At 43.7% G+C, this 119,803-nt stretch overlaps 3 protein-coding genes across 7 annotated transcripts; 1 reads left to right on the top strand and 2 right to left on the bottom strand.

Moving 5' to 3' along the window:
* Window positions 1–1,591: 1,591 nt before the first annotated feature.
* Window positions 1,592–11,570, bottom strand: LOC128153729 (adhesion G-protein coupled receptor G4-like). Its single transcript, XM_052813368.1, has 3 exons — window positions 11,480–11,570; window positions 7,750–8,367; window positions 1,592–1,765 (listed from the first exon to the last, which is right to left on the bottom strand). The coding sequence occupies exons 1-3, from the start codon at window positions 11,568–11,570 to the stop codon at window positions 1,674–1,676; spliced, it is 801 nt and encodes a 266-aa protein (XP_052669328.1). The 3' UTR covers window positions 1,592–1,673.
* A 24,921-nt stretch (window positions 11,571–36,491) lies between these two features.
* Window positions 36,492–84,350, top strand: MAP7D3 (MAP7 domain containing 3). 2 transcript variants are annotated; one of them, XM_052814122.1, is made up of 20 exons: window positions 36,492–36,719; window positions 50,867–50,968; window positions 51,809–51,889; window positions 53,321–53,484; window positions 56,939–57,053; window positions 58,017–58,049; window positions 63,183–63,284; window positions 65,675–65,773; window positions 66,178–66,276; window positions 67,373–67,498; window positions 69,622–69,767; window positions 70,140–70,270; window positions 70,832–71,079; window positions 75,551–75,686; window positions 76,804–76,984; window positions 78,126–78,230; window positions 78,499–78,552; window positions 79,372–79,465; window positions 79,913–80,111; window positions 81,240–84,350. In XM_052814122.1, the coding sequence occupies exons 1-20, from the start codon at window positions 36,626–36,628 to the stop codon at window positions 81,547–81,549; spliced, it is 2,619 nt and encodes an 872-aa protein (XP_052670082.1). In that variant the 5' UTR covers window positions 36,492–36,625; the 3' UTR covers window positions 81,550–84,350. The 2 variants fall into 2 exon arrangements, with proteins under 2 accessions (XP_052670082.1, XP_052670081.1); XM_052814121.1 differs by lacking the exons at window positions 50,867–50,968; window positions 51,809–51,889; window positions 53,321–53,484 and having other exon boundaries at window positions 36,612–36,719.
* Window positions 84,351–85,140: 790 nt separating this feature from the next.
* On the bottom strand, window positions 85,141–119,173 carry FHL1 (four and a half LIM domains 1). 4 transcript variants are annotated; one of them, XM_052814126.1, is made up of 6 exons: window positions 119,150–119,173; window positions 89,325–89,506; window positions 88,412–88,589; window positions 87,725–87,894; window positions 86,952–87,138; window positions 85,141–86,140 (listed from the first exon to the last, which is right to left on the bottom strand). In XM_052814126.1, the coding sequence occupies exons 2-6, from the start codon at window positions 89,478–89,480 to the stop codon at window positions 85,983–85,985; spliced, it is 849 nt and encodes a 282-aa protein (XP_052670086.1). In that variant the 5' UTR covers window positions 89,481–89,506; window positions 119,150–119,173; the 3' UTR covers window positions 85,141–85,982. The 4 variants fall into 4 exon arrangements, with proteins under 4 accessions (XP_052670086.1, XP_052670085.1, XP_052670083.1 ...); XM_052814125.1 differs by lacking the exon at window positions 119,150–119,173 and adding an exon at window positions 98,751–98,863; XM_052814123.1 differs by lacking the exon at window positions 119,150–119,173 and adding an exon at window positions 98,543–98,701.
* Between the last annotated feature and the right edge of the window lie 630 nt (window positions 119,174–119,803).

The raw sequence follows: 119,803 nt of genomic DNA, 5'->3' as shown, positions 1-119,803 counted from the left end.
TAAAACTCCATGTCTGTACAAGTGATACTTTTATGAATTGCTAAATATCCCTCTCAGCTGCTCACAGTTCGGATACGAATACAGCTGAATTGGGCTAAAAGGTATGAAATAGAGGAGTCTTGTGCAACAAACTGTTGTTTCTGAGCGTGGTTTTGGAACTATAATATCCTTTCATTAGACACTGCCACACAAGAGCCAGTGTGTACCTACTTACACAAACTAGACAGCCCTCAGGGGTCTGTGACCCTCACTCTGCAGATGGATGTGACCCCTAAATTCCTTCGCACTCACATGCAATCGCTGAAACAGGGCTTCAGCAGTAGTAATGTGAATGAACCCTGCAGGTACCAGCGCTCTGCCCTACTTTCCGTCTCCTGCAAGTACCAATTTCTGTACTTTTTGAACTGCCAGGATGGCATACCAGATACATCAACACACCTGGCTCATTGCTTACACACTGCAGAGGCAGCAAAGGTTTCATCTTCGTCATGAACCAATATACATGGCCAAAGATGAGATCTCAGTTTGGCAGCAGCTACTTGCCTTGCATTAGGCAGGATATATATTTTCAGGTGAATGAGCCCAGTAAACAAAATGTGGGTGTTCCACATGATCGCGGTTGTACAGATCTGGGGGTTTGGTTTACACCCTTGTCATGGGACTGGTCAGTTGTGAAATGGGTATTTGGAACCTGGCTGCAATTTTACTCAAAGGACAGAGGGTCAAGGTGACACCACTATACAGCCAGAGGCTTACCTGACTTTAAAGTTTGTCACCACAAATTCTTCTCCAGTAAATATGATACTAAACTGGAAAGAAAACAATAACATTTTCATGAACTTGATTTATCAATACTTTATCTAGACCTGCTTGTAAATTTAGAATTGTCATCAAAATTCTAAATCCTGATGAAAATGGCTAAAAATTTTTGCAAAATGTCAACACTTTCCCCTTCCTTCAGAATTTAATTTTATCCTGTTAAAAATGCGTTGGATAACATGATTCTGAAATGCCACAATATTGTTACATGGATACTCATTTCTGTGTTGTCCCATCACTTTGCATTCTGTACCAGCTGTCCTCATCATCTGATACTTGCTAGAAATACATGAGAAAAGAAAGCTACTCACCCAGTTTTCAAGAAGCTTCCTTGCATCATAGTAATCAGGAGCTTTCTCAGTTTTGTAGAAAAGAGAAAAGTTCATGTCAACGTTGAAGAAGCTGACTGTAAGAAGAGAACGTAAGTGAGACGCATCCTGTAGTTTGCACAGAAGGTGCCTGCACCCCTTCCCATCTCCTCATCCCTCTGTTGAACCACGGTTCTGTTTCCCATTCCCACAGTCACCAAGGCTCTTTGGGAAATCCCAGACTCCAAGTGTCTAAGTCTAGATTAGTGCTACATTGCTAGAAATTTTATTAAAGACCCTAAGGGCCCAAACACACAGTCAAGTTATCACAGCTTAAACAAACAAGTTGTGGTTCATACTTGTGGGTGCACTAACTTGGCTTTTACTGCCTGCTAAGAATGCATAGGATGAGATAGGAGGATCTGCTGACATACAATACCTTGCTAAGCAGCAATAGCTTAAACATGTGACTGAGTCTAAAATTGTCACGTGTATGGTGTCAGTCAGTGTCAGTGATGATCATGTCACCATTTAAAACAGCCTTGTTCAGCACTTACGTGGAATGGTACCATTGGTACTGCTGGTCGGAGGTGATGGGGGTAGCATAGGAGCCCTTGTTGACGATGCTTCACTCGAGCCTGCTGAAAAAAAACAGTAAAAGGCCTAAGAATCCACAGTGGCAAAAGTGTAAGGAAGAGCATAGTCCAGGTGAGAGAGAGGTGTGAGACCTTCAGCGAAGGTCGCTGTAACAAAGAGCTGCTGTTGTTCCACAGACCTCTGCAGGGGGAAGGCAAAGGGGGAAAATACACCTGCGCGTGGGTTGGTTTTTTTTATTTCTCCAGAGATAACTACAGCGTAACAAGGGAGAAAACAGCATTTGCAGAGTTTAGATCACAAGGAAGACCGGAGTTTATGCAACATTATCTTTTTTCATTGCTTGTGTTGAAGAGTGGTTATCGCTCTGTTCCCTTCTTGCTCGTTAACCTGTGCCAGCCTTCAGGAAAAGGCATTTGTCAAACACTGAATGCTAATGGGTTAACATGCAGTAATGCATGTGACATGAAAATGCATTGATATTCATGGTCTCTGGTTTAATGATAACCTGGCATAAGGATTACCATTATAAATGCCAGCCATCCTGCCTGTTGTTTTCAAAGTAAAGACTTCCAAGAATTTGTTCGTAGCTAATTTTCCTTGAAGTGAATCACCTTGTCAAACCAGATAGGATTTTTGCATTTCACATGCAATCTGCCACATCACCAGACAGACAGGGACAAAATGGGTGGTGTTTGTCACATGTACTACAGAAAATTGCAGTGAACCGAATCACCATATAACATTACAGGCCTCGGTGATGAAAGAAAAGCAGGATCACAACATTTTGCTCTAGAGGTACAGTTTCCTTGCTATGCTGGTAATTTGTGTTTTTTTCTTCACTCACATGACTGACAGAGACTTGACATTCTAGCTCTGACTAAGAGAAATAAACTTAACATATGAATACAAAGCCAAATGTCTATGAATAAGGAGTGTGGTCGGAAATAAGTAGCGTAAGGCCATGCTTCATAAAACATTGTTTTCTCTACTGTAGTTCAAGGTAAGGAGAATCATCCATGCTTAAAATATAATGGCCCATCTCTGACCCATTCAAATCAATGGCAATACATCCATGGACAATAACAGAAACAGGAGCTGTTAACAACTTGAAGCCTCCTATTTTTATCCTGAATAGCTTCAAATTATTTCATGAAGTTGAAAGGACAGCTGAAGTCAAAAGCCCCTTCTGAACAGGCACGCTACAGCACACAAGCTTCTGCTTCCTAGACAGACAAGGAGTTTTACCCTTTGCATTAAGCCACAGGCCGGGCACTCATCACAAAGTCAAACCGGAGCAATTTCTGAGTCCCACCTTCATGAACAAGAGGACAACAAAGCTATTGGAAGTCCAGCTCTGAGTTGTCTCTCCGAGGTTGGCTCTCGCAGACTAAGCTCAGACCCTCCAGTCCTCAGCTCAGACCTTCAGCCTCCAAATGCTCCTCGGAGGTGCCAGTCTGTGTTTTGGGGTCATCTCATGATTTAGGAAACAGCAGTTTCAGCCCCCGCAGTACCATCAGCAGAGGCAGAACGCTCAGAGCTGGCGGAGAGCTGAGCCAGGAGGCTCCTCCACAGCTGGAGGCAGTGGGATGGGGAGCAGGAAGGCTGCACGGGCTGTTCCAAAGATCAAACCGTCCAGCAACCTGCTTTTGCAGAGCAGTGCTCTTTGTAGCACAGTCCCTGCTGCTCCCGGGGTCTACAGAAAGCTGTAAAAATAGCAAGCCTGCTTTTCCCGTGATGCTTGATGAATCTCAGGTTTTCGTTTGGACGTCTCTCCTCTTTACTCAGGCCTTTTGCTTCTGAGATAGTATTAAACTGTTGGAAAAAAGAGGACTAATTTACTCTGCTTTAGTCTTCCACTAAAACGCTAGCAAGTCCAGGAGCAAGCTGCCACACTGCCATTTCAAATCCGTTGCCTGCAGTAGGTCAGAAACATGACCTGACATAATGGGTATTTGCTGATTCTTTATTTGGAAAAGATCCGCAGGCTTAGATCATCTAGCTGCAAGACAGACCCAGATATTCAATACACAGACCTCCTACCAATAGCCACTAACACTGTTTGGCAGACGCATGAATATGCAGAAAACAAGAAGCCAGAATTATCTACTAAATTAAAAGCAAAACCCTAGAGATAAAGCAAAACAACTCCTCTAAAGAAAACGGGAGGACCTGAAACTAAGGGGATGTGCTTTTTCCTCCAGCACCCGTGCACACCAAGCCCTCCCCATCCTAAAAACACATACTTCCCTGAGAATACAAAGAGCAAAACCTGGAGTACCTGAACCCCGGTGCTGCGGAGAGGCAGATATTCCAGTATCCCCAGTGACTTTAATCCCACAGCTTAAACTTCTAGTGGAAATCTGTATGCCTTCCTGTGGTGTGAAGCTGCAGAGATGGGTTCTGTGAGCCCCAGTGTGATGATACAAATAATCAGTCCCTGGCTTCAAGCTGACAGAAAATGAGCGTCTTGTTATAAGCTTTTTTTAAGAACTGCTGTCATAGGGGAAGTGTGATGAGAACGCAGAAGGGCCAGTGCTGTGCAAACATGCCCTATCACTGGAATAAATTCTTTTTTCTTTCCCTACAGAAGTACAGACATGATATTAGGCTATGATTTATCAAGCCATAAACCAAACTGCTTGTACACCTAGGGTTTAACTGGTCCTCCTGACTGTTACAGTGCTGCAGGTCCTCTCCAGATAGGAGGAATCTGCATATAGCTGGGTGATTACAGGCTCCACTCTGTTCCTGTTGTTATCAGTGTAATGTTTCAAAAACCATTGCCTCAGGGGTGATGTATGATATCACCCAGTGTCAGCTAGGATGAATCAGAAAAATCTGCTAGGGGAAGAAAAAATAATAGAGAAATGGCCAAACAAAACCCAAACCCATTCTAATCAGTAATGTAACTCAGAATGCCGTTTTCATCTCCTGACAAATGAAGCATAATTACAACTTCACAGATTCTAATTCATTTCTTTCTCTTTCTCATCATCACCTGAATCAAAAAAAAATCTGTTTATGCTCACATGTCAAGGATCATTACCAGCAGGCAGGTGTGGGACTAGCCACCTGCATCCTGTAACTTCATTTGCTTTAATTAACATGCATGTAATTCCATTCACGAAATGAGGGCTAAGACGTGATGACAGATGAGATCTGAGGCTAGAAAAATACTGTACCACTGACATTTTTAAAGTCCTAGTCATGGATTTTGATTTGATAATTTAATAAGTGGTTTATTTGGCATCCTGTAAATATGTACGGTTTCCAACAGAAGAGCAGCAAAAATTAGACCAACCAATAAGAGAACTGTGATAAATATATTTCTATATTATTAGCAGTCATTTTCAGATATTGTATATTCATCCCTCTCCCAGATTATTTAAAATTAAGAAGAAAATCAGAAATCAGTGTGTGGGTGAGGTAGGGGGAGGAAGAGATGAAGACTATGAGTCAGTGAGAGGATGAGAACACGCAATTTTACTTCTGCACTTTTCGCAAAGGCCCAGCTGAGCTGGAAAAGTAAAGGATCATCTTCAAGAACTCTGGGAAAAAGCAAAGGCAGAACAATAACTTTACTCCTACTATCAAGCAAAGCCAGTGCAATTGCTATGATAATTATATCACTTATAAAAAGACAACACACCTTCCTAAGGCTGCTTCCTGCTACGTTCATATGAGAAGTTTCAATCACTTTGCCTAAACAAGCCCTGGCTTTCCAAAAGTAGTGTAGGATTTCCAAAACAAAGCAGGTTGCCTGACTTCACAGCACAATTGCATAAACTGTCTACTGTCAAGGTGAACCGAGCAATGCACAGGTCTATAAACAACATATATAAACAGGAGAAGGAAACCTTGCACCTAGTGATTGTTATAAGGCATAAGTAACAATTCGAGTCATGACATGAGCATTGAAATGGCACTTCCCCATGACATTTCATTACATAGAAACACTTTGGCACGACTATTTCTTATACGCATGCTCCAGATGTTCTCATGGAGGCTCAATATATACGACCCCATATGGACAATCCATATGAAATACAGCCAAGTGCAGCTTCCCCTATCAGACAGACAGGACATAAATCTCAGTATGTATTTACACTACTCACTGTTATCCATATCTAGTGTATTGTCAGTATATCTCTGTGCAATAGCTAGCTCATGAATTTCAGTTAATTAAAGTAAGGAGTGGATTTATAGTGGAAGCAAAGGTCTTGCCAAGATCTGACATATGACAGATTCTCAAACATGATTAAATTTTATGAACATCTCTATAACTAGGGCTTCACAACAGTCATCTTAGTTATTGCTCTTGGGAAAATGTCAGACTCCAGTAACCCTTCTCCCAGCATGGAACACAATGTGGATCCAGCGGTAGGCAAGAGTAGCCTCGGTGTCTGTTAGTGTAGTTCCTCACTTGTGAGACATGCTGCTGTTTCTCCTTGCTGATAACCTTTCAATATTTGGGCCAACATTTTCCAGACTGAATGTCCAATTCAGGCTGCACTGGAGAATCCTAACTAGAGGAAATCACCTGGTTCTTGGGGATTGCTTTAAAGGAAAGAAATGCTTTCACCATTGAAAGCCTCCCTCTAACGTGCTTTGTCTCACTAACAAGCTGCTCAAATTCATCCAGGTTATTGTTTTTGAAAAATCAAAGTCCAGGAACACTGAGCGGAGGCTTTGATTTTAGGTGCTAAACTTTTCATCGGCAAACATGACTAAGCTTCTCACAACTCCTTGCCAAGTCAAGCACACACCTTTCCCACAGAGCGAATGGGCCCAAGGGCAAAGGTGTAAATTGGAAAAGGGAAACTGAGCTTTCCTCCTCCCTCCTCATCAGATCATGTGCCCCCCTAGTCAGGGACACAGGTGGGGAAATAGCTCTGGCAACAGGCAGTGCAGAAAGAGGACTGCCTGGATAAAGGCAGTGGCGCAGGGAGCCAAGAGACAGATGGGAAAGTTGTAATTTACAGCAATTGTTATTAGTGCCTGCGTTCTTTGGTGCAGAGCGAGGGGGTGTGCAATGAGGGAGGTGGGGGAAATCCCTCTGAGCACAGGTTTCAGCAGCAGTCGGTGATTTCCTGATGCTCTTCTCATTGCCTTGGGCCCTGGTTCAATGAAGCCTGAAGCAGGCGATGGGAAAGTGCAGTGGGAACTGCGGTGAAGTCAGCGGGTGCTGCACTTGACAGAGACGTGCTGTCTGATGGGACGCTCCTTGAATTCTCAAACTGGACACCAAAAATGACCAATGACTTCGTACTGTGCCTCTGTTTTCCCTGAGAAACCATCAGCTTACAGATGATTAGTAAAGAAAGATGCATTCGCTATTATTGTGGAGCACCTAAATATTGTGGCATGTCATTAGTTTTACATAAATTAGTCAGTCAATCAGTCAGTGAGTCAATCTCGGTCCTCTGTTTTAATACTGTGTAGTTTAAATACTGTGCAGTACATACAGACATCAGGATTGAATGATGAGTTAACCCAAAACACTGCTAAGAGTGCTTTTCAGTGAAGCAACACCCATCTAGGGCACAGAGCAGACAAGAGTCTTGTGGAAAAGTGATTACTATCATCTAACTAATGGCTCTAGTTAAAAATTGTTAAAAATATTGGAAGAAAATTTCTGTGTCCAGCCTACCTCGCTCAGTGCCAGGCCAGCTGAGTAGCAGGTTGGTGCCCCAGCAGAAGGATGAACCACTAGAAGGTTCATCTAAAAGATGCCACCTGCCAGCAGCCTCCAGGGGATTTCAGTGGCAGAGCCTGCCCCTGCCAGCTTTCCCTCATCCACAGCCTCTATATCTGCTTCAAGAAGAGCCTGTGTGGAGTGAGTAGGCAGTGTCGTATGCATGGCTACGGCTCTGTCCACTCCTGGTCTCAATCACGGCAGCAGTGACTCAGAGGCTATTAGACAATCCCCGTTGTCGTGAGCAGTGGAGGGTTCCCCACTCTCTGTGTGTGATCCCCAGCAACACACACAACAGCCCCAAGAAGAGAAAATGTTGCAGAGACTCACCACAGCGCAGGCGATGGTCCGCAATGGGAAGGATGCTGCTGAAGTTCCAGTACTCTTCCTTCCAGCTGACAACATTGCCCATGGCGCAGCCCAGCAGCTCTTCCTGACCCATCACACGGTCCCACATTTGGAAGTAGTACAAGCTGCCAATGAAGCTGTTGCTTACCCGCACAATAAAGCCATCCTTTCTTTTGTGCAGATGACCCAGCACCAGGCTACCGTTGGGTTTCAGGCACTCAGCGCTGCCAATGGTTTCGGTATGCACGAGATTACCATTGCAGTAGACCTCCAGCAGTTGTCTCCTGGTGTCCCACAAGCAGCACACGCTATACCACACAAAAAGGGCCAGATCGATCTCAATGTCTCGTCTGGTGCCAAAAAGGTACAGTCTCAAGTGCTTGTTTTCTCCAGAGAGTCCAAGCTCTAAGTCATTTATGTCAGTGGAGGTGGTGTTAACATCATAGGAAAACGCTGCCCAAGAGCTGACATTGGCAGTCCGGTTTAGGTCAATGCACACCGTGAACTGACATAGCTCAGGGATGCTGAAGTTGACCAGAGACACATACTTATCATTCCTTCCCAGTAAATCCAGTCTTTCTCCATGCAGATAACGTGTTTCTGTAAGGAAACGGCAATAGGAAAGAGGGTAAAGAAGGGAAGTAAGTGTCACTCCCAAAGAAAAAGCTGCAGTATGACCTCATTCAGGTACTTCCCTGAATGATGATTTAAAAACCCCAAAGTTTCTTCTATTTCCAGTTTCTGCTGCCTTTGAAATTTAATTCGGAGACCACCCACACTACCAGTAAAAAGAAGATGAGTTTAATTCTGCAAAGGAAAAGTTGAAGTACTCAAGACATGCCTAATAGGAATCAATACAGAATTCAGGTCTAGGGTCCACATGCTCCAGTATCAGTATGGGTGTCCAGTGCAAAGGTCTTGGTTCAGCACGCTCTGGGTAAAGAGCTGTTTGCACATTTGGCTCCCAGGTGACATATCACACCCCCAACCTTCACTTTTTAGGTCAAGGTTTCTGCTAAAAATAAAAATCACAAGGACTGTCCTTGTCTCAGGCTCCAGAGAATTTGTTTGGGCATCTTTTTTCTTCATTACTTTATTATATCTCATTATATCTTTACAACCTACTCAAAAGGTTTTGCTGACAGAGGCAAACTCCCGGAGTAATACTAACCACAGACCTCCATGGGCAGTGAGTAATTTGCCCACATGTGGCCCCAGCTCTGACTGCAGAGTAGCAGAGTAGTAGCTGCAATGGCTCTAACTCAGCCAGCCTCGATCCCTGGAGCAGTTTGGCAGGGGCACCAGCAAGCTGTGGAGGGTCTTTCACTCTGCTTGTCAGGGTTTTGCACTCCACGTTAAGCGTCTGTTGGATATCTAGACAGGAGGCAGTCCAGTGCAATGCTAAGACACATATCCCCTTTCTGGCTCCTGGATTTGCCACGGTCTCCTACTCAGCGAGTCCCACCGCGGTCACCACCAGCCACGACAAAGTCCCTTCCCCAGGCAAGAATCTCTGTGAACGTGCACAAAGCCACAGAGCAGCACCGGTCCACAGGCAACACATTTAAACAGCAGCACACAGTCGCCAAAGGCAGGAGCCAATCCTTCCACCAGCTCCATCTGCCACCAGCAAAGTGTTTCTCTAGGGGGTGAAGTAGCCCCACGTGCACCATCAGAGTGGTAATTAACCAGATTCAAATTGTAACCCAGGCCCCTCCCGTACAGGTGATCTGCATCCTTAACTTGCCATTACGCTCACGTGTTTGTTTACATGTGCTTCACTAATTCAGGGTATATTTCTTCTAGATAAGAATTGGCATTATGTTGAGTCTTTTATAAGCACATCTAGGGACTGTTTTTACGGCATTTTCCTCAAATGAATTTAAATTTTTCCAAATTTGATTGCCAGCCATGCAAATCAGGTATTATAAATCCCCGAAGTCTAACCTGACCAATAAATCTCCAGTGACTATTTGCACTTCTAATAAAGGTTACACACATCATTGACTGCAAGAATAGCTGGCACTGCGTCACACGCTTCAAATTGGAGGCAAGTAGGAATGATCCATCTGCAGAGTCTAATTCTCTGTAGGTGATCAGAAGCGGAGCATTGCTCTCCTAGCATAACCTTGTGCACTCAAAGTGTAAAGAGAGCATTTCTATTACGCATAACAACATCCTGCTATCTTTCATGTCTGTCTCAGCTCTAAAAATCAGCTCCAGTGAGCACCTCAGTGTGTTGTGGAGCATGCACCCACATCCTGGTCTAGCTTCCACCACTGCAACTCTGCTAAGACGGTGGTTTGCACCCAAGACAGTGATTTTCCCCTTGAGTGGGAGTACATAGGACTGAGAACAGCAGTGTATAACATCCTTTTGGAGGAGGCCCCTGGCTGGGATGGGAGTTTAGCACCTCCCCGCTAACACGCCAGCCTCTGCCTTAGTGGGAGCAAGCCTTTGCGCATGAAATCACATGGCCAGTGCTGGGACTGCAGGAGAAGATCCATGGTGGAGCTTTAGGGGATGGAGAGAGGTGGGTGTAGCTACTCAATTACAGCTCAAGCAGTGAGTAATTCATTACAGCAGGAGAAAATGCAACAGTCATCTTCAGCCATATTTCCCAGCAGCTGCGGGGCCCAGAAGGGTAAGAAGCCAGTTCCCATGCGTTTATCCAAGAGATGGGAATCCCCCGTGGGATTACGACTGGCAGAACTGGCACCCATGCCACGAGTAACCAGAGCACCATTGCACCCCAGCAGACACATGCTGAGAAATCACCCTTTCAGGGGTCAGGCCTTCCAGTGTCTTATAGCGGACAGTATAGGAGCCCTTAACCAAAGCTGAGAGAAAGCGGGTATATTTGGCAAGATCTAGACATTAATTTAGTCTTTTTATTATGGAGGCTTTATGTGGAAAGAGCTCATTTGTTCCTTGACTACACTGTGTGCTGGAAGAGACCCCAGTGCTACAGGGTGCATTTTAGAAGCATGAATTATCTCTGTGGCCTGCATTGTTCTTAAGGAGAAGTCAAAAAAAGAAATACAAAAACCAACATAGAACTAATTATTGTTTTGTTGGGATTTACGGTGGAGCGAAAGGGTGTTAAGTATGTTCATGAAGCACAGCTTACTGTGTTTGTCTCACGGCTTGAATTATTACTAGGGAATTTGGTTCTGCCAGTAGCTTCTTGCTTTTCCCAGAATACCATGAAGTGAGTAAATGCACAGCTCTTATTTTACAGCAACCAAAGTAAAACTAGAAAAAAACATAGAGAAATGCAGGAAGACACCCAGGAAGGAAACAAGTGAATAATGACAAAACCAAGAGGCTTTTCACCTCCAAAGGTGGACAACAGCTGTGATGCAACCAAAACCTGATATTTCACTCCTTGCCATATTTTCTCATTTGTACTGAGTCATCTGCGGCCCAGACTGAACCAGAATCCCAGGAGAAGGTGTGCATCATGCCCAGACCTGTAGGTCTGCAGGCCAGGGATAGACAAGGACCCCAGTACCAGTTGCAGTGAGAAGGGAAAGGTCCAGAGCAAGAATAACTGCTGCAGTGGGGCAGAACAAGAGGAAAGTGGGCTTCCATACAGTTATACTGTGTGTGCACAAACCAGGAAACCAGCAGACATCCCCTGGGCTGGGGGATGCCCAGAGCCCACTGGCAGCACCATCCCTATGGTTAATCCTGAGGGGAATTACTGTACCTGCCAGAAAGAAAAGACAAGCAGCAACCGTCAAGGTGAAAAGAGCGTTGCCAGAAGAGTGCTGTCCAGGGCCACACATGAACCTCTTCATTCTTTAGGCATGTTCTGAAAGAAAGATGTCAGTGAGCACCCCCTTACCACACACTTGGCTGAGAAATTCAGCCTGCCTCTGCGATTTGCTGAAATGGCATTCACAGCACAGGAGCCCAGAAGTCCTCACTCCCCGTGACCGAGCTGAGTCACTAGATCTGTAGTCTCTGTAAAGGTCACAGCTATACAAACCCTCTGGTTTCTGCTGGTTTCTAAAAGAGATGAGGTTTATGCAATTAAACTGTGCGTGTTTTGTCCATCTGTCACAACTCTGCAAACCTGCTAGCAACTTTCAACCTGCTTTGACAAAAGGAGTCCATGTTTGAAGTGGCGAAGTTCCTACAAATGGGGAGAAAACAAGAAGAGAAAGCCCTACCAGTGAGGTTAAACTGGATGTGCTGACCCACAGTTATACCCCACAGACTCTCGTGGGATTGGAGACCACAGGGCAGCAGACAGGACAACAGGCACATGGAGAAGCAGGACACAAGGCTGTTCATGGACAGCATAGTCAAAAAAGGTGTTTGTTCTCACCACTGGGCTTTGTCTACAAACAATTTTCATCAGTTTAATTAAGCCCTGGGAACATACTTGGAATTGGGGAAGGGCTAGTTCTGGGGTATAAGCGTACGCTGAACACTGAAAGCAAAATCCAAATATGCCACTCTAAATGGGAAGGAGTTTGTCCTATTTTGTGCTTCGGTTTGCCTAAAGTTGCTTCAAAGATGACTGCGGTTAAACCAGAGCAACTGAGTGGACAGACAGCCTCGACGCCCAAGAGCCCCGGACTCACTCCTAGTGCCCCGCACCCTCCCCTGTGGTGCTCCGCTTTTCCTGCTCACTTCACCAGGCACCAAAGGTAAAGGCTTATTCTTGGTTTAGGACCACACTGGATTAAATCTTCAGCTACTTACAAGGTATATAAAATGGCTGTAAGGGATGGACTAGATCCTCAGATTGTCTAAGTTGGCCAAGCTCCGTTCAGTGGAGTCACCTGGCTTCACATCAGACACAGTCCTTGCCTGGGGCTCCCCACTAAGGGTTACTACACTCTGACCACTGGCAAAATGGAAATTGTCCCTTTGTGTCCAGACACGTAAAATAAACATTAGAAAATTATAAAAAACCTGAGCTAATAACAAGTCTCTCCATTTCCTTTTAAAACTGCACTTTATAAAACTTACAAAGTTAGGCAATGTCATCTGGTTTTCCATTTACTGCTGTGACAACAAATCTCTTCTCCCAGACTTCTCCTTTATTACTCCAGCAATGATTTGCTGACTTTTGCAGTAACATTTAAGGAACAAATCATTGTGCTCCCAGCCTGTGGTACCTAAAGAGGACTTCTTACATATTTCAGGTGATTCATACTTTCTCCTAAAAACACCATAGTCATTAAAAGGTGCTGCTCAAAAACTCACCTACCTGTGTAGCACAGAAGTCAAGGTAGATTTTTGCCAAGTGCTCTACACTGTTTCTTCCGTCAGATGCCAAAAGACGGGTGAAGAGAAATATGAAGAGAAAACCAGGTGGGATGTTGTGATGTTTTCAGTGGGTCAGGCAATGAAGAGCAAGTGATTTCTGTTCTGAAACCACATTTCTTAGGTCCTGGAAAAGCTGCTATGACACCAAATGTCTGCTCCCAACCTTCTTTATTACTCCAGCAATGATTTGTTGACTTTTGCAATAACATTTAAGAAACAAATCATTATGCTCCCAGCCTGTGGTACGTCACAGGGTTGTATTAAGTTTTGTCCAGAGCAAAGTCCAGAACATTGAGCGTTATAAAACACAAATTAAAAAGAAACAACTGAACTGAAGAGTTCCCCTTGTTTCTGATTCGAAAGTGACTGCACTAAAGAACATTAGTTGTAATTTTCCCACAACAGCTGTCTAGCCTCTATTTGTAGTATATAGCACTATAATGTAAAGATCAACCAGTATCTTTCTTCCCTCCTGCAAGATATTGACTCATTGCCAAGTTCAAAAAATATTAAATATTGCTTGCTACTGAGAAAGACTTTGTGAGTTTAGATCAAGGAGGGAGGGGCACCAGGAAAGGATGGTCCTGCGTGACTGTCACTTTGGCTAGCTAGAGGTTAAGTCTTGAATTTTGTGAGTTAGCTCTGGAGGGACAAAATGGTTTGGGCAGGGCCCTGGAGGGCTTTTTCCTGTCTCCTGCAGGAGTGTGATCTTAAATGTTCTGGCAGTGGCTCATCCAGCATTTCAGCTCCCTCACTGGATCTGGTTAGGGACATAAGAAGAACTGGAGAGAGCCTGAACCTCCCAAGGCTGCTTAACACTGCAGTTCACCCTGCTCCTCCAGACACTCTAGTCTCCAAACAGGATGGACATGTCCCTCTCTTCCACTTTCCTAAATAATCTAGTCATCCAGCTTCACCTTATTCCTGACAAATCTGTCTCCTCCTCTCGGTTACCCCTGTATAAACTCCCCAGACTTCAGGTTTCTCCCCTAAAAACCACTACAGCACCCCTTAGCCTAACTTCTCCATATCTCAGGAACTCCTCTCCTGCCTTGTCTTCTCACTGTGCACCAGCACAGATCCTCTCACAGCCAAGCAGCCACGGCTGAGCACCCTCCTGCCATCCACCAGCCTCAGCCAGCAGGTTTTGTTCGCTTTCTCTTATGGGCAGATCATATTCATGGAAATTGCTCGGCATGCGCTGTTTGTCTCGTCAAACCCATGCTGCATAGTTTCTAGTATTCACACAAACCCTGCATGGAGAGCCTTTCTTCAAGCATGGGACCGAACAGGACTTTTCAAGGGTGGGTGCTTCCGAAGTCATCTTTTTGTACCTGTCAACTTTTTGTACCTGTTAAACCAGTATCATGGCATCATGGTGTGGAAGGACTTGTTACTGCAACCCCAGAGCAACCATTGAGAAGGTCTAGCTGTTGCCTTACTCCACTTCCTCCACCTTCTTCTCTCCGTTTCCCTGTTTTTCAGTTTAGTTTGGTGTTTTTAATTATTCAATACAAGTTGTTTATCTGTTTCACTAGAGATTATTGCAAAGGGTCTGGAACGCCACATGAGGGCATCTCCTCTTTAACACTAAGTCACAGGCAGAGCCTGATCTAACAACCAGCACCCTGCATCCATTTCTGGTCAAAACTTTCCTGGGAAGTTTTAGAAGAGGACACTTAGGACTCAGAGCAGGAAAAAACTCTGTGATTAAGGAGTACAATGAAATGAAGAGAAGCAGAAGATGAAGACAGAAAACATTCAGACTCACTGGGGCCGTTCGGATAAAAAGAAATTTTGCTTTACTTTGGATGTACGAAGATTTTTGCCAGGAGGTTGCCATGGTGACTTTTCAGCTCTCCCAAACCTCCTCATACTGTAATTACATCTCAAAGTCTGTGAGCTGGGAATCTTTGATTCTTTGGAGGAAGAATGTGGGTGGCTGACTCTTTAGGATGTTTTTCAACCAGCCTTTTTTATTCTAAAATAAAACAAAAAGATTCATATATTTGTGCCTTTAACAGCTGCTTACAGTTTCTATGAAACCTTCTGGCCTCACTGGCTGCCATCCACCCAAGACCTTCTTGAATAATTTTTAACTAAAAGGCTCCCTTTTCAGAACACCTCAGTCCTGCGTTATGCATCAGCGAAGGTTATTTAGAGGATGTTTAGCTCTCGATTGGACTGAGCTTTCTTTATACCGTTGGACATTTAAATTTGGTCCCTAAACTAAAGCGTGCATAACGACGGGAGTATTTTCACGTTTCCTCAGCTTTTGTTATTTACTTCAGTTGTCACTGACTGAGCGCTGAAAGCACAGAGGCTGTGCAAATATTCTCCACATTTTCTAGTCAATGGACCTACCCAGCTCTGCATAGCTCCCCTGAGATAACGCACCATTAAAAAAGAGTTAAGGCCCAAAATACATATCCTTTGAATCAGAAACAATCAGACCACTGTCCTTCAAAATAAACAGTATAAAATATTTAACAGCAAAGGGATCCAGTGTTAAGTTTCAATAAACAATTGTTATTCTTTTTCTTCAAAACAGAAGCATCGGGGCACCTTGCGTGGCCACAGAGCACAGAGACCTGGCTGCACGGGGCGGCTGGCCGAGCAGAGGGAGGGCTGGAACTGCCCTCTGGACACTGATCTGTAAATAACATGCTTGATCATAAAACATAATCCTGCAAATTTTATTGTAAAATTTTAGATTAGTTCACTAAATAAGAGCAGGAAAAGATTAACAGGGTGTTAATCTTCCCTTTCAAAAACCTTGAAGGTTGTAAATATTACAGAGTATTTTCTGAGACAGCTGACAGCTAGCCCATACAAACTTCTAGGTTACAAATTGGTTTTAATACAAAATTGACTTTTTTCATTCCTTTTAAATTTCAAAGATAGGAGAAAATCTTTTTGACTATGATTTTTTGCATCCTTTAGTAGGTATTTTAGAAACCTGGGTAAAATCCTTATGAAGTTGTAGGCGTTCAAGAAATACAACTTAAAGAATAGAACCACGCCTTTAGATTTACTCCAGTCCTTTGCTACAACCTGATTCTAGAATGACATATGTTTCGTTCTGTCAAAATATCCCAAGCAGGTATTTTTAGAAAGGAAAAAAATCAAATTTTCTACATTCATTTTTTTGTTTTAAAAGATTTATACTTTTAAAATTCAAATTGGAACAAGGATTTTGAATGACTCAAAAGAACATGTTCTGAAACATATTTTCCTTTGTCTTTCTCGGGTATGTTTCAACGTGAGAAGTAGTAGAAATTTTAATGAAATCAAAATCTTGTTCCCCCTGACTAGTTATCAATGGTTCCTGAAAGAAACCTAGTATCAGTGAATATTTTGCACCTTGTTTATCGCAGTCTGCTGTGCGATCACCTCACATTGCCTTTCCACAAGGCAGAAATGCTGGGTGAACTTGCAGAACACGATGTTCAAGAGGATCACGGCTGCTCTCCTTCACTTCCCACTATGACACAGCTCTGCTGTTTCAGCAGACTTCCCTGGGCATGGGCTTTTGAATGTCTACCTGTGCCGCCCTCACTGGGAAAAAGATGTCCCAGTTGTTTATCTGTTTGCATCCAGCTCATTGCCGTGCAATTGCTGAGATGCTACTACCACTTTGCTCGCCAGGTATTACAGCTGGAGCACTGGGCGCAGGGTGCCGCTGCCTACGTGTACCCTCTCATGTAACCACACAGGAGCAGCATCTGTTCGCTCTTAGCAGCCCTTAACCTGCTCTTAGCAGCCCTTAATTTTTTCTCCATGACCGCCAAAGACACATCTGCAAAAATTGCACCTGGACATCTGTTTTGCAGCTATTCTTGGTCTCGCTCCAACGCTGAAATCCTCCCAGGTCCCCCAGTGTAGGGAATTTCCAGCTGGAGTCCAGGCACCGAGCAATCCCTGCAGCCAAGCACCTTTCCAGACTTTGTGCCCGGGCCACGGCCACGGCACACTGCATCTCATGTGAGGTTCCTGACGGCTCCCTGTCAGCTGGAGTGGCTCAGCCCTGGCCTTTCACATGTCAAAAATATTGCATTACCTGCAAGGATCAAGCCTCACCAACATTTATCACAGCAAATTAAGCGGAGAACCTTCTGCGTGAATCTCTCTGCAGCACCTAGCAGGTGGTTCGTCGATCCAGTCTGCTACTGCTGTTACAACCACAACACATAATTGCTGGGATGGAAAGTGCTAATTCCATACAATACACCTACACTCCCTCCCTGGCTTAATGGTCCCAGAGTGACTGCAGCACGGAGATGGACAAAAATTACAATGTCAGTCTCATAACTGATTTTATTAGTAGTGTCTCCTCCTAGTCCCCTGGAATTATGGATTATGAAAATTGCCTTGCAAGTAATTTGATGTTATGAGACTTTGGAACAGGACCTTTATGGCTTGAGTGGCTAATACCTTATTAGACTCACGTTGTGGGACATTTAAGTAATGAAAGAGGAAAGAGAAGGAAAGCTGAGGTAGATATGAGTGGCTGTGGTGGGAGTTTAAAAGATTGAGAGATAGATTTGTAGCAAAACTTGCGTGAAATAAAAAGGCAGATTCTAAAATGCCCTGTTTAAACCCGGCTTGTCTCCACAACATGGTACGATTAGAGACACCTGGTCTGTTCTGAAAGAGCTAGCTCAGCTGCACTGCTTTGCACAAGCTGATTTACCACAATTCTGTCCGGAGCACAGGACAGATCAGAAGTCCCAAGCATATCCAAAAGATTAATGTGAGTCCCTAACAGGAACTCTGATCAAATCCCCCCACCTCTGTCACAGCCGTCTTCACCATTATAAAGTGCTTGATTGCATTTAGCTGCCCTTGATGAAGCCAGCTTTGCTTTAGGTGCTTCCCCCACCTCCCCAGGAGAAGGGGATGCTCGTAGACGCGCATGCACACATCGGCCTGGGGAGTGGACCGATGGGCAGAGGGCTTTGGACTTGGTGAGATGGAGGGAATATTCCCCACTTTCCCTGACTTCTTCAGTTTTCGCCACTGGAATCTCAATCCCAGGTGTCTGCCTACCAGGCGATAAGAAGAAGCAGTGGTTCTTTTTTGCTGCAAAAGAGACTGAATTAAATACATCCCACAACACTTTTAACCTGCAGAACTTTGTGACTTTAAACTTTGGCTTGAGAAGCGTGAAGAGTGGGTCATTAGAGTAAGGGTTCAGCCTAACTAGGCCTCCTACTAGGTGAGCACAGCAAAAGTATACAACAAATAGCAGAAGGACCTACAGTCACATGCCATAGTGGTTATGCAGATAAGCCACCAACACAGCTTTTCTTTTTTAAGGTATTTGTGACACATAGGAGGAAATATTTCTTATGAAATTTAATTTATATCTTATTCTGAGCAAGTTCTTGTCCATCCTTTGTCAAAAGTGTAATCATGTTACAGCCAGGACAAGGCACGCAAGGTCTTAATTACACTGGGTGACATTTAAAGAACTTAATTTAATGACTCTATTAAAGAAGTGCCAAACATCCATTGACTTCAGTGGACACCCAGTTTACCCATCACACGGTCAGAGCTAGCCTGGCAGAGTGATGCACGCAGATGTTTGCAAATCACGGGCTGACTTGGGACCACTGGATGTCACTGTTGCCCCACACAAGTTTTGCTGCTGGGCCTTTTCCTGGGTACACAGCAGGTGGCTCTTGCAAAGAAAATGCTGTGACTGAAGCAAGAGTAAAAGCAGCCTCAAAAGAAGCAAGCTGCTTATTTTTCCAAAAGCAGCATTAAAAAGAAAGTGTAGAATTGCAAGAAACAGGGAGTGGATTTTGCTCAGGGTTCCTTGCTGTCCTCCGAGGGTGACGTAAGCTCATCTCCTCGGGGTCTGCAGCAGCGTGAGCTCGGAGCCCAGCCAGATACTCACACACAGCCCTGCAGAAGGTAACGTGTGCCAGGCTGACACATGCAGGAATGAGACACGGATTGTGTCCCTGTCAGCTACGCATTACTGCTTAATGTATGAGCCCGAGAGACTGAAAAGACTGTTAAGCACGGCTCACGGTACACTGTAATCCATCTGCAGAACAGGAGAGCTGATCTGCAGCATCAGTTAGTCCTCTGCCTCTCTTCCAGCTCCTTTTTAAATATGCTTCTGTCCGGATTCTGGGCACATGTATAGTGCAGGAACAAAAACAGAAAAATGACCATAACAAGAATACTGTCCAGGGGTTAATAATTTCCACTGCCATTCTTCCACAAGCTAGAAACACCTTCTGGAAGAAAAGTAAGAACCATAAGCTGGGCTCAGATATTTCTTAAAGTTACCTTTAAAATTATTTGTGCCAGTGAGACAGAGTCCCTGTTGCACAAGACCACCAAAATTACAAACCAGAGATTTGGCCCTCTGCCTTTAATCTGTGCCAGGTTACACTTTAAATCCCCCCTTCCTTGGTGAAATCTTAGTGATATTCATGTAAATATGATGGAGTAATGGTTCGCATCTGAGCCGAACACCACTGTCCAGGCAGGAGTTCAGAAAGACAGGGACCTCCATAATAGTCTGTAGAAGGAACTTCCTTCAGGTTACTGAGATCTGATTCTTCTCTTTGACTTTTGCATGCCTGGTGGTTGTGGTTTCATGAAAAACAATCCCATACTCTGAATTTTGCATTGGACCATTTGCACTGGAAACATGCCCTGGACCCACTCTCTGGCTGTTCCTCCCCATATGCAACGGGACTTTCCCTCCTGCCCTTTTTGTTCAGTCTGCTCTATCAACTGTGCAGAAGGGCATTTCTGATTAGTGGTAGTCCCAAACAGGATTCCTGCTGGGATTCCTAAATTCTCCCATATTTGCAGCTTCCCTCAATGCATATGAATGGAGGAAAACCATGATCCCAAGTTTCCTGATACATGCACCTACGTTTAGAAGTTACTTAAAGGCTGGAAACTTAGTGTTCATAACTCTAGGATTTCTACACGGTTATGATGCTTCTGGAAAGTTGCTGTTCATAACTTGAGAATTTCTACATGGTTATGTTGCTAGTCAAAAATATGAAAGCTCCAGTTACTCTGAGAGCCACCAAAATTGGGTAGTTCAGCAGTGATAACAGGCTAAATATTTCAGACAGTCAGCTGGGGCCAAAACCAGACAAAAGCAAAAGGGAGAAATCTTGTTCCACAATAGCCTGTGGACATACGGCTGCAGATGTGGAAGAGAGAGCAGCACACCAGTGGCAGGATTTCCTCCATAGCCACTGCATCCAGCTGGGGAGTTAGGGCTGCTGGAACTATGTGAACTATTCTGCTAGGAAAGTACAGATGACACAGAAACTTAAATAGATAAGTGTCATAGCCGAGATTTTTTCCACAGCCTGAATTCACTGTGTCACATCATCGCTGCTTTTCTCATTCCCTGTGGCTGGGGAATTTCTTAAAGTGATAATAACATTTTCACTAGACGTGAACCAAAACCCTGTAAAAGCTTCGCAATTAAACATAACAGGGTGAGATTCATATCTCATGTAAAAGTGGATATAAATTGCTTCCTCTGCTTACACTAGACCTGGTTGTGCAGTCAGGGACCCAAAACACAGGGACCATTACCAGCTAACTGGACAGCACACTGTCACATCAGCCTTTGGGACCCCCAGGACAGACTGCTAAGAGGCAACAGCCCTTCTCTGTAATGTGTCTTATAGGCTATGATTTATTACTAGATTTTATTTTATTACCGAGCAATGCTGGGAGTCTTTTTACTTAGTCTCTTGCTTACCAGAGAGAAACATATATTGCCCATTAATTATGGGTACTAGATATGAGTGGGAGGAAGAGCTTTTGTTTTCTCTCCGTTCCAGCTAGTTAACTGCATGTATCTGGTGAGAAGGAAAAACAGTGATGCAGAAGGAGAGCCTGGTAGGTTGAAACATTGCTCTGGGGCTTGCCTTGAAGATGCTTGTGATTTTGGTGCACCTCTCTTGCAGACAGTGTGCCCCACACATACAAACTCTGCCAGCAAATCCCAGTGATTCCCCATTTCACGAGCTGAAAAAATGAGCCATGCCTATCCTTTCCCACCAGAAGTTCCTCCAGGCTGGGGTTGCAAGTGGTCTTCAAAGGGAGAAAAGGAAGATGGTACCCTGCTGTAGGATGGATGGACGAAGGCTAGAGTGGTTGGGTGTTCTTCAACTATACCTCAACCCACCCTCACCATCACGCAGGGAAAAAAAAGGGCCCGGGGGCTGGTCAGCAGGAGGGCTGATGTCCTGGCTGCCAGAGGGCTTCCTTCCTGCTCACAACAGCCACACCACGGTCACAACGGTGCCTACGTCACCAGTGTTTGCTGAGGGTAGAAATGGGTTTGTCCTGTGGCTTCTGACTCCTGTCCACGACTGTGGCTGACCGTCTGTTTTATCTCTGCTAGCACAGGGCAAACCTCAGGCAATTCAGTGGTTTGATCCAGACATGTTTATTCTAAGTGCATCCTCATGCCATCTGCACTCTGCTCAGAAAATTTTGATTGAGAATTTCATAAGACACCCCTTTAACTCTTTTAATTCCTCTGTAAATAGGCAACTGCCTTTACTTAGCAACTGCCTGACTCATTTCCTCTCTGAGCAATCCTCTGGGTTCACTCTGCAGTACTTCCTCTTCACATTTTCTACATCTTCTGATATTTTTCCTTTTTTAGCTGAGGCAGGCTGTTAAAAATAGCAACTGGATTGCACTGTGTGTTTGTAAAATCAATACTACCACCCCAGAGATCTTCTCAAGCCCTTTCTCAGAATCATTCCATTTTCAATTGTATAATTACTGTTAAGTCTTGAGGCAAGAGAAAGGATGCATTTTAGTAGTTCTAAAAAAAAAGAAATCTTTATGAACATGTAAACTTCTTCAATATAATTCAGATTTATGTTTCGAAATACTTCTGAAACAAACAATATTGACATTAACAATCTCACCAGAATAGGAAAAACAGACTTAATGGACGAAAGCTTTTTGCTATCTTTGTATTTTCACCATATTTCACCACTAGATGCCTAGAGGATATACTGGTTTTTGATGCACTCTTCTACATCAGTTTACATTAATTATCACCTAGAACTGTCCTAATACAGAGTTAATTTTTTGCTGTAAAGAGATACCAAAACTCCAGTACGTGAAAGCCCAAACCCCGTAACTACTCAGTGGAACAAGCTACACTGTGCCAATTAAGATCGTTTCAGAAAAAAAAAAAAAAAATAGCCCTGGTTTTAGGTAAAGGAGGAGTTTGGGATTTACCAGCTGCAGTAGCACTGCTTTGAAAAAAAGATGACCCTGTCCCATTTCAGGAAAAGGGCCTTGCTCAGACCATGGAGAATAAGGCTTAAATCCGAGACTTCCCTACACGTCCAGTAAAATGTCCTTTCTGAAACCAGGAAAGTCACACTTGACAGCTAGTGACATTTATGCCATTGCCACCCATGCTGCCAGAACAGCAGCCTGCACTGCTCCTGGGTCTAACCCGTCCTCTGGGAACGGTCAAGGAAGCTTCTCTTCCAGGAGCACGCCATTCAGGCTGTCACTGCTCTGGGCAGAAATGAGCCGTGGCCAAAAGTGTATCTGAAACTCCTGGGGCCCAGGAGATGCTTAAATCTAAACCTCAGTCTGAACTCTGCTGAAGGGATGTACCTTTGCAGCTCCTCAGAACGTTACATCTGCTCTGCTCAGGGTGTTTGGGAGCCAGAGCTAGCCTTTAATTGTGCTTTCCCAGCTCACTTCTAATTGAATTTTGCTTTAACGTTTGTACATGAGAAGGAGTGATAATTGAAGGGGAGGGGACCCTGCTTGAGTCAGAAGCATGTATGTTCAGCTGATTTATAGCAGGTAATAACCAAGGCTTCACTGGATTGTTCCCACTGGGAAGAGAGGCTGAAAACAGAAGTCAGATATTTACAATACTGAGCCTTGTTTCCTTGAACACAGAAGAAGAAAACCAAGCAGGGCTTCTCTTGTTCACCGTTTCCAAATCAGGGTCATTAGCAGGCCTACGCCCAAGACTGTCTGTCCTCCTGTTATTTCAGGAGTCCATTAGATGACTCCTTTTCTCACGGACACACAAACCATCCAGCTTGTCTCAAATCCTCTAGCCTTTACCTTTGCAAGTACAAGCTTTGACATGCAGCCCATTGCTTTGGCTGGGAAACCAAAGAGAAACACCAACTCTTAGCTGTCATTACAGAAATAGGTGGTAATTGGTCTTTCTATTCGGTTTCCAAGAGCACAGCGGTAAGTGAACTACCATCTTTAACCATGTCTGCAGTTGATGCATCCTCCACCACACATGAAGCATTCGTAATTTCTGATTTATTCTGTTCTGCCACAGCCTGTTGGAGATAAATTCCAGATCAGATGTAACATAGCATCTTTCTGTGCTGTATCCTACATTTAGTCACTCCACACAGGCACGCACCTTATTTCATTTTTAGTGTTAAACCATGCAGTGTGTTCAAGTGAATGGTTTCTTAAGAGCTCTACTGCGTCAAAGGCTTTTAAGGAAAATTGTCCCGTGAAAGCAGGACGAAATCCGAATGCAGAATACAGCTTTGTGCTTGTACCACTTCTCTCTGGAAATGACGTATTTGTCAGAAAAGCAGCAAACAGGCATGAGTAGTTCTCTCTTTATTTCTGCAGGTGGCACCAAGCATTTAGTTCTGAGACATATTAGTTCTTTTAAAGCTATTTTGAATATCTAAAAGATGCTCCCTGTGCTATTCTACCAACCCTTCCCACATCACAACCTATATACAAGAATGATGCATAGACAAAGCAATAGGGTCTGCTTTGATCCTCATCCCTAGCTGGTGGTGACATTAGTTACATCTCACTGAGGTGATGCAACACTTCTTCCACCAGCTCTGAGTCCCGTCTCTCTGTTCTGTGCCAGTTCCCACGCCTATCTGCAGGACCTTTTTTTACAACCTCATAAGCCTCATTTAATTTTTCAAAATCATATTTTTTTCTTAGTTTCAGGCCCTTATTCCTCTGCTCCGCTCCCGTGAGCTGATCTCCACGAGATGTACTCCCTGACCGACGAACACCACAGCCATGCACGGCTGGGATGTGTCAGTTGGCCAGTGGAAAAGTCTCATGGGGAAACATGTTTTGCCATAGCTTCTCCATCCAGGGTGAAGGGGATCAAAACTTCACATTGACAGTAGCTGAGAAGACGAATGAAGGGCAGAGAGGGAGGAATGACGAAACTGTGCAGCCTTCCCTCTTGGATAGGTACCTGTGCAATATAAAGCACACAAATAGAGGTAGAGAAACCACATTATAAGGACATCTGGAGGCAAGACTGTTGTGCTGCACTGTGCAGTGCCTCTTGTAGCTAAATATCCTGCTCAGCTGCACGCCCTCGGTGGCTGCACAGCACATGGCCTCTCTCCAGCTCTGGGACCCCACGTACCAGGCCCAGCTGGTCAGTGGGTCACCCATCAATCCTTGTTGTCTCTGGGATTGCGGTGGGAACCGAGGTGTGAGGCATAGATAGCCCCAGCCAGGGGGAAGTCTGGGCAGAAGCCAGTGGCATGAGTGAGTATGGGATTACAGCCGAGGCAAACCAACAGCTCACTGTGCTCAGGGCGGGGGTATCACTAACCAGTCCCCCATCCCCGTCCCTGCATCCTACCCACGCCTCGCACCATCCACCCAGCCTTGCCTGTGGGAAGCTGTACCCTCGGACCCCTTCCACAGGGTCAGTTTTCTGATGATTTAATCCCGCAGAGACAGACACCGAAGGGCAGGTACCGCACACCCAGGGCATCCTTTCCTTTGAGCAGTGGAGGTCTATACAGATGGATGCTCAGACCACACCAGAGCGTCCTGTTCCATGACAGCTCTAGCTAACATGCACGCCCACACCGATTTGGTGAACCAGGGAAAGACCCAGAACTACAAGTGGACCCCAGTCAAGAAATATAAACTAAATATCCTTATTCCTAACCACTTGCTGTCACTGTAAAACTTCAGTGCCACAGTCACAACTCTCAAATTTGCAAATTGTAAGCTCCCCCACAGCTAGACCGGGTGCTTTGAGTTTTCGAGGCTCAGTTGGGGATTATCAGTCTTTGCTAGTTACCTTTTTGGGTGCTTCTTCACACAGATGGCCTGACTGGCTGCATTGTGTCAGAACCAGATTGCATTTCACTGCAGCCTTTTGGAGCTGTTACTCTATCCCCAGGCTAACATATCTCCCATACTCGCGTGCAAAGCAGAGAGAGACAGCTTAGTGGCCCAAGCCCAAAAACGTTATGACTTCTTATTAATTTAGCAACACATTTTATTCACCACTGGCAGTATTGGCTGAAGAGCAAAATGGGGAAGTCAGATTCATCCTTGTCTCCCATGTATCAAAATAAAAAAACATCTATAGCACTGCACAGTCATGCTCAGAGCAACCATGAGCTCCAGGGCTCGATGCTGAAGGAAATCACTGGAAATAGATGATGCTATACCTGTCCTGTCTTCCTCTGGGTCCTGCTCTACAAAGCACTCTGCTGTTTGACTGGATTGTACGGAGGTTTTTGCACTACATCCATCACTTATACTTGACAGCTACTTGTACTGTGCTTGATTTTCTTAGCTGGGCTATCCATAGGTACTCGAGGGATGTACACAGTACATTTAAAACTGATGAAGACTTTCCTTGATTTTCTTGTGTCATTGAGATATGAAGTTCCAGATTATTTCAATTAGGTAGCATTTCTGGCCTACAGCCGAGTGTGCTGCTGTGTACTGAAGCATGTACTTGTTACAATATGTTATAAAAACATTATAATACTTAAAAGGTAGATAGTGTCTTATAATTTCAAAGCACTGTATAACCACTAACTAATTGAGGTTCATGGCATCGCCTTTAAGCAGATAAGGAACTACCACTGAAAAGTAAGCAGCAGCCAACACTTATTACCCTGAGGTCTGAACTGCAGTAGTTATTTTTCCAGGTGTGGAACAGCAAAATAATTGAGTTTGCTCAGATGCTACTGTACAGTAATAACTGGCAAATGTCAGTATTTAAATGGAAACTTCAAATGGAAAGCCCCCACCCCTATCCACTCTTCCACCCACTCGCCCACAAAAGTTGCACAGCTAAAGTGCTACCATCGCAGGACTTGCCACAACTTCTTTTCACACAAGTTACGCAGCCCTGATACCACCTTGAGTCGGTGGGGTGCAGGCTGGCTGAAAATCATGCCCCCAGGAACCCCCTGAGAAAAGACAAGGCTACAGACCTGGTAGGCTGAGCAGGTTGTCATACTAAGAAGAACCAGTATTGCTAGTAGAAAGCAAGCACCTCACGCTCAGACCTACTGAGATACTGGGTGCTTCTTTCTCTTTCATTTCCTACAGCAGAGCAAGCTTCAAAGGGCTTCTGCGTGAGCCGCCTGCTTTGATCCAGTGCTAAAACACCTTGAAATTGGGAATCTCGGGTACCAAAGCAGGTGCTGCATCACCACAGTAAGGCAAAGGAGAATCTTCAGGGCTTTTCAAACTTCTCTCCCTTTTTCTTCTTCACCGGAAAAACCATGCAACCTCAACAATACCCTTGCAGCCGAGTTTAAACACATATGGGTATTATCGCACTGTGTTCACAGTAATTATACTAGGTCACTTACGACAGGATTTCAAACCACTTAGGGCTCACCACTGTTGACTTGAGCCAGAAAACTTCACACATGAAAGCAGAAGTCATGGCAAATAAACTAGTAGAAACTCTATTAGTGATTCTATGACCTGTGCTAATAGCAGTCATACTGAAAGCCATTAACTCCTAGAAAACAAGAGACCTAGAGGTTTCTGTTAGCAGGGTAAGGGGATTGGGGAGTACCAAAACTGAAGAGTTTGCCTTCAAAAGCTCACTAGAGTATGTGCTCAATGCTTTACTGAAGCTGTTGCCCTGGCTACTGGGTGTTCAGATGGTCGGTGGCTGTTGTGCACGGTTTGCTGTGCATGGGTGTGGGAGAGAATTACAGTGGGTACTCTGAAGGGTTCTTCTGGAGTTAATATCATTTATATGATCATCCAGCATTGTGACAAAATGTATCTAAAGGATTGCTACATGCTATTCCTATGTCTCATTTATTTCAGAAATATTTAAAAGTCTTGCTAGTTTGGCCCTTAAATTTCTAGAAGAAAGAAATCTGGCTGTCCTTGTGGCCCTTAAATTTCTAGAAGAAAGAAATTTGGCTGTCCTTGCCAAAGATGTAAATAAATGCAAAGCTAGAAGGTAACAGACTGGGCCGAGTGGATTTCTTGCAGGGCTACAATCCTGCATGTTGCTGAATCCATGGCCCACAGCATCAATTTACTTATCATGATGCACTTACCTATTATTTTACACTCACAATGCTTCGAAGAACTGAGTCAGTGTTCATTACAGACAGCTACACTGGAGGCCTAATTGCAGACTGCATCACTGATTACATTACAAGGGGGCGTAATAACTGATTGGCTGTGTGTGCAAAGTGGAACTGGCATACTTCTAGCATCTGCATGATTTGTAAATCTGACTTTGAAAACTCTAGTTACCATGGACAGGCCTCACATAAACCACCTTCACACAGTCCAGTCACGGACATCTCGTTATCTGCCTCTTAAAAACTGATCATTTTATAATAGTAATTTTGATTAATTAATTTCCTTTTTCATAAATGGAGCACAGGTCCTTTTTCTGTGGTGGAAAGCCTACTTCTGTTGCAGCTCACAGCCTTATTTGAAAATGTGTTCTGCTAGGAAAACTCTGTGCTCGGTGATCTCCCCAAAGAGCAAAGCACTCCTTGCTTTATTGTTTCGAAGCTGAAATGCTTTCTTTAGATCTTAATCTTGAAGACTTTCCAAAACTGACATTAAATAAAAATGTGAAGCCAAAGGAATCATGGAATGGTTAACTTTTGAGGGTGAGACAATTAGAAAATGCTCAAGGAGAAACATCTGGCCTTTCTCTTCCTGCTCCATGCCACCATTCAGAGCTTTAAATGAAGAGTAATCCAAATGGGAAAGCATGGAACCTGCTTATGACAGACGGACAGATGCTAGTGATTTGTTATGGCTGTCCCTGGAATGCAATCCACAGTTTCAAGAATAAATGGCACTGCTGTGATTCTGTAGCAACAACTTCACAAAACAACCCTACCAGGCAGGGAAACTGGCCGCAGATGGGCTGATGCTTGTGTTTTAAGGATCTCAGCTCCAAATCTAGTCACTTATCACTCCTTCCAGAGTCTGAGGTCCTCAGTAGCACAGCTCTTGTTGGGCTAGTGTTTACCAGGAGCTGTCTAGTGGGTCCAAAATTGACTTTAGGGTTAAATTCAGAAAAAAAAATATAAAAAGAGAGTTTTGTTTGTGTAAAATGAGCAGAAGTCTGATCAGAATCTGACCCTGCATCTCTCACTATGTGTGCATGGATGTGTGGGTGCAGGGAGGCAGAGGAAATATGTGAGAGAAGTCATAAAAGCTCCTAGATAATGCCTCTAAAGTATTTCTAAGCCATTGCACAAGCAACAATATACAGAGACTTAAATTCAGACACAAGGGATCTATTTTACGTGGACAGAAGAATACTCATGTGGAATACGCTTACAAAGAAGCTTCTTTAGGCAAAACAAACAAACAAACACTGGAGTCATTTATCTCCTTGCCCTCTTTTTGTGCTGGAATACAGGAGCTTCACAGTGTTACAGTCTAAAACCGTGGCAGGGGCCTCCCGCTGTCCCTGCCGAGTTCATCTGCGGAATCCCACTTCAGTTCGTTCAGCTGGTCAGGAGTAGAGGGCCCATTTCATGGGAGGACAAGGTAGGGTCTATGGCAAAGCAGCCTGTGAGACCAGGGTCTTTCCAAGCCATGTAAGAAGCCAGTGGGAGTTGCCAAAGCAGCAAAAAAACAGGAAGGAACACCATAGATTTCCGTAACAACTATACTGCTAAAGGCTCTTCTCTAAATACTTTTCTTGCAAAAAGGAACTACTCTGTTTCTGCCCAAGCATTATTTCAGTATGAAATTGGTCTTTAAAAACTGATTAAGTAATCCAAGAGCTAAAAATCTTTCTTGATACTGCTGAATAGGACCCATAGCCTTTACCCCATATGGAACTTGGTAAGGTTGGATTGAATGGGGAGAGGCAAATTCAGCAGCAGAATTAACAGATTGTAACTCCCAGACAAGAAATGGAACCACAGCTTCTCAACGCTGTGAATGCAGCCAGCACCTATCTGTGCCAGACATGCATACAGTCTTTTATTGTGCAGCCCTAACAGTATCCATCTCACACCAAGAGCATCTTTGGCCTCTGACAGAGAGGAAAGCAAATTGGATGCAGTCATCCTGAAACACCACTTGTTAGTGCCCACTCCCATGTGTAGGGGAAGGGTCCCCTTACAAGCTGCTTGGAACAGCAGCTAGATGGCACTGGGATAAAGGAGGGATTTTCAGATAGGTAAATCCCAAAATACTGCAGGAAGTTGAAATTTGGATTAAATTAGCTCCAGCTATTAAGTGCGTTAATAAAATCATTATTGCATTGTTGAGTTTTGGTGGATCTTTGTTGTTGCTGCTGAAAAGCAGTTTCTTCCTCCTCTTCCCCTCTGTGAGCGGGGTAGCGTAACTGTCGCTGCCAGGGTTCTCCCTGGCTGGAGTTCACTTTCCTTTGGCATGGGAACGGCCCGGCAAAAGGCTGCACATTGCCTATACTGAAGCTGCACAGGGAATCAAGGCAATGTAACGAGGCTATTAAATCTAGGCTTGCCAAGAAATCTAGGAAGAGCAGGTGGCAATATGAAGCAAAAGGTCTACATGGAACTTGGGAAATGGGAGCTGTTCCTGACAAATCTCATTCTTACTGCAGGCAGAGCCACTCTTCAAACTCCAAGCGAGTATCTTACACCAGCTTAGGAAAGAAAAGACTTCAGACAAAGCTTCCATCCTTGAGCTAAGAACCCTTCCCATTATCACTACAACCTGCTCTTTATTTTCGCTTTTTCCAAAAGCAGTGAGGCAGTTATCAGGGACTCTCCTCTGTTCTGCCAAGGAACTTTGCACATAATAAAATTAGCATGACTGACTGCTCTTCTTTTTTGTCCAAGGACACTTCTTTGAAAACTGATCTTTCAAAAGAAGCCACCTTTGAGCTGTTAGAAAGAAAAACACCAAAGCGGCATTGAGTTACTGAGAAATATTTTCATGCTCAGATACCTGAAAAATTATTCTGTATTCTCAAATTTCCCATAAGTACTTACTTCGAGGCAGGGATCAATCAGAAGGATTTTTAGATCATTACATAGATTTGAGGAGTCATCTAAAAGTCTTCAAAAAATGTCCTCTCAGTCAGATGCACAGCACTGTTAGCACAATACTGTAACTCTTCACAATGGTGTTTTATCTCAACACCACTTGGAACAATACAATATTCATAAAAAGCCACTGCTGGAATATATTATCTCATCAGCACATGATGATGAGATTAAATTGTTTAGTATTAGAAGTGATAAGGATTATCATATCAGTGTTTAGCTTGTTGGAATTGTATTACTTAGTGCCATTGAGAGTAATCACATCAAAATTCTGGATAATTTCAAATGATTCAGTAATAATTACCAGATTGTGCTGTAGGCAAAGGGAAATGCTGGAATCTGCAGAGCCAGTGCAGCATTTGTACAATGACTCAGTGTGATGGGATTTGTACCTTCACCTTAATCTTTTCTTTGGGAAATGTACTGCTCCAAATCAGAGCGGGACAAGAGAGAAACAAGTAAGAAAACTATTTTAAAAATTAGCCAGCTGCTCTACAGATCCTGCAACAAATTCTGGACCACATTTGGGCTCTTTGGGGCAGGGAGCAGCCTACTGCCGTCTCTGTTTAGCCGCTATTACTGCAGGCTCCTAGACACTGTGGCAATACAAATAAATAGCTAGTGGTGATGGCATTAGGTGTTTACACATCCAGTGAGCACTTGAGCACAGAGCATCTCAGTTTAGTTGAACAGATGCAGCTTTTACACACACTGTTTAGGCAGTCACTTTCCAAAAATTGGCCCAAGAGCTTAACTTTTATTATTTACCGTTATTTGTTTACTATCTTTGATGTGGTCAACCTACCAGACGCACACGTGTACACATAAATACAGTAACTGTCAACCTCAGAGAGAGCTTCTGCTTGATGGAAAGCCATAGAATAAATAAGTAGATACATAAACACTGAAAAGACAACGGTGAGGAAAAAGATGGTGAGAACAGACTTTCATATCCCTATTTTGACCCCAGTAATAACTAAAATTTGGATGGGAATACGTACGCTAAGGCAACACATAGGTGTTATTCTATGAAATGAGAACTGGTGGGCATGCACAGGATTACAGACAGGAAAGCAATGGACCTGTTTCCACATGTATTATATGTGCATGTTCTTTCTCACTTTACTCCTTTCTGTATAAATTGGTCTCCTGTCCTTACAAAACTATTGTACAGCAAATAATGATCTAAGATACAGAACTGGTGTCATGCACTGAAGCATCAAACCTTTTCTGCCAGCTACCCAAGACAGCCACATGATCACAGTGTCTTCCCTTGAACTTATTTATCTTTTGTCACTGCTTGGTATGCTCTATCTAAATTTAGAAGGCAGTTCTGCAATCCCTGCATTGAATAATACTTGTTCTGGCCAACAGTCCCAAAACCCACAAGCAGGAATTGTAGAATCACAGAAACACAGAGCTGGAAGAGACCTCAAGAGGTCATTGAGTCCCTCCTCCTGCCCTCTGATCAGACCTGCCTTTCTGGGCTGATACTCATCCAGCCACAGGTCTCCCATGTCAGAGCTTTACCGCTTCCCCGGCAATCTGTCCCACTATGCTTCCCTATCCCTACCTGATAATGTTTTCCTTAAAATGAAACACTAATCTTCCCTGATTAAAATCAAGTCTATTGTCTTTTATTCTCTCTGCTTCAGTCAAAGAAAGCAGATTACCACCCTTCATTTGCCTCTTCCTTAGACTAAAAAAAAAAATCCCAATTCTTTAACTCTCCTTTCATCTTCCCATTCTTTTTGCTGACATCCTCTAGATCTTCCCCGATAGGCTTGTAACTTCTCGTGCAGTGCCCCAACAGTAGTCCTGCTGATGCCTCACCATTGCTGAGGACTGCTGTCTGTCCAAGAGGCTACCCTTCTGTCCACGCTCTCAGGCAGGGCGCTTCCCTTTTCACAATACCACGGCACTGTTGACTCACGCTCAGCTTGTGACATCCCAGATTATCTTCTGCTCTGTCTGCTATTTAGCAAGCTGTTCTCTGTCTTGTGTTTCTGCAATTAATTATTCCTGTCTAAATGTTTTACCTTGCATCAGTCCCTATTTCCCCTCATTCAAGACCATTTTGAATTCTAAGCTTGTCCTCTAACATATCAGCAGTGCTTACAAATGTTACAGCGACGCTTTCCATTCCATCATCCAGGTAACTAATAAATATACTGGACCAAGGACAAACTAAGGGCTTGATTCTGTATCTCTTATATTAAGCAATACTGTCTGATAACTTTACATCTAAAGAATTATTCACCCAGATAAATACAAGTCAACCTGAGCCAAGACTGAGAAATGAGGTCCTTAGAGTATAGATGTATTAGTAACACAGATTGTTGCAGGTACTTGTCTCAGCAGGAGAGTAATAAACAAGAATGTGCAGTTAAAGCCCATTTGGAAAGAAGGTTGGACAGCTACAATAATTTTCATGCCACCAATTTTCTTTCCATCAGCCATGGCAGTTACATTCACCACAGGAAACCCACTATAATCTGTCACAATATACGCCTTATGGTTTTGGATTTAGAACATTTTGAAATACTTCTTCATAATTTTTCAAAATCCTTTGCATGGATATAAATATACAGATACATCTAATTTCCCTGGTTTCTTGTTTTAGCTCTTACTCAGTGACACTCCGACATAAATGAAGTTGAATACACATGAACATTTTGCTATTAGATACTTCAATGATCAAAGCAATTAGGATCTATAGGCTCACAGAAAATCTGGGGGCTGTTTTTTTGAACTAGAATATAAAAACTGTTATACCAGACTTCAGACTGTCCAGTCAAGCACAACATCTAATACGGTGTAACACTGGATACTTTGGGAAACAGGGTAAGAAATAGATTAATGGGTGGGTGCTTCTTCCTCTAACACCCTCCCCGGATCTACCAATGGCTTAAGTATTTTCTGAGCTAGCTTTTTTTTTTTTTTTTTTTTTTTTGCATCTGGGTCATCACATGTACAAGCTTCTACGTGACTGATTTCAGCTACTATTATTGGAACTAATTTCAGTATTTCTTAAACTGAAATGGATAGTATAAAACCCCTGGATTCCCAAATTGCTGGTAGTGCCAGAGCTCTATTGATTTTCATCTCATAATGCCAATATGTACTCATCAGTGATCTGGCCTGAAATGTTTTTGAAAGATTTGTCAGAAACTATCACATGAAAACTAAAAGGACAGAAGAAATGACTGTAAAATTAAATTATTCACTTTTCCACAGGGACAATGGAAAAAAAGGACAGTCTTTAAAGGATTAGAATAAATCAGCTACTGCAATCAAATCTGCAAATGCTGCAAAATTGAAAGATGATTGCAAGTGCTGCTGAAGCCATGCAAGGTCAAAATTTTAATGAAGTTCCACTAAAAATGCATAAGCAGTAATTGCATGACCAAACTGAAAATCTGAGGAACAAGGTTAAACAGGAAATAAGATGGAAGTTACAGTCACAACTGCTGAAACATTAGCTCAAACATTCTTAAACTGCTCATCAGAGAGAAAGATAACACGTTTTCCACACTGGGGCAGATTTGCTCAGCTCAGTTCCTGTGTGCCTAAAGATAAAAGACATGCATATCAAGCAGTATGTATACGTATGGAGAGCAGGAAGGGACAATGCCCCACTTCTACCTCAAGAGTCCTTTCATCTCTCATGAATTTGTATGCACTTGGCCTTTTTAGTTTACAGCCTCCACTGTCCCACCACAAATACCCTGAGTGTGCAACACTTGGTTTATTTCCCTTCCTGTAATTTATACCTTCTACTCTGAAGCTTTGCATGTGCAGAATATCAGACGTGTTAAATTGCAAGCACTGCGGCCACTTGTATATGTGTCTGTTGAAATGGAAAGAAGAGAAAATACCACCTCATTTGAAAATTCATTTTATCTCGCCATTCCATTTGTAAGCATTCCCTTCAGCAGAATGATTCCTCCCATGCCAATCGTCTCATTTTTCTCAGAGGAAAAAAATTGATAAATAGATACTGACCTCTTTTATTGCACAGTGTGTTAAATAAATTCCTTAAGTTAAGGGACATATACATAATCTAATCAAAATTCAAAGGCACCCAAACTTTCATTAGCACTTTATTTTTACATATTTGGAAAGTACAGCCTCGTAACACATTACTTATGGAACTTGCAAAAACATAAGAATTACATTCTACCAGGTAGTCTGACCATTTTTTTGTACCACACCCATTGTACTTTATGCTGTAAAAAATCAATATAAACCATTTGGATGCTATTGTATAACTGTTGATGAAATGAAGATAGAAAAAGACATGGATACAGAACACGGAGTCAAGAAATCTGGGCTGGCTTTTTTGCTGTGCTGCTTTGTTCATGACATAACTAAAGACTTGGATTTCAGTGACTCAGTTTTCTCACCTGAACAATGAGGATAACACATCTGAATGTCTTGCAGTGGAATAGTGAAATTTAATTGCAGCACATGTATAAAGCACATTGAGATCACTAAGTGGCAAGCACTATATAAATGCAAGGTATTATTACTATGTACTGTAAACACAAACTTGGGAAATTTGGCACCAAATGTTTAGGATTTTAGCTGCCCTTTTGTTTTAAATAATAATAATAATAATAATTGGCATTCTATTAACACTGAGAGGAAACAACAGACAAAAGATTCTCTGTACACACATGCTAAAGTAGGGAAAGCCAATATAACAAACAAGAAACAAAGAACAGGGCAAGTCTGTGGTCTGAATATTCAAGTTAAAATGGAGTCCTGCTCTGAATTTTTGTAAGGTTCCTTTTTACTCTCTTGAAACACTGCATGATCTTACTGCTACTTTTTCTGCATTCTTCTCGTTTATGGGATAATTCTTTGGCTCACTGACAGGTAACCTTTCCGTTTATGATTTCAAAGAGAGTTTTCTGCACAAGGCCCAAAGACCCTGCCCTTTAATATGGCCACGGATGCTGTGTTATCCTCACTCTTACCGGAGCATAAACCCAGGGGCAAAATGAGAAGAGACTGTTCCAGAACTCATTGATAACCAACTAGGCAGCAAAATAACAACTAAGCAACAAACTCAAGTTAACATAGAATGATATCCAGGAATTCATTCAATGGGGTTTCAGTGATTTTTTTCCTGACTGGCCAGACCACTTCACCCTTACCCCACTTTTGGGAACACATACAAAACCAGGGTACTTGAAATACAAGACTCAACTCCCAGCCCTGTCACAAGCCAGTGAGCACTCACTTACACAGTGGGCGCAGCTTAACTCATAGATTTGTGTCTGCTGCTTTCTTTTGAATCCAGTGAACCTAAATTTCCATGGGACCAATAAACACGGCATGTGCTTCACCTTCAGACCACGGGCCCCTCAAGCCTAGCGAATCGTCTGCAGCACCCACCAGCATCGGCAGCTTCAACCCTTGGCAGCTCGTCCAGCTCTGTGTGTTTTCCAGAGCTTCAGGCCCACGCTGCATTGGCTTCAGGAAGGCAACTGCACCAAACCGTCCCCAACTCCCATCCACCCAAGTTGAGACTAAAACTTGGTGCACCGTCTGAACACTTAGCCCGCTTCCCCTTTGCTTGAGCCTCTTCCTTGGAAAAGCGAGTTTACAGACGACAGTTTATAACAGCTCGTTACCCCAGACAGCTGCCCGAGAGGCATCTCTCTCCCAGAGCTCCCTATCGGAAGGCGACTCATCATCATTAATGGCGGGATAACGTTTGCAGTTGTTGTGGGGCCGGCCATAAATCACCCCCCGTGCCCCGGCCTGTGGGGTAGCTGAGGGGCTGGCGTTCTCTGCCTTGCGCACAGGCCGAGTCCTGCTCCGAGGCTCCCTGGGTTGCCACCGCCCCCCCCAGGACCGTGCCCACGGGGGACCACCACGGCTCCCGCGGAGCGGCCGTTTCCAGCGGCTTCGACGCCCCCTTCCGCGGGCCTTCACCGTCCGCCGCCCCGGGCGGGACGGACCAAGGGGCAGTAAGCGCCCTTCCCGCCACCGTCGCTTGAGGCCCGCGGCGCCGCCGGAGCCGGGGGCAGCCCCCGGCCCCGCTACTCCCCGCCGCGCCGCGCCAAGCCCCGCCCGCCGCCGCCGCCGCCGCCCTCCCCGGCCCCGGCGAGCGGCCGCTGTGAGGGGCCGGCGCCGGGCGGGCGCTGCCCTGCCCTGCCCTCCCCCGCGGCGGCGCTGCCGGGCGGCGCGGAGCCTGCGCACTGCGCTCCCGCGTCCCCCTTCTGCCCGGCCGGCAGTCGCGCGTCCCGGCGCTGAAGATGGCGGAGGGCGGCGGTGGCGGCTGCGGCGCGGCCCCCCCCTCCTGCTCTTCCTCCTCCTCCTCCTCCCTGAAGGGGCTGCGGGAGCAGATGGGTGAGAGCGGGCAGCGCGGCCCCGGGCCGGGAGGGGAAGGAAAGGGGAGCGGGGGGGGGGGGGGTGGCTGTCCCGGCGGGGGCGGTCTGGGGACCCCCGCGCTCCCTCGGCCCAAGGGCACGCACGGCCCGCCTTGGGGCCGGGTGCCCCCCGCTCGCCTTCCGTCCCGCAGTACGCCCGGCCTCCTTCCCGGGGCGGGGAAGGGGGGAAAGGGGCACCGGGAGCGGGATGTGGGGCCGCCGCAGGCCGCCGGGCTTTGTGTCCGGCTGGCGGCGGGCTGAGGGAGAGGCGCTCCTCCCGCCGCCGGGGCTGCCCGGCCGCGGCCCCTCTCCCCGCCCGCCGGCCCGGACGGGTCTGTGAGGCTGCGGAGCGTCCTTCCACCCACCCCCTGCCCCCCTCCCCGCCTCTTCCAGGCGTTAATCGCTGACTTGGGACCTCTCGCAGCTTGCAGGCAGCAGCAGAGGCGGCTGCAGGACTGCTTCGTTGCACGATTCGCCCATTTTTCACCACTCCTCGACGGTGTGAACTTCTCGGTTTCTCTGGTGGCTCTTGCGTTCAGGCTGACAGCTATTGCAGATGGTTTGTCTCAGCGATGTGTCCGATGACTGCTCCGAGCCCCAAGTGCAGAAGGCAGGGACAGTCTGTGGCATTGATTCCTAAGCAAAGACTGGATAATGCCTTAATTCTTTTTTTTTTTTTTTTTAAACTGGTGTCTTAAGACGGCTAGAGAAACTCTACTTTGGTTCTGTCCTTAGGTGTGTTGATGTGCCTATTTATACTTAAGGTCCTTAATAATATCGTGCTCTGAAATTAGTATTGTGCATGCATGATGTATGTTCCAAGCATAATTTCATGGCACATCTCCACACGTTGGCTTTGTGGGCGAGCCATTAGAATAGATAAACATTTTCTTATCCCAGACAAAAAAAAAAAATGAGTAAAGAGGATTGTGGTTTGATCTAAACTAACTAACTTGGTCTATATACAAAAACTACTCAGCCTCTCGCTTGGTTGTTTTCAACGTACCTGTGTAATTACATAAAGAAGAGTGCTGGCAAAAGGTCCTGAATGCACAACTCTCATCTGGCAGTCTTTCTTCTTCAGTGTGTTCTGTGTCAGAAATATTACTTAATTACTTTTTATTTCTCTTTCAAAATTAAGACAATCTAGTGCTCCAGAAGGATAGCGATCTGCCAAAAGATAGCGCTTCCCACCTGCACAGACCGTGTCTATTTGATCCTTATCCTGCCTGCGAGAACTCCTGAATTTTCTTTTGTCTATTGGATGCCCTTGTACTGTGGCCCCTAAGTTTTTGTAAAGATGGGCACCCACATTTGCTGACAACTGTCATGACCTAGATTTAGTCCCAAAACTAGAGGTGAAATGTTCCTTGAACCAGGCAACTCCATCTCCTTTAGGTATGCACATGTTCTAATATGCACATCATGTTAAAAAAAAACAAAACAAAAAAAACCAAACCAACACAAAACCCCTCACTAGATCCTGGAAAGGCTAGACCTTGAATTTTTTTTCCCTGAGGGGTTGGAAGTCACTGAACCAGAATCTAAACTTCAATTTACCTAGAATGCATTTCTGGTAGTTACATGCTAGAAGATGAACTCATTGCTAATGTGAATTGAAGCAATGCTGTCTGTGAGTATACAGGCCACTGCAGTTCTGCTCGTGGCTTCTTGTCAGTAGGACTCCCTCACTCTCTTGAGAAAGCAACTGATGTTTAGAAATCATCCTTGCAATCCAGTGGTTAACAGTGGAATTTGCAAGATAATTGCCCCTGCATTTGCTGCTGTTTGGAGAAGTTGTGAGCAGCAACCAAGTCTGATACCACAGCTGTTTGGAGAAGATGTAGAAAAAAAAGACACCAGGAGGAACCTCGTTCGGTCCCATGCTACTGTTCGGCAAGTTCGGAGAGGGACATAACTTTGTCCCTTTCTAAGCTAAGTTGGCTGCGTGGGGAGTTTCTCGGTTCCGAAATACCAGCTAACTAGAATGCCTGCACACAGTTTCTGCTGGTCTGTGGGCAATTATGTACTTTGCTGTCTTAATCAATCTGGAGAACAAACATCTATACAAAACAAATACAATGCCATGCACCTTCAGTCATTCGCCAGTGAACTTCTAGTTGGGAATCTCGTGTTTAAAGACAATAAGTATAAATGAGCAGCATCTTGCTGAGAAACCATGTCTCTTTCTGGTAGTCTGGCGAAGAGTATACCTTTTGTATAGTTACCTTTTGCATAGGTTCCTTTGTGGGTCCTTATTGTAAGACTCTGCTGGGTTCTTGTTCCCTGCCTCTGCTCTCTGTTACCAGCCTCTTGATACTGGTTTGATCTGTGGCTGATTGATGCTTGTTAATTATTTTAGGCCTTGAAAGTGTAGAATTCCATGGTGCCACTTGTTACTAACTTCCGTATCAATGTGGTAAGTTTAAGAAGAATCTTTTTCTTGCCAATTCAAGATAGTATTGAGGTAAGGAAAAGGTGTTTCTCTTTCTTTAAGTATCAACTGTAATTAAGATTCTCCAGGCCAAGTCATTCCTGCTGTGTCAGTTCTACAATTCCTTTGCAATAATTTTCTGCCCTTACACCCTTGTCCAATCTTTTTTCCTTTAGGTGGACAACAAAAAGCAGAATTTGCTACTAAAACTAGAAGCCAGTTAACATTTCTAACAGTGATGCATGAACATCACTTAACATTAGAAATGAATTGTGATTGCACACTGTGAAACAGCAGTGCATAAATGGTAGTTGCTTACTCCATTCTTGTGATCTATGCTTGCTGCTGTCATCCTTCAGGGAGGAAGAGGAATTTTTGCTCCTATTCTAATGCCATAAGCTCTGTTGAGCTTGTTAAGATTGAGAAGAGGGGAATAGTCAGTTACTTGCGGTCTACTCAGTAAGTGAGGTTTTTCTTGGGTAGTACAGGTAATCGGAATAAAAAATACATATAATTTAAGCTGTTGTAGCCTACATTTATTGTTTTATCTTCATTTTCACTGAAATACTAAAATCTCCTATCCTGTCTTTTGTAGTACCCGTGGTAGAGAATGTGTATTTGCTTTTGTCAGAGCTTGGCTGTGCTGTTGCTAGGATTTCCACTGGTGTATTGAATCACTGTTGTGAAGGTTGTTCAAAATAGTATATTAAAATGCTATATGTATATTTTCCTTTCCAAGACCTACATGATCTTTTGGGAAACCTGTCTCAAGGCATGGGACAAAAATAAAGTGCCTTTTTCAACAAGTCTAGCTGCAGGCATAATTCCCATGACCTACATGGCCAAGCCCAGTTTTGTCGGAAGTTGTCTAATAAAATAACAGCCTCATTCCGTCTAATCAGTTGTTTCTCCCTGTATAAGTGACACCGTCTGGCTCTGTCTGTCTTGCCTGGAGCACAGTTCCTGGTAACTTCTTTACCAAACACATATACACAGAATTGGCGTGAAAAGAAGGCTGGATGGATAACTAATAGTGAAACTTCATTGCTCAAGCAAGTAGTCAGGAACATGCACAGATTTGTCTGGTCTCTGGGTAGTTATAAAGCATAACTTAAGAACACAAGTTCATACCAATACCTGTGGAAGTACTAGAGAACTCCTTGGCAGAGTCTTGGTTGCAGAGTCCCACAACAGAAGATGGTGAGTGCTGCCTAGAGAAAATTATTTGGGATCCAGAAGCATCTTGTCAGTCAGACAACCGATGAATTGACCTCTGCATCAGAGCTGCTTACTGGAAGAGAGAAAGGATCCAAATTCAAAAGTAAATTCTTAAAAGCCTTTGCATTTTACAGAGTGGTTGTGAGTAGAGGTGGGCTTCAAAACTTGTCTGGGAAGCTGCAAGACAAGGAAAATATTCTTTTGCCAGGTTTCTGGTAGCATGGGGGTGCTACAGTAAAGGCATCTTCAGCATTCAGTTGTTGTCTTACTTGGTGGTGTTTGTAGGAATGACTAGTACATATTCCATCTGTGGAGTAAAGGTGGCCCAGCGACTGGGGCATTCAACAGGCGTTCACTGGGTCTTGCTTCAGTTTCTTGTTTTGTGAAACTCCTAATAACTTTGGAGAAGGTCTTTAAGGTTTTCCTGTGCTTCATGTTTTTTCCGTGCATGGAAGTAGTAGTTATACTGCTTTACAGAGTGCCAAGGTGGTAAACACAAAGAACTGCACAGAAATTTGATTTCATGTAGATCCCAGTGGTGAGAGAGAACATTCCCAAGTCAGGCTGAGAACTTAATGTAATTGTAATGGCTATGAGCCTTAATTTCATTTTCTTCTTGTTCATGGAAATGCAATAGTATGGAGTAGGGATAATTTCATGCTGATTCATAAAGATGTATGCTACGTATTAGGTGCTTAATGTTTTGAAGATTACTTCCAGTTGTAAGTGGTTTATAAAAAAGGTTTTATTCTAATTTAAAACTTCAAATTCTTGAGATTTCTCCAAATGCATTCAAGAAAGACATTCTCCTTGCTGTAAAGCAAAAAAAAAAAAAATCAAACCCATGTGTATATACAGGATATTTTTTGACACTTCATATAGAGAATGCTCCATTCTCTACATATTTCTTCATGTGTTAAAATTATAAAAGATAAATTTGTATTCCATGCTTCAATTCAGATGGAAGTATTAAACAAATATGACTTGCAAGGATCATAACTAATGATGAGAGCCCAGAGATGCTGTGGCTTGTACTATCCCTAACTGTGCATGGCCTTAAAATGTGACTAGAATTAAGGACTGCTGCTTCTTTATACACTTGTGTTTTTCAAGAAGAAAATGGATGGGAATATTTAAAGTACTCATATGCTATTAATTCCCAGTTCTTAAAGTGGTAAGAGAGTTAAGAAGAAAACCACTGGGTTACTGTGAGATAAATGGAAGAAATACTTGGGGTTAGTCATAATCATAGGGGTATCAAATGCTGCTGGCTGTCTTTAAACTTGATTAAATAATTGGTGATGCTTGCAGTCCTGTTGTGGAAGGATATCCTGACAAATAAAATTCTGAGCATGCAATTTTAATGACTTGTGTGAATGTGACTTATCAGATGACTTGCGATATTTTAAAAACAAACTGGGGACTTCAAATTCCTGGCCTGCCCCAATAAATTAGCGCCATTTAGCTTCCAATTACGCAGCTTACGACCACGTAATTCTTAATTGATGATATGCTTTCGATGTGTTTGCATATGCCTGTCCAATAATTAAAACTGTTCTAGATGCTGGTGATTAATTTGTTTGGAGTGTGGAATTCATGGAAGAAAAATCAAATGTTGAAGTGTTTTTGTTTGAAAGAGAAGCCTCAGCTGCCCTGCATAATGCCTCAGCCATCCACCCTATATGCCTGTGGTGTTCACTGTGTACATAAATGGACACAAGCATTTGCTTTCAAGGAAGGCTGGCCTAGTTGCTTGACATTTGTTTTCCTCTAAATTATTTTTATTTTCCAGGCAGTTTGGAACTTCTGCTTTCTAGGTGAAGGATCCACACCTGAAGTTGCCTTTGAAGGAAACAGTTAACCACTAGCCGTGCTCAGAATACCTCTGTCTTTCCTCATAGTGTTTTTTGCCTTCATAATTCACAAGGAACTTTTAAAATACTGGTTTATGAGTACTTAACTGGCTCCTAATTTACAGACAATCTCTGCTGTTTAAATGCACTGACCTGAATCTTGGGAGGGAGCAAAGATACTGTAGTGGCCTGTGAATTGCCTTCTCTGGGCAAGTGTTTGAAAGCTTCCAAGTGTTAAAATTCCTCTTCCAAGTCCAAGAGGAATTGGCTACAAGAATATAGAAATCCTGTAGAGATCTTTATACGTAAAGAACATAATTTAATAGAACACACTTATTCATTTGAAAGTTTATCTTCTGCTTAGTTTTGCCAAGAGAATTTCTTAAAGGAACGTATTTTTGCAGTGCAGCATTGATCAATGGTATGTAAGTTGTGTTCTGGACATTCAAAACCGAGGACGGTTGTCTCCAGACAGACCAGATCAGCGAGTGTCACCTTACTCACTTTCAGATTTCTCTGAAAGACTCTGCCACTAGGTAGTGAATTAAGCAAAAACATAGTCTCTTTATTGGTCCCTTTTGCCCTTTTATCCTGCTTGGTTTCTCTACACCTGTTTGTCATTTTTCACTTACCCATTCTTCAAGCTCTTTGGCGCAGGGACCGATTCAGGCCTACTTTGCTCCATTACATGTAGTGGAATGCCTCAGAGCTTTCATTTTTTAATTAGCTAGGTTAAGCATACAGTTTTAAGAAAACTTGCAGTTTAATTCCTTTTACATTTTGCACCACTGCGTTCTGCTTTAGACTGGGTTTGCTGCATTAAACACGCTGTGGACCTGTCAGTGTCTTATAGCACTGTTCTGGTGCAGGTCTGTATTGAGTGATTTGATTTGAGTCTGGAAGCTGGTCTCTTGGGGGTAAATACCAACACAGTCCCTCTTTTTCTGAAGCAGAGACAGTGTTTGAATGAGCTCTAAAGTTGCCATAAGAAATTCGTCAAGTGTAAAAGGCAAAAGCAGTAGTTTTCACTGCTATCATGTAAAGGAGCTATTATCCTTCCATCTAAAGAAAGCTCAAAATTGTGTTTTCACAGGGTTTGTCTCAAGTTAGTTGTGACTTGTAGTGCTAGGCTGTGTTCTTTGCTGGCATTGTTTGAGCTGGGTGTATTAAACAATAGCCAGCCTGCAAACAAGAGGACAAAAGCATTTACAAGAACATGCTTTGAGCAAGCAAAAGAAACCAGACTGCTCAGGAAAGGGGGAAGTAGCGGATAGAAGTTAGCTGATTTTCAGTGTTAGGGATAGTGCAATATAAAAGAAAGAAATAATACAATGGGGAAAACAGATGTGAAAGAGGAGAAGAGAGCAGAAGTTTCTCTTGAAGTTACTTTTTGCAGTGGCTATGCAGGAGTGTGAACAGGAGTCAATTTAAGGCAGCTTTCAGAATTGGAGGAGTAAAGCAGAGATAGCTGATTTCTGTCTAGCTTTTGCTGACGCTTGAGCTAGAATGACGGTAGGAACTAAACTGCTCAGACCAGGTTAGAAGTGGGACTGCTCTGATTTAAGCCAGTCCAATGTGAGGGACAAAACAGGTTAAAAATTTTTTTTTTCTAATGTACTTCAGGAGCCTGAGGCATCAGAAGGTGTTATTAGAGAAAGAAAATGTTCTGTACAGCAGAGTGGCTACTAATAATCTTCCACTCTGTGTTTAAGACTCCACCATTTTACCTTTTTGGTCATTCTGTAGCTCTTAAAACTTGTGTCTAATTCTGTCAGGTTTGGAGTGTTTGACCTGTATACACCTATATGTAAGCATTTAACTTATGTCACATAACTACTAAATTTCACAATGAATCCACTTGAGATTATGTGAGGGCATATTTATTATATAAACTGCTTTCATTTTAGTCGACTGTATTAGGATACTATGGAATTTCCACTATGCAGAAACGGATAAATAATGATTTCTGTTACGCTTGGGAAGGTTCACAAGGGACTTTTAGTCATAGTTTATTGCATCAGCATTGGCAGTCAGTGTCTAATATATCTAAAGGAAATCACTCAAGGTGGATGAAAGCAATTTCTGTTTGTTTTGCAGTTGGCAAGAGGAGTTTGTAGTTGCCAACCCACAGAAACTGTGCAGAAATATTCACTTTACATCTAAAATGCAGCCTTAATGTATTCTGGTGGAGAATGTTAGAGAGAGTACAAATACCTTAGTGCCTTGCTCTTTCACTGAGAAACATATAATGAGTGCTTCAACCTTTCCAAAGCTCTGGCTTCCCTGTGGCTGTGTCTTACTAAGACTGTGCTTCTAGACAGCAAAGACAAGACAGCAATGCATGGCCGTTTGCTAAAGAACACAGTTGGGACTGTTAGGCTTGTATATCCTTTATGCAGGAAGCATCAGCTCTGAAGAGAGGTCATTGTGCAGATAAGCTTGGTAAGCACAATGGAATGTACAGATTAATAACTAATGCCAGGTAGAACAGGGAAATTATCTGAGTTGTATTAAAGCTCACAGAGAGTTGGGAACGTGTGAATTGGAGAAGTGTCCCCTTTGGAGGGCCTTTTTGTACAAATCATGTTATCATATCAAAAGAGATGGTGAAAGACTGTGTTCTTTAAAAAAAAACAAGTGACAAGTGGATCATGCAGAATGCAAAGCCTTTTCAAGTTTCTTTGGGAAGGTGAGGAAGAACTGTGGGGAAGTATGGCAAAGGGCAAAGTGAAGGCAGCAGAAAGCCGGTGAGTGAGTGAGAGTAGAGTATCTGCTGTGGCTCAGTTTCATTTCTTTCAAGGGGTGAATAATAACATACCTTACTAATAAAGAACCCCAAATTGTGAAGCTGGGTGTCTTTTCCAGAGAAGGGAGTGGATTTAGCTTGTCAGCCCTGTGTGCACAGTACAGGCAGTGCTTCTTACCAACCTTATGATGGCTTCTGCAAGAGTTGGTGACGTCTTTGTCCTCTTCAAGCGTTGTGATGGCAGTTGCTTTTCCCATTAAGTAGAGAGAAGCATAACTCTTGGCTGAGCAGTGTGACCAAGGTTAAAATAAGAGGATATGAGTGACAGCAGGAATCAGTAAGGCTCCATAGAAGATACATTTACAGTACGTATCACTAGCATTTGGACTAAGGACGGTACTCACCTGATGTGGCTGTTGGACAATGGTATAGCACCTCTGACTGTAGAAAGTTTTTGGAGATGGCTGACAATTCTTTTAAGGACGAATTTTGATTCCTTGGTCTGTGCTTGTATTACATTCAAGTTTGGTTTAGATTATGTGCTTCCCCTGGGGAAAAGTGTACAGAGATCAACCCACAAATTAACTAGCAACCTTCCTGGTGCCTCTCTGGTCATGCCCGAGGCTGAATGAGTACGGTAACATGTCTTTAAGATTGCTTCAGCTGTATCTTTGTAGGTTTCCTTATAAGGCCTAAGTAGTGTTTTGTTAATTACGTGAATTTTTTTTTTTTATGTTTCCAGCTCTTAATCTGAGTGTGGATGTTTAAGGATAAGTAAAAACTTACATTCTTGCAGATATGTCTCAAATACTTACTTGTGGAGCTGCTAATTCATATACTACAAAGGAATGCTTGTGTCAAGAGTTTTCCATTGGGATCAATACTTGTGATGAACTGAAGAAATCATCCCAAACTGCCTTGAACATTGGGAAGAAAACCAGATTGTTATAGAGAATTAGCTGCAGAAATGGTCTTAAGAGGAGGAGGAAAGCACATGAAGGTAATAAAATAGGTATCACATGCAGGGAATAAATATAGAATGAAAGTGTGCAAATAGAGTCTGGAATAAGGATAAGACAACAGGAAGCTCTTCTGGCCTGCTGAAGCTGAGAGACATCGTGCACTGCTTTCTGGAGATCTGTGTGCTTCCCATCTGGTGACTGCCCAGACAAAATAGGAGAACCATCTGGTTTCCAGCTGGTCCGTCAGAAGGTGCCTACTGGGAGGCTCACGTGTTTGTGGAGCCTGTCAGTCCTTGCAGCCCAAAGACGGGACGTGAGGATCAACAGGGAAAGACAGAAAGAAGGGGGAAGGCAGGGAAAAGAGGAATGCGTACAGAGATGGCTTTTCTGCTCATGGTTAGAAACTTTCTGTGTTGTCTACCTGTTTGTGTGAGGGTGCATCCTTCTGGTGTCCTTTAAACAAGGAGTAATGGTGTAAAACCAATACCTGATTTTTAAAGCATCTAACATATGATCTTGCATCTATTTGTCTTAACCTGTGTTAATTAATGAATGGAAATCAGCTTAAAAGACAGCGCGCAGAAATCTCAAGCTTGAATGCTGACTTCCCTTGTCTTTCCTGAAAGCATGGTACAAAAATTACTAAAAGAAGAAGGATCTGAACAGTGTTAGTGAAAAGGATTACTATCCACTAGACAAACAGTAGCTGCCTGTAGTGGAGCAAGACAAAAATGGCATCTTGCAGATTTGACACAGTTTGCTATGAAGTCAGATATTTTGCTGGGAAGTTCACTTTTGGTTTATGGATTGTTTATTGGCTTCTTGTTACCTGCTTTAAACTTTTATGAAAACACTTAGATTCATAACAATGCTTAACATCCAGGATACCTGCTAACTGTTGTTTCAAAGGCTTAGTCTGGGATTTTTTTTCTTTGTTTGCTTTGCATAAGGAGTCATTAAATCGTAAGAACCAGAAAGATTGCTATGAAAGTCGACACGTTCTGCTCTCCTTTCTGGTTCGGCATGGGAAGGGAAGAGCGAGTGGGGCAGCATCTGGCCGGGTCACAGATGGTGGGAGAGGCGATGGGATGGAAGCCCTAAACCTCGCTAGGTGAAGGGACGGAGCTGCTTCAGTCCCTAATGAGGTTTACTAAGAACAGCAACTGTGTGGGTCCTTTGACAGTCTTGGCAAGGGCCAACGGTATTAACTCAGTGCAAGGATTGAAATAGAAATAAAGTTTTATTTTTAGCACCGGTCTCTTCAGGGCATATTGGAAACTTGATAGGCGAAGGGAAGTATCGTCATGCTCAGTGCAAGGGAGGCACCACCGTACCTGCGTGGTTAGCGTGATCGTGAGCTGGAAGGTGAAATTGGGAGAGTCAGCTTTATCTGGCACATTGCCTCCTGCAGCGGCTGGTTCCTGGTGTTTCCGTTGGTTTGGTTTATCCATGATACGCTTGGCCAGACACATAGTGCTAAACGGTGGTGAGGGTGCAGAAGGAAAACTGCTTCCCAAATTAGCTGACCATTTTATGTTCCAAATAGCTCTATTTTATTATGCATGAATGCAAATATTATTATTGGCCACATGTGTGGCTTGTACTTTTACGAATTTTAGCTGAAATATTTAAAGGTAGACTACTGTAAAATAAGCACACACATTATGCTGATCACAGATTATAGTTGTGAAAGCCTTTAGTGACTACTGTGGGAGGGAAGCTCGGAATAGAAATGAGACTTAATTTGCCTCTAAGAGAATTTTCTTCTCTAGGAAGTTTGCTGAATATATCCATGAAGGCAACCCCCTGTAATATAGCACGTGACACAGGTTGTAGTGAAATGGTTGTTAACTGGTTTCCTGTTCTGGGGTATCCTAATTAATCACAGAAGTATTAGGCTTATTTTACAGAGATAGTTAGATTTTGTGGAAAATTCTTTTCAGTGAAGCTTTGCTCTGTAGCAGACTGCTACATTCATTATGGAAAACTAGGCAAAAAAACTATAGACACTCATGCCAAAAAATATTTAAATGTATTCAAAATTAAGATTTCTTTTATCCTATTAAAGCAAAATAAAATCTGCATTTTTTAAAAGGTTGCAGAATGCAGAAGTATGCAATTCCTTTTCTCTTACTGTAATAGAATGTGGATTTTGCAAATCACAGTTTCATATTGTAAATTTACCATAAAATTGACAAGGGCTGTAAAACCTGTCTGTTCACCTGAGACTTGGTGAAATTGAGTTCACACATCTTGGGGATGCATCTAATGTGATGGCTGTTCCCCTCTTAATAATCTTTTGTTCAAATCCCCAGTTCACTTTTAATTCTAACTTTCTGTTAGTTAAATGGATTGCTTCTGTGTAACATGAATGTGCTCTCCTAGTGCCTTTAAATCTGCTGCTTTCAAATTTGTAAGCATGTTGTTTCTATGCAAATAATGAAGCATTGAAGCAGTGAACATAAATATTTGAACTGACATACAAAAAAACCCTGACATACAAAATCCTTTGGCTAAGTATTTCTAGACTATTTTCACCTCTGTGTCCTTTGCAAGCTGTACTGTTTCTGTAACCCACTTTCCTGTTCTATAGAACCTCAAGTAATTTTTTGCAACCTTAATTAATTAAGATGAACTGACTAATTGCTTTGCAGATGACACGTTTTTTTAAATGAGTGCCTTCTAATCATGAGCATTATTCAAGTGTTTATTTTTTTTAAATGAATAAATAAATACATAATACCCTACATCCATTATGACTGGTTTGTTGCAAGATTTCTAAGAGTAAAATACTTCTGCAAGTAAAATAAGATTAATATTGTACCTGTTTAAATTGCAGCTTGCTTCTTACTGTAACTTTGTTGCAGAAATTTTGATGTTTAAACTTTGAGAGTTGAGGCAAAAGTCCAGTGTTGGTCATAACTAAACCCAGTGTAGGTGTAGGGTGAATTTATTCTGTTGGGCTCATTTCCCAGCTGGGCTGGGCTGAATTGGTGCAGTCTGCGTGTATACTTCCTGTCTTTCCTCCCTTGCTGATGGAGACTGAAGAAAAGATGCAACTGAGTTTCTGTATTTGTCATAACTTTAAATGGTATTTGAAGAAGCTTATGTTCTTTCAGCCTTTATGATCTACAAAGGTGTCTTTGGATATAAATGCCCCGGCTGTATATTTTTGCTCTCAGAATAACCTGCAGTAGGCTGGTTTTACTCAGGCTGTTTTCACATCTAATTGTGTTGAGAATATATAATTTTGTTGTTCTCCACTTGCTGAATTTTTGGGCCAGGTTCCCATCCACGTGACATGCAATGGTGTACAAAATCAGCTTTTTGACTCACTTTTGGTCTACATAGTGAAATTACAGTGAGCCCTTTTTTAGTTGTTCTCTTTGCCAATTGGTAATCTTACCGTGTCGCAGCATATCTGGTCTCTGACTTGTTTGAAAAGAGCCTCAGAGATGTATGGGATGGAACCGAGGAAGACTTTTGTTTGGTGCTGCAATGAAAAATTAATTCAAGACATGGCAACAGCTGCGGGTGACAATTTAGAGTTGCTGAATAAGTATTGTAATCGGCATTTATCACTGACATCACATGGGATTAAATACTTTGAGGTGATTGTTCTTGGGCGCAGCCTTAGGGAGGGTTATTACCATGACACAGCTAGTTGTCATGGCAATGCATGGAGAAGAGGGAGACTCTTCCTTCCTCCTTTGCATTCTGCACTACTCTATTAAAGGGAAGCCTGAGATCATTGGCAAAGCTGTCCTTGTCTTTTTTTAAATGTAGCACCAAATTCTACTACTCGTCCTTCACATTATGGTTGAAATCTCGGCACATTATGCGTTACTTTTGTGGATTGCCTTTTCTGTTTAAAACAGGCGTCGACTTCTGCTTTCTGGTGTTTGGTTGATTGCATGGTGTGTTCTCTTGCATCCCCCGAAGTTGGGCTTTTCTGTAAGAACCAAGTTGATCTCCCCGTATCTGTCAGCCAAGGTTAGAACAAGGTGTCACTGCTGTAAGGACACTCCTGTTCAAAGCTGTGCAGGAAAATGGGGTAATGCTGTATGACAGGTTGCCCTGCCTGCTTTCCCTGTAATGCTTCACCTTCACACCCTAAGAAGTGATCAGTTAAAGTGAAAGTTGATACCAAAATAAAAATCTGTGGAAAGTGATACAGTAAATTAGTCTCCCTGACTTCTTAATGGGTTTTGTTATTTAGCGAAATTAATATTGCTAGCATTTCATTTTTGTATGATTAACTGGGAGTCGTAGCCCTGCAGTTCAGTGTACTCACCTTGGTGAAACTCGAATAAGGTGAACGGGTCTCTGCACAAATGCTCAAATTACTGTTTTGGAGTCTAATTTATAATTAGAATTTATTTTTGAAGATCCAGTTTTAGAAGTATGTTGTAAGCATCCATTAATGGTTTACTCTATGCAGCTAATCTACTTTCTGTTTCATGTCATGAAGTAATGAAAGGTCCTCATAAACCTTTCCCTGCTTGGGTCTCATCAGAATATGATTCTACCAGTGCTAATTGACTCATATATGTTTGTTCAGCCCACAAATACACGTACAGTAGCAAAGAGTTTTTATTAAGTCAGACTCATAACTTTGCTAAATATTGCTTTTCTTCTTAGAAAAGTTATTTACTAAGTTTGGGGTTTTTGAAACTCTGTAGTCCTTTGCTACACATTTTAAAACATAAGGGTTTGTAACTGTTGTTTTTACAAGGAAAAGCTGTGCCAAGTCTCATTTGACAAGTTTTTTCTTCTTACAAGTTGAGCCGTCCCAAGTTATTTAATAAAAGGATCTGCAACGTCAAGTAGAATTTTATGTATTCATTTTAGATATTTATTTCATGAGTTTTGGTTGTAGAGCTTTTCTTAATATGGAATGATTCTTTCTCACAGTTGCTGCAGCCCAAGCCATAGCAGAAGAAAGAAGAAGCCAAAGTGGCGTTAGCCCTATTGCAGTCCAGACCTCAATAAATATAAAGACAGCAACTAAACCAGGTATAATTATTGGTCATTGTTCTTAATGAAGTACTGGGCTCACAAGGGAGAGTTAGTAGGGAATGAATAAAACATCTTTAAAAAGAAGTTTGATGTTCTGTCTTCAGGAGGCATCAGAGCATGAAGTATCTGGTGGATGGTTCATAGATTCATTGAAGGTCTGGTTTTGATGACAGACTTTTGCTCTTGACTCACTCAGAGTTCAGTTGGTGAAGTTGCCAATCTCTTCAGTGGGTCATAACAGCAAAGATAAATGATTTTTTTTTTTTTTTGTGCTCTGGTCAGGTTACTAGTTCACTTCTTGCTGAAATTCAATTTTTTATACCCACAAAGACTTCAGCAGTCTTGGTTCTGCTTAGCCTGCAAACTAGCTATCCTACAGTGCTTTGAATTTGTCAAGACGGGTGAACTATCTGTTCTCAGATTGAGTTTTCCTAGATTCCTGTAATTCTTTATCATAGGAATTCTGATCAAGAATGAGGATCAGAGCTGAATTTGGAATAAGGGTATGTTCTCACACGTCTGACTTCTGTTCAGGCTTTCTTTTGACTGTATGCATTGGGCCTTTTAATATTATGTCTGCTTTCTGATGTACCTATTAAAAATAGTGGATTGGTTGTTGTGAGGGAGTGGAAAGAGGAAAAAGGAGGGTCTTCAGCTTCCTATGAATTTTTCAGATTACATCTTTAATCTCTATATAGAGTGTGCAGTGCTTTGGTGGTATGCGTATCTCAGGAAGTTCCATTATCCTTTTGATAGTAAAGACTTCCGACCTTTTTATTTAAATTTGAATGTTAAAAATAACTGACAATTATGTGTCTTCAATTTTTCTTTTGACAGTGATAGATGGTTCCACTCTAAGAACAGAAGAAAGACAAAGACTGGCCAGGGAGCGTAGAGAAGAGCGGGAAAAGCAACATGGTATTTTCATGTTTCATTTAAAAAACAATTTCCTATAATGTTTGTGTTGAAGGGGTAACTTACTCCCTTAATACATGTTCAGTCACTTTTTTCAGCTTGCTGGGGACAAGAGACAAGGTCTGCTCGTGGTCTTTCATCAGTGACCATCTGTGAACCTGAATGGAGAAGTATTAGATTTTAGAGGAAAACATTCCAGAGATTTTTAGCTTCTTGAAGCTGTATGTCACTTCTGACCTTCCATTTCTTAGTCACCACCATGCAAATTTAGCCAATTTCTTATTGAAAGCCTTAACAAAAACCCTCCTGAAAGTAAAACTTTTAGCTTAGAACTGCTTCCTGTAGCGCTGAAGACTGAGGTTTGGGGAACGCTGATGCAGAGAAAACAGAAAAGATTTAGCTAGTTGAATGGCTTGATTGCCTTGAACACTGCTTCTCTTGTTTCCTAGCACACTGAAATGACTCCTGGATTGAAGTGTCAGCAGTATACACTTTATCTTGGCAAAGAATCTGAGACCCAGAGAAGAGCATAAAACTCTTGCCCAGCTTTATGCTGTTTGTGACGTGAATCAGTGCATGTATGTGCAGCAAGAGATGAAAGGGTCACAGTATGCCCTGCAGTCCTGGTTCTTGGTCTCCCAGCTTGTGAGGAGTGGTGTCTCTCTGGCCTGTATGTTTGTTTCTTGACATAAAAGCATAGACACACAGCAACAGGAATGATTGTGTTACCCTAACGTGGAGAGAGGATAGGACTAGGACACATACAAATTCAGAAGTATTTTGGGGGCCTTATATGTAGATACTGCCTGTGCATTGTTGGTGTAGTTATCTGGTCTCTCGGTTCATTTCATCTGTCTAGCTGCCGAAAATACTTCCACTGTGTATTCAACCACTAGCTTTTTGTCACAGTATTTGAAGCTTCCTGTTAAACTGTGCACAGCTGTTCCTAGGTGGAGGCTGCAGAGAATAGTGACATAACTATTTTGAACTCGAATCCAGTAACTGTGGGGTTTTCCCATCTTGTCACTCAGTGCTTTAAATCTTTTCATTATATCTTGTTCTAAAAAAAATTTAAATCGCAACATAGAAAATTCTGCCTTTTGATACTCAACTTACTACTCTACTTACAAAGGCTTCACTGTTATGATGGCAAGAAAAGTATATGCTTAACATAGGGTATATGCATATCCTGACATTCCTGTCTAGACAGTAGTCTAATGGCAGGAAAGTTTCTAATTCCAGCCTAACCTGGGGACAGGATTAAAGACTCCTCTGTCATCATGTGTAGTGTCATCCAGCTCTGCAAGCTAATCTTGCTGTATGTTTTAGCTTTAAGTGATGATAATTTTGCTTGGTAGTCTCTTGCCTGTAAGTTGCGTTGTAATATCAATGAATAGTTAAGTTTTATTTTAATTTTTTCTTGAAAATTTACAGCTGCCAAAGAGACACAAATCCTTGAAAAGGAGAGAAAAGCAAAACTCCAGTATGAAAAACAGTTAGAAGAAAGGCAGAGAAAGCTAAAAGAACAGAAGCAGAAAGAGGAACAACGGAGGGCAGCAGTAGAAGAAAAGAGAAAACAAAAAATAGAGGAGGAAAAGGTACTATGCATTGAAGTTCTATAGTTTTAAAGAAACTCCTACATTGTTTTCCTACCTTACCATGCTCTGAAGTAGTGTGAAACAAAGTTATGGAAATGGTGAATGTATTAGAACATAAAAAAAAAAAGTCCTCATCTGTACAGTGGGCTATTGTTGTGGTTTAACCTCAGCCAGCAACTAAGTACCACATAGCCACTTGCTCATTCCCCCCCACCCGGTGGGATGGGGGAGAGAATCAGAAAAGTAAAACTCGTGGGTTGAGATAAGAGCAGTTTAATAGCACAGAAAGGAAGAAACTAATAATGATAATAATAACAACAATAATAAAATTACAATAATAATAGTAAAAGAATTGGAGTATACAAAACAAGTGATGCACAATGCAACTGCTCACCACTCACCAACTGATGCCCAGTTAGTTCCTGAGCAGCAATACACCCCCACCCCCTAGCCAACTCCTCCCAGTTTATATACTGGGCATGACGTCACATGCTATGGAATATCCCTTTGGCCAGTTTGGGTTAGCTGTCCTGGCTGTGTCCCCTCCCAACTTCTTGTGCCCCTCCAGCCTTCTTGCTGGCTGGGCAAGAGAAGCTGAAAAGTCCTTGACTTAGTATAAACACTATTTAGCAACAACTGAAAACATCAGTGTGTTATGACATTCTTCTCATACGAAATCCAAAACATAACACTATACCAGCTTCTAGAAAGAAAATTAACTCTATCCCAACCAAAGCTAGGACAGCTATACAGACATATGTCCTCCTTCCTCTTCCCAGTGCTAGCTTTAGCTATACTGGAGGCACTCAGGACTTCAGGAGCTATGGGTGCTGTTTGGCCACTGGTTATTTTTCACATGAGCAAAAACCCCGCCCCATATTCCTAGATTTCTAGATTCCTTTTGGTGCACTTTGTAGATTCTCCTTGTAAATCAGCGCGGCTGACAGGTCTTAGACTTTTCTTAATTCTGTGTCTTGCTTCCTGGGAGCCCCACTGTGATCTAAGAGGCTCACATTCTTTCTTTTCAATTACAGTTTGTAGCTATATGTTGAGCGGTTGATAATGTTATCTGTATAGTTACCATTTGCTGCTTTGAACTGTGTATTGACTGTTCTTATTTGACTCTTTGCCTTTGCTTTGACTGCATATGCACCAGCAGAGCAGTGTTTGAGTTGTGGAGCTCGTTGCAAATTGATAGAAGCTGAAAGTAGAAATAAATACATGAAGCTCTGCCATCCCTTTTGAAGAGTAGGTCTGCTAGTGCATATTAAAGGTGATGCAAGTTCTGAAAGGGTTCATTTCCACGGTGTCAGCAGTAAAGGCATGGCACACACATGTGCTTTTATAAGCTAGTTGTAACAACTTGCTGTGGGTCATGGATGAAGAGCCTGTAAGCCTGGCTGGCTGTTCCCTTGGGAGTCCAGGCATTGTTACATTGTTCTAGCAATACATCTTTTTTACCCTTTTTGACTGGCAGTATTCTACACTGGTGTTTGGTTATCTGTAATCGGCTTCTGGGTGTGTTCAGTTTGATATTCCATTTGAACTTCATGGAATAGTTTACATTGCTGGAGAACAAGCAGAAATGTTTTGGGTGGGCCTTGACTGCAGTCCACTGCAGTATCATCTCTTCAAGCAACTACTTTAAGCAAAAAGCATCCCTTATGCTTCAAGAGGTGTTACCCCTAAGGCTATAGTACATTTATTCATGTAATTTTGAGGATGGTGGATATGTTTTAAGTGGCCACCGGGGTGAATAATCAAGGAAGACAAGGACTAGCCGATGAGTGATTGGTGTTAACCTCATCTTTTACTTGGTCCCTGGAGGAAGATGACCTTGTACATAGAGAGTTATACATGAAGAATCCGGCAGGTGGGAAAATAGCGTGCACTTGACCTATAAACCTTGCTTTCAACCAGAAAGTGAAAACAGATCTTGACTTTGGTACTCTGACATTAGAAAATAATCACTTTTAAAGAAGCTAAGCTATCTTAGGGCAATATTTGCCATCAAGGTACCACCTACAGTTGTAAATTTAGTAGATGGAAGTGCATCAAAATATACAGTCTCCAACATTCTTGTTTGGTACTTCAGCCAAGTCTCATTTAGTTAATCATCTTCCTTAGATAAAGTAGAAACAGCAGCACAGTAGCAAATACTGTGGAAGAAGAAGTGGTTCTCTGCCTAAGAGAGTCTTGAAGACAACTAGCCATGGCTAGGATTGAGATACCTGTCCTCTCTCAGTTACTCAATTATTCTGTACAGCTGTGCAACTTGCTATGTTGGTGTCGTGAGCTGAAAACTGATTTTCTGGTTTTTGTAAAGTGAAGCCTATGTCTTTAACTGTGACTTTGAAGTATTGCCGCACTGCGGATACCTCCATGGAAATATCATCTACAGATTACATAATGTCTGGGTACTTTGGCACCTTAGGTAAACTCTAGTTCAGGTTTCTTTAACAGAGGGGAAGCTAAGCTTTATATTTCAAACAAAAACTTTTATTTTTATCTTTTGTCAGTGAACGGAATCCTTCCTCCCTTCCTTCCAAGTTTACTTTGTCTGTTATACACTGTGATTTTTTTAGTTTGTGTTGTGAAATGGTGTTGAAAGAAGGTGAAAGTCTTGTGTCCTCTAGAGGGAGAAATATTTGGATAATGAGTCCCCTTGGCATCTTGCTGCAATGTATCAGCAGTAAATACTGCTTCAAAAGATCACTTGGGATATGACTATTCCAGAAGAGAAATCTGTTGTTGACACATGTATGGAAACCTGGCTGAGAAGAAAGTCTAGCATGGTTACAGTTCATCTTTATGCACAAGAGCTAAAGTTCCCCCATTAGCAGTTGCCAGTCCTGGAGACAGAAGCAAAAGCTTCTTTCAGTCCTCTTTATCCCGTCAGCAGTGGTTGCTGAGCTCTGGAGTTGACTGGTCTTTTTTGCAGTTTTGCCTCCATGTCATCATATATCATCATATATCTATTAATGCCAGTATGTGCTAAGACTTGGGTCAGTGTTTGTATAGTTCTCTGAAAATACAAATAACCTTATACTTGGTATTTTATAATGGAGAATTTTTATCACCTTTTATAAATAACTTCAGGATAAAATAGTTTAAAGGGTAGGTAATTTTTTTTTGCTCAGTTTGGGGTTCATCCCTATTTAGGAAGTAAGTAGTGCTCTCTACTGAATAGGAAATCTGTTTGGTGGCTATTTTAAGTAAAGAGTAGAATAGATTATCTGTGCTTTAGCTCAACCTAATCATGTTTGCAGTGTTTTGAAACCAGTAATTGCCCTTAACATTCTTTGCATGATAGTTTTTGTAACAAAGGCTTGTTATCAGGCAGTATAGGTAAGAGATTTTAAATCATACTGGGAGAAAAAAATATATTTTGTCTTCTGGCATAGCTGTGCTTGCTTTATATAGTTATAAGCTTCATAGAGATGTTTAATGATAGGAGCGATATGAAGCAGCTATGCATCGTACCTTGGAACGGAATCAGCGACTGGAAACACGACAGAAGAGGTGGTCATGGGGAGGATCTGTAACTCCAGATTCAGAGGGCAAAACGGGTAAGTAGCACCTTTTCTAGCATGGCTGAAATGACAGAATATTATGTGTGAACACTAGCAGGTGCAGCACTATTCATAGGGACCTGGGCATCCTTTCCTATCTTGGATCGTACAACAGGATCTGTGGGTAGCTCTTGGGGAAAGAATCATATCTGTTCTTGCCCTGAAATACTTCTGAGACTTAGAGCTATTTTTGGCTTTGGGAAGAGCTAGAGAGAAGCCACATGGGAAATACAACACCTGGCAGCATTGCATTGCCAGCCCCCAACCATCAGGTAAGGGGAATTGTAATGTATAATGTTAAAATAATTCCGAGTCCTCCAGATGCAGTACATGTAATGGTGTGCTAAGACTGGTGATAAATAGAACAACAAAAAAAAATGTACTGTAACACTACATCCAAAATGTTTTAAACACACCCTTAGAGTTACAGAATGCTAACTGATTATTTAAATGACCAGCAATGGGTAAGGAGAAGCAGTGGGCAGTGTCTGAGCTTCTTGGAGAATAGGTTCTGTTCTAGATTAGGTGATGCATTTTAACACTTCAATTTGAGCTCAGATTTTTTCCTATTTCACACAATTAACTGTTTCAGCTTGTAAACATTCTGAAATCAGACCAGCAAATCAAGATTGCAGTGGAAGGGATCTTTTCATGCACTACCTAACTGGAAGACCCTGCCAATAAGTTACTTAACATAAGTTACTGTCCAGGAATAAAATAAAACAAAAAATGCTTCAATTCAGCCTATCTTCTGAATTGGTGTAACTGAACTGAGTGTGTTTTAGTAGTGTCGTCTTCTATCAGCATGAGTGTTGACTTTTAAGTGTTTATTTGTAACATGTTTGAAAGTGCTTTGATATAAATTATCATTATGATATCCAGCTTCCCCATTTTTTTGTTAGCTCGCATTGTTTGCCATTTGACCTTGTGACTTAGCTTACAAACCCTCTTCTTCTACAGAGCAACAGACCGCAGATGAAGGTGGAACTGGTGGTATTGATTTCTAAAATGTTCTTTTTCTGTCGTTTTACACTCACTACTAACCTTTTAAACTTGAGTTCTTGTTCCTCTGAAACTAAGGAAAACCGTCTTCTTATAGATCTTTTCCTGGATCTTGGCCAGCTGTGCAACAAATGTGATCCCTAAGTAGAAAGCAGCCCCCTACGTTTTTAACTATCCCTCCCAGCTAATTAAACTACAGCTTAAGTCATGGCATCCTGAGGGAATTTTCAGGGAAAGGATATGTGCATTTGGGTTTTTAAAGATGACCGGATACAGCATGGGGAAGGAGAAGAGAAATTCTTAGTGGCGTGTTTTTGAATATAAATTAGTTAAGTAGTCTAAGCTTTTTTTTTTTTAGGGCAATTTTGAACTGTTTCATTGTTTCCTAATTTGCAAAAAGTACGTGGTAGGGCTTGGTTTGTTTTCTTTTTGCTTAGTTTTACCAGCAATTGAAGTAATAATTGGCAAAATCAAATCATATTTTGCTGAAACTTTGTGAAAGGGAATGGGTCCTTTGTGCAGTTTGATACTTTTTCCATTAAGGGTTTTGCAAAATCAGATCTGTCCAGTTATCTAAACATGATTCTATACATCTAAATGTGTTTTCATTGGATTTCTGGCACTTTCCAGTGCACAGACTGAGCCATTCATAGAAACACGTTGGATCACTGATACATTTGTCAAGGCTATGTGTTTAATAAGCAAACTTATTTCTTGTAGCTAGTTTAAGATGATAGCTCTCAGCTGAGACCCAGCTAAATCTGAATTCTGAAAATCTGTGCATGCTCACAGCATTACTAATTCAATACAGCTGTCTCGTAATGCTGTGACAATATGAGACTTGAAAATGCAATGAAAGTCTGACTGAGTATGATTTAACTACTGTGGCTTATTCTGGCAACACAGCAGAAGCATGTGTATTTTATTTAACTTCTCTCTTCCCTTTCTCTGCACAGCATGAATCCCTAATTTTCTCCAAAATTAGCCAGTTTGACTGGATTGGTTTACCTGTTTAACACATGTTCCTTGGATACCTATATAAATCCAATTACTGTATTCCACATTACCAAATGCCATTTAACCTTGAAACTAGGAAATCGTATTTGCTTTACATATTTAGAAAAGCACTATTTTTTTTTCCTCCTCCATTCTTTTCTATCTTACCTAATTTTAAAGCTAAACTTTATAACAAACATAAAATAATATTCTTTGCTCTCTCCTAATTTATGTGAGGAAATGAGTCTTGTCTGTCCTTTTGATTGTGGAGAAAGATCTTCAGTGCTGCTGAAGCACATTAAAAATAAAGCATCTTCCAACAAATAGCTCCTGATGTAATAATAGGCGCTTAAGCTGTACCTTATGCATCATAAAGTAACAAGAAGAGGAGCAGATAAGTTCAGCTACAGTAGATCGATTTGGATAACTTGGCACCAATTTTGAAAAAATTGATTATGGAAATAAACAGATAATGCAGTGTTTTACTAAGACACTTGTGTATCCACACTGTTTTAAATCTGTGTTTGATTTTATGTTGAGGTTTCAAACATACAGCTGTCTTACCTGGGGTGGATAATGTGGAATCATGATTGGATTTACGCTTCTCATATTTATTCCTGTTTCAGGATCATTCTTAGCTTTTTATCTTTCTGGGAGCTCCTCACTTAATTGTTACTAAAATCTACCCAAACCATGTAGGATGCCTAAGTCCAGCTGGCTTTCTAAAAAAAAAATCCTTATTTGGTCCCTTTCACCTTATGTTTGCATGAATGCTGGAAAGACAGCAATTACCCTTTTTTTTTTTTAACTCTGAAAAATTACACCATATGAGCTCTTACTACATTACATCATTGTGGCTGAGTGGTGCTCCTTGTCTAACAGCACATCTAGAGCTAGTTTCAATGCAATATTATTTTTGCACCATCAGTTTCTGTGGCAGATTTGGGATTAAAGGCTCCATTTCTTAAAATGAAAACCATTGGGGGAACAGATTTCAAATATTCTTTACATTATTTTAGGACCAAAGACTTTCTTGTCTGTTGTACTGCTGTGCAAAAAAATACAGAATCAGACATGTTCTTCCATGAACTGGCTGTGTCAACAGTAATATTTAGGAACATTGACTGGTAAAGCAGCATTTGTGGGTAATAGAGGTAGTGTGATCTGGAAAGTAAACCCCATGTAATTGAGCATTTCACCAACCATCAGCCATTCTGTGTTATGCACAGAAAGCGATTCACTGAGACTGCACCAAGTAGCCTGCTGATGGCCTGAAATTTAAAAATTGATGAAAGCCCCAGAGTCAAATGTTACATTAATGACATTGCTGTCAGTGCGAAGATGAAACATGCAGGGTGTGGGTCTGCCAAGAGAAATGGCAAGGCTGTCTAATAAAGCATCCTTGATGACAGAGTCCTTGTAAATGAGGGAGGTTTAGTGATGACTGCTAAGCAAAACGAGACATTCAGGTGCATCTGTAGTTGAGACATGTGCTATTAGAATAGAAATTGGGCTGCCAGAGTCTCTCCTTTCTAAATAAAGAGCTTCCTTGTCCTAGTAGAAATTTGGAAGGAAGTGAGAGACGGATAATCATATTTTGTTTAGCCTAAGTTTATCCAACCTCAGATAGGCAGTGCTGCAGCACCCTCTCTCAGTGGAACTGGGTGAGAAGCTAGGTTTGAGAGTTGCTCTTTCTTATAACGATTTTCTTAAGATGCCGTATTTCCCAGCTCCTTACCCAATTGCAAGCCTTGCTGCATGGCAGTCATATGCTTTCTTTGGCTTTGCTGCTACAGTTTGCTTTCCCCCTTCCATTAAAAAATACAGTTTGGTATCACATGGGATTTGTGCTGTATGCTTCTTCCATTTCAAGTCCCTTGATGTAAGTATTCTAACCTTCCCCTCAAAATACAAAAGATATTTGAGGTATTTTTTCAAAAGATATTTTGTAAATACCTATGTAACCAGACTAACTTACTCAAGAATATCCTGTCTGTCTTCTAAAGCTTTTTTTCCTAGTGAATTGTCCAAAACTTTAAAGTTTGCAGAAGCTGTCCTGTGGGTGAGGTAGGGAAAAAGTTGAGGCTATCTGATCATATATTTGCAAATATATTGATCAAAAAAGCATTGACTTCTTAAGATCTTAGGCAATTAATGCAAACTAAAATTTTCTGGAAAAAGAAGACTTAAATAGCTGTATGAATACCCTTTATCAATTAGATTTTTTCTGTCAAGGCATCAATTGAGATACTAGCTCATGCCCTCACCACTGCTATTCCCCTGAAAAATAGAGACTGATTTTTTTTTTTTTTTTTTTGGTCTGAACAGTCATATTTAGCCTGTACTTTTTTCTTTTGAGTCTTCTAGTAGAAGTTTCATCCCTTGTCTCTACCAAACAGCACAGCCCACCTCCAGAACTTGTAAGCTTGCTGGAAAAGAATTACTTTGCTCAGTGTAATTTTTCTCAAGGCAAGATTTAATTTTTTGCCCTCTGGGTCTTAGTAGGTGATGGACCAAATCTCAGATTTCATGCAAGAGCTGAAGTCCTAATTTGAACCAAGAGAAATTTGTATGAAGCATCTCCACGATGTTTGGAGGCCTTAGACTCGCAAGCTTGAATTCAGGCAGGAGCCAGGCTTTCTTTTCAAGAGCAGACGCTAGAGGGTAGTCTTTACCTTCGAAAACACCCAAATACATTAATAGCGAGTTTCGTGATTTTCATATATAAAACTTCTCAGGGCTGTTTTAGTTACCCCAGTACTCAGGCTTCATTCATAAAGTGCCTTTTTTTGTTGTTTTTGTTTTGTTTTGTTATGTTGGGAAAGTACCTGCTAAGCTCAGATCTTCATTTCTTAACTAGATTCAGTAGATCCCCCTTTCTCCCTCTTATCCCGTGGCAACTTTGCTCTTGTTCACTGTGACGGGAGCTTTCCGCTTCTGTAGATTCAGCTCCAAAATCTGGTTTTTACTTGACATGGTTTTGCGAGAGGCCCCTAGCTCCTGAAGCCTGGGTTGGGTACCTCTGTCAAAAGCATGATGCAGGGGCAGGGGTGTCCTTAGGAATCCTATGTCCTGGCTCTTCCTATAAGGAGTTGCTATAGCATGCTGGCCAAAGGGAAAAGATGCTGCCTCTGTGGTGAGTAGTGCTGCTTTTTCCTTTGATACTTATGCACTAATGAGTTCACATTAATCATCTTTGCTGTCCAATATGCCAGCAAAATCGATTACTTGTGTTTGATGTATGGAATTTCTTGTGTTTATTATGCTAGTCTGCACAACTTTGTGTGCATTACTGTTTTCTGCTTATTGAGTTTCCATAGCAACAGGTACGTGCTTTTCCAAGGCTTTCACACTCTGGAGTAGTGTTCATCCTGAAAGTACATTATTTGAAATTAAAAAGCAGGTATTTATCTGTCTTGTAGTAAACTTGAAATTTTGCCATGTGAGATGTGATTTTTGTGTGTATATATATGTCTGTGTGTATACACATACAAAAAAATAATGCTTCTTGCAGCAGTTCTTTTCAGAAGAGTTACAAAATTGATAGGAAACATGAACTTAAGGACTACCTTTTAGAGAAAAATTGGAAATTTCTATAATAGTTACAGCAGCCCTTGGGAAGTAATCAGAAAGAGGAATGCTTTCTTGCCTTTCCTCATGACTTGCTTTTATCCCTCCAAAAGTATTTGGTTTGTTTTGGTTTTGTTAACTAGTGATTGAAAAACTGTTTTGACATACCTATGTGGAAGGAACGAAGAAAGAAATTATTGTTTTTCAGGTTTTGTTGTTACTTTTTCTGTCTTACCAGTCTGGTAACAACACACAACCTCAGTAGCTTTTGTCTTTACAAGTTAGGAGCACAGCGTTTAAAAATCACTTGTTTGCATACAGGTGCATAAAATCTTGGCATGGCTCTACTAAATTAAATGCCTGTTCTGTGCGTGTTACAACTGGTGCTAATTGTATCAAGTCTATTCAAAGGAAAAAAAAATAATTTCTGTTTCTTATTAAGCAAAACTGGAAATAGCTTTCAGGATGTAATACTTCCAAAGTTCGCTCACAGCAATGTGTGAAAGGTTCTTCCTCAGGTATGAAGATGAATTCTAAAGTAAGCACTTCTTTACACAGCCAGCAAGCGGTCCACCTCCACAGCAAACCTCAAACAGACAGAAGCTGTCATGAATAAACGGTTGTCATCATCTGCAGCGCTTTTAAATGCTTCTGATCGAAGTAAGTGTTTGTGTGTCTGCTGGTAGCAGGTGTACTGCTTAACTGTTATTTGGGGAGGAGACAGGAGGTGAAATGATACTCCCTTTCCTCCCTTGCTGTGTAACTCATTTCATATTTTGATCTCAAATGCATTTCATGCAGTTTGTTAATCCAGCTTCACTGTTCAGGGCTTTGACCCAGTTGATGTGATCTCTGTTAGAGGAGAAGAGTAACGGTAAAGATTGCTGGTTTTTTATTTTTTATTTCTGTTAATTGCTTTACTAAAGTCAAATCTTGGTGAATGATTGATTCACAAATCATTTCACATCATCGTTACGGGTTTGCATGCCTTAAATCACACCCTAAAATTTCAGCAAAATAGAAATAGTACAAAAATAAAGTTTTCTTTGTTCTGTTAGACAGCTTCAGACATTTGATTGCCTTTGGGAAGGAGAAAATCAACTTAGTTTTGACATCTTTCTGTTGCGCCAGTCCTGTATTCTATAGACACACACTTTCTTTTTAATATTAGAATTCTGCTTTAACCAAATAGAGAAGGATGCATGAAAAACCCTGACACCTGTGGGAGTTTTTTGGGTGGGAGGAGATTGTTTTGTTTTGACCTGGAGTTCTAGCATGGTTGTAGCCATAGTGTGTAGCTCTGACACCGTTTCTTAGCCCAATAAATTAGTGTAATCTTGATGCTGATACTCAAATTACGCATTTCTTAAACTGTTAGTTCACACCACTGCTTGCAAGCACTCTGGGTTACTTACTGTGCCGATGATTACCAAGGAATAGAAACAGCCTGGAAGACAACTATTTCTTTAATTTTATTTTTTATGGATTTCTGAGAGTGTTTGCACTCTAGAGATTGTCTACCAATTTCTGTGGCTTCCAGTCTCATTTTGAATTGCATCTTTGAGGTGGATGAAGCTCCTGACTGTAGCCTGTCATGTTTCAAATGTGCACCATGTAACTAGTCTTAACAGGGATGTAGAGAATGAGATAGATCTCTGGTTTTCCCACTCTCTGGTAAACCTGTACATGTGAATCTCCTCTCTGCCTCCTCCACTCTGCCCCATCCCGATACATTCTGTAAATCATGGCAATCTGCTTTCTCCAAATAATAATAATAAAAAAAATTATGAAACACGAGAAATTGTCCTAATCTACTTGTTAAGAAAAATTAAAACTATTTGCATGAACACATATCAGCTTGTTTTAGCCTGCAATCTCCTTGTGGAGAATCTTTCCAGTGTTTCATAGGAGCCTGCCTATATCCCAAATGTCTTTTTTTCCAAGATGATGAAAAGCATTAATAAGCTAAGAGCTGTTTAATACAAAACCAAATTCAACTAGGTCTGTGCTATAGTGTTCTGTCAGTCTGCAACCTATGATCAAATGAGCTGTGCTAGAAGAATGCCTAACATGGACATGATTTTGCTGGTTCATGTTGGAAGGTGATGCAGCAGTACTTATACACTGTATGCCTGGTAGGGAAATCAGTGAATATATCTATACTAGCATAGCTGCAGGGGCTCTGAGTCACTGGAGACTGCTTGTGATTTAAAATGATATTTATATATAATGTGTCTGCAGGGTTCAGCTCTGAGTGAGTCAGAAAAAAGGGCTGTAAAGTAGTACAAATTAAGCCACTAACAAAGGAAGTCACTAATTATCAACTCATGGGGATTGCTTTCAAACTTGCTGTCATACCTTGAAATCCTTGTGAATCCTTGTTTGCTTTGGAGGAAAAATTCTCAAGTGGCCTGAAATACAAGAAATTTGGACAGGACTCCCAACTGATCCATGTGATCAGGATGTAGAGGTCGACTGACTGGGTAGTTTAGATCACCATAGCAAGTTAGAGCAATTCTGTGCTCTTGATCTGGCACTCAAGAAATGTCTGTTTGGTAAAAGATGGCTAAATTCAGATGACAGACAATACAGTCGCAGAATTAACCAGATTGCTTCTGCCATGCATATGTGCCTGGGAAGGTGGAGGAGCAGAATGTGGAAATGAGAGGAAGATGCTTGTCCCTGGATCAGTGGAGTATTTCATCAGCTGTGCTCCGTGTTAATTCTGAGCTCGCTCTTACTCATACAGAATGGGAGCAATGGCCTTTTTAAATTACTTATTTAAAAAGTTGTACAAGGATGGCCTCAGTAGGTCAAACAAGAAGTTTGTTGAGACTGGCATCCTGCTGCTATGATCAGTAACATACCAGGATTATAAGAAATAATGCTTTATATAGAGTAATTCTTCCCTGATCCAGTTTTCCTGCTTCTGAAGGATTCATACTATGAAGTGACTTAATTACTCTTCTCTATCTTAGGGAAGTGGGGCAGGTGTTGGAGGGGACTTCTAGGCTTTTCAACATAATTAATCCATGCACTTTCACTTCCAGGTACCACAAAGAGAAGTGCCTCATTAAACAGACTGAATAACAAAGTTCCTCTACATTCTCAGCAGTCAGCACTCAAAGGTTCGCAGGTGGAACAGAAAGGTGCTAGAAACCAGTTCATTTGGAGAATTGGGAGGCAGTAAATGGGATGTTTGAAGTTGACTTTTAAACCATGTCCCAGTTTCATTATAAATGTTTTTACTCAGGCTTTCACTGCTGTGCATGTAGTCTATGCCCTGTGGCATAAATATCGTTGTGCACATTGCAGTGCCAAATATTGGGTAACTGTGTCTATACACCAGCCTTATTCCTCTGAAAAGTGGAAGGGTGGGGGGAGAGTAGACAAACGGTAGCCAAACCATTTAGCTCATGAGAAAATAGTGCTTCATAATGATAGATCTGTGGTTTTAGCTGATTGGCAAAAGCAAAGCATGGGAATGACAGTTTCGAAAATCATATATATAAATATCTTGTTAAAAATAATCTTCCTTACGCTTGGTCTCTAGGAGGAACAGAAAAGAAGAGGAGCACATCTTTGAATAGAATGAGTAGTAAACCCCAATCCTCTCCAGAACTAGAAAAAGTGAAAAAGGAAGAAAAACCAGGTGGTTGTTTCATAAAGCTGAATATTTCTTTTTAAAGCCATTCATAGTAAAGTTTGGACAGGCTTACTTTCACTAGTTTCCTTGGCTCTTAAATTTTTAGGACTTTTTAATGGCTTTTTAGTTCTCTAGTGGTAAAGATAAAACTGTAAATGGTAAAGGTTAAATTTCTCCCTTTGGACAAAAAAGAAATCCTGTAAGAAGGACTTTGACTTTGTTAAATGGCGCTGTAAGTAGATAGCATAATGTCTCTCTGCTTGAGAGAGAGATGTATTTGAAAGCTGGTAGGTTTAAATGTAAGATATAGTAAAAATGTCACTGATATGTTCACTACTTAGTTAAATCTTACCTTTGCTGTTTAAGCTCTCTTTCATTATTCAGTTTAAAAACAACTTCTCTGTTCCTGCTGCTGGCCTTAACTTTGCGCATGCAAATGAAGGAAGAAACCTGTTCTCACTTCAGTCTCTTTTGGTCTGTGTAATTCCCCACTAGGTTACAAATAACCTGTTTTCTAGGAACTCTTCTTAAAGCTGAAGACTAGCAACTTTTCTAACATGTTTTTCCCTTTGAGTTAACAAATCTGAAACTTTTCTTTTTAGCAGCTATTGCAACAGTGGAAATTATATTCTGCTTCAGAATATTTCCCGTATGGGAGGATGATGGGTGCTGTCCATGTGAATTTGTGTGTGCAAATGATGCCTCATGATAACTGTTCGCTTTGACTTGCAAGTCTTCTGTTTTTTATGTCAGAACAGCCTTTCCTGCAACCTAGAGAATATAGCTCTGAAGAGCTGGATCAAAAACTTTTTGTACTTTGACTGACTTCAGCGTTCAGCTCTGCTGTATGCCTGCCAGTCTTTGCACGTTAAAATGATTAGTATTAAGCAAGCTGAGGACAAGAAGTGCAACATAAGAGATTGCAATGTTTAACCCTTCTGTGCTTTTAGTTTGGATTTCCCTCTCCATGACTTCAGTATTTTTCTTCCTAAACTGTTATGATTTGCAACAATGCTCACAGTCTTCCTTTGCTTTGTACTGCTTGTCTTTTTCATTATATGATTTCATGTTGGATCCTTTTTGATTTGTTCTCATCGTTTAGCTCGTCGTTCCCAGCTCAGTCCTCTGGACAGTAGCGTAATCAGTCGCCTCCTCGCCCCCACACAGGCTTCCTTAGCTAGGAGTAAAAGTGCTGCTACATTATCGGCTGATGGACAAGATCCCTCAGGTAACAGGAGGGCAGCAAAGCCTGAAAGTTTTATGCAGTTGCTCTTCAAGCAAGAACCTACATGATAGTCGCTAACTGTGCTACACTTCAGTATGAATCAGACAGTTAATATATGGTTATGTATAATACTACTTATCCAGTATTTTCTTTGGTCAGGAATAACCAATTCATATGCTATGTTGCATGTTTACAAAAGCATAGAATAATACTGGCTTTTAAACTCCAGTGCCAGTTTACTTGCTCTGCAGAGAACCAGATGCTGATGTTCATTTGTTTTGTTTGTGTTCTTTTGGTTTTTTTTTAACTGACAGAGATCTGCATTTGGGTGTACACTGAAGTGAATCTGAGACATACTGGTCAGAGAACAGTGCTAGGAAATGAAAGGGAAAAAAACCCAAACAAACATACAATTTCAAAGGAGGCTGAAAGGAATAAGTGCAAAGTCTAAATTTCTTTAGGGGGAGAAACTCTTGTAAGGAACATGACAGAGGAGTTATCTTAACATAAAGGGAGCCCTGAGCTGGCTTCACACAGGTTGATTGTAGAAGTAGAGGCATACTAGAAGGAGAAGATACTGTAGAGAAACCCTGGCTGGCTCAAGCAATTTTATATTGGTCCAGACTGAGCTGATAAGCCCACGCTGTGGCTTAACTTAGTACTAGTGCAGGAATCTCTGCATCATGGGCAAGCCCTAGCTGCAGCCCACATGTCTTATGATTGTTATTGGTTATAATAATGCCCCAGTAAATGCATATCTGGAACCAATGTGGAGTCCTTTCTCCTCTCTTACCTTACAACTTGCATTCCTAGTTTTGTTTGTTTCCTCTTAAGTATGTTACTCCATCTTTATTTTTTATCTTATGCCGCTTGGTCCTTGTTGGTAATGGTGACATTTCTACACTGCTCCCCATGTGTAATAATCAGTTTTTACTTTTTTGGTTTGTAGTCAATGGTCATATTTTTGCACACCTATATATATGCCACTTTTATTTTACCATGAATATTTCAGGTCATGTCATGTGGGGAAATACCATCCTTTTTCACTGTTACTGACAGCATGTGACTTATTCACTATTGCTGAATTAAAGATAACTTTTACATTTTTATCAGTTTACTTAGAGGTACTTTCTTCATTTCAGTAGAAACGTACCTGTGCTTTAGCACAAACTATGCACAAACAGAATGCGGTTCTCCTTGCACAAATGCTGTAGATATAAAAATAAAATGTATTTTCCATAAATTTACAAAATTAAGTGCTGGCATCTGTCACAATTTATTCAAACTATAGAAGAATCTAGTATCTAGTTTCAGAGGTAGATTTTTACATCGATGTATGCTTATCCATCTATGATTATGTTAGCGAAAAAAGTAATTAGAAGATACAATTTCTTTCAGTATCTTATGTGTGAAGAGATTGACACTTCAGGTAGGAAAAGTATTTTAGTTTAACAGTTGACCTCTTTCTTTTGATAGGTTTCTTTTACTTTCTATTTTTTATTTATTTATTTATTTTTACTTACTATTTCAGTTTGTTAATGTGGATAAAGTGCACACATACATAGTAATAAAGAGGTCAGAGAGGGCAAGTATAAAAAAATAATGTTGCACAAATGCTTATTTCACAAGAAAAGCTTGTAAAGTAATGCTTGGATTCGTAATGTAATGCTGCTTTATAATTAGTCTTTGAAAAGAAGGAAGATTTCCTCCTTGAGTATGGGGGAAACGTGCTTAAAATTTGAACTTGTGATGAAGAACTTGTAAAGAAAGATGATAAGCCATTAAAATGAAACTATATGTGGTTAGATGCAGCTTGACTAAAATTAAAGTAACTGGTGTATTGCAAATTCAGACATTTTTTGGAAAAGCATTTTATTTTTATCTACTCCAGACTGCTGCTTTCAGAATGGTTTTATTCTTGGTGCTGTTGCTTCCAAAGTACTAATCGTGTGGTGGTGGTGTCTGTGTCTGTGACCCATTGCAATGTGCACTGCCTGTGGCGTTTCTCTGTATGGTTTCTAACACACACAATCTTTCTTTCTCTCTTTCCCCCTCTTCCTTTTCTCCTGTTCTTATGCTGTGCACTTGGTTCTCGTTTTGTCTTGTCAAATTCCTAACTTTTATAGAATCTCACCTCTGTCCTCGTTCAGCTTCAGCCAGTTCCATCAGTTCCCCAGTCCCAACTCCTAAAGTGCCCGTGCGCAGTCGTAGCATCGACAGATTGAAGTCCTCTTTATCTTCATCTGATGCAAGTTCACCAGATTCAACCCAGGTTTGTTGAAAATCCACAGGAATTAGGTTTGTATTAATCAGGGGGTTTGGAACAGCTCAGGATGGGATCCTATTTCAACAGTTTGCTTGCTTATTGAAACGTTCAGTAGCTTTTGCTTAGAAAACACAGTATTGAAATCAAATGGGAATTTTGTGGCCCTTGATCTCTCTGATATCTTAAAGGCATGTTGTTTGCTGCTTATGGTTCCCAAAATTTAATTTAGGTAACATTGACTGGGTCTGTGTTTTGGAACATAAAGGAAATGTGAAGTACATCTTGTTCAGAAGTTGTATGTTTGCTGGGATAGCAGCTCTTCTGTCTGTAATGTATTCTAGAGAGCGAGCATTACTTTGTTTTTATGTATCTTCTTAGAAATCAGAGACAGAAAAAACGTCCCCAGGTTCTGGTTTAAGACGCCCTCCCTCACCATCTGTGTCTGCCCGTAGAAGATCCCCCTCTCCTGCTAATTTGGTGAAGCGTCCTCCATCACCTTCTACAGTTAGGTATGCATCCAGGTTAAATATCTTCTTTTATTCAGAACAAAATGAAGGATGCTTCCTGTCTCAAGACAGCTGTGCTGTTAGAATTTGGATGACCTACACTACGCCGTGTTTATACACATAAGGACTTCATTTTTGGTCCGATTTCTCTTTTCCACAGTAGGGATGCAGCTCTTGAACCTTTGTCTCTTTTGTGCAGACAAAATACACCCTGGTTTTCAATACAGTCTGTGCACTGTAATCAACAGGAAGCATGCGAGCTTCTGAATAAGCTGATCTGCCTTTATTAGCGTAGGAAGTTTCTTGGATTGGAATCACAGGGTTCATCCTTGATGTGGAGGTAAATAGCAGACCTGTTTTGATGTTAGCCCACAAGGAGCGAGTCCAGGTGCCCAGGGTATTTTGGAATCCTGTATTTGAGTTTTATGAGGAAGGCACCAGTAGTTTGTGGGTGGATTTATTTTTAAAAGTGAGGTACGTAATGTAAACTAACTAACTGCTCTCCTCAGTTGTGTGTTTGAGGTTTTCAGTGTTAGCCCTGAAAAATATTCTTTATTTCAACAGACAAAAGACTCGCCCACCTTCGCCCAGCGTGTCAAAACAAAGGCCACCATCTCCTACTCCAGTCTCTAAACCGGCACCTATCCAACGTCAACCTCTCACGCCAGGTGTTATAAACATTACCAAAAAGAAAACTGAAGCAGAGAGCAAACCAAAGGATAAGAGCACAGAAGGAACGGGACAAGAGCAAGGTTCTTCACCAGCCTTGGACAGGGATGCGGTAGCAGCTACTAGCACAAAGACCAAAGAAGGTGAGTGTTTCTCAGTGACTGACGCACCCTTATTCGAGACATCTCCAGTGTGTGCTAGGACTGGTGAAATAATTTGTTTGTGAGGCAGACCACTGGAGGGTAGGATGCTTTAAGGCCGAAGCTGTTCATTGCTGATGATTTATACAATAATTTTACATGGTGTGACTTTTGGTGTGGATTTTAGTGCAGTAGTCGGTTTATTTGACTTAAAGATTTAAGTCAGGAGCTTTCAATATTACTGCTTGTACTGTAATTTTAAGAAAAGCAGAAATCCTGTTTGCCTTTTTGACTTCAGCCACGCTAGCTGAGGGATCTGCTTAGGTTTGCAAAGTCAATAGTTAAACTGTGCAAAGGTCTTTCAGTCCAGTTGGTAATTCTTAAAATTGCTTGTGTAGAGACCTGCTTGGAGGAAGAAATCAGCTACTGGTGCATCTCAGGCTGAGAGCCAGTTTTCACAAAGCTAGAAGGCTGCCTCAGTCTCAATTCCAGTGAATATATAATCATTGCTGCCTTAGGAAAAAGTGGTCGGTTCACAGGTCACACTGAGAAATTATCTTGGTAGATTAAGGAGAGCTATATACCAGATAAGCAATTAGTCTCCTAGTCCTCTTCATCGTGCCAAGTAAGCACAGCCTCTGTCCTTCTTACCGGAAGAACGCCATCTGCCATCTCCAGAACAGAATCTGGGAGAGCCTTCTGATGAGGTCTGGCAGGCACTTCTTTGTGGAGAAGGACTTAGGGGAGACTTAACAGGAAAAGGAGGGATCTCTGGAGTTTAAGGCTACAGCCAGTGGGCAGTACTGGGGGTGAAAATCCTTCAGACACAAGGTAAGTGGGAACATACGCTTGCTGCACGTTACTGCATGTACAGTTCCTGTTGTGCATTCCTCACCTGCTACAGTTGTCTGTTATTTCTGAGGCTCTTCCTGACACTGCTCAATGTTGGATGTGAAATAGTGTTAGTCAGCTGAAGAACTCATTTATGGTACAGTTCTTTGAGCATGTGTTCCTCTAGAAGGAAGCCTGGATGTCATAGTCAAATGTGGATGTCTGTATGAAGTTGCACATCTGTCTTTGGTGTCACGTCATTTATCTTTGCAGTTAGAATGTCCATCCCTCAATGTGCTACATTACTGTGATAAACGTCTTGCATGCCTCAAAGGGGGCATAATCATTTATGATCAATGTTGTCGGTTGGTTGAAACCTCCATAACAACGTGTCCTATTTCTGTATCTTCCAGTTGTTCTGGAACAAGAGCACCTGTCCTTGTTCCTTGGTTGTCCCACCTGTCTCCTCTCTACACTGACTTCTGGAACTGTATTAACCCAGTTTATCTGTTTCCATTTTATTTTATTGCTAATCTCTAAGCTAGTCATCTTTGTAATGATTCATACTGGGGCTGGGTGAAGCTCTTTTTCTTTGACATATAGAAGATAAGGAAATAGTGGGCATGTTCTTCAACATAGAGATGATTTCATTTATCTCTTTGAATGTTTTGGTACACTGCAATGTGGCTAAGTGAGGCAAAATGTTTGTTCTTAAAAAGTTGCTTTAAATTTTCAAGCAAAATTTTCAATTTTCATTTTACACATCAGTGTAGGCAGTTCACCCTGTAGGTTGGTGCAATACCATATTCTGGACAGCTTCTGAAGTCAGAGCACACAATGCCACACAATGGCATGTGGCAAATCAGTCTCTAGGTCTTGTAGGTTCAACCTAATCTCAGTTTCGTGCACTTGTATCTTCATACCATCTCTTCTCCTTCAAACTAAACTTGATTGCCCATTGCTGACAGACAGCAATCAAGTTTTTGTCTTGTTTTTTGTGTCTTCCTACTAAAATATACTGTTCTGCAGTAAAAAGCTTTTTATTTTTCAGTGACTTGGAGCAGTTGTCATTTCTGGCAGCAGCCTTTCACAGCTTCTCTGAGAGTTAAAAGGCTTGTTTCAACTTAAAGCATAAGAAGTGCTCCTTCATGAGCTCTCACCTTATGCATGATGATAGGTAATAAACTATCATGGAGCCTCACTTTTTTGTATCTGGGTAGTGAAGGCTTTGGAAGATGATTCCTAGATTAATTGTAAATAAATGACTTGCCTTGAAATGTGTTGGAATCTTCTCTCCATCCAACTAATAGTACATTTTACAATTGTTCTGAGACATTTCTCTTGCCTATTTCTCTCTTTCCCCTTCCATCACAAAAAGGTCCTTTGAGAAAAAGACAGTTCTTACCAGGAATGACAGTGGGAGTACAAGAAAAATGGAGCTGAGTATAAAACGCTGGAAGAATCTTCTTAAGGCATGTTAGCAATCATGTTGGGAAGTCCTGTGTCCTGCCCTATGGAAATAGACTGTATGAGGGGTGCATGGAGATGAAAGCACTATTGAAGTAACCACATGGAAAACATCAGTAAAGCTTCGAAAGTGAAAATGCAATGGGAAGGTCCCCCGTAGACTTGAAGTCTCCTACCCTTTCTTTTGTTTCTATGCCCCCTGTTCTTTCCATATCTGCGGTGTTCTGAATCATTGTGACTAATTTTCTTCTATCATTTTCAATACCAGATATTCATCATATTTCAAGCTATCATTATCATGTTATAACCCTATAACCTAAAAGCCTAAAACCTTTAGGCTTCTTGCGGGGGATTAAGTTGTCTTATTTAGGTTCAGTTTTGAGGGGGGAAAATAGGTTTAACCTGACATTAAATGTCAACCAATTTTGATACAACTGAGATTCCAGTAGTGTTAAAACAGGACTGCCACCTTGGTTGTTGTGCAGGTGCGCAATAGAAGATGGCCTCTGCTGTAAAAATTGACTAGTCTAAACTGGCAAGACACTCAAGTGATAGAGGAGAAGAGAGGCATTTTGATTTCCTCATAGTTATATACTGGCAATACTAAGTGAACCCTCGCTCCTTTTCTTTAAATAAAACATAAAGTTGCAAAATACAGGAAGAAAAGCACGTGCAAGTCTTGAGTAGGCAGATTCTGCTAACGATTCTTACAACTGCAAAGGAGTGGTCTCTCCTGCTCAGGGAGGAGGAGGAGGACACCTTTTGACCGAGTTCAGATTTGGAACTGTTGTGGCTGATTCTTGGTTGTACCAACATGACTGCATTTTTGCCCAAATCAGAAGCAATGTGTGTTCTGGGGAGGTGTTCCTTTTCAGCATTGGATAAATCTAAATATTAGAAAACGTCTCTGTGACTGCACTCCGTCAGTGTTGGAATGCTTTTCCTAGGACTGCAAGAAAAATTTTTATGCACAAAACACTGCCATGATTCAGCTGCTGAGGGTTTACTCTGTGTAATTATGCCCTACAGCTGCAGGTAGTGATTATGTGTCCATGAGGCTTAAGCAGCTTTTCAGGTATTAAAGTTCCTAATGATGGCATTGTGTTTTGAATGATTTGTCTTTAGGTCAGAGGCAAAATAACTGATCAAACCCTGATGTCATTGTTCATTAAAATTACCTTGACTTGAAGGCTTTATAAATGTTAAGCAAACATATATGTGCTGATTTGTGAAATATTAAAAAGAAGAAAGGCAGGTCCTCACCAACATTATGATGCTATTGCTCTACTGACACCAAGAGCTAATTCTCTGAATATTCAGATCACGAGTTGTTAAGTCACATTCGAACAGTAATATTTCTAGAGAGTGGGAATAACTGATAAAAATCAGAGTTCTTTCAATATATATTGAGAGCAACTGGATGGCAAGGGTTGGGGGTTTTTTGCTGATGTTAATTTATAATAGTATCTCTGATGTTCAGACACCATACCACGAGGCAGGATATGAAGAAACATAAACTGCAGGACTGTACAAATATCTACTAACCTGGTGGTTGGAGCTGTTTTGATCTCCATGTATATTGGAAATTGATTTGTTGCTAAAATGTGTAGAAATATGGTATTACTGAAGTCATTAGTATGTGCCTTCAGGGCCAGATAAAATGGTGATTATTTGCACCCTAAGATACTCTGTAAATATAAAGGCATGAATGTTAATGTTAGGAAACAAAGGAAATAAAAAAAAAATTAATATTTCCTTTTCAGGGTCATGTGTGTTCAGTTTTATTAGAAGGAAGTTAAGTGTATTTCCTAAAGCAGTATTTTTTTTCAGTTTTCTTTTAAGTATTTGTAAGCATTATAGAATAAATGTGTCTTTTCAGAAACGTGTTTTTAAGTACTATGGTAATTGGAGAATATCTTTAACCGGATTGTCTGGAATATGGCTGGATCAGTATAGTTGAAATTAGTTGTTATTATTTCAGTGTCAGTGAGATCTTGTGGCTCTGCATTTCTTTAGGGCTCTCCTTTGGCTCTTGTGGGCCTTTAGATGATGTGCACTGATCAAAAAGATAGTGGGTCAGTTGGCCAAAAGAAAAATCTCAGCTTACAGTGATAACGTCTTTCTTAATTTTAAGTTACTGGGGCTTTTTAACAGCAGTTTCTTTTAACCTTTGCAGAATCAGGTAGCAAAACAGTAGCAGGGACCACCACAGCTGAAGAAGCTGCTAAAATCTTGGCAGAGAAACGACGTCTAGCACGGGAGCAAAGAGAGCGTGAAGACCAAGAAAGAATTCAGAGACAGGAAGAGGAAAGGTAACAATTCAGGAGAAGGAAGGGATGCTTTCAATGGTGGGGTGTGATTGGAATGGACGCTCCAGCTGTATATGTTTCCTAAGCTTTAATTTAAGTTCCTGCAAATCTTAATGCAGTTCCTGAAGCAGAGACAGACGTTAGCACCATTTGAGACAGGACAGGTTGCTGTGTGTATCACTAGTCTATATCTCAGTATATATGTAATGTATAGTCCCTGTGCAAATCACTGCTGCTTTTTTCTTCCAGTCACCAGTAGTGCTTTTATTTCAAAACTAGAATGTGCTTTTTACACCACTTGTATTTGTTTTGTTTGTATTTGTCTTGAAATAGTCAACCTCTCTGTATTAAACTTTCCTTTGATGAACTCAGGCAGTGTTTTGATGATACATTGAATCTCACGTTAGTGATCCGAAATCTGGATCAGAAATGTTGCAGCCAGGTAATTCAAAGTGATAAATCAGTATACATTTGGTTCACTGTATAGAAGTTGTTAAAAATAAATTCTTAACTTTGCACTGACTAACTTTATTCCAGATCAGGGATCACCTGTCTGTGCTTCTGTGAACATGATAGAACATTAGATTTTGTTTTCCAGTCACGGGTATAAAGCTGTCATAAACTTTCATATAGTCTGCTATAGATGTGTTATCAGAAATACGTCATCAGATCTGTTGTGTATGTCTGCATGATCTAGCAGTGTACATCTCCAGTATATCTCTGGATTTCAGACTATAGAAGAAACAGTCTTTTAGGAAATCCAACTAAATTTATGTTTGACAGCTTCATTTGTGTCGTGGATGCAGGTGGTATTTATTAAATAGTTGTCACTTGATTAAGTTCTGAGTTAAACTTTCCATTATTGGAGCAACCTGCCTTGACCTTGACTTAATCAGCAAAGAACATTTATGTACTCATAGATAGTGTCTTCCAAGTTACTCTGCTTTTTCCTTTGACTAGTCTGGATGGTGGCATTTGTAAATCCACAGCAGAAAGTATCTTACAGTTATTTTGTGATTGGATAACTTAGAACTTCCTTGCTTTCCTAGTCTGTCTCATGTGCATGCACACTTTAAAGAAATAAATATCCAGTCAGTAATCTGTATCTTGGAAACACTAGAATCAGAGAAGAAGAAATGGCCAAGAGAGCAACTGAGGAAAAAGCACTGCGGGAGGAGGAGCTCCGCAAGCAGGAAGAAGAAAAGAGACTGGCTTTTGAAGAACAACAAAGACAAGCTGAAGAGGAGAGGATCCGCCGCGAACAGGAAGAGCAGGAAAAACTTGCAGAGCTTCAACACCAGGTCTGCTTATCTGTAGGCTCCAGCTGTGTTCCTCATACAAGCTGCTGACGTGTTTTCGAGGGGGTTGTCGTTAATTTTCTTTCACAGAACAGTTTTGACACATCTCTGTCAGGAATGATGTAAAGCAGAGTTCATCCTGTCTGAGATGGATTTGAGAATGTCTTGAAGTCCTTTCCTTGCCCTAGTCTATGTGATTCCCCCCCCCCCATTTGATAAATTCAAGTGTGGGGCAGAAGCAGGTATTTTGGAAATTTTTTTAGCCATCTGGGATGCTATTTTGCACATGTAAAATATTTGTACTGAGCCCACTTTACCAACTTACTGCTACAGATTATAAGGAGGTGGTCTGTCTGGAAAGTCATCTGGCTTGCTCTGATTCCTTTAAAAGAAAGCTTAGTAGTGTTTCCAAGTCTGCTTTTCTGGTTGCTAAATAGTCTTCCACAGCTAGTATCTGTGTACCTTTGCAAAGGCATCCTTCTAACTGAAGGAAGCTGTTTTGCAGAAAGTGGACTTTCTTTAAATGAGATTAATTTTGCAAATTAAAGCAATTTTACAATTGAATTCTTTGTGTTTAAAGAGCTGTATCTTATGGATAGCATTGACGTGTCTGTTTCTTTAAAAGCTTGTTTGAGTTTATAACAATTATTCAGTGTTAACTATGCTTCTGTTTTCTTTCTGGTCACGCTAGAAAAGATTTTCCAGTATGGAAGGAACAGAAGATGTTCAGTACCAAGTATCTTGGCAGTAATACCTGACTGCCTAGATTTTTAAGTTAACCTTGCCACATTTAGAATTTAATTGCTGTCTTGCTACTTTATAAATTATCCTTCTTAGACAGATCTTCATCCTGAAGTATAGTTTGAACGCTGAGTAGCTCAACAACATTCAGAATATTTGCATAATCACAATATAGCCATGCACATCGTTTTTCTTTTCAGATCAGTTTCTGAATGTCATAGTAATATATATTTCATGTCAGTAGCTGGGTAATTGGCATTTAGCTGCAACGTATGGTAATATTAAGTAGCGACTGTCTGATGTTCCTGTCTGTGTTGAACCACAATCTCTGTAACAGCTCTGCTTTTGACTCTTGGGAATGAGTTGTGCACTGGATGCTCTCTTCTTTTTGTTTTATTTTCAGAGAGAAGAAGCTGAAGCAAAAGCCCAAGAAGAGGCTGAAAGACAGCGGCTGGAAAGAGAGAGAATTATGCAGCAAAATATGCAGGAAAGGCTTGAAAGAAAAAAGGTATACTGTTTTGGAAGCAGAGAGGTTTCTCAGCCTAAAATAGCGGTTGAAGTGTTAAACTGAACAGGCAAACTGTCTCAGATGCATTTAAATAGAAGTAGTGTGGGTTTTTTTTAAAAGCCAACTCTGGCTTGTGAGCTTTAAAATGGTGAATAAAGTAGTAAATTTATGAAACATGAAAATATATTATGATTGATGAAAATTTAAACCAGAGTGCTGAAATATAAAGTTCTGTATGTCATTGCAACTATTTTCCCTGTTTTAACAGAGAATTGAAGAAATAATGAAAAGAACACGAAAGTCAGATCAAAACGAATCCAAGGTACTTTTTTGTTTGAATCTGTATAATGACAGAATAGGCCCTTGCCAGAGAAGGCTTTGCCTTGTATCCTGTCTTCCTCCCTTATCCTTACTCAAACTGGCTTCCACATGAAGTGCAAAGTCCTGGTGCACCAGAGTAATTTTCAGTAGCTTCCCATCGCACACATTCTTCTGCTTTGCTTGTTCTGACGAAAAGTCTTTGATGTGTTTTTGTTCAAGGCATATAGAAACAATGTGATCTGGCATTATCACTTGCAGATTGGTTAAAAAAAAGCCACTGGTTAGATTTTTTTTTTTTTTTTTTTTAAACTGTATGCATTCTTCTGGGGCTATTTTTCCCCAGAAAACTTAAATTCCTGGCTTCATCTGTTTGCTTAAAGCAAATTTTGGATGCCCCTTGGATTGCTACAGTAAACTGGGATATATTTTTGTTAAATGTAGTGACCTAAGGTTTGTGGTAAATTATGCATATTGTATTCAGTAGTAGTTGTTCTTCTCTGAACATTCAAAGACCCAAGTCTTCATATAGCTGAAAATGAATAAATAGTTAGCACACACCTTGGAGAAATGAGGGGAAAAGGAACTCAGGAATAGTTCATAGGTAGGAGATGGAAGTGGGTCCCACATATTTCTTTACGGGCTCTGGCTCAGCAGAGCATGTGTTGCTGGGTGACTTGATTGTCTGTAGCCTTTGGACTAGTGTGGCCTTACTGCTGGGCACAGAATAGCCTGGCATGGGAGCTGTGATTGAACCATTTGTGCAACTGTCCTGTTAGCTAGAGGGTAATGAGTTATTCCAAATAACACTCCGGCAATTCAGTTGCAGAATGAAGGGAAGTCTGCCTCTGAGGCTATGGAGGCAGAGGATATTGAAGAGGAGGAAGAGTTGGGTCTTGAGAAGACTGATCAACCAGGTAAGGAAACTTGATGAGTCAGGTCTAAGTGGCAGTCAGTGTCTCAGTGATGTTTAAGCATTGTTAAAAAGGTCACTCACATAATAGCATTGTGATGGTCTGAGACACAAGTCCCAGAAATGCCAGGGAGGCTCAGTAGATCATTGCCTGTTCCATACCACAAGAGATGGTCAAAATGATTAAATGCAAAAATGATTTGAGAGTGAAATGCAGGCAGCGTGCTTTCATTTTATGAGTGTATTTTTAAAGATGGAAAACAAATTTCATGTTACAGGCAGCTTGTCTATAGAGAAATGAATCTGTTGAAGCCAAGTGCCTCAAGTTTTGGCTAGGAAAGGTCATTTTAGCACTTGTATTTTATTAATTTAGAATAGCAATTCTGTTACTGAAGCTCTTTTTTTTATTTTTATTTTTTTCTTTCTTTTTTTTTCTTCCCCCCACTTTCAGGAAAGCTAAATGGCATTGAGTTAGCCCAGGAAGTCAAGGGGGAGGCAGAGGGCTGTTTAGAGACTGCGAATAGCTTGATCTCTACGGAATCTGAGGAAAAAGATTTGTCAGAGTTGAAGGCCAGTGAAGTGTTCATGAATGGAGGCGATTTGAAAAGTGATGAAGGGTCTCTTCTTGTTACTGAATTAAAGGATTCCAGGTGAGTCTGTGTAGGTGGCTGCTTTACTGTCAGAGCAGTTAATCCGTCACACAAGGAATATCTCTCTATGTTTAAATTAAATTTAGTGCTGTATGTAGCATTGCCTCGAATTTTGCACCCCGCTAGCTTTGTGGTATTTCTCTGGCTTGCTCCAGGCATGTGGTGTGTGCATGCTGTCAGTTTACTGCTTCACACAGAGGCAGTTAGTTCAGGATAATTGTTTGTTTAGATGCCACCGTGTTAACAGTACTGGCTTTGCTAAGAAGTGAGACACACAGCCAGCAATGTGGCAGTGTTACTTATAAAGAACGGCATTGGCTTGAGATCTTTTCCCTTGAAATGGCTAGCAGTTCTTTTCACTAACAACGTTAAACAAGAGGGAGGGGAACACCACTGAAAAGAAAGAATAACATACAGAAAGGTCTAGAACAGTTTCAATTGTGCTGAAACACCAGATACAACACAAAAGCCTCCCTTAATGGGAATTCTAGTTATTTCAGATTTTATCTTTTTGAACATAAAGCATTTCCATCTACTACTAGAAAAGTCTGTCCTCTGATGCTTGTTCCATTTGCTCATCTAAATGCTAATGATTCAGAAATGACATTGTGAACTCTTTTTTTTAAAGTGATGATAAATTAATCTCATTCCTCCAGTGATGGAATACAAAAACATTTTCATGATTTTCTTAAGAATGAATGAAAATTGATCACTCTGATCTGGGTTTAGATTTTGAATGTTTTAAATATTGCTAGTCTTCTGAGGCTTAGTTTTGTGTTTAAAAAGTCTTAACTGGAAAAAAGGAAAAATGCACACTACTAAACCAGGGGTTTAATGGTGCAGGGCTTTAAACTTGTTGCTTTCTTCTATCAAATATCTGGAGCCATAACTTACCTGAGAGCTATTAGTATAGTAAAAAGTGTCTGTATGTTGGTGAGTCATTCTTCCCCATTGGCTCTTGGAGGGGAGATCTGCGTGGCAGCTGGAGGAGCTTGTCTGGGAATGCCCTTCAGGATATTCAGTGCTTTGCAAAGTATGCAGACTGCTAATTGGCTGGCCTGTAATCAGTCTAAAGGTTAAACATGCAGAAATTGTAATATAAGCATCCATTCTTTTTTTTTTTTCTAGCCATCCTGCAGAAGAAATGGTTATCGATGACTCAGTGAAGTTGGGTGTTAACGAAGCTGATCGTACAATTGGACTTATTCAGAATCTTAATGGAAAATCTGGTTCGTGGACTTTTGAGGAGTTTATTGACGTTGGAGTACATTCCAAGTCAACCAAACTAAGCTCGGACAGCATCTCTGCTGGTAACTGTAATCAAAACTTGAATGATGCTGCTACAATACCTTCTAGTCCCAAATTGGCTTTTGAGGAAGATGGTGCAGTGAATTCATTGACCAAACCTATAGATGCTTCATCAGGTAATCCAAGCTGATTTCCCTATCTGTTTCTTCCTCTGGCTAGGTAATTAACTTCCTTGCATATTACTCTCCTTGCCTTAACTTCAGCTTCTTATTTTCAAGGCACTTTTTCCAATGTGTAGGCCGGAGGGAAAGCTGTTTCTTTAGTGCTTGTAACTTGCATTCTGTCAAAAGGAGTCACCAACTGATGCCTTTTTAGGGACTTGCTCTAGACAGCAGCTAAGGCCCGTCATTAAGGCTCTTCCAAAGACACAGCTGAGCCCCTGTGAAGCTCCTGTATCTCCTACCAGCACTCAAGCCCATCTGTTGTATTTTTAGGCTTCTTCTGAGATGTCTTAAATGGCACGTGTTACTTTTGAAGATGCTAACACTTTAAAAGGTGTCTGATGTAACTCTACAGACAAGACCTTTCCACTCCTAGGCATGTTCTGTAACTTTCTGATGCTGGCCTGCATGATCTTACAAGGTCTCTTCAAGCTCTGGCAAGGTATTAGCTGTCCTCTCTACTTACTGTAGAATAGTCTTTCATTTCACCGAGTGGGGGGTAACACCAACTTTAAAATTCCACAGACAGTTGTGTTACATTTTGGGAGGAGTAATAAAGCTGCACACACAATATTCTGAATTTTCTGAAGGAAGGAGGGCTGCATCTGAAGTCACATGTACTTGAGAAGCCAAACCCTGATGCAGTACAGCATAGTGTGTCAGAGAGGCTTCAGTAAGCTAGTTTATGTAAGACTAAACTTCTCTGGTGTTGGAGCTAAACCCCAAATGGATGTACTCACAGCAGGAGATCTCTTTCCATGAGATAAATGACTGTGTGAACAGTTGAAACAAATGGCAGTGGAAAAAACAAGACTTGCTATCCACATTTTAAGTAAGTGATGTGTAGCACTTTTTTTTATTAAAGTGTAGCACTTTTCTAGACTGAACTGTTTCCTGAGTCTCCTCTGTCACTCTGCGTCTTGTGAATTTTAGTCCTATGGACTCATTGAGACTTTCCTTGAGGCCACAACTAACTGGACCATGGGAATAGACGGGTTTGATGTGATACTGCTGATCACATTTTGTTCTGATCAAAATCATTAACTTTTTAGTGAAGAAAGTGTTGCCTTTTAATTTTGAACTTGAAAGTGTTTAGACATAATATGTTTTAAGAATTATTTACATAACTTCGAAAACTAATATTCGTATATAAAAAAAGAAAAGCTACTGTACTGATTTTGGACCGTAAGTAACCAAGTGGTTCTGTGCTCACTGCCTGGATGTAGACTCTGACAGTGATGATAGACGTATGTGGCATACACACAGTTATGATGGTTAAATGTTTTCTTCTCTTTGCTCTTTGGACAGAACTGTGAACACTAGAGAGACCTGGAAATAATCTGATTGCACTTCAGTAATCCAGTGTTTTATCAAGTACCGAAGGCCTTGTTTTGAAAAGCTGCTTGTTTACCTTTATCCATCTTCAAGTTTGCAAAAAACATAAAACACCAGGGGGAGGGATGACAGACTTCTGATTTGCACCTTGAAACATTTCAGGGAAACTATTGTGCTGATGCTCCTTTTCCATTCGTTTAGTAATTGTTAGATAAGACTTCCTTGTTCAAATATCACTTGTTTCCTTTTACAGACTTTACAGTAACCTGTTTGAGTCTTTTTTTTATTTTTGCATCAGTATCATGTACAGCAGCGTGCCACTGGAGGCTCCCCACTTAGCTACTGGCCAGATTTTGCATATTCCTAAAATGGCACTTGATGAAATAAAAGACTCATTCAGTGTGTGTTAAAGTTGAAGTCCCTTTGTAACATTCTAGAAAAATGCTATTGCTTGTTGGTTCATGTGCTATTTAAAAATGCAAAATTTAATATCATCAATCTTGAATGAAGGAGAAAAATTCCTTATTTTCTAATGTGAAAATACTGGCAGTTTCAAAATGCAGTATTGTACCATCACTAATATGTTTTAATCTACTGGCAAACATCAAAACACTTTACAGCATATGCACAAAAATGTTGAGTACCTAGATATGTCTGTCATAGTGCGGTTTAACATGTCATGCTTTTAAAAGTGTTTTCCTTTTGAATTACTTATTTAAGTTTATCTACACTTATGGAAGTATTATTTTATTGTGTACATAACAGTATTAGACCACTGAAGTCATGGTTTTTTCATGTTAATTATTCTAAGTGTTCCTATTCTAGCTTTATAACAGTGGCTGCAAGCTGCATATATATTTCCCTTCCCCTAAAGCCTGCATTAAGTAATCTATTTAACCTAAACTTGCCTGCTTTTTACAGCATGAAGAGATTAACTAAGCATCTTCTGAAAATTGCTACTAGAAGTAATAATGGAGTCTTGTTCTTATGTCTCCTGTAACAGATATACTGGATAAGTGATTACTTTAAAGAATAGCTGTCTCAAATCCTGCTATAAACAATTGGCTGATACTTCAATTCAAATGAATCATCCAAATGGCAGCTGTGTTTTCAGTGGTTAAATGCAAATGGTTTTGCTGGAACTACATGTGTTCTTTCCTTGACATTGCAGTTACAGTTGGAAACCCTCCGCCTTCTTACTCTTGCTGTTTGCTATTCAGAATACAGTAGAACTGTTTTAGACTTTAGAGCAGTGCCTTAGGTAAAAGGAAAAATGTATTTTTGTATGATAGCTGTTTCATTCTGGCAGAGACAATCATTCTAACAAAAAAGATGCCGATATTTTTTTTTCTGTGCCGATATTGTGTTGAATGGTCTGTTACAGCTCTCTGTAAATATGTGCGCACTGTTAAATAAACTTTGCAGTTGAACAATGCTTTATTTCTGTAATGCTAAACGTTACCTTGCTAGGAGGCTCCAACCTCTTGCCATGCTGACCTGCCTTGAGATGCACTCTGGTACTGCTCTAACTACTCCACAGTGCAGGTTCGCAAAACTAGTAGCCTCTTTGGCAATTGCATTTGTGTGGTTGGGAAGGTATTTGTACTAACACCTTCAGACCTTGCTGTGTTTGTACATGCTGATGACATGTTCATAACTGTTGAATTCTTTCACTTGCTTTTCACTAAAAGCCTTTGCCTTTTACTTCTAGCACCAGCATCTTTATATGCTAACGGTGAGTCCAGCAGTGCTCCATGGCCACAGTGGAGCAGTGACCGCCAAGAATACAGCACGATGCTGCCTTTTGTTTTTCTTACAATAGTTCTTTGTTTCTGGTAGGTGTTTGTGAATGAAAGGGAATGACTGGAGCAGCATCCAGTTGATAAGTATTTCTATATTTCACTTCTGTGGAAAAAAAACCCTTAAACCAGCATTCAGGTTACTGAAGGGTAGTAGATCTGTGTATGGACAGTGGCTGTACATATGTTCTCCAAAGGGCTTTTTCACACAGGCTGTTCCTGGCAGATGGTCCGGTGTCAGATATTTTTTTTTAATAATTAGTTTATGGAAATTGGTGCTTTGGTCCTCAGATATTTAAGGGTGCTATGACAGAACATACTTTGCCGGTATCAAATGTATGAGACTTGATTGTGGTAGCTCAGCCATAAGAGGTGTCAGTTGTGTAAGATGGCAAAATGAAAAAACAATTTTCCAGGCTGCAGGACTCCAAGCAGGCACTAGTCTCATTTTTATTAAATCATAAAACATACACTGACATGATAGGAGAGCTATCGTTGTCTGAGCTATTTTTAAGGCAATTCTAAATGCATGTGCATTTTGTTGTAGTTGAAAGATTTACTTCTCGTTAATGGATTAATAATTGTACAGAGACAGCCTCGTTTAAACGATGTAAAAAAAGCTGATGAGCAAAACTTTGGGGCAAACCATGCAGAAATCAAGACTAAAGTTTATGGAAACTTAACTAGAGCTAAATTGTATTGCCAAAACATTGTTATATGTAAGGTGAAGCCATTCCATACACGTGCTGCAATTTGGTGTGGTAGGGTAAGCTAAGGTATTTATTATTGAGCTGCTATTAATGGTGTGATGATGTATGTAATGTACTTGTAAAAGCATAATAATGGATCTCTCTGATACCAGGTGCAATCTTTGCATCTCTCTTTCTGAGGTGCATGCCTTGTCAAACCCACTTCATTTAAGTAAGTGCCAAGCTTAAACGTATACCAGACAAGTTTAAAACTAGCTTTGTTTTAGTTTAAGCCACACACAGATTATTTAGTACGTGGATCTCTAATGCTAAATCTAACAGCATTTCAAGCCTTTACGCTAAGAGTTACTTGGAAACAAAGTTAGATTTTTGGAACGCTACATGCTTTTGTACTGCAGGAGCTTCAAAAGTCAAACCCAGTATATTGAGGCTACTTTAGTTTTTATACTAAAATGGAAAAAGTTAAAATTCTTAACATGCAAAAACCTGCTCCTTTACCAGGACTGTTTTGGAAAGCAGGGCTCTAAAATCCATTTTACAGCAGTTGCTGTCTGCTCCTTACAGTCGTTTGGGACACTCAGCACAGTAAATTTTTCCATTATGGCAAACAAAGCGCTTGTTGGCCAGACCACGGGCACACTTTGTGCATTTGAAACAATAATCGTGCCAGGATTCATCTTCGTAGTTAACCACACTGGTTCCTCTTCCAAATCCTGCTAGGAGAGAAAACAATTATAGGACGGCGATAGTAGCTTTTCCCTTGGCTGGGTTAGCCCACCAAACAGCAGATCCCATTCTTACTGCCTCCTGTGCTTCTCTAGTCTTGCAGACCGTATCTGCGTGCCTAAAATACTAGCAAGAATTGCAACTGAACCACATTGTTTGCTGCTTAGTATCACTGCTCTTGGAGAAACGGGCAGCTTAGCATAAGGCTTGTGTGGCTTGTCTCTGCGATAAGCTTTTTCCCTTGGATCCTTTCTCCAGGAAACAATCAAGCTGAAGGAAAGATCAAGATGTAAAGCAAAGACAGGTTGGGCTAAACACCCTACCTGGTTGTTACAGGCTTAGATCCATGCTCTAAAATGCAGAATGGAATGCAAGTCCCATGGGACTGGCAGGATAGTGCCCACATTTCAGGGCTGAGCTTTGCAATCCAGTAACCATTACATGTAAATTGGAAGCGAAGCGAATGTCACTTTGGGGCAATAAAACACTGCTCTTTTTTAGACTTAAGATTCCCAAACTAAGATAGAGGTGGGAACAGTTCTAGCTGGGGAAGTTTTGAAGGAGGTAAATTTGAGGCGTGCAAAGGGTAAAGAAAGAGCTCATTTACAAACTCAGACTTCATCCAGCAAGAGCACGTGGCTTATCGTGGCTTATAGTTAGATCACATGTAAATTGCTGGGATTGGGCTTGGTATACTAGACCTGCTTCTGGTGTTAGCAGCCTCTGAGCTGCATGTCTTTGGGGATTGCTGCTCTGACCTTAAGCACCCACTGCCCTCAAGCTGCATTTAAACCAACATACCTGTAATAGGATTCTTGCAGCCAGCACACTTCTTGGCAACACACTCCTTGTAGCAGTCAACACAGTAAAACTGATCCTCTACAGCTGTGAAGCGCTTCCCACCCAGTTGCTTCTTGCAATTGGAGCAAATGAAACACTCTGAATGCCAAGGCTGTTCCTGGTACGTGAGGCCTCCAGAAGTGATGGGCTAGGAGGCAAAGAGCAGAGATGTATTTCAGAACCAGTAGGGAGGAAGAGAGGTGATGCAGGCATGGGGTGTAAGGTAGGAGGGCTTTGTCACAGAGAAGATCTCTTGAAAGTTTTCATTAAAATTAAATAGTGCAGTGCACTTGAGTTCCTCAAGCCTGAAATCCTGCATGCCTGAAGCTTTCATAATAGTTTATTTCACCTGCATTGACTCTGCAATTCTACACTAATCAGTTGCAAAAGTTGTAAAACAGCTATTTTATAAAATACTGTTTTACTGCTTGAATACACAATACCTACTAAAGAGCTCAAACCATCCCCAAAGCAAGTGCAAGGCCGGTGCCCACTTGATTTCAGCAGAGTTGCCATCAGATAACCCTACAGCCCCTGCTCAGGTACTGTAACATGCAAGAACCATTCTCTCTCACGTTATTATAGCACTAGCTGCTTGCACCAGTATCTCAAGGAAAGAACATAAGCATTGGTACAGCTTCACCATGATCTGTCTACTGGTTTACTCTCCTAACTTCCAAAAGACATGTGAAGGCTAGTTCTGGCAGCTGCCTCTGCAAAGTGGAAAGACTTACATTCTTGCATTTAGCACAGGTCTTGGCAAACTTATGCTCATGGCAGGAGACGCAGTAGAAGTCATCACCCTTGGGGAAGAAGCTCCCAGATCCAATCACTTTCTTGCACTGGCTGCAAGTGAAACAGTCCTTATGCCAGACCATCTTCTTGTACTCAACATTTTGGTCTCCTACAACAGACAGAAATAACTTGTGATGTGGGATTTCAGGCTTGTGACAAACTCCCCACCCTGTGCAATGTAGCACGCCTGTAGGCAAGATGTGTCCATACCTATGCCCAGGATTCAATTGTAACACGGACAAGGGATAAGCTGTTAATTTCCATATCTGACTTTAGCCAGGGCCTTCTAGATTTTCTTAAAATCGGACAGGTGCCTGAGCCTTTCTGAGAAGAGGACCTTGATTTACGGAGCAGAGCTTTTTGTAGAAATGGTTTAAGACTAACTGCTAGGGTAAGCTATCCGCATGAGGGTTAACTGCAAAGCAGCCTTTCAACACTTTAATAAAATGGACAGGTGAGAGCAACAGTCAAAATTTGCACCATTTTGTGGTGCTCCAGCCTTCCACTATGATGCCTACCATACCCCTAACTGCAGCTTCTACACAGCCTCCACAGCTTGATAAACCGTCATGGTTTTGCCCTAGATCAGAACTGGGCAGTTGTACCCCTATCACTGGCACCAGTACCTGCAATAATAGGCTTGAAGCAGCCTTTACACCTGGGCGCATCCTCAGCAGCAGTGCAGTTGCTACACCAAACCTTGTTGTTCTCCCTTAGCATGAAGGGCTCGTTGACCAAGGACGTATAGCACTTGAAGCAGCGGAAGCAGCTGTCATGCCAGTAACGGTTCTTGAAATGCAACTCCTGAAATGAACAAACAGAATGAGCAATAAGCCCTTCTCTCTTGCTGAGCAGCCCTAAAACCAAGCTACTGTCTCATCAGCCTTGGCAGTTAAGGATAGATTCGTTAGTTCCTAAGCATCTCTGCATTCAGTGGTTGGAAGTGCAGCTCATCTGCAAGCAGTTAAGGGAAGGACATTTAACCAAACTCACAGACACAGTCACATTCACTTTGGACTTTCAGGGTAGCAGAAGATGCTTCAAACCAACAGCTTTGAGATTTGAAGTTCTGTAAGTGGGGGCTTCTCTGATTGTCAAGTTCCCTCTAGTTCAGGTGTACATTATTACTGCCACGAACATGAAGCAATAAACATTTCACAAACTGACAAAAAAATCAGACCCTAGCTTGCTGAGTGCTTTGCCCAGAAGATGAGTTTTCCGTGAGTCCTGTGCAGGCTGGATTACCTGCAGTACTCTCTTCAGGACAATTCAGCATCTGCAGCAGTTCATGTGGCTGAATCTAGATCGTGAAATAAGCTCCTGTGCAAAAGCAGCCTGTCATGAGCAGTCCTGCTGCAGTGCCCCAGAGGCTCTGGCTCTTTGCCCAAGGAGCACGTGGCCCATCAGCCAGAGGACTCACGAGAGAACTTGTTCTCACACGGAAGCTCCCAAACAGACCAGAGCCAGGAAAACAAATGGGAGGGTTATCAGCATCTGCCTGTCTTCTTCTCATTACCCATTTAACTGCTCAGCACTCACCTTGGAGTCAGCTCCAATGGGTTTCTTACACTCAATGCAGGTGTTGGCACAGATCTTCTCAAAGCACTTGACACAGCAGTGACGACCCTCTTTCTGCACATACTTCTTCCCTTGCAGAGGGTCACGGCAGTAGTGGCAGTCAAAGCGCTCCGACATGGTGCCCACGGTGTAACTGCCAGGCCCTGCGAGAGGAAAGAAAGTGAAGTTACAGCACTGAAGCCCTGATAAGTGCTCCAGCTTCTCAGGTCTATGCAAGTAAGTATCAGAAAGATGGCTCAGCAATGAGCATGAGGTGGTGTCACACTCCTCAAGGGCTTGTTGGTAGAGAAAGCAGCTTCGGTGTCAGCACTATTAGGGCAATTTTTCTATCAGGCAGCTCAGTGGTTTAGAAAACATGACAGCTCTCTACCAACTGCACTGGCGTTTTCCAGGTGCCTCCGGCTTTGTCTTCAGGGTCTAGGTTAGGCTAACAAACTATCATGCTCAGGGAGGCTGGGTGCAGCAGACAATCTGGGTTTGGTCACAGCAGTCACAAACATACACCTGCTAAAGAAGGCAGCTTGGATGTCCCCTCCCAGGTCACGAATTGCCATTTAGGACACAGAGAGAGAAGTAACCATGAAGTCTCAGAAAAATGCGGGCTACAGCGTGAGGCCGTGTGGGCCAACTCCTGGCTGCGCTCTGGAGCTCAGCAAGGGCAGGGGCTGTCCTGCCTCCTGGAAGCGCTGTGCTTGCCACTACAGGTAGTGTAAGCAGTTGTGGTGGGTTGACCCTGGCTGGACCCCAGGTGCCCACCAAAGCTGCTCTATCACTCCCCTCCTCAGCTGGACAGGGGAGAGAAAATATAACAAAAGGCTCGTGGGTCGAGATAAGGACAGGAGAGATCACTCACCGATTACAGTCATGGGCAAAACAGACTCGACTTGGGGAAATTAGTTTAATTTATTACCAACCAAATCAGAGTAGGATAATGAGAAGTAAAACCAAATCTCAGAACACCTTCCCCCCACCCCTCCCTCCTTCCTGGCTCAACTCCATTCGTGATTTTCTCTCCCTCCTCCCCCTGAGCGGTGCAGGGGGACGGGGAATGGGGTTTACGGTCAGTTCATCACACGTTGTCTCTGCCACTCCTTCCTCCTCAGGGGAGGACTCCTCACTCTTCCCCTGCTCCAGCGTGGGGTCCCTCCCACGGGAGACAGTCCTCCACGAACTTCTCCAACGTGGGTCCTTCCCATGGGCTTTAGTTCTTCAAGAACTGCTCCAGCATGGGTCCCTTCCACGGGCTGCAGTCCTTCAGGCACAGACTGCTCCAGCGTGGGTCCCCCGCGGGGTCACAAGTCCTGCCAGAAAACCTGCTCCAGCGTGGGCTCCTCTCTCCACGGGGCCACAGGTCCTGCCAGGACCCTGCTCCGGCGTGGGCTTCCCACAGGGTCACAGCCTCCTTCGGGCATCCCCCTGCTCCGGCGTGGGGTCCTCCCCGGGCTGCAGGTGGAGATCTGCTCCCCCGTGGACCTCCCTGGGCTGCAGGGGGACAGCCTGCCTCACCGTGGTCTTCCCCACGGGCTGCAGGGGAATCTCTGCTCCGGCGCCTGGAGCATCTCCTCCTCCTCCTTCTTCACCGACCTTAGTGTCCACAGAGCTGTTTCTCTCACATATTCTCACTCTTCTCTTTGGCTGCAGTTTTTTTCCCCTGCTTAAATCTGTTCTCCCAGAGGCACTACCGCCATCACTGATGGGTTCGGCCTTGGCCCACGGCGGGTCCGTCTCGGAGCCGGCTGGCATGGGCTCTGTCAGACATGGAGGAAGCTTCTAGCAGCTTCTCACAGAAGCCCCCCACCGTAGCCCCCGCTACCAAAATCTTGCCACGCAAACCCAATACAGCAATGCGTTAGTAACACAAATATTTTCAGTTCCCTTATCGGCCATCCGAGATACAAACGCTAGATTTCTGCCTACAGAGAGGCAGGACGGGCTCTGGCCAAGCACAAAAAGGCAGCGCTCTGCCTCCTGGGGTCCAACCCGCTGCAAGCGCAGCACTGCAAAGTTAAAGTTTGCTTGCTCTGGGAGCACAGTTGCTGGCGAGGAGAGCAGAGTCCCACACCAGCCTTTCCCCGTCACTAAGAGGAAGGATACTAGATTGTTTTATTTACGTATTTCACATCAGGCAAGGATAACGGTACCTAATCACTCACTGAGAGCCACTTAGTTCATTACGGCCAGGCCCACTGCAGGCCTCGGCGAGGTCCTGGCTGAGGTGCCGCATAATTTGTGCGCAGAAATCGCCGCCAACCATGAGCAGAGCAGAATAGTTTCCATGTTTCCAGCCAGCTGCAGCCCCCTCCGAGGCCTTTTGTGCTGGATAGTTGTGCAGCTTCCAGCTGCTTCTTTTCACCGGGCTTTCACATATAAAGTCATAAGGAAAAAAAAAAACCAAGAAAAGATCTCTCTACGCATAAAGATACTTCTTCGGTTCATGCCAGCAGGGCTCTGCCAAGGCATGATGTTCCACCACGGCCAGGGAGCCAGCACATCAGCGGGTGTGGGGGCTCTCGCCCAGAGGATTTTCCACTTTGGCCGGAGGTACACGCTCACGCCTTCTCCCCAGACACCCGCCCCAGCCTGCACGCCCGGTCTCAGCCTCCCAGACCACTTCTGCTAACGGCTCCCTCCGTTTCCCCAACGCCCTTCCTCAGAGGAAGCCAGCAACGCTCCTGCGAGGGAGCCGCAAAAGCTCTGGCAGGGTTACACAAGCCCGTGCGGTCCCCGAAACGCAGCTCCATCCTGCCCCCGCAGCCCCCAGCCCTGCAGAGCCCCGTTCCCCCACGGGTGGCTGCACGGCCAGCCACCCACGACACAGCCTTGAACTTTCTGCACCGTCAGCAACCGGACAGGAGATGCAGCAGCGGTCTGGCAACGGGGGCTGCCAAGAGGAAATTTAATTATTCTTTTCCCGATAGAGCTGCAGCGCCAGCGCAGAGCAGGAAAGGGAGAAGGATGCGGTCAGGCAATATAAATTGCTCCTGCTTCCTGCTGGGGGGGGGGGGGCCCTTAGCACCTCCATCACGTAGCCTCACCTCGGACCACCCCACCAAGCTCCCAAGCCCTGGGGTTTAGGGGCTGCGTTGCTTCCCGCTCCTGACGGAGCTCAGCGGCACGATGGCTGCTCCAAGCCCCAGCACAGCACCTTTATAAACTGAAACAGGGCTTGGGTTGGGGGGTTTTGGGGGTGTAGGGAGGGTACGTCGTTCCCAGCTGTGCCCGCACGGCAAGGGAGAGTCAGCGGGACCCCGTTGGGCTCGCCCTCGGCCGCAGGATGCCGCGCAGGCAGGACCGCCGTGTTGTTACGGCACGAGGACTTGTTTACACAGCTTTTTCTTGGACACTTGCCCACCCTGGTAATTCTAGATGTACCGTCAACTGTGTGGCCCAACCTGTCGGCATGAGAAATCCCCACGCTGGCACGGGAGCCCCCGGGGCCGAGGGAGCATCGCTGCCGCTTTTGAGCGGAGCGGAGCCTTGCAGCCCAGGCACCGGTGCGAGCACACCTCGCCAGAAGAGCACACATCAAACCCAACAGCTCCTGGCACTGCCCAGACACCGCAGCAAGAAGTGAGGGGCGGCTGCTGCCTTCACCATCTTCCTTTGCCAACCCCCCTTTTTCTTTTTTTCCCCTTTTGGAGGAAGGTGATGTTGGCAGCACACCATGAGCAGCCATGTGCAAAGCCCAGGGAGGTGCCTGCCTGCAAAGGAACATTTTGCTGCTATTTCAGAGCTCTCCTTCTGCCTCATCTCTGGGCTCAGGAAGCTGCTGGATGGGCAGTGGAAGTTGCCGGGACACGAGACTGGACTCACACTGTTACTTTGCGGATTTTAAAATCCAAAAGTCATCTCACTGTCTCCCCTTTGTCACCCTTTCAATAACATCAGGCCAGAACAGGTCGGAGCATTTCTCTTCCAGAAAGCAAGACAGATAGTCCTGGAGAGGAGCATCACACAGGGGGGCTGCAGCAGAGGTAGGGACTGGGTTCACACCCTTCCCCTAAAATTTATGGAAGCAGGCTGGAGTCCAAGCTGGCAGGAATTGCACTCTATGGGGACCGAGGTCTGGAAACGCTGCCTTGCCAAGGTCAGGAGACGGCCACGTCCTGCTGACAACTACGCCAAGGGTTGTGTTTGTACTGGTTCAAGTAAATGAAACAAATAAACAGTTGGGAAACATGGAAACTATGTGAGCCACGGCCAGCTTTGCAGAGCTTTATCAAGCAAGTGGGTTTTATTTAGAAGAAATGCAATTGCACAGAGTCCAGGGCAAATGGTATCGAAACGTTCCTCATCTTGGGTTTAGGGTTGCTTTCAACCAGAACACGTGATCGTGAACATATGGCTCAGGGAGTAACATAAGCTTGTGTTCCCATGTAACGCATGACGCGCTAACAGGAGACACACATTTATCACAGCAGCTTTGGAGCTCCACAGACAAATCAACACTACGCCTGACAGTCCCAGGAGCTGGGCTGTGCAGGCAGACAGGCCAACTTCTACCTGCCTCGTGCCATCTCATGGACCAAAAAGCCCCTCTCATACATAGGCTGGGGCATGAATTTTCTTCCAGCTCTTACAGGAGCTTTCCGCCCTCAGTGGTGTCATCCCTACCCTGATCTAGACCCCGGAAAGGCACCTCTATCCCCCTTGCCTGCAATGAGGATGCAAACACTGACCATGTTGTCCCAAGAAACGTGCTGGCTGTTCATGATCTCTGCTCACCCATCTCACCACGCCGAGAGCTCACGTCAGCCAGACCATCTCCTACAACCCTCCCACGGGAGCAGCCCACCCAGGGGCTGGTGCACAAGAGCTCCAAAAGCCACCAGTCTGTGGCAGAGTGGGGCCCCGTGGCAGTAGCAGCTGTGCTGGGACCGCCAGATCATTTTTCCAGATCGGAGCAAATGTCCATGGATACTTCAGAGTTCTGCTGCCCTGGGGAAGAAGCACTTAGTATCCTACTGCTGCTCCCCTAAGTGGTCCTGTCCCCTCTCACAGAAGGTAGACAGAACAGAAATTTGTTGTGCTCCATAAAAAAAATAAATCTTCTAAAGCCTGGTTGGCAGCAGATCATGGGTTTGGAGATGTTTATCTCCTTAATAAACTGTTCACCCTCTGGCTGCACCACATCCCCACAGCTTAACTTCCCAGAGCTTCCAGGTATATTAACCCTGGCCTGTCTTTGCTGTCTGGAAAATAGGCAAGTCATGAAACTAAGGACACACTGGGTATATGGAAAAAACATGATGACTCCTCGCTCTTCCTTGGGGCCTTTATTTTAGTGCATGCTGCATAGTTTCCCTGTGCAAGCTGCGCAGCAGCTGTTGAGCACACAGGAGGGATTCACATCAGCGGTAGAACCACGCTACAGCAATGCAAAACTCTGTGCTCAGGGTAAGCGCTCATCAAACTAACCACTAAAACCGTAAGCGCTCTACCTTTGTGCTTCTTTTCACAGTGGTGTGCTTAAAACGACAGTGGTACACAGAGCTGTTTTAGCTTGGAAGTTGTTTGAACACAGTTTCTTTGGCTGTACCTTTACACCAGGCTACAGTGTCTCCAAGCGAACAGCCTGGTCAAGTGTCTCCTGTTTAATCCCAGCAGAATCGTGTACCCTGAGGACATGCACTGATCCAAACCCCATTTCAGCTTGACTCTGGGGCCACAGAAGGGGATTTAGAAAACAGAGGAAAAGTAGGGACAGACCGAAGCTATTCTCTGGCCCAGGCTGACATCCATGCGCAGAGGATGTTCTGCTGGAGAGAAGCAGGTGAGAAAAGACAGCGCAGGCTGCTGGGGAGAAGGGTAAGTGCAGTACATGCTCATCCTTAAATAGCCTAGAGGACCCTCAATAAAAATAAGAGCTCAAGAAAAATCCAGCAATACTTCCAGAAACTAATCCTCCTTTAAGCAAGGTGTCCCTCTCCCACCAGCCCTGGCAGGGTGCTGTCTAAATGTAGCTCCCTGATGGATTTGGCTACAGCTTGAGGGCGGCTGGCCAGACCTGTGGCCTTCTCGAGTATCAGGGTATTTGGCACAAAGACCCACTGGAATTCAACCCTAACATTTACCTGACCACAGAGATGCCAGTTAGCCACTTGTCCCCAGAGAGCATCTGCTGCTTTTCAAAAGCAGCTCCTCAGCCCTTGGACAACTATGCCTTCCATCTTTCAAAGACCTCAGATGTTTGGGCCCCACCGGCTTCCACGCACCTCAAGTCAAACTGACACCGTGCTGTGGAGCAGTCACAGGGCTGTCCCAGCCAGCGGTCAGGGCTGTCTGCACCCTGCAGCATGGCAAGCTTTGGGATGGAAAAGGTACGGACCTAAGAAGTGCTGCTCCACAAAAGCTATTGCATTAACACAACCCGCTGTCTCTCCTGTCGGTTCCTGTCTCCCATCTCCCCTAGGCTGGTTCCTCCCAGTTCAGTCGAGCTACACACCGCAAGGCAGCATCGCAGTGGTTTGCACAGCAAATGGAACCGAAGCACTCAGCAAAAGGAGCTGAAGCATAGCTGATAAGTAAAGCACTTAGCACAGGATATGTGTTAATGTCTCTGGGGAATATGTTTAAATGTGATAAACCACCAAGGAAGAACTTGAAGTGCGGTCTCTAAAAACAATCAGGGAAACTGTACTTAAACTTTACGGATTATCCTGCCACTTAGAAAAGAAGATTAGGATGAAGGTGTTAACCCTCTGCCCTACGCACAAGCTGCATATTCTATGGCAATATGAAAGGAAAAGAGCAATTGCTTTTTGACTCTTCATCAGTTTTATTTTTCTTAGCAGGCTGAGTACATACAGCCCCCACACTGCCAGGCCTTGGCTACACCTGCCTATTTCAGCTCAGAACCTGGCATCCTCTGGTCTGTCACCCGAGTTACTATTCTCAGCATTCCTCTATGCAATGTCGCATGGTTTGCTATAAATACCAGGGAATACCCTTAAAAGAAGGGTCCCATTAATCTGAAATGCAAAGCGACACTCAGGACTGCACCTCAAGGTCACTGGCATACTGTGCTGGACAACAAACATTTGCAAAGTCAGAGGAAAGAAAGAAATAATTTGCAGGTCATTTTTGCTGGGAGGGCTGGCAGTAACAAGTGGAGAGCTGTGCTCTCCCATTGCCAGGCTGGGGCACGTGCGAGTCTCATACTCTATAATTCAAAAATTAGTCTGTTGATAAAATGGAAGCTTCTTTATTTAGAACAAGAACAGCTCCAAGTTCCTCAGGCGGTTGCCAAAAACATTCCCTACGGTCCTATTGCCACCATGTCTGAGCACATCCCAATCACTATTAAATCTTCACAGTTCCCCAGGGAAGTAGAGATGTGCTATTAAAAAAACACACTGCTCCAGCCCTGCAAACTCTTCCCCCAGGGCTTCCTTTTGCACTTAATACAGAGCTCAGCTAATGCTAACAAGGCTCCCAGTGTGCACAGCACCACTGCCTAGAGTAAGGCTGAGCACTTAGGCAGAGTTTAAGCAGTGAATTCCATACCTTTCAAAACTAACCAAATCAGCTAAAGCGAAAGAATCCTGTTCAATAGCTAACTCGCTTCGTGGCTGCCTTAAGCTTTGACCTTTGAGACTGCTCAATTATGTTCCCAGCTATGCATGGATCTGCCCCCACCTCAGTAGCTGGATGCCCTTCTCGTGCCCAGGTGCCCCCAGGAGCCAAACGTGAGCCTTTCTCCTGCTGCGGAGGATTCGCCCCCCTTGGGCAGGCACTACGGTACCCCACTGTAGCTGTCCCGGAGAGTGGGGCTCCCTGTGTGGGGTGCAGGAGCGGACACTATAACGTGTTGGTGGCAGCACTCCAACTGCAGTATCTGCTCAGAGGACACTTCAGCATTTTATATTACAGCACAACATCAAATCCATGGGTCCTTGCCCCAGAGAACACCTCCCTGGGGAAGATGAGAAAGAAAACAAAGATACAGCTGGGAATATAATGAAAGAATGCTACAGCATCGGTCAGTCTTGTGGGCTGAAGTTAAAAAATGTCTTCTTACATTTTAATTGAATGGACTGCTCTTTTTAAACACCTTTGAGATGTTTAAAAATGATACCACAGAAGTCAGATTTTACTCAGAAAGGTACCTTGCATAACGTATATCTGCATCACACAAGCAAATCCTAAGTAGTTACATGCCATGCAAGAAGCCTCATGCTCGTGCCTTGGCCTGGGAGGCTGAGTGTGAAGTTGAACAGCATGCTGTGACTTTCCTCCCAGTTTTGAAGAGGCTTTATGTTCCCAACCATGTCTCATGAGCACCGCTGTCCCCTGGCTCCTGGTGTGCAGCAGCTCGGTTTGATGCCCATGGGAGCTGTGCCCCAAACTTGACACCCTCTCCCCAGGCATGTCCACCCCTTGGGCTATGTCTCATCAAGAGATGCAATGGCACTGCCATTGTACATTGTGATGTGCAGCCGTAAATACTTGTTGGACACACACACAAACGTGGTTAGCTTCTAAGAATCAGATAACCTTTTAAAAATTGCAATGAGCTTTCAACTGTCTGGAATTGGAGGGCTAAAGGAGATTAGTCACGGATGGGAAGACACAACACAACTGCATGCCATGGGGGCCATGCAAAACCTGCTCTCAAGATTCCTGTCAGTGTTAATGGGAAGGAAAAGTTAACATTTTCCTATCACTGGTGAGGTTCAGCCTGTTTGATCTACAAGACAAACACAGAGAAGAGGGAGTAACCACAAACTTCCCACCAGAGCAGAGCAAACCATCTGGGTTTACACACTGGGCTTCTGCATGCTCCCCTCTGCTATGGGTTTCCCCTGCTCACTGCAATAACAGCCATAGCAAGCTTGCTGCAAGAAGCAGCAGCATCCCACATTTTCACCTAATCTTCCTCAAATAACGGCTGAGCCCCAGCCTTCCCACAGCAGCAGATACGAAAGCACTTACCATCCAAAGCATTTTACAAAATAGATGAAACCACCACCACCGTGCTGCCAGCACCAGTCCCCCACACTGGTTATAAACCAGTTTGCCATCATTAGTTACAGCTGCAGATCGCCTAGGCTTAAGAGTGCATTCAGATGTGTTATTTTCCTGGTGCAGGAGCCTGTTAGCAAAACCTTCCTCCCCATTTACCAGAAATTGCATACACAGGGCTTCTCCCACAACGCCCGGCAGCACATCCACTTTACCTGTGTGCCTGTGGAAAGCCATGATTAGCAGCCCAAAGTCACCAGCAGCCCCTTAGGTAACAGAGTTCACAGTCTCTTGGCCGATTAGGAGCTGCCCCGTTTGATAACATACATTTAAACGGAGGCTATTAATATGGACGGGACTCCTACCAGATGTCCACTCCCCTCCCCAGAGATCACAACCTTAATCCCTCTTGAAAATTCTTACCATTTTAGGTGATCCAAGGGAGAAGAATAGGATCCAGAGACCTCTAGGTCTCTGTAGGCAACATGTAAATACCTGCCTGGCTACTCAGCACCCAAATTAGTCCCAAAGGCAGAGTGTGCCTCAGGAACTTGACCCCATGCTAGTACTATTTGGCCTTGGCTTTAGAGCTAGATTGTGTCTTGTAACAGTCCTGAGCTAAATTACAGACCCAACGTTAATTCTGCACTGCCGCTGCTGAAGGGACGAGGTGGCTCACAGCCCCGCGGGGGCCGGAGGGGCTGTGGTCCCAGGAACCAGCAAAGGGCTGTCCCCTGGCTGTCAGGCCCAGAAAGGACACGGGCTGTACCCCTGGGGACCGAGCTGACAGCCCACAGAAGTAATAGAATATACCTTCACGGGGGAGGTTAGTCTTGCCTTCAACATGAGGGTCACGCTGAAGTTTTACTGCCAGTAAAACTACTGTACCTGGTCCTCCTCCAGCTTTTACCCTAAGGAAGCTCGAGGCATTAACTGTTCAAAGCGAGCAAGTCCCTGAACAGCAGCACTTAGAAAGCCAGGTTTCACGATTACGGGGCTTCTCTAGCAACCAACAGCATGGCTGGGCTCATTCACCAGCACGTGGCTTATAGAGGGCACTGGCTCATGCCTCTGTCCTCAGGCATCCACAAAGCTCCCTGGAAGACCCCAGCTCCATGGCTCCAACCGACCTATTTCCACCCAAGTCACGACAGGGAGCGGAGGGAGCTGGGGTTCGGGGCTAGCTCCCGCGGGAACGCGCAGGCTGCGGCGGCTCCGTGGCCACGCGCTCGCTCTGCATTATGCAATTGGCGGCAACACGCTCAGGGCCAGCGGCCAGGGACACCCAGCTGCTAATCCCGCCTCCACACTGGCCGTGGGAAAGTCAGTTAACCTCCCTGACAGCCACTGGGAAGAGCCCATGTTTATCATTCCTTCCACAGAGCCCATCGCGGTGGTGTCTGGCCTCTGAACGGCAATCGGCATCTTCAGCCCGAGCGGCTCTGCTACAGCCAGGAACCAGGAACATCTCCGCTTCCCTCTCGCAGACGTCCCCAGAGCTCCTCGGCCACACACACGTGGCAGGGTGTGCGCAGCCTCCAGCCCCAGGCTTGGTGAGCCCCCGGGCCTTCGTACCCATCTTAGGGCCCCCAGGTAGCACACATGCAAGGTCACCATCTCACCAGCATCCTGACATCTCCAAGTTTCCAACATGGCCTGGAAAAGGCCACGCTTGACAGCGTGCCGTCCCAAAAGAGCACAGCATGGATCCACTTGTGTAGCAGATTGAGGCTGGGAAACACGCTAAAATACTAGCACGCTGAAACACTTTGGCTGGGAAAAACCCAATGTTAGTCTGCCCCAGCTCATCTACAAACTCAAGCAAATTGTTTGCATAATTTAGATGGTAACAGGAACCCTAACAACTGGTATTTTCCTGTGCTAATCTTGCTGCACGCAGTGTAATATTTACAGACGTGAGTTCATTTTTGGCAATGCGTGTAGAGTTTGCACCATTAACCATTCTCATTCCTTTCTAGTTCCCTACACAAAGCGCTGGCACCCTCCCGCCAGGCAGTCATTTCCTACTTCCCTCAGAATACCCTCGTATTTCAATTAGAAATGGTAACCTTTGCTCCCCGTCCTAAAAGGCGGAATAGCATTGCACAGCAATGTCAGCAGCTGCCACTTCCCACCCCAGAGGCAGCTGCAATTCAGCAGCGGTTTGACAGTATTGCAGAGGCATGCAGAGAGTGGGGATGGACACTTGGCCATCAAAATGCTTCACGTGCACAAATGCATGTGTGTTTGCAGCATGACAACAGGCATGGGCTGGAGGAGATGGGAGGGAGAAAGCTTGGCCAAAAAACAGGAGGAAGACCCAGCCCTGCTGATGCCCATGAAGCTTTACCATGAAACTCCCTGGAGCAGCATTTCATGGCACAGCTCACTCTGCAAAGCCTACGGTGATCCCCCAGAGCGGTCCGTAATAAAAAGGCCATTTTGTTTGAATTTGTGGCCCCCCAGGTCAGCGCAGCAGGGACGGGCCGAGGAACGACCCTGGCTGAGAGGACAGGGCTGCTCTTGGTTTCTTGGCTGGTTTTAGCCCTATGACCTTGGACAATTCCCATCTCCTCCCCAAGCCCCTCTTTGTCCCCACAATCCTAGGTGATTAAACAGGCTGTTTTGGCAAGGTATAGCACAAGTGCCAAGGAGGAACGTTGTTGCCCTGTGAAACATGGCAGGGAGCAGAAACCTCCAGGAAAGAGAGGGTGCCCCAGAACGGAGGTGTGCCAGCCCTATCTGCACCCTTTTCTGCTAGCCAGGCACCATGCACCCGCGGATCCCAGAGGACAGTGTGCTACAAACATGTCGATGAGTGCACGGCAAGGGCATGCAGGCTTGGGTTTTCATGTTTTTAACACTAAACCTGTCCTGTAGGTTTTCAGGACTCCAGGGAGCTGGTCTGGACATGCTGATCCCACCGCACAGGTCTGACTGCAAAGCAGCATGGCTGGGGCATAGTGTCATCCACTTGGATAGACAAATGATTCACATTGTGGTTTCCAGAGTATTTTCTTGCCCTAACAATCCTGCCAGAAAAGGTCTAGGAGTCTCAGCTTGCTCACACATCCTGCTGTCACTCAAGGGGCAGAAAGTCCTAAATAGAGCCAGTAAACCCAGGCATTGATGAACTGTTAGTCACCATCATCAAAGAAAGAAGCAGGCAGCAGTAAATACGAGCAGGAGGGAAGCACCTGTCCATCTCTTAGGGTAACGCTGTACCTTCTGCTTCCATACACACTGCTTAGCAATGCACAGTAAAGCTGCATAGAAAAGCACACTAGCCATTCACTGGGCTCCCCATAAAACGTGAGCCCCATATTCCTCCCTATCCTTCCTGTGGTGCAGGCAGGTGCTGGACTAACTCCATGCTCTCACTCCAGCTGGAGGCTGCTGCTGTTCTAGCACAGGACCAGCACGGTCCCATCGGCCAGGGCTGCGGCAGGCAGCATGGGGGTTAGCACTCCGCAGCCAGGTTGCTCCCGTCCACCATTTGCAGAAACACTTCCTTCTTTTCAAGTAACAGCACAGCAGATTCAGGGTTTTTTTAATTTTAAATCTATCTTAGGTTGCACGCAATGTGTGTTCTCCCACAGCAGAGAGCACACCTTCTGCCCAGCCTATTGCAGACCCCAGTGAAACTTCCCTTGGCTCTCGTGAGGCAGACACTAAACAAAATCATTTTTTTAAAACTTTTCTTTTTTTTAATATAAAGACAGAGTTTGCAGGAAGCCAACCAATAAAGGAGTTGGGCTTAAGAGGACACAAATGCAGCTCTCTCCAAGAAAAAGCCCACCTTTGCACTTGCGGCCGGTCCATCAGTGGGATGGAGGAGGCAGCAGCCCCACTGCCACAGAAACGCCGAGCAGGTTTGGGATCCAGGACTGACAGCTGGGGCTGATCCAGCTCTCCAAGCACTCAGTATCCTGTGTGCTTCCTGCTCCCAGCACTGGCTCCGGACTGGTGAAAGGCACTGCAGAGCAGTGTTTGCAGACCAGCTGGAGAGGGCTGCCAGGGAACGGCCCCTGCTCCCTGCCCAGCCGGGGACCCTGCGTGCCACCCACAATCACACCTGAACCAAGGACCACCTAGTCCTTTCAAACAGCCAGTTCAGTTCAAAACTGGACAGTTTCTCTTTGAAGTGTCACAAAAATCCTTCAGAAGACTCAAACCTGGCTCAGCTCCCCCGTTCTGCATACAAGGATGCGCTTCCGCACCCCTGAAGCATCCTGCAGGCATTCATGCGAACGCGTGACAGACACACCCTGGTTCACACGGGATGCACCCGCATCCAGAGCAAAACCAGCAAGGACATCACTGCAGACAGAAGGGATGAACATACCAGCCATCAGGCAAGCCCCATGCCCTCAGGCAACCAGCTCAGAGGGGACAGTAGAGAAGGAAGCGGGCAAAGGCACACAGGGTGTTTTCCTTTCTTCCATGCTGAACTCCAGCCCACAGCTGGGTCAAATCTGTGTGCTGAGCCTTTCAGTGCCAAGGGAATCTTTTAGGATCAGCTGTGGAGGTTGGGATAGAGGAATTGGGAATAGATTTATAAGGAAGCAGACACAGACTGGGTAACCCTTCATGAACTCAGATGTAGTGTAAGTAGAAACAAAAGGGGGAAAAGAAGGCAGGATAGAAAAGAGAAAAAAAATAAGGATGAGGGTGTAGTAACAGACAGGAAAGAATGGTCAAGAGATAACAGCACTGGAAATAAGGGCATCTGAAAAATAGCAAAACTGGGAAGAGATATAAACTGGGTTTTTCCCATCTGCCTCCATCCACAGGCTGGACTGTTTCCAGGACTATTCCGATGGCAGCTCCAAATTTATTTCCCTGCTACCATCTGCTCTGCAGCTCCCCTCCACACACGCTTCTGACTGGCACTTCTTCCCATCACCTGTTGCTGACATGGCAGACCTCTGGCTGCTGCTGAAAGCCAAGTGACACCAAGGCCTGGGGAGAGTGTCTGCACATAAATCAAGAGCTGCTTTGTAGACCCAAAGCTTTGTTCAGCTCCTGTCCCCCCTCCTGGCTATGTCAGGGTTGGAGAAAAGAAGCTGCAGCGTGGTGGGGCGCAGGCACCATACAGAACCATGGCAGCAGCCCCAGGGCATACAGGCTCCAGGGAGGACTGGGGGGGCGAAGAGGCTGCAGCAGTATTAGGTGCTGCAAAGGGTTGGCTTTGAATCAACTGCACGAGAAAGTCCATTTCTTCCTATCCCTGCTCTCTCCTCCCTGTGGCTCTTTGCTGTATTACAGATAAGATGTCAAGACTATCTTCCACCAGCAAGGATGCTGAGTGCCTGCTGTGGTCCTACAGTTAGATTTAGACCTTCAGTACAAGCTCAAAAAGGGACAGTCCCAAAAAGCTGAAGCTGTTTTTTTAAAATCTCTTAGACAAACGTATTAGTCTTAAATCCACTAGGTTAAACCCAGGCCATGTTTCTCTTTCCAGCTGTGTCTTCCATGTCCTTCTGCCTCTAATCAGTCTGCAGAGGGGAGCTGCGAGTGGCTGGGAGGCTCAGCAGGCTGCCCGCAACCACCTAGCATGAACTGCAAGGTGAAAACAACAGGTCTGAACGTGCCTGGACATCAGCCAACCCTAAGGGGGCACAAAGTCTTCCTTCCTTTGCTCCTCTTGGGAGAAAGATCCACATTTAGTGCCAAGACTGGTCTGATTCGGATGCCTTGTAAGAGCATTAAGCCCATAACTGGGCTAAAAAGCCTCAAACATAACATTCACCTCTTCCTTCCCAGCAGCCTTATAGCTGCGTTGTGCACAGATGCACCCAGCAGTGCCCAGCTGGAGCAAAGCAGCTTCAATGGGCTACAGCCAAATGTGATGTCCTCCTCATAGGTCATCTGCCCCGAGACGAGTAGAAATCAGCTGGTTCTTGCAAGTTCATTAACCACAAAAGCACCCACCGAGGGTATAGGAATAAGGCATCCAGCATTTACCAGGGAAGATGAGCCCAGCAGGCACGGGGGAAGCAGCCTGTGTGTCCAGTCACACAGGAGCGGTGGGGAAGGTCTCCAGGTTAGCATCTCGTGGCCCCAGCAGTGCCACGCTCTCACCCACGCTGGCCAGACCCCTGCGTTCAAAGCTCCCATGAGGAGCTCTGGGGTTTCTGCTCACCGCAACGCTCAGAGCTTTGGCTGCAGCTACGCAGCGTTGTGCCCTCAGCGGTGGCAGGGCCATGACGCCTCTCGGTTACCAACAGCATTTTCACCAGGGCTGATGCGGTCCTCGGAGGAACCCTCCCTGGGGCCAAGCAAGATGCACCACAACTCAGTTATTCCCCAAGTTATTACCCCATAGCTTCATGCTTAGGACAGCGGAGCTCCTTAGGGTAATCTTGGCCAAATGCAGGGGTCTGTCTTTGTGCAAGTTTAGGTGGAGTCACATGGAGGAGGAATGACCAGCGAGTCAAACAGGAGGCAAAGGTTTGCCAGTCACAGCTTTTCCCCCATGGCTTATCCCTGGCTTCAGAGCTGAGAAAAGTAACTTAAGTTGCTGTCAAATAAATACCACACTGATCCCAGCCAGGCAGCACGGCAGTCTTTTCCAGGAAAGATGAGGTCTGATGAACATTCACAGCAATATAATCCTACCATACCCACACAATAAATGCTCATGTCAGGGCTTCACCAAGTTGTTAGAAAGCCATCACTGAAATAATATTTCACAACCTCCATTATGTTCTCTGCACTCCTAATTGCTTTCAATTACTTCTCACAGGCAGCTGGCTGAGCGATGCTCTCCCCCAGTGAAGTTAAACAGCTCACTGTGGAGAGCACGGAAGGAAGTTCAACTATTAGTTTGTATCACTGCTTGAAAGCTGGGTCGTTCACCTTCCCTGGAAATCTACCCACTACAGGTCAGAAATTAGCAGCTACCTAGACATCAGCTACAACACACATGCTCTCCAGCATCCCCCACATGGGTTTCCAGTAGCCCCGCCACCCTCCTGGGTTCCTTCAAGAGGACCTGGCAGCAAGAAAGACTTGCAAGGTGAGCACTGCAGGCTATGCCCGAGCTCTTCCTCTGAAGGCTGGGAATGCTTTCGGTGTGATGTTTTCTAGCAAAACATCATGTTCCTGGGAAGCTGCTGGGCAGATGGTTCTAAGACCTCCTTCCTCTGCCCCCACAGCACAGTGGACGAAGTCAAAACCCCACACAAGCGGTGCTCTGCAAGACCAAGGAGCCTTGGTGTTTCCTCTTAAAGAGCTTTATTTTCAGGGGAGGAGGAGAAAGGGCTGTTTGTGGATGGACTGTGATTCTGGCAAAACATCCTCCAGAAATTCAGCACGTGGGAGACACTGAGGATAGAAAACTTTAGCTCAGGTAGTCAGAGACGGGTAAAGCAAAAGCTTCTTGGAAGAGGGCTGGGCAGAAACACGCTGCCTGGCTAAGGGTGAAGACAGGCCACCGCTTCAATGAGAAGGACATGCCCTTCCGAGCATTGGCATGCCGGTTGGGAAGACTCCCTGGCATCCAGCGCACCATCAAAGCACTGCCTGAACTTGGCACAGGCCCCAGGGCCATGCCCTGAGCACTGATTTAAGCTGACAGGAGCCAGCCCTGGCGTATGGGTTTAGCAGGACAACCAGCCCCTTACCCTGGGTACGGGACAGTCGCCTCGAGCAAGATTAGCATTTGGCTATCTACACCTTCAGTTGTTAGACAGTGCTGGTGGCTGAAAGGACCAAATGACCCTTGTTATGTGGCCATTTTAAAAATAACCTTTCCCAAAGCCCCACAGAGCATAACCCTGCGTCTGTCTCGGCTCCAAGAGCCGAAGGAGATCAGCTTGCAGGGCTGACGGGTATTTTTGGGCACTCTGACTAATTGTCAGGACATATGCTGGGCATTCTTTACAAGGAAAAACAAAGCTGCAAAGTCTCCTCCAGTGAGGCCTATGGGGTTGGATTAGTCATAAAAGTTATTCTCAGAAACCTCTGCTTTGGGAGGGTTTGATTTAACTTCCAGCTTCAGATGAGCGCATTTTAAAATGGAAGAGGGCATTAATTTCCTCACACCCTAACACTTACAACGAAGGCTCAGCCAGGCTGGACCACGTTGCACCAACAACAACAAGGGCAGGAGAAGTGAAAACCCTTCACCTTGGAGTGTCTTCAAATTCACAACTGCTTTTTTGGCACCGCATCACATGGGCATTCGCTGGCCGTGCCAGGGTATGTGCTCCAGGACAAGCCAAGGAGAAGACACCCACTGGAGGGGGTGAGGAGGCCCACAAGCACTCGCTCACTTGTTAGATGGAGCCGTGGTACAGCCTTCTAAGACACCTTGCTCTGGTCCTGCGTAAACATGCATTTCCTCTGCCGAAACAGATGCTACTTAACTTTCCCCTTTGCCCAGGCTTAGTTTGAGGCCAGAGTTCACTTCAGCCACTATTCATGTTAATATTCCGCAAATCAGCCCATCAAGCCTCCCGTTAAAGCCCTGTTCATTTAACGACCACACATCACGCTGCTCAGCCAGGCTCTTTGCTTCTCTCCTTTTGCAGGGAAGTTGGAGCCCTTGCCAGACTAGGAGACCGCTCACACTGATCCTACTGAACTTGCCTTGGCTGTTCTTTCCCAAACTGACCTCCAAGAGGCTAAGGACTCCGGCAAAACCAGAGAAGTCAGCCAGACTTCCAGAAGAGCCCAGAGCCCTGATAAAGGAGTATTTTGCCAGCCGTGTCCCTCTTACTCCCTCCACACTCGGGAGCAAGAGACTCCCAGCTCAGCAACTCCAGAGCCTCGATGCACTGCAGCAAAATGTGAAGTCTTCCTCAGAGGCTGTGTGCACCGAGAGGAGCAGAGATCGGCTGGTTCTTGCAAGTTCATTTACCACAAAAAAAGAATTTATTTTAAAAGCAACCTGATTTGTTGTTTGTTTGTTGGGGGTTTTTTTGTTGTTGCAGTTCCTTGCTGCTGCTCCTCCCAGGGCACCCTTCACCAATCTGAGCACTCAACAGCATCTCACTCATATGCCAGTTTAAGCCAGCACCCATCCAGCTCAGTTTCTCTATGCTTACTAGGACCGCAAATAAAGCACCTGCGTGCCACATCTCCACAACACCCTGGGACACACAAGCCCAGAACAGCCCACATTTCCCCACCACCACTCAAGGCCTGGGTGCGCTCTGCCTTTCAGGCCAGAAGCTGTTTTGATGCTTTGAGCCCCACTGCTGTCTCACCCCATGCCGCTGGCCCATGCAGTTGTGCTTTCCCCTTTCTCTGGTGTATATCAAACCTTGCTCTTTTCATTCAGCAGAAACACTGCACCAAAAGCACAAACATCTCAGGGTGACAAGAGCTCTCTAAAGTCTCCACCAGTCCTTTCTGCATATTTTTCCCCCTGAGCTGCACAGCAATTTCCACTGAGGATAAGAGTTGTCAATTCAATTTCTAATAATGGCATTAAAATGTATGAGCCATTTCTCTGGAGTCAGGGATAATATTTTCAAAGTGCCGGTGTAATACAGGAATGTAAATCTCATTTTCCATAAAGTGATAAGGATCCCAGGTCTCCCTGGAAATCATGTCAGATCAGAGCTGGGCAAGGTCTACACTAAAAAGCATTCTCCATGGGGTCAGTTAGAAAACATTGATTCGCTTTTTTTTTTTTTTAAATAAAAAGGGGAACAAATATCTTTAAATCTTTCATCAGAGTTAAGATTCAATTTCAGCCAAAACCAGAGATACCCAGCCCAGAAAGGCTCTCAGTCCATGGGCAGGTGCCCAGCCCTGGTTTGTGGCATCCCAGCTGAGTGTCCTTGTCTGCAGGATGGAGGCTGTTTCAGAGGTGGGGGTCAGGGGAATTCTCCTCCCCCAGTGCCCTCCCATTCTAGTTTTTGAGTAACTGAGCAAAATTTCAGTTGGTTTTGTGTCTTTGGAAATATTAAGATCAGTAGACTAATAGTTGGCAAGAGACAGTTCAGCCCAAAGCAGTATGGAGAGGCAAGGTTATTTAAGCTGCTAAATTTAATTTGCTTCCCATTTGCTGAAACAGCAAATAGCTTCATCCTCCACGTCCACAGGGATGGGCCAGGGTGCTCGGAGGCAAGGGAAGGGCCCCTCTCCTCTCCCATGCTCCCACTGAGGGTCTCATAGCACTACTGCACGTTACAGCATTTCTACCAGTGCTCACTCCTGGAGCAATGGGCAAAGTCTATGGGCTGTTGCATTTATTAAACACAAACCTTAGAATAAGAAAAATAAGATACTTAGAAGAGTGCTTGATTTTAAACATAGAAATAAACCAACTGGAGTTGGTACAACCACTTATGTGTTTGATTAAGCAATCCTCTGCTCTGTGGCTGGATCCAAGCACAAAAAATGATTTTGTTTTCTTTTTCAAGCAGCAATGAGACAATAAATTCAGGGACGACTAGTAACACAGTCTGCAAAGAGAAACAACCCTTCTCAATACAATTGCTGCTAGCTGTCAAACTACTGCCCAAATCAAACTATTAGAGGATCAGCTCCATGTGACAAAAAAGCAGCACTAATTGCACACAAGTGCCAGAGAAAACTGTCAAAAAGCTAAAGCAGATGTGAAACAGTGGCTTGCTTGCTTATAAAACCAGCTTGTGCAGCCACATAGCATGAGAGCCCACAAGAACCCATGTCCCGCTGGGAATGCTGCAGGACAATGGGGAAAGGGTGAGGCTTCCAAATCATCGAGGACTTTTCCTGCAACAGCAAGGACTACTGTCCCTTTGATAAAGCTACACCTCTTGAGCCAAATTGTCTTCTCAGCTGTGCTAGAATAAGCTCAGCAGCAAGCCTTGCCTGCTTTATGCCAGTGTTGAGCAAGGTTAGACTTGGTCCTGGCCAAGTCCAGGATATGCAAAGTACAGCAGTGGTTTTAGTTGCCCAGAGACAGCCAAAAAGCAAACATGCCTTGATACCAAGTAGGTGAAACACTGGGGTGGGGACATGCTGCGGGGGGAGGACATGGGGAAGAGAGAGAGTGCAGGCCTGCAGGGATGCCTGTCCCACTCCCGAACGCTAACGCCCACTGCTCAGCCCCACAATAAAAAGGCGACATAAAGGACTATCAAACACCACATGCAAACAGTTCACCCAAATCTCCCTTAGTTATAACTCCTCACACTAAAATCGCCTTCTTTCAAAAGCCAACCCACTCCAAGTATTAGAGTTTCATGAAGCCCTTCCCTAGAGCTGATGGCTGAATGCACTGGTGGCTGTGACAGAGCTGCCCGTGATGCTGAGGGACTTGTTCATGTCACCAAAGCATTTCCCACATGGCTCCAGAAAAGAGCTGGAAGAAATCCACCCACAGGCCTGGAAGGGACTTGCAAGAACACAGAGACAGATCACTTCATGCGTGTAAAATTATAACGAAAGACTTCCAAAATACAAAAATACCCCTGCTGAAACCAGTGCCTTTTTTATAGATGCAACCTTCATCCCTTGCTCCAGAAAGCCATGAGGTTAATCCTAAAAAAAAGGTTGTGTTTTTGCACCATGTGACTAGGTTCATGGATTACATTAGGGCTCAGCTTTTGTCTGCATTCATGCTGCTGATAATTGTTATCTGTTTTCCGTCACTGGTAACTGTGTCTCAAAAGATTTGGTGAAATCCATCAGTGGGCCTCTGGTAAGTGGCTTATGCATTGCTCCATCAAGACAGCTGTCAGGCGATATGCTGTTGTATTTCTACATTATTTCATGCATTTGATAACTCAGCAATGGGGAGCAAAAACCAAGAAAAGGGAGCAGCAGAGACCAGTGCCACACCTTTGTCAGCCTCTCCCCTGCAGCATCCTAGTGCAGAGGGACAGGCAGTACTTCCTCCTACAGACAGACTTTTTTAGTTAAAAATTGAATTTATTCAGAAAATATGAATTCATTGAATGCAAGTACACCTGGAAACATCTCCGCCTTAGCAGAGAAAGGTGCAGGATGCTATCGGAGCCCTGCCTGGACCCCTTCTGGCTTGGCTGTCAAAGAGACCAAGTGCAGCACAGCCACCTTGTCCCGCCTTTCCGACTGGCACGGCCAGCAGCCCTGCGAGAGTCCCCTCCAACCCCAACCTCCATCACCCAGGTCTCGGCTCTGCAGCAGAGCAAGAAAACCATCTCTCTGCTTGCAGCAGCTGTTCCCACACTGCCCGCTGTGCCCCGGGCAGAGGTGACCCCAGTGGCTGTCCAAGCGCAGGTCCTCCTGACACCTAGTGTCGCCTGTGGGCTTATTCCTGGGAAGAACTGCAGGGACAGGCAGACACAGAAAGCTGCCAAACCCTGCCACTAGCATCAGCCCTTCAAAAGTCAAGTCCTGATCTACGTAAACCGGGGACTTTTCCGGGTGAAATAACGGCAGAGCCCAAATTTTCAAGCTCCTGCCCCAGGTATGTTGCAGAAGAGGGCGAGGGTTTTCCAAGTCCTTGCTCCAGCCCTGGGAGCAGCAGCAGGGGAGAGGCTCTGCCCGTCAGACACGCCTGTCTAACTAGCTGTTTAAAACTAGCCCTTATCTACAAGTCAAGCGTCTCCGTTTTCCCCACAATTCTTGCACAGGGAGAGGTTTCCAAGATACAGGAGATGGCAGAGGAGGCCACCTCTGCAGCACCTTAACCCATCCCGAGGGCTCTCCAGCCCACGGTCCCACCAGGAATGTCATCGCCAGGTTTCCAGGAATTGTAAAAGCCCAGGCTCAGCAACCAGCCTCATGCACCATCCCCTGCACGATCACATTTACAGGGCAAAAACTCTCTGGCAAAACAGCTCGCACAGCATCCAAATGTCAGTGGAGCAGACAGCGTTACTGGCGCTGGCTCCCTTTCCATCCGGCTGCTCCAGCTCGAGCACCGACGCTGCTCAGAGGATGAGCTCATCGCTATTTCAGGTTGAATTTGCACTTGGCAATCTCCCTGGTAACCAAAACAAATTACTCATTGGTTTATAACAGATTTATTAGTTGTTTGTTTCAGTGTCTAGCGAAGTACACAGAAAGCTCCATCACATTATAGCACCAACACGGCCTGGGGTACGAGCGTGGAGAGGACGGTATGTACGGCCATTGCTATGGAGATGGGCTGCGTTAGCACCGGAGGTCAGAGGGAAAGCTGACTTCGGGCCTGACTCCAGCGACATGAAACTGCAAAAAGGAGGTGTGAGGCACAGCCTTCGCTTACGCACGCCACGGGTACCCCTGCATGGCAGCCTCCTGCCACCCCAGACACCACATGGGTGTTAGCCTCCTCTAGCACATCAGAGTAACCGGGGAGATGCTGTTCGCCATCCTCTCCAGCCAGAAATCAAACAATCTTTCCCTGAAACATGTATCGGGAGGGTCTGACGCTAGCATACCCACTAACACCAGCCATCATCAGCTTCATTCCACATGTCAGGACTATGAGGACATGGCCACTTATAGGTCTTCCTGCTTGTTTATGTTCTTGGGCAGGAATTTCCTCCCATTCATCATCACATGCATCACCACGAAGGGCACTCAGAAGCAGGACTAACCCCAGGGTATTTGCCTGCTCTGATCTGCAATGTAGAGTGCTTGGAAGAGATCAGCAGTGTCTGTTTTTCTGTCACACCTAGACTTGAGCCAAGATACAGCTCAGAAGTTGTCCAAATCACCTCTTATGTTTAACAAAGGGTTTGGGGTTTTTTTTTGCTGAATGTGTTTTTGCAAGAAAGAGAAAATCTACCCTGACCAGCTCAATCCAGCAAGCTGAAGTGTTGGTCAAGATATGTAATCCATGGCTAAGCCTCCAGTCCAGCCTTCTGAAATGAAAACAGGCAGGTTGAGTCCCCTACCCACTGCAAGAAACCCATCCCACCAGAGAGTCAGATCCAGAGTCAAAGTTTCCACCTTCAGCTAAAAATCATTATGGTGATAATGGTATAAGAGAGAAGGGAAGATTACAGCGAGAGGCGGATGACATGCTCGCGCATCCAACAAAGGAAATCCAGACAGAACTAAACAGATTTGCGTCCCCACCAAGTGCCTTTTTGCTGCTGTGGGGTGAATGTGGGCTGCTCTCCTGTCCTGCCCCGATGCTGTCACCCAGGCCATTTTCAGAGGCAGCACTGAAATATGTTATACATCAAGTGGCATTTACGTGGCAGGCTGTCCCAGAAGGGAAGCGTGACCAGCTTTCAGTCGGCAGAGCAGGGGTAGATAGGAAACAGTATTTGTACGTGTTGAGTGAAACATATAGCTCTGTGTATTTTTAAAGGGAGATGAGACCAGAGAGAGAGTGAGTCTTGCACCCTGGACTGCTCATTACTGCCTTTTCTACAGTCATGTCAGAAGCAAGACCGGATCGAGACAATGCTTAGAGCTCACCAGGGAATTTTAAAGTGGAAGCAAATCAGTAGGAATTACTCAGATTTCCAAATGAGGACCACACAGCCCTGTGCTTCTGGAGGTGCTGTCTGCATTTGCATTCCCTCAAACCGCCAGCTGCCCTGTGGTTAATGCTGTACTAAAGAGCAGGACACGGTGCCAGGCCCCCAGGATGCTTTCAGGATCTTAACACCGCCTCCGCAGGCTGTTCATCTGAACAGGCATCAGCCAGAACAATTTATCCAGCCCATCCACTGGATTAGGTAAATCACACTAGAAAAATCTCTGTAGTACCCAGCAGCAGCACAAGAGCACACAGCTGTCCCAGGGCAGCATGTCTTCTGGGATGCTGGCAGTCCTGGGGATGACACACCTACAGGGTATTTTAAAGAACTCTTTGCTATGTCAGTTCAATGAGAAGATGGGCAAACCAAGAGGCATAGAACAAAGTGGAAAAGGCTTGAGACTCCAGGGATGAGATTATAAGACAGAAGCTGGAAAGGCAGGCAGGCAGTGCCTCAGATGTGACTAATTCCAAACCTTTGCTCCAATGTTTATTATAGAAAAGAGCAGATAAGAAAGGCGGCTGATGGTAACAACTGCCAGGGGCAGCCAGTCCCAAATTAAACAAATAGCAAATGCCTTGAAAGTAGCCTGCCAAGTCAGAATGGTTCCCACAACTTGGGCATTTCTTTAAAAGAAAGTACATTATTTTCTCCCACCCCAGCATCCTATCAGCAGTGGGGGAGCTATATTTAGGGTGGTTTCATAGTTAGTCTTAAGGGGATCTTTGGTCAGAGACCACCGGAAGCACAAGAAAACTGAATATTCCCAAATGAAGGCATTGGGGAAGAGCTGGGAGCCAATTCCCTGCAGGAAAGCCAACCAGCAACCACTGTGGGCTGGACCAGCCATGGGTTTAGTGTGATGAACCACTTCTATTTTTCTTAGCAAAGAAAGGCACGTCCAGCACACTGGTTCACAAGACAGAGTTTTGGAGGATTGAGTGGATTTTGCACTGTCTCTGGCCAAGCAAAACAGTGGAGAGCAATTCTTGCTCTGCCAGAAGCTTTAAGTCCTCTGCTACTTAGACACTGGTGTAACACAAGAACCTTCACATACTGGGGCAGCGGCTTCAGCGTTAAAGCTAGCTTGAAGCAAAATAGATGGATTATAGATCTCTGTACCAACCGTGCCTCCCAACAGGAGTCCCTCAGCATATCTAGCACATGCAATTGCATGTTAACAGCGGTCTCTTAAACCCATCATTTCAGTAGACAGACACCACTGGACCCAGCTGTCATTTGATTTGAAGCTTCCCCTATCTCAAAGCATCACAAAGCATGAAGGTCTCTGATGTCTTGAAGACAAGTGGGAGGATTTTCCAGGAGGGAAAGCTTTTTTTTTTTTTTTTTTTTAGCTGTTTCTCCTGTTCTTCCTCCCCATCTACATCACTGAAGAGATATCAGAACAGACTCATTTCACTGTAGCTCTGCAGTTCAACAAGTAAACTGGCTGTGAAACATTTTGGTCCAAATTATTAAACTTCAAGCTATACCTGTCAGGCAGCTTTCTGTGAGGCAGATTTTAGTCTCCTCTTTTCCACTCTGCTCTGGTTTCCTCTTTCTAGGGGTGGAAAGATGTTAGAAACAAGGAAGCCAAAAAGCCACCCTGCACTGCTTGTTCCCAGCAGGAATAATTTTTTTCTCTTCTTCATTAGAGGTCTGGGTGACAACTGGTATTCTGTATTTGATCCCAAGAGACCACAAATGCAGTCATGTCACACCACTTTTAATCCCTCACCGTTAACAGCTGTTAACTGCCTACTCGCTTGCCAAACAGCCAGCTCTGCCGAGCAGGAGGAAGAGACATGCATCCCAAATTATATCAATCACTAGGATCACCTCAAGGAATAAAAAAAGATCAGGCACATCTGTGGAATGAGTGGGTCTTCTGAAAACACCAATCTGAAGTCAAGAGGTTTTGAATTTCCTATTTACAAAAATAATGCAATTCTGCATCCAAACCAAAATTGTAACTCTGCTTTAAAGTTTCCAGTCAGGCGCACAGAAAAATACCAGTCCTTCCACCCTGGGCTGCAGCTCCGTCACTGTCGGGAACCCTGTCCTGCCTCTCCAACCTTTTCCAGGGCACTCTTTAATTTGGCCTTTTTTGAAGGAGTGCTTCCTCAGGACCCTGTCTACCCCATTCCAGCATGGCTATAATGCAATCCTTGCCCTGCTTTCAAATACCTCCAAAGCCCTAAATGTCATTTTAGCCTTGTCCTACTGTAGGATGCAAACCCTACTTGCATTCTCTTCAGAGAGATGAAAAAGCTGGAGAAGGACAAGAGCATCCATCTGTCCGTCTATCCCTCCCCTAGACAACACCGTGCTCTCTTGCTCCGACAGCAGGAATTTGCTCTGGCAGCATTCTTGGCACCACACACTCCTGAATCACTCTGAAAGTATCAAGGGCCAAATCCTGCTTCAGTACATGCTGCAGGGACACGCAGGGAGGGTGAAGGCTGCCTCGCCAAGAAGGCTTTTTTGTGGCTTTCCACATACCAGCTTGGAACAGAGCAAAGCCTTTGCAGGAAATACTTCAAGCAGCAAAATGAGTCGATCTCTGGTAAGAGATTTTTGGCTAGGGGCCTGGGCAGGGTGAGCATGTGGTATGCACACAGCACCTGCATCCCCTGGGACTAAGGGTAAGAAGCTGGGACAGGGCTCTGTTCTCCTGCCACCCTTCCCCTCTTTTTGTTTTCCCTGCCTGTTTTGCAGGGCTCAGCAGCACCCACCCATGGGCTCCCTCCCTGCATGTAGACCTCATTTTAGCCCAAATTTGTGACTACCTCTAGACACTGCAGGACTACTTCCCTGCACTGAGCAACTCATAATCCTTCAAGGGATTTTATTCCACCAATTTACACATTGTTTCAGAGCCCAGGTTTCCACAGTATTTTTGCCGAGCCTGCAGGCTCCCTTCAGACACAGGCGAAGGGTTAGCAGGGAGAAATGCTCATCACAGACCAGCCTCAGCCTCTCAGCTCTGATTCATTCCCACAGAAGCCAGCTGGGGTGAATTCCCCAGAGCTGGCTCTGGGCTGCCCATCTACAAAAAGCTCCAGTCAAAGCACATCAGGGAGTCAAAACATGCTGGGCTATATCCTGTCTCTGAACCCCAGGAAAGCCCCAGTGCCTTTGCTCCGACACCCAGCCAAGTGGCTGCAAACAGAGTTTTTGCTGGACCCAGGGATAAAAGAACTGAAGCCAGAATATATGGCACAGTCCTTCCAAAAACCATGCTGCAGAAGTGGAAGCATGAGTTCGTCTGAATAGCATTTAATACTTTAGAGTCCTAGTGTCTCAAGAGCCATCTGCTTAAAACTCCTCTCCAAATCAGGGTATCTAAGTGAAACATGAGGTCTCTCTTCCTCCCACACTCCCTCTGCCAAAATCAGACATGAAACAACTGATGTCAGACATTTCTGCTTTGTTACTCTCCCTGTCTGCATCTTCCATAATAGAGAAATTAAAAAAAAAAAAAAAAAAATCCCAATTAATCAAGCTGAAGTCAATTTGACTTACAATGCATTTTTTTATTATAAAATCACAGGTCAGTTGTGGGAATGCTTATTGTATAGACATTATTTCCATTACCTTTTCAAGGAAAAGTGATTCTACATAGCTAAAGTTACAGAATCGCATCTGAAATCTCAGCTTTGCTACCTTTGCACTCCTACACGCAGAGGGCAAGGTGATGATGACTGGGGACGACGAGGGTGAGAGGCAGGCACCGGCTGCGTGGCTTAGCCCTCCACACATCTGCTGGTGACACCGGCATCTCCGTGTGACCCCCGAGGAAGCCTGGCACCAGCCAGGCAGAACTTGCCTATTGCTCTCCAGGAAGCTGCTCTGATTTAGGAGCATACCCAAAGCCTGAGCAAACTTTGGACATTGCTGGTGGTGAGGCTTACCTTGCTGCATTTAATGCCACTAGGACTTCAGGTCTAAGTAGCACCATGAAAAGGGAAGGCGCTAAACATAGGCTGGACCGGATCATCTCATCAGCAAAGATCAGAGGAATTTTCCAAGGTTCTTTAAGGAATTGACACCTAAATCCCCCCAGGGCATCCCCTGGAGGGGGAATAAACTTCAAAGGACATCATTCACACAGGCTGCTGCTGAGGGGACAATATTAGTCCTGGCTCGCATCATTAGTTTTCTCCACTGAAGCACTGGAAGTTTCAGCCATGTCCCAGTTCCCACCCAGTGCTAGGAGCTGTATGTACTGACAAGTACATGTTTCCGAGATGGAGATGGGAAGATGATGACAGCTGTGGTACCCAAACTGCACTAAAAGAGCACAAGTTTCCACCAGCATGCACAAAGCACAGAAAGGGCCATGGGACATCCTATAACACAGAACTACCCTCTTTTCACATAGGTATTACACAAAAGGAAGTAAATTGCTTCTTGGGGGCAAGGAATGCAGTTACTTAAAGCTTTTGTTATATCCTAGTGCAATGGGTATAGTCTGCAAGTCATACTGACAGGATATGGGCTTAGATCAGAGATAAAGCGCATCCTACAGCATCATTCCCCTATTTGTGGACGGAACAGGGACCTGACAGGGCTCCCACCAGCTGCTTCATACCATACATCTAGATTTTCCATTCATGGTACAGTCTGATGGAAAGGCTGCTTCCAAAATAAAGGCCAGCCAAGATAGGCTAGAAAGTGTTTATTTTCAAGTGTTTGAGTACCCTAAACATTGTCTCCTTTTGAACAGCTGCCATTATTTACATCCAGGCAGAGAATTATACCAACATACATGGAGGCAAGCCATCGTTCACAGCAGGGAATAACTTCTCCTGTTAGAAACATGTCAAGACCCCAATCCTACAGACCTCCCCCAGCCAAAACTCCCCAAGAGCAGGGCAAGTCAGAAACCAGCTGTAAAACCCCAGCCCTGAACTGGTTCCTCAGAGCCAGAGTCCAAAATCTGAGCAATTAACTTCCTTTTGCACTGAGCTCTTGGGGGGTTTTTTGCACTTGTGGCGTTAGCTCCGAAACACCTAACACACATTTTTCTAGCAGGTATTAGTCAAGAATGAATTTTTATATACTGAGCCCTTTAAGGAGAAATTAAGAACTGGTTTGTATTAAAAAAATGCTTGGGGTGGGGGGGTAAGAAAAGAGGCGGGTGTTGTCACTGAAGTAGGTGGGTGCTTTTATCATTAAAAAAGAAAGATTAAGTTTTAAAGCCTTATTTGGTTTCTTGATCAGCTATTTGCTTAGTACGTCATGGCTTAAGAATTTAATCAGTTTCCTTTCAGAAGTTTTTTTGTTGTTGTTTTTAAAAAACACTCTTCCTCTCAAAACAAGGTAAAAGACTAATTGGTGGATTGTTTTAATCTTTTTTTTCCCCCTTTCATGTGCTAGAGTTCAGTGATTTAAAAAGCAGCCACATCCATTTCTAAACTACAGACTAGCTTCTACTTACACAATACAAACTGGACCAGAGTCACACGCATTAACTTATCTTTTGCCTAGTTGCTAAAGAAAAGATTAGTGACAGAAACACCCATCTTGCAAACACATGGGCAAATAGTTTCACTCATGCAAGTGATTCCACAAATCCAGAGAGATACTTTACACAGTATCTGTGTAAAGATAAAGGTGTTTGCATTCACATGGGGACAGCTGCAAGTGTGGCTTGTCAGAAACTCTGGAACTACCTGATATTCCATAATATAAAAAGAAAGAGGAAGATGTTATAATTATCAGGCAAAAGCTTGCATTTCCATATTCCCCAATTCTGTTACTGCCAGCTTGCTCCCACAATTCAGAAGGTATCAGTCCTCACTTTCTGAGAGCATCACATCACCTGAGAGCCCACGAAACAGCCACTGCTTTAGCTATTTCCTCCCCAGCTGTCATTAAAAGCTTCAAACAGGCACATCTGATCACCTGCCTAGGAAAACACACAGCTGACAGCTCTCACACAGCTCTGTACCACTGCAAACACTTCCTAAACACCCACTCGGCTGGGAAGCAAAGAGAAAAGTTATATTTATACCCAAGTGGCTGCCTGTACTTGCAAAGCCACCACCTTCCAGGAGAGAATACGTGTATCAGCAAAAGAGGAGGCAAGAGAAATCAGAAGCAAGAATTTAGATAAATCTCAGCCCCAAAACACCACATAAAACAGAGGCAGTTTCTGAGGTTAACTCAGTAATCCATGAAGAAACTGCTTGCTAGAAAAGAGCGGTTTAGAAGTACATTATACACCCACAGACTTTCCCCCAGCCCCGCTCTCACAAACCCTTCCCCAGCAGAGCAGTCACGAGGCAGAGAAAAGACCCAGCACAAGCCCTGAAATCCAAAGATCTGCGAAGCGTGGGATGCCGAAACGCTCCCTGCCCTGCTCAGCGAGATGATGCTCGAGAGGGAGAGACGGAGGCATGTGCTTACTGGCTGCCGGAGAGCCTGGGAGCTGCTGCGAGGCGGCTGCTGCCTGGAGGAGGGAAGGGATGGAAGGGATGGACTGAACTCTGCGGGCGGCTGTGCACAGCACCTCGGCAGCGGGACGGATGCGGGAGCGCTTCGGTCCAGGGCTGTGCCTCCAGCCTTGTGGAGGGACCACGGCCGGGCTGGGGTGTCCAGCTGGTGGGACAGCGGCTGCTTTGCCACTTATAGCAGGGAGGCGCGTTGCAAAAAAAAAAATTAGTCCAGCCAATAGCACCGTTCCTGCCTGGGGAGCAGCTGGAGGAGGGGGGGGGAACAGCCTGCTCCTCCCAGGGCCTCTGCACGGTCCACGGGGGGAAAACCCAACCAGCGACGGCACTTCGCCAGCATAGCCGTTGCCCTGCTTCCCCACAACAGCAAAGCGCTGTTACTGGGACCCATGGGACTCGCCAGGCTGGGCAAAGCCCCGCTACCCCCACAGTGCTAGGAGTTGCTCTCCCAGACCGTTTCACACAAGGAAAATGCGGCACAAAAACTTTGCGGGCGGATTTGTCGCCAGCCTCCCATCCTGTCCAAGCTACCCTCTCTCAAAGCTAAAGCTGTTCCTGGCAGCTCTGTTACAATATGTGTCACCTTCAGGTTCATAGACAGAGTTTCCAG

This window comes from Harpia harpyja, chromosome 18 (genome assembly GCF_026419915.1).
Source record: "Harpia harpyja isolate bHarHar1 chromosome 18, bHarHar1 primary haplotype, whole genome shotgun sequence".
Classification (NCBI taxonomy): domain Eukaryota; kingdom Metazoa; phylum Chordata; class Aves; order Accipitriformes; family Accipitridae; genus Harpia; species Harpia harpyja.
Note: the sequence above shows the minus strand (reverse complement) of the source record. Positions and strands in the feature narration are given on the sequence as shown.

Excerpts from the sequence above, each read along its gene's own strand:
- FHL1 (XM_052814123.1), bottom strand. The coding sequence starts at position 98,564 with ATGGCTTTCCACAGGCACACAG. Across the intron at positions 89,507-98,542 it reads GGCTTTCCACAGGCACACAG|GGCCTGGCAGTTACACCGTG; the intron begins GTAAAGTGGATG and ends TTCCTCTCGCAG. Across the intron at positions 88,590-89,324 it reads CCATTGGAGCTGACTCCAAG|GAGTTGCATTTCAAGAACCG; the intron begins GTGAGTGCTGAG and ends TGTTCATTTCAG.
- LOC128153729 (XM_052813368.1), bottom strand. The coding sequence starts at position 11,570 with ATGAAGAGGTTCATGTGTGGCCCTGGACAGCACTCTTCTGGCAACGCT. Across the intron at positions 8,368-11,479 it reads TTGTCTTTTCTTTCTGGCAG|AAACACGTTATCTGCATGGA; the intron begins GTACAGTAATTC and ends GTTTCCTTACAG. Across the intron at positions 1,766-7,749 it reads GGACCATCGCCTGCGCTGTG|GCTCGAGTGAAGCATCGTCA; the intron begins GTGAGTCTCTGC and ends TTTTTTCAGCAG.
- MAP7D3 (XM_052814122.1), top strand. The coding sequence starts at position 36,626 with ATGGCGGAGGGCGGCGGTGGCGGCTGCGGCGCGGCCCCCCCCTCCTGC. Across the intron at positions 36,720-50,866 it reads GGGGCTGCGGGAGCAGATGG|TTGCTGCAGCCCAAGCCATA; the intron begins GTGAGAGCGGGC and ends TCTTTCTCACAG. Across the intron at positions 57,054-58,016 it reads AGATTCAGAGGGCAAAACGG|AGCAACAGACCGCAGATGAA; the intron begins GTAAGTAGCACC and ends CTTCTTCTACAG.